Here is a 127,926-nt window from a genome sequence, read left to right on the forward strand (position 1 = left end):
CTGTAGGTTTGTTCTTAAGTTGAATTTGTATGTAAGTCGGAACTGGTACATATTGTAGGGGAAACTCTAGCCAAACATTTCTCCAGAGCTCAGTTTTATTCTCCCACACCTCACTTCCCTCAGTCCTTTATTCTCAAGCTGAGGTGTCTGCTGAGAAAAGTCGCTCCATGTCTCCCTGGTCTGCTGGGGGGGGGGCACTAGCTTCGCGTCTCCCTGGTCTGCTGGGGGGAAGCAGCTAGTGCGGGGTTGCCTCACCCCGTTTGTAAGTAGGGCTCTGATGTAAGTCGGATCCATGTAACCCGGGGACTGCCTGTAATTATATAGTTTATTGTTTGTAAGGGGGTAATACCCCCAGAAGCCCAGGCAGGTGCAGTGTAAATTCACAGGGCCTTGCCCAAAGTAGATGTTTCCAAAAGTGAAATGATTTATCCCAAGAGCATCTTCATCGCGCACCTAGAGAGAATGATGGAAAAGATCAAGGAATAGGTAGAAGGGATATTGGTGCATGGGATGAAAATTAACAACCTGAGGTTTGTGTGTGATATAGTTATCATCGAGGAAGATGAAGAGAAGCTAGTGAGAATGGTGTGGGTGCTAAATGAAGAAGGGAAGCGGTAGAGATTGATTATGAATATCGATAAAATGAAGACAAAGGTATTTGGAGATAAGGAAATAGGAAGGAAGATCAGTGTAGAAGGGCTGGAACTAGAGAATGTAGAGAAGCTCACGTATTTGGGGAGCAGCATGACATATGATCTAGAATGTAAGAAGGAAATAGCGACTAGAATAGTGAAAGCAAGATTGAGTTTGAAGGCGATGGATAAGATCTGGAAAAGTAAAGCGATTAGCTTGGGAATGAAGCTGAGTGTCTTGAAAACGTACATATTTACCAGCATGTTGTACGGATGTGAGACATGAATGCTAACGAAAGATTTGAAGAGAAGGATATTGCATTTGAGAGGAGTTGTTATAGAAAGATCCTGAACTACGAGTGAAAAGTCAAGACCTTGGTATTTAATACAATGGATGGTCCGAATAGGAGAGGCAGACCTCACAGAGAATGGGGAGATGATGTAGTAGATTGGTGTGGAGCTAGTCTACAGAAACTAAGGCACTCTGCAGTGGACAGGAAAAGATGGAAGGAAATAGCGAAGGAGGCATCGGACATCAGAGGGCGTTGAGCCTATGGTTGTAGTTGATGATGATGATGATGATGATGATTGATGAAAAGCAAAAAAAGTGATAGAAAATCATATAGATTTCTCTACAGTTGTGGGATTCAAGAGTTAGTGAACAAGTAAGAATAGTTTTATACAAAATCAGTGTCCAAAGACAAATCCAGCCTTCCCTGAATTTAACACCTCTTTGTACAGCAAAAGCCAAGGATGGGACACTTCCAACATTAGCACCAGTCCTACAATTGACAGGTACCTCCCCCCTCCGCCCTTCTTTTTCTGTTATAAAATTCCAGGCTTCTGTTATTCCTCTCCAGTTCATCTGATGAAGTGGGTTTTGCCCACAAGAGCTCATGATTCTATACATTTTGGTTAGTTTCTAAAGTGCCAGAGGACCATTCGTTTTTAAAGTTACAGACAAACATGGCTACACCTTTTGGTCTTTTTGACACAAGATGTGAGAACATATTCACATTAGAGCCGTGTGGGTCTAATATTTATTTTTTTCTTCATATAGGAATCAGATATTATTATTTGACAGGAGCACCATATCTAATATTGCATGGCAGGGAAAAAACTTCTGCAAATTGACTGACTGGCATATGCCGTAGGTCATGTCATTCTCCAATCAGTCCTGCTCTAACCCCTCTACGTTCCTGCTGACCGGCGTCCCTGGCCTGGAATCTCAGCACATCTGGATCGCCATCCCGCTCTGCATCATGTACATAATTACTCTGCTGGGAAACGGTGCTGTTCTCTTTGTGGTAAAGCAGGATGTGACCCTCCATGAACCCATGTACTATTTCCTCTCCATGCTGGCTGTCATTGATCTGGTCTTCTCTACGGCTGTTGTCCCCAAAATGCTGAGCGTCTTCTGGCTGGATGACAGAGAGATCAGCTACGAGTTCTGCTTCCTCCAGATGTTCTTCATCCTTTTCCTCACCGCCATGGAGTCGGGGGTGCTCCTGGCCATGGCCATAGATCGATACGTGGCTATCTGCAAGCCCCTGAGATATAAGGCCATCCTAACCAACCCAAAGATTGCCTTGATGGGGCTGCTGTCCCTTGCGAGGGGGGTGACGGTCGTGCCACCCTTAACCTGTCTTCTAACCAGTCTTTCCTACTGTAGAACAAATGTCATCCCTCATTCCTATTGTGACCATGTGACCGTGGTGAAGCTGGCCACCACCGACACATCAGTCAGCGACCTGTACAGCATCGTTGTGGCCACGGGCCTGGTGGGGGCAGATGCCATCTGCATCGCTTTCTCTTACGGCATGATCCTCCACTCCCTCTTGCGGCTTCCATCCCACGAGGCGCGTCACAAGGCCTTCAGTACCTGCAGCTCCCACATCGGTGTCATCCTGCTCTTCTACTCGGGAGGAATCCTTTCCATGTACCTGCACATGTTGGGCCTCAGCATTCCTCGCCACTCCCACGTCTTGTTTGCCGATGTGTACTTTGTCCTCATCCCCATGCTAAACCCAGTCATCTACGGCATGAAGACCAAGCAGATCCGGAAACAGATCTTGAAGCTCTTTTGCCCAAGAAAGCACTTTGCAGAGGTCACTATCTAGGAGGGCCACTGAAGGAGCCCCAGGATACAGGAAAATCCCTGTGTCGGGGCATCCCGTATGCATTATGGAAATATGCATCTGAATATTACTTCATCTGTGCTTTATGAGAAGTACCTCACTGGAAAAGTTGTAATCTACTGAATATGATTTTCCCATTTATACGTATGTATCATTTTTGTAGCTCACTTTAGACACAGAGGCAGAGTGAGGCTGTTATGCGCCTAGGGTCAAAGGCCAAATTTGCGCCTCCCTCCCCCCGCCACTATGCGGTGGGGCCCCAAACCTGGTGCACGGCTGAGCCCGACCTTGGGAGGAGTAGGAGAGGTTTTACCAGGTCTTCTCCTGCCCCCTCCAGTTTGTGGCCAGGCCATATGCATTATGGAAATATGCATCTGAAACATGCACTAACCCACCGTTGGAGATGGAGGAGGGTCGGGCTGGGCGCGGAGAAGTGCGGAGGAGGCTCCAGCCAGCAGCGGTGGGCAGAAGAGGAGCAGATAAGCTGAGGGATGTCAGGGGGAATGGAATGGGACTAAATTGGTGACCCCTAGCATTGCACCCAGAAGCAACTGCCTTCCCTCGCTATGTTACTGCTTGGGCATGTGCAGTAGACACCTGTGTTATTAACATTGTGAGAGCCACTAATGGTACTTCAGGCCCCATTAGCAAAGAGACAATGATGCTTATCCTGCCTGCGAACACGTGGGTCAGCCCACGAAGTATGGAGACGAGGTCTTGCAGAGACATGTGACCGTGTCGCCGGATGCTGGAATCCATCTTCAACCATGAACTGTTCCATGTGTAGCTAGGTGGGGTGTCAGACTAAAACCAAGGACTCCTGCCTTATGAGTGAGATAATGTAGGAGATCAGGTCTCCCTGGCTACCCGCCCGAGAGGACTGACCTGGGGGCCTAGACTGAAAGGCCGCCTGTGTGTGAAAGATTATCAGAACAACTTTGAGGGGGATCAGGGACAGGTAAATAGTCTCTTTCTTGGATTAAAAGGTTGTGCATTTGGGTGCTGAGACACGTCCCTGTAGCTGAGCCTGCCCAGAGCTATGTGGATCCCAGTGTCTGTATTTCACTGCAGAGGGCTGTGACCCTATGCCTGTCAGTGCTGGAGGAGGCCTGCTGGCCTGGATCAGCAGGACAGAGTTGGGGGGAGCCCAGGAGGGTGGGGGAGATGGGCCCAGTGGAAATTCAATCCAAGGAGGGCTCAGCAACTGAACTCATCACAGTCGTCTCCATTTTCCTCGCCCGTCCCCGTCCCCAGCTGCGTGACCTCACATGCACGATGCACGGGAGGTCATGGCTCATAGAGGATGACATTTTGCATCACAGGTTACCACCCTGGCCCGTGTGACATCACACGCATGGTACACGGGAGATCATGGCGCACGGAGGATGACATTTTGCAGCACAGGTTACCACTCTGACCCGTGTGACATCACACGCACGGTGCACATGAGCTCACCCCGGCGGGGGCGGTGCAACACACTCTGTATCTGGCTTCTCGGCAGAGTTGTCTAAAAAGTCTGGACACATTTTTGCAACATTTTTAACATTTGAGGGGACTTTGTCCCAGGGCTGGCTCCGCTGAGAGGCTGCTTTCAAAGGTCAGTGACAGATTTGGACATGATCTTGGGGCAATTTTTTTTCAAATGATGATTTAAAAAATATTCAATGCAGCTGTTGGGAAGATGGATGAGGTTCTTTGGAAAATGTTCTTGTGACATTTTAGCCCACTCTGGGGCTGGTTGCATAATAGCCCGATTTCCTTGTCAACATTTTTACTGGTTTCCATAAAGCCAATGATCGTCACTTCAGACACACCAGTGACACATGCCGGCAAACAGCATAAGCCTAACCAGCGAGCTGTGACCTTTCCATAAATATGGGCTTCTTCCCTGGCCTTCCTCCAACGTATCCTGTCCCTGTTCCAGCCCTTCCTGGCTCCTCCCCCCATGGCTTGCCCCTAAGTCAGGAGAAAAGTGGGGGGCACAGCCCCCTGGCCTGCGCTGTCCTGGTGCTCCTGAGCCAGGGAGAGAAGGCAGCTGGGCCTAGCGATGCCTCCCAGGGTAAATGAGAGGTCGTGGAGCTAACAGACGGCGCAAGGGTGGCTCCTAGTCATGTATTTATACTGTAAAGGCCACACACCAAGGTGCGGTGCAAGGGACTTGGGGTGGGGGTGCCCAGGCTCATCCAGTACCCTGGTCCCCCAGCCCAGGGACCCTCTGGCTGCAGCCTTGTCCTACCCTCCTTCTCTCCCTTAACTGTCCACATTCCTTGGGCTGCTTCCCCGTCATCCCCTGCATCTTCTCGGCCCTTCTTTCAAGGCCCACAGCCTGGGGGCTATCAAGCTGGAGCCTCTCTCTCTCTGCTCCTCTCAGCCTGCCCAGCACTGCTCCAACTTGGGTGTTCCTCCCTGGGAACCTGCCCCTGCTCCCTCCTTGGTCAGGACCCAACTGCCCACAGCTCTGCTGAGCAGCTCCTTATAAACAGGGCTGTCCCAGCAAGCTGCCCTCTGATTGGCTGATAAGTGTCCCTTCCATTGGAAGGGGTTCTTTCCAGCCTGCTTTTAATCCCTCCCTTACCAGAGTGGAGCAGCCACCCCACTGCACTGTGAAATTAGCTGGGGTCCCATGGATCTGACTTCTTTTGTTCCTTTGCCCGTTCCTTTCCCTGTCTTTTCATTTATCCCCTCCTTTCCAGGTACAAAGCACCGTGTCTTCGATTTACAGCGCCAGTGAATGGGAATAGCCTCGAGGCTGTAGAGGTTGTGATTGGATTCCACACCTGGCCTGGAAACACAGGGCCATTGGTCCAAAGTGGGGGTATCACAAGTCCCTAGGAGAGAGGTATAAGGGCTCCTATTGCTGCTGGCCGGAAGAGGGGTTAGGTAAAAATACAGTAGTGGCCTGCACTGGTTTGTGTCTGTGTCCGGGAATGCACGCAGAGCACTGACGGTACCCACAAAATAACGACTGGGTAAGCAGTGTGTGCTCTTTTGAATGGGTCACAATAAGCTGCAAATATCCCCTTGCCGGGAAGTCTGGGGGGCAAAATTGATGACAAGGCCATTGTTGTGGGAAAAGGATCTTGTGATCAGTTCTCCCTGCCCCCTGGAGCTCCATCCGAAGAGTTCCAAAAATCAGTCTTGTGTTGCACCACAACACGCCCATTTATCATTAGAAAAACGTTGAGCAGTTCTAGTTCTTTCAGAAGCTGGCTATGGTCCAGCATGGATATGCGTTTGCTAGAAGTAGTCAGGTAGAAATAAACAGAATAATAGAATTGTAAGAGACCTCAGGAGTCATCAAGTCCAGCCCCCTGCCCAAGCCAGGACCAATCCCAACTAAATCAAGAAGATTGGTTCCAGTCTAGTTTTCCAAGTTTGCATGTGTAGAGCAGGTGAGGAGGAACAGGACTTCATGCCAATGAGGAATCAGGCTTGCCAGACAGGTTTGGCCTTTGGGGGGTAGGAAGCCCCCAGATTTTTCTTACAGGGAGAGAACATTTCCTCTCATCTGTGGGAATACATGTACGGCAATATGACGGGCGGATGCTTGAGGTTTGGTTCTAAATAAAACCAATTCAAATACAAGTTCTTTACAAGCTGATCTCCCAGTGACTCATTCTTTACCTCTTAGCATCCTGCTGTACTGGTCCCCAGCAGACTATAAGGAGAACCGTGCAAATCCACAGATATCTGCAAAACTGCAGGTAGCCACAGCAGCAGATATAGATGAGGATATCTGCGACTGATTTTTGCAGATATGGATGCAAATTTTGTATCCACACCAGACTCTATGCGTAAGGACCATATTTTCCAACCCAAAAATGGGGACCCATGATATAAAGGCTCTACCATCAATCAAATGCTAGCCATGCCAATTAGCTACTCTCGACCCCTTAGGCCCTGCCCACCATTTCTGGCCCACTGCCTCTGCCTTTTATCTATCTATTTACTTATTTATTTAAAATATTTGTATCCACTTCTCTATTTAAAATATTCAGGGCAGCTTACAATAATTTTTTAAAAAACACAATACAAATATATATAAAAATGTAAAAATGCGAGACCCCAGAGGGACATAAAACCTGCTAAAAACATCTTGAGAGGAGCAACACACACATACAGACTCAAACACAATGAAAACACGGGTAAAAAGGGTGTCTTTAGCCTGACACCGAAACAATGCTAACTTTGGCACCATGCGACTATCCCAAGGAAGAAAATTCCACAGCCTGGGAGCAAAAGCTGAGAAGGCCCTGTTCTGCGTAGATGTATTTGCTTGGTTCTTACTACATTTAAAAGGCTGAGGTGCAGTAGGGGAATTTCTGGGACATTTCAGTGCTTTATGGGGACAATGGGACAGAAGATTTAAAATTGGGACCGTACTGGAAAATCCGGGACATATGGTCGGCGTATCTATGCATAAGCAGACAATGCACAAAACAATAGAGTGTTTAATTTACACTTTTTGTATTTACTCCATACAAATAAAAATCACAGATTTACATAGTCATTGTGGAATCCCTTTGGGTTACAGAGTTGCTGTCAATTGGGTCTACGTTAGTCTATGTTCTGGGAAGACTGAAACCCAGTCTTGTGGAAGTTCATGGCAAGGTTCCAACAGGAACGTGGCCTAGGTACTGATTTTGAATAGGCTTGGGTAGTGGAAAGAGCTTAACTTGGGGAACAGACGGTGTACGGGACTGACACAGCCACTGGGTAATGAATTGGATAGAGACTGGAGGAACAGAGCAACAGGCTGCCAGTGTGCAAAACAGAGGGTTGAGTTTCCTGATTTGGATTAATTGGATACTAGGCTAGGTGACTTGATTACCCATCATCCTCTTGTGGGGGAGCAGGTTCAGTGGGCGTTCCTGGCTCTACTTGGTCTTCCTCTGCCAATGTCTGCCCCGATCTCTTCTGGATGGGTATGTCTAGCACAATGCACAGATGTCTAAGCCCTGCAGAGGAATTACGACATGTGATTGAAGGCACCCTTGTATGCCCACCCTCCCCTCTCTTCTAAGAATTGTTGTACAAAATAGGTGTTGTGAGGTGTCATGTAATAGCTAATCACTCTCTGGTCGATCACACCATGATGAAATGTGTGTAGCGCCATTGCATAGAATGTTATACACAGGTTTACTAGATAAGGCTGGGTGGATCAGATTTTCAAAGACTAAGGACAAGCTGATACCTCTAGCTGGGGCAATCAGGGACCAAGTAGCCATTCCTTGGCCTGGAAGAGTGTGGAAGCAAACAGTTCTGCATCTTAGCAAGTACCAGTGTGGAACTTCTTTGACCACAAGATTCCTGGTCTCCATCCACACTGCAGGAATTAACTTTGCCTAGGGGGAACACACAGAAAAACGTGTTACAAAGGGGGACTGGACTATAAAAGTGATGTGCAAAACCCGCCCAAGGTTTTGCTCCCTTCCATCTCTCTCACTTTCATTTTAGAAGACAAAAGAAACAGCCTTTGGACATTGGGAGAAGATCCTGACCTGCAGTTTGGAGCAGGTGGTGAGAATTTGGCCTTGAACGGAGTCCTGGTGATGAAGTTTAGTTATAAGAAAGGGTTTGATCTTTATTTGTCCTGTAATCATTTCTGACTTTAGAATCATAGAATCCTAGGGCTGGAAGAGACTTCAGGAGTCATCAAGTCCAACCCCCTGCTAAAACCAGAACCAATCCCAACTAAATCATCTCAGCCGGCGGTTTGTCAAGCCAGGACCTAAAAACCTCTAGGGATGGTGATTCCACCACCTCCCTAGATAACCCATTCCAGTGCTTCCCTACCCTCCTAGTGAAACAGTTTTTCCTAATATCCAACTTAGAACTCCCCCACTGCAATTTGAGACCATTGCTCTTTGTTCTGCCATCCGTCACCACTGAGAACAGCCTCCCCCCACTAGCCTTCCTCCGATGTAAACCCTCTCTCTTTGTAGTTAAATAAACTTACTTTATTCTTTCATCCAAACTAATCCAGTGTTGTGTGTAAACTGAATCACATGCGTAACTCCCTAGAAAGTAACACACTATTGGATATCGAACCCTTAAAGGGACAATAGGCCTAAAATATCGGAACTGTCTACGAGAGGGCCAGGGGATAATTCCAGCCTGTGAGTGTGATGGGGTCACCGGTGGGTGATGACTAAGGCTGGTGGAAGCCAGAATGTGACTGGAGCCTACACAAACACAGACACTCAGGCTGGGATCTGTGGGCTGTTTGGCTGTGTGCGCGGGGCCTTTGTTGGGAGCTACTAACAGGGGTGTTGTGAGCAAGACACGAGAAGTCATTCTTCCATTCTACTCTGCTCTGATTAGGCCTCGGAGTATTTTGTCCAGTTCTGAAGGATGTAGAGAAGGATGTAGAGAAATTGGAGAAGGTCCACAGAAGAGCAACAAGAATGATTAAAGGTCTAGAGAACTTGACCTATGAGGGAAGAGTGAAAGAATTGGGCTTGTTTAGTCCGAACTCCATGCCCGCGGCTACACACGGCATGGAGTAGGTAGTTGGAATTAGAGATCCTAATTTGAACTACCGTTACTCTTTGTTCCAATTAGATCGAATTAGGATCTCTAATCCTACACTAATGTAGGATTAGGATCTCTAATGTCTACACGAGCTTGAACTAACGAGCTAGTGTAGACATACCCAGGGTGCTTAAACACTGGAATAAATTGCCTAGGGAGGTTGTGTAATCTCCATCTCTGGAGCTATTTAAAAGAAGATTAGACATGTATCAGGGGTGGTCTAGACAGTACTGGGTCCTGCCATGAGGGCAGGGGACTGGACTCGATGACCTCTCGAGGTCCCTTCCAGTTCTAGTGTTCTATGATTCTATGATTCTATAGTAGCAGAGCATGGAGAGGCACTTCAGTTCGCAGGGCAAAAGTTCTGACAATGGGCGATCTCTGAGAATGTCGTGATTTTCTGCCATTTTGTTTTTCTGGAATGTGTTTGTATGCTTTGTGCCTCCTTGCCTGAGGAGGTTCTGAAGCCTAGGACTATAATAGGGTTTAAAAGAGAACTAGATACATTCATGGAGGTTAGGTCCATTAATGGCTATTAGCCAGTATGGGTAGGAATGGTGTCCCTAGCCTCTAGTTTGTCACAGGGTGGAAATGGATGGCAGGAGAGAGATTGCATGATCATTACCTGTTCGATTCACTCCCTCTGGGGCATCTGGCATTGGCCACTGTTGGCAGACAGGATACTGGGCTGGATGGACCTTTGGTCTGACCCAGTGTGGCCATTCTTATGTTCTTATGTGCCTTGTATCACTCAGGTATGTGTGTTTGTGCAATATCAGCCCTATTCTTGTCTGATTACGTGAGCATAATCTGCCTCTTGACCACAGCTCAACTTTGCTTTATATTAGTAAACTCTTGATGCCTTTTGCCTAGGCCTTGGGCCTCCCACCAGGCCTGTGATACATGAGCTTATGTTTCGGGCCCTTTTCTTACAGCACTAGTCAATCCATTTAATTGGTATTAAGCCAGACGGACCTGGTTTTGTAATGTTTGTCCCCTGTTCAGCACACTATTGATATAAACTCAGCCATGCTTTCGCTGGTACCATACATGGAGGATGCTGTTTTGCAGAATGTGTTGCTCTGCCCCCACCAGTGTGAGCTCATGTGGATCCTGCATGTGAGGTCACACTGGTAAGGGTAGTGTGGCCTGCACTGGAAAATGTCACTCTCTCTGTCCCATGACCTCACATGCACTGGGCATGCAGGCGAAGGTGGGGACAATGGAGAGGTTCTTCTGTGTTGTGGGGCTGCCTCAGTGGCCACTCTTGATACTGGGTTCTGCTCAGATCTTTCTTTGGCCAAAGAGCTTGAAGACCCGATCCCGGATCTGCTTGGTCTTCAGGCTGTAAACTACCGGGTTTAACATGGGGGGGACAACAAGGTACAAGTCAGCCAGCAAGACTTGGGTGTGACGTGCAAGGATGAGGTCAAACATGTGCAGGTACATGGAAAGGAGCCCGCCCATGTAGAAGAGCAGGATGACGCAGAGGTGGGAGCTGCAGGTGCTGAAGGCCTTGAGACGCGCCTCGTGAGATGAGAGCCGTAAAACAGAGCGGAGGATCATGCCGTAAGAGAAAGAGATGCAGATGGAGTCTGCCACCACTAAGGCTGTGGCCACGACAACATTTAACAGGTCACTGACTTCTGAGTATGTGCTGGCCAGCTCCACCACGGCCATGTGCTCACAATAGGAATGAGGGATGACATTTGTTTTACAGAATGGCAGACTGGTTAGAAGGCAGGTTAAAGGTGTCACAACTGCCAACCCTCTCGCAAGGGACAGCAGCCCAATCATGGCAATCTTTGGGTTGGTTAGGATAGTCTTGTATCTCAAGGGGTTGCAGATAGCCACGTATCGGTCATAAGACATGGCCAAGAGCACTCCCGATTCCACGGCAGTGAAGGTATGGATGAAGAACATCTGGAGGAAGCAGGACTCGTAGCTGATCTCTCCGGAATCCAGCCAGAAGATGCTCAGCATTTTGGGGACAACAGCCGTGGAGAAGACCAGATCAATGACAGCCAGCATGGAGAGGAAATAGTACATGGGCTCATGGAGGGTCACATCCTGCTTTACCACGAAGAGGATTGTACCGTTTCCTAGCAGAGCCAGCACATACATGAGGCAGAATGGGATGGCGATCCAGACGTGCTGAGATTCCAGGCCGGGGATGCCGGTCAGCAGGAATGTAGGGGGGTTAGGGCAGGACAGATTGGAGGCTGACATGACGTACAGCAGACGTGGATCAATCCATGCATGAAGTTCTTTCCCTGCAATACAATAATCGAATAATTCTCACTTGTGAATTTCATTTGGGAATTTTACTTGGGTACACCACCTCTTTAATCTCCCTAAGGAGAGAGCTTGAAAACAAACTGTAATTTCTGATAGCTGACTGCTCAGTCTCAAGACATGAGCACACTGACCCTCCTGCTTTGTAGGACAGAGGAATCAGATCAGAGTCTTAAAAAAGCTGATTTTTTTAACAAAACAAACAAAAAAAGATATATTTGGTAAAGCATACTTGGTTGCCAGGTGTGACAGAGCAACCGAAGAAAAAATTAAATCACAGAGAATTCCTTCCCTCGGACTCAGTTTTAGTTACAGTGTACAAGGGAGGTTAGCACAGAGGAGTATAAACAAACAAACAAACAAACAAACAAACAAACAAACAAACAAACCAATTTGACCAAATCTAACTAAACATTCTCAGTTCACTTACATATCCTTTGCTCCAGGGTTCAGTCATTCCTTACACATAAATATCACCAAAACCTCCATGCCTTTATTCCTCGTTCAGTCCATTTCTTTCTTTCCAGCTCCTGCTCTAAAAACTCATAAAGAACTGCAGCAGGCACATCGCTGCTTTCAATTCAAAACACTTTGGGTATGTCTACACTGTAAGGCTATTAGGGGACACCGGAGGTCTCCCGAAATTGCTATCCTGTGTCTACACAAGCCGCCCATTATTTCAAAATAGTTTTTGAAATAACTGGTGCACTATTTCGCCATCCCAGTAAACCTCGTTGCTCGAGGAATAAGGGATGGTCAAAATAATGCTTTATTTCAAAATTTGGTGCTGTGTAGATGTGCCAAATTTCAAAATAAATTATTTCAAAATAAAACCAAAATAAGGGTATGTCTACACTACATGTAGTCATTCAAAGTTTAAATATCCCAGGCTTCATTTGCATCTTGCCGGGCGCCGCCATTTTTAAATCCCCGTTAGTGCGGACTCCGTGCCCACGGCTACACGCGGCACAGAGTAGGTAGTTCGAATTAGGCTTTCTAATTCGAACTACCGTTACTCCTCGTGGAACAAGGTGTACCAATAGTTAGAATTAGAAAGCCTAATTCGAACTACCTACTCAGTGCCGCGTGTAGCCGCGGGCACGAAGTCCGCACTAACGGGGATTTAAAAATGGCAGAACCCGGCAAGATACAAATGAAGCCCGGGATATTTAAATCCCGGGCTTCAATTGCAACTTCGAATGACTACATTAACCACCCTATTTCGAACTAGGGTGGTAGTGTAGACATACCCTAAGATACTCAATTTGAATAGTGCAAAGTGTGTTTCTTATTTCGAGGATAGGGTGCAGTGTAGACGCACCCTGTCTTCCTATTGGCTCTCCTGGATCCCTGACAACACTTTCTGGATTCCCACTGTTCTGGATTTAACCTTTTACAGACAATTTAGTCACTGAATGCTGGGATGTTTAGAAAAGGGTAGTACCCCTCCTATCCATCATGGGGGAGGGGGAATCAGGGCTTTGGCTGGGGATGGTTTGGGGGATGAGCCGTTTGCAGTGCAGGAAGGGGCTCCAGGCTTAGGCAAGGGGGTCGGAATGCATGAGTGGGTTCAGGACAGGAGGCTGGGATTGGGAGGGGGTCTGGGTGGAAGTTTGGGTTCTGGAGGGGGCTCAGATTTAAGATATGGGGTATAGGGGGGAGCTACGTTGGGGGGGCTCAGGCTTGCACAGTGGGTTGGGGATCAGGGTGCTCTTACCTGGGGCAGCTCCTGGTTGTTGTTGTTGTTGAGGAACAGGTGGCTCTGTTTAGTCCATGCTGTCCCATGCTGCCCTTCTGTGGCTACCACCACCCAGAGCTACCTTTGGCCAGGATTCCTGGCTAATGGGAGCTATAGGAGGAGCCTCCAGACAAGGGCAGTGCTGGGAGAGAGCTTCCTGGCACTCTCAGTGATGTGGATCCAGCCAAGGGGAGAGGAATGGCAGCACACCAAGCCACTTTCCACCCCCCGGAAGGGCTGGCCCCGAACAGAAGAGTTTTACGGGCTGCGACTCCTAAAGCCCCTTTCTTAAACCTGGGAAGCACCACGCTTCCCTGGCCCTCACTACTCATCAGTAACTGACCTCCGGTATAGCACAGGGCATAAAACTTCACCCAAGTACCTTGCATGGAGCCCAGTGGCTTGGATCTGACTAAAGCATCTTCCAGAAAGGCCTCCACTCCAAAATTGTCATCTCCAGCCTGATTCTGGCCTGCATATTTATACCTGCCTCTGGAAATTTCCACTGCATGCATCTGACGAAGTGGGTCTTTGCCCACGAAAGCTTATGCTCCAACACTTCAGTTAGTCTATAAGGTGCCACAGGACTCCTCACCGCTTTTGCAGATTCGGACTAACACGGCTACCTCTCTAATACTTCACTCCAAAATGAAGACCTCAAGAGATGCAGGGCCCATCACGTCCCCAGGTGTCTGTCCCAATGGCAAATCACCTTCACTTGTAACAACGTGGGTCTCATTTCTCATCGGAATTTGGCTGTCTGTAACTTCCAGACAGTGGTTCTCACTCTGCCAGTAGATTAATGTATCCTTTACTAGCTGGGATTCTCACCCCAAGAAGACAGAAACCTTAGTCGAGTCATCTCTTGTTAACCCTGATGAGCTGCATGGTTTGAGCTCTTTATGTCTCTCGCTTCCAGGCATTTTCCCAGCCTCCAAATCATTTTTGCAGGGTTTCTCTGTCTTTTCAATTTTTCAACATCTCTTTAAAATGTGGACACCAGACCTGGTGGCCATGTTCTCATGTCGGTGCCCCCCGTGCCGTACACAGCGGTAAAGTCGCTGTCCTGCTCCACTCAAGAATCATGCTAACCCTGTTTGGTCCAGGTGGGCAGGGATACTAAACGGTGCTCTGAAGCATCTCTCGCCTGTGTTTGCCAGAAGCTGGAAATGGGCGAATGGGGATGGATCACTTGCTGATTGCCTGTTCTGTTTATTCTCTCTGGGGCATCTGGCAGTGGCCAGTTGGAAACAGGCCACTGGGCTAGATGAACCATTGGGCTGACCGGGTCTGGCCAGTCTTATGTTCCTACTTATCATAATGGACTTCAAATTCAAGTTCCCGGTGTTGGCAGTTTCTGTGTAAGAAAATTACCATCTGAGAGGTGTGTAATGGTGCCCCAGCTGTACCCCATCCTACTCTCTGTTAGCCAGTACATTGATCCATGTGCACTCATGGTCCTGTGGTGCTGAGCTATTAGCAACTCCAAATACAGGGGGCAGTGTCTTTGCCATACGAGGGGCACCTCTCTTGCTTCCTAAAAAGGCTGTAACCCATGTTTTTAACTTTCCCATCACTCACACTCTCCCAAAAGGTATCTGAAATGCCAGTTATATCACCTCTCTTCTCAGCAGTGCGAAATCCCAGTTCCTGTCACTTATTACCAAGTCTCCTAGCAGTGGTGTATGAGCCACGGAAACATTTTCCTCCCTTTCAGTCTCCTGACACAGAGGCCTTTCCAAAGAGCAGCTCTCGCCTTCTCCCCTCGCCCCATCTATTCAAACAGCCCAACCCAGTCACCTACCTCCTGGCAGGTCTCCTGTCTGTCCTTCCTCATGCCTCTGTCCTGCTGTGCCCGTGTGTGTGTGCATGAAATGCCCGAGCAACATTGCAGGGTCTTTATAATTCATCTCAGCTGAACCTACTGGGATGTGTGCAGCACAGGGCCGTCTCTGGGGACTCTGGCCTCCCTGACTGTGCTAGTCAGTTAGGAGAAATGGGACTGGCCCTACATGGGTTCTCATGGCCCTGCACTGCCTTGCCAGCCCCAGGGTACGGAAAGCACCGGGACAGGGTGGTGCAACCTAGTTTAGCTGTGCACATTAGGGGTAGTGGGGTAGGTCGCATCTTTCTGTGTAATTCCTCCCTCGGGGGAAAATCTCCTCGGCTGAATGTCTGCCAGGTCAGTGCCACACTCTAGAGCAGGTCAAACAGAGCTCCTTGCACAGCAGCCGGCTGTGAAAGGATGCCCTGCCTGTGGCCACGGATGGATCTCACCTTGGATCTCCTGGCAATTCTCTATTGGCTAAGGCAGAAAGCCATCTCCCCTGTGCCCTGGAGTGCATCACATTCCCTTCCCCCGCTAGTTTCGCCTCATCCTCCGTGCTCTCTGCACCAGCGTCAGGAGTAATAATGGGACGAGGCGAGTCTCTCGTGCGATATTGGCCTTTTGGGCAGCTGTAGCCAGGGCCGTGACTAAAGAAACATTTGGGGTCTCGGTCAAGTCACGTGTATGGGCCTCCCTTTAACATCTTTTATAAGGGTGAAATTTGATCACAATGAGCTTTTCCAGGGCAGCTTCAGGCTGCTGGTTAAATCCTGGTAATACCCAGCCATGTAGTTATAGTGTTGTTCCATTGCAGCTCTGGTTTATAATGATAATGAAGTTGATATAATTAAAAGAACCTCCCTGAGTTTCTGACGGGATGGGCTGCGTCCCAGCGCTTACATGCCAGACTCCACCATCCCACACTTCCTGGCAGCAAACGCTGCTTTTAGAGCCCGGGTTGATGCTGCTTCCTGGACCCTGGACAAAGAAGGAAGCCCCCCACCCCACCTCTCTGGAGACATAACTGGCTGCAGCTGATTCTTCATCATTTGTAATTCGGAAAAACCTGTGCGCCCCTGAAGCCGCTTCTGGCTGGGGTTGTCAGCAAATTCCTGCCTGCCGTTGCTGTGTTTGGGAAGGCCCCATCAACGGGTCCCGAGGGATGAAGCCGCAGAGCACCGGGAGCAGTGTTGTCCCATGTGTCTCTGTGCCTGCTAGGGCTAGCCACTGTATGCCAGTGGTGGGGGTGAGGGGTTGGGGGGAGTTAGTGCAGAGTTGGGGTGCACAGGAGCACCAGTAGAGTGCAGGCACAAGGAGTGCAAGGGGCTGGGGTGCACTGGAAGAGCTGGGTGGTGTATGTCCTCCTCACCTGAACCCCCACCAATACCCCCCTCCCCTTCCCTTCCTTCCCACCCATCCCCACTTATCTTCCTCTTCATAATCCCTCTCCACTCTCCCCACACCACTCTCCCTCTAATTTGTCCAGCCTCTGATTCCTGATACTGGTCTAGGAAGCATTCATAGGCATAAGCCTCCATCCTCAGCCCAAGATGGGTCACATTCTCCTCCCAGTTGAATTGCCTCCCCCCTATGATTCACAAATTGGAGCACTCTACAGGCAGCTCCTGCCAAACTCCTTTTGTCTAACGAGGCTGTGACTGGCTTCCCCTCAGGTATGGGAATGGACCGGGGGGGTGAGTTCACACCATCCCGCTCCAAGCTTGCCGACAGAGAGGGGCAAAGGAGGCAACTGCCCCAGAGCCCAGCAATTCACAAGTAGCTGGGGCTCCCAGTCACTGTCTGGGGGAGGATAGCTCCAGCCCCGCCCCTTCTGGCTGAGGCCCCGCCCCTTCCAGGAGTAAGGAGCTGGCCCACTTTCCTTGCCCAGGGGCTTGGTGAATCTGCTGATCCCACTGTCGATCTCAATGAAATCGATCTGTGAAGGGGCGTGACTAGCTGTTCGGGGGGGAGGGGACATGCAAGATATGACTTTGGGCCCGCTCGCCTCTCACTGCTCACCTCTTGAGCATTACTGCTTAGGTAACGTTCATGATTTTATCCCACTTTCTTAGTATATTAAAGAGTGATTAAGTGATTTTATGTAGTTCTAAGTGTGCCTGGTGTTTCACAGGGTGAAAATAACTTTAGTTTCTTACAGGTACTGTCATATCAAACCCAGGTCAGGGGGTTGGGGGATGTGATATGACGGTACGTATAAGACATTTAAGTATGGGGTGGAGTGTGTGTGGGGGGAGGCTCATGGCAGAGGGTTACAGAATGGGGGAGCTCAGGGCAGGGAGGTTTGGAGGTTTGGGAATCAGGGGAGAGGGATGTGGGGATGCAGAAATCAGGGTAGGGGACTGAGGAAAGGAGGCTCAGGGCAAAGGGTGTGGGGGTACAGATATAAGGGCAGGGAGGTAGGGGGTAAAAGGGTCAAGGCAGAGGGATAAGGGAGTGGGGGGCTCAGGGCAAGGGGTGTGGGAGTGTGCAGATATAAGGGCATGGAGGTAGAGGTGACAGGGTCAAGGCAGAGGGCTGAGGGGGGTGTCAGGGCAGAAGTTTGGGGGTGCAGATATAAGGGCAGGAAGGTAGGGGTGACAGGGTCAGGGCTGAAGGAGTGAGGGGCTCAGGGCAGAGGGTTTGGGGGGTCAGGAATAAGAGTAGGGGGCTGGGGGATGTAGGGGTGAGTGCGGGGGGAGGGAGGAAGGGCGGGAGGTGCCGGGTGAGTGTGACATGGAAACGGGGTGAGATAAATGGCTTAGACAGAGGGAGAAGAGCAGAGAGGTTGTCAAGAGTCGTGCAGGGCTCAGATGAACATGGCTCGCCCTGCCCCTGCGGAGTGGCAGCTGCCAGAGAGGCAACACCGCAAGTTGCTCCCCCCACTGGTGGATGGATGCTCTGGCCAGAGCCATTCTCATCCCCTAAGACTGCTGCTGACACAGAGGGGACTGAGGATGGCTGGAGCAGTGACGACTGTGCCAGCTGCCATGGTGGGTGCGATCCCCTGACATGGCCCTTGCTCACCCTGTTTCTCTGGGATCAGCTGCATTTAACGCAGCTCAGGGGGTGCAGCTGAAATCACAGGTCACTTCTGAGGGTATCGGGGCATCAGCCTGGGGCACTGAGTTCCCACCGCCAAGCTCTACCCAGTCTGTGCTGGCCCACGCCACAGAGGGACCTGGTCGGCTGGCCTGCCCTAAGTCCTGTCGATCAGGGGTTAGCCAGCGTGGCATGCTGGCCCCAGAGCCTGATTGGCTGTTTCCCCCCAGGAAATAGTGAGGGTAGCCAATCAGAGGAGGTTTCTCCCCTAGGCAGGGATGGAAATGCTGTTCCTGGTGATGGAATCAGGAGAATTCATAGAATCATAGAACCGGAAGGGACCTCGAGAGATCATCAAGTCCAGTCTCCTGCCCTCATGGCAGGACCAAGCACTGTCTACCATCCCTGACAGGTGTCTGTCCAACCTGCTCTTAAATATCTCCAGTGATAGAGATTCCACAACCTCCCTAGGCAATTTATTGCAGTGCTTAACCACCCTGCCAGTGAGGAAGTGTTTCCTAGGTGTGTCTAGAGTACAAGGTTTTGTTGACAAAAGTGGACTTTTGTCGACAAAAATATACCTGCGTCTACACTACTGCCGAGTTCTGTTGACAGTAAGTCGACAGAATGCAGCAGTTTTGTCAACGGCGGTAAACCTCATTCTACGAGGAATAACGCCTTTTTTCAACAAGAGTTACGTTGAAAAAAGGTGCTATTGCATCCACACTGTGCTTTTTCAAAAGCAAGCGTCTACGCTCTCTCGAAAAAGCGGCTTGATTTGTCTACAGTACTGGTTGTAGCCTAGACACTCTTTTTCTACAGAGGCTTTGTCGACAGTATCTGTTGACAAAGCCTCTGTTGAAAAAAGCCTGTAGTCTAGATGAAACAAAAGACAGGACTATGCAGCACTTTAAAGACTAACAAGATGGTTTATTAGGTGATGAGGATTCGTGGGCCAGATCCACTTCCTCAGATCAAATTTTGGAAGAAAATTGGCATGACCATATATACCAAAGGGATACAATAAAAAAAAGTGAACACATATAAAATTGACAAATCAGATTTTAGAATAGAGGGTGTGTGGGGGGGGGGGGGGAGGAGGAGGTTAGTGTCTATAAGATAATGATATTAGGGGTGATAATTGGGGAAACTATCTTTGTAATGGGTAAGGTAGTTAGAATCTTTGTTAAGGCCTATTCATAAAGTGTCAAATTTAAGCATGAATGATAGGTCTGAGGTTTCCCTTTGTAGTCTGGTGTTAAAGTCTCTTTGAAGTAAGATACATGTAGTGAGGTTGTTGAGACAATGCCCAGTCTGGTTGAAATGACAAGAAACTGTTTTTTCTTTGTGAAAGTGTCTAATGTCTGATTTGTGGGCATTGATTCTTTGGCGAAGTGTCTGAGAAGTTTGTCCAATGTACATAGCAGACGGACGCTGTTGGCACATGATGGCATAAATTATATTTCTGGATGATCAGGAATATGTGTTCTTGATCTTGTAACTGACATGGTTAGGTCCAATGATGGTGTCAGCAGAGTAAATATGTGGACAAAGCTGGCAACGGGGTTTGTTGCAAGGGAAGGTACCAGGGTTGGTATTAGTGTGGTATGTCCTGTAGTGGTTGGTAAGAATCATCCTGAGGTTAGGTGGTTGTCTTTAGGAGACTATGGATCTGTCTCCCAGAGCCTCTTGCAGTGTAATACTCTGGGAGGTTTCCTAGGGTGTGTCTAGACTCCTAGGGTGTGTCTAGACTACATGGCTCTGTCGACAGAGCCATGCAGATGAGGCAGGATGACAAAGGGAAATGAAGCGGAGATTTAAATAATCGCCGCTTCGTTTAAATCAAAACGGCTGCCGCGCTGTGCTGATCAGCTGATTGTCAGCACAGCGCTGCATTCTAGACGTGGATCTGCTGACCCCAGAACCCTTCATCGGCAGATCCTTTATGCCTCATGAAACGACGGAGCCATGTAGTTTAGATGTACCCCTATAGACAACCACCTAACCGCATCTCAGCAGGGCAGCGTTTGGGAAGAAAGAGCTACACACTGGAGCATAGGGCCTGTCTTAAGAGGCAGAGCCCTGGTTCTAAGATTTCAGTGCTCATGAGCTCTCTCTCTCTCTCCCCCCCCCCCCACATACCTCATCTCTTCAGAGCAGGGAAAGGAGCAGACAGAACCGGACAGCTTTCCCTGTTTTAAAGAGACAGTGAGTAGCTTCTCTCTTGCCAGGCAGCAGCCGGCCCACACACTCTCGTGTCACTGTCACTCCCCTCCTGTGTGTACCACACTTTCTTTGTCCCACACAGTCACTAGCACACACACACTGCCACACACACTTTCTTCTCTCTGCACCACACAACCTCAATCTGTGTCACCAAATCTGTCCCTCACACATAGCGGGTGTGTCTAGACTACACCTCTCTGTCGACAGAGAGATGAAAATTAGGCACATCGAAATTGCTAATGAAGCAGGGATTTAAATATCCCACACTTCATTAGCATAAACATGGCCACTGCTTTTTTTCAAAATGGAGCTTTTTTGAAAAAAACCAAACAAACCCCGGCAGTCTATAGGCGGATCTGTCGAAAATAAACCCTTTATCAACAGATCCTGTAAACCTCATTTTTTGAGGAATACGGGATCTGTCAAACAAGGGTTTATTTTTGATAGATCCGTGTCTAGACTGCCATTTTTTTTAAAAAGCTCAATTTAAAAAAAAAAAAAGCGGTGGCCATGTTTATGCTAATGAAGCATGGGATATTTAAATCCCTGCTTCATTAGCAATTTTGATGTGCTTCATTTGCATCCCTCTGTCGACAGAGGGATGCAGTCTAGACGTAGCCAAAGTGTCTCTCTCTGACACACACACACTCCCTTTTTCTTGCACAGTGCATGTGAGGCCACAGTGTTGGGGACGGGGACACAAAGGTGAAAATGGGGACAACAGAGGGGTTCTCCTATGTTGAGGGGCTGTGTCAGTGGCCTCCATCCATACGGGGTTCTGCTAAGTCCTGTCTTTGCCCAAAGAGCTTGAAGACCCGTTCCCGGATCTGCTTGGTCTTCAGGCCATAAACGACCGGGTTCAACATGGGGGGGATGACAAGGTAACAGTCAGCCAGCAAGACTTGGATGTGACGTGGAAGGCCGAGGTCCAGCATTTCTATGTACATGGAAAGGAGCCCTCCCACAAAGAAGAGCAGGATGACGCAAAGGTGGGAGCCACACGTGCTGAAGGCCTTGAGACGCGCCTCGTGAGACGAGAGGCGCAGGACAGAGCGGAGGATCATGCCGTAAGAGAAGGTGATGCAGATGGCGTCTCCTCCCACTAAGGTGGTGGCCACCACAACGCTGTACTTGTCACTGACTGATGAGTCAGTGCCCGCCAGGTCCACCACAGCCATGTGCTCACAGTAGGAATGAGGGATGACAGTCGATTTACAGTAGGGCAGACTGGTTAGAAAGCAGATGAAGGGTGTCATGACCCCCACTGCTCTTGCAAGGGACAGCAGCCCGATCAAGGCAATCTTTGGGTTGGTTAGGATGGCCTTGTATCTCAAGGGGTTGCAGATAGCCACGTATCGGTCTATGGCCATGGCCAGGAGCAATCCCGACTCCACGGCAGCGAAGGTGTAGATGAAGAACATCTGGAGGAAGCAGGACTCATAGCTGATTTCTCTGGCATCCAGCCAGAAGATGCTCAGCATTTTGGGGACAACAGCCGTGGAGAAGACCAGATCAATGACAGCCAACATGGAGAGGAAATAGTACATGGGCTCATGGAGGGTCACATCCTGCTTTACCACGAAGAGGACAGCACTGTTTCCTAGCAGAGCCAGCACATACATGAGGCAGACCGGAATGGCGATCCAGATGTGCTGAGATTCCAGGCCGGGGATGCCGGTCAGCAGGAATGTAGGGGAGTTAGGGCAGGACTGATTGTAGGTTGACATGATCTACTGCAGATGCGAGTCTGTCAATTCACAACGTTCTTTCCCTGTAATACAAAAATGAAAGGGCTGGTTTTTTTGGGAGTTGAGACATGAGTGCTGTCCTGGTCTTTGCCACTGACATGCGGGGTCACCTTGGGTCTGTCACTATCATGATCGATGACTCAGTTTCCCTTTTCTTCCTTTATCTTGAATATTATCTTGGTAAGTTCCTAAGCGCATGGACGCTCTTGCATGCATGTGTGTGTACAGCTCCTGACACGGTGTGGCCCCAATCTCAGCTGTGGCACAGAGTCACTCTTGTGCCGAGAGAGAAGGAGCGCAGGCCTCAGAGACTTCCATGCCATTCTCCTCTTTCCCCAGCCATCAAGCGTAATTGGGAGACCTAAGAGCTGCTTACGGGGATCCTGCCCCATGCTCGGAGATAAGAGGAGGAAGACCAGGGCTGCGGTCACAGGTTAATGACTTGGAGACAGCAGACACCCCTGGCTACTCCCTGCATCCCAAGCTCTTGTACAGCTATTCCAGTGGGCTGTGCCAGGGCTGAGCCTAGCCTGATCTGTACATGGGAAATTGAACCAGAAAGAATTGCAGCTGTTTGATCATTGCAAATTACAGCCGGTACCTCCAGGGCATCTATCTATCTATCTATCTATCTATCTATCTGGCTGATCTTCTGTATAGCACAGGGCATTAAACTTCACCCAAGTACCCTCCATGGAGCCCAATATTTTGGATCTCACTAAAGCATCTTCCAGAAAGGCCTCCACTCCTGAACTGAAGACCTCAGGAGATGCAGGGCCCATCATGTCCCCAGCACTCTGTCCCAATTGCAAATCACCCTCATCTGTAACAACATGAGCTTCATTTCTCATCTGGATTTGTCTGGCTGTAACTTCCAGCCTGCGGTTCTCGCTCTGCCTATAGATTAACGTGTCCTTTACTAGCTGGGATTCTCACCCCAAGAAGACAGAAACCTTAGTCGAGTCATCTTTTGATAACCCTGTTGAGCTGCATGGTTTGAGCTCTTTATGCCCAAACCAGTCCCCAAAGCAATGTTGTGGTTCTCCTCTGCACCACATGCTTTTTCAACATTGCTTTAAAATGTGTACACTGGACCTGGCCACTTCTAGTGTCTTATTTGCCTATGCCGTACACAGTGGTAAAGTCTCTATCCTGCTCCATTCACTCATCCCCTCTTAACACAGCCAAGGGTCACGTTAACACTTTTGGTCTAGGATGGCTGGGTGTGCCGAAGTGTTCCTAGTCTGTGTTTGTCAGAAGCTGTGAACTGTCAAAGGGGAGGGATCACTTGATGATTGTTCTCTTCACTCCCTCTGGGGCACCTGGCATGGGCCACTGTAGGGAAACAGGCCACTGGGATAGATGGACCATTGGGCTGACCGGGTCTGGCCGGTCTTATGTTCCTATTAATCATGATCGACTCCAAATTCAAGTTCTTGGTGATAGGGGTTCCTGTGTAAGAAAATTACCATCGGTGAGTTGTGTAATGGTTCCCCAGCCGTACCCCGTCCAGATCTCTGTTAGTGAGCAGATTGACCTTGTGCACTCATGGGCCTGTGGTGCTGAGTTATTAGCAATTCAAATACAGGGAGCAGTGCATTTAATACCGGGGGAGGGAGGGACACCTCACTTACTTCCTGAAACGGCTGCCACTGGTGTTTTTAACTTTCCTATCACACAAAGGCACCTGTAATGCCAGTTACATTATTTCTCTTCCCAGAAGTGTGAAATCCCAGTTCCTGTCGCTTATTGCCACGTCTCCTCACACTGGTGTATGAGCCATGGAAACATTTACCTTTCTGTCAATCTCCTGACACAGAGGCCTTTCCAAAGAGCAGCTCTCGCCTTCGCCCCTCACCCCGTCTATTCAAACAGCCCAATACAGTCACCTACCTCCTGGCAGGTCTCCTGTCTGTCCCTCCTCATGTCTCTGTCCTGCTGTGCCCATGTCTGTGTGTGTGCATGAAATGTCCAGGCAATGTTGCAGGGTCTTTATAATTCATCTCAGCTGAACCTACTGGGATCTGTGCAGCATGGGGCCGTCTCTGAGGACTCTGGCCTCTCTAATTGTGCTAGTCAGTGAGGAGAAATGGGACTGGCCCTAGATGGGTTCCCACGGCCCTGCTCTGCCTTGCCAGCCCTCGGGTACGGAAAGCACCAGGACAGGGTGGTGCAAGCTAGTTTAGCTGTGCACATTAGGGGTAGTGGGGTAGGTTGCATCTTTGTGTGTAAACAGAATTTCCCCAGGAAAATCCTCTCTGCTGAATGTCTGTCAAGTCTGAGCCACACCCTAGAGCAGGGCCTAACAGAGCTCCCCGCCCAGCAGCTGGCTGTGAAAGGATGCCCTGCCTGTGGCCACGGATAGATCTCATGGTGGATTTCCTGGCAATGCTCTATTGGCTAAGCCAGGAAGCAACTTCCGCTGAGCCCTGGCTCCATCACATCACCTCCCTGTCCCCGCCTTGGAGCTTTCGTCACCTCCTTCAGGGATAATAACTGGAAGGGCTGAGAGTCTCTTGTGTGAGACTGGGGTTTGGGCTGCTCTGCTTATGTAACCTACACACCTAGGCTATGTCTACACTCGTGGCTTCTTGCACAAGTACAGCCGTTCTTGCGCAAGAATCTTCAGAGCGTCCACACTGCCCACCCGCTCTTGCGCAAGGAAATTTCCAGTACGGCGTGGCAAGAGAGGGCTTCTTGCACAAGCGCTACGCTCTTTTTTTAACAGGTGTAAGCCCCCTTGCACAGGAGCTCTTGCGCAAGCAGGCAGTGTGGACGCTTAGCAGGGATTTCTTGCGTAAGAAAGCCCTATGGCTAAAATGGCTATCATAGCTTTCTTGTGGAAGAGAGCGTCCACACAGCCATAGGCGCTCTTGTGCAAAAGCACAGCTCGCACGTGGTAGTGTGAACATTTTCTTGCGCAAGACTTCTTGCACAAGAACCCTTGCACAAGAAGCCACGAGTGTAGACATAGCCCTAGTGTGGTTACTGAGCAATGAAAGTGGTAACTAGACCACAGCAGCAGTTAAGACCAAGAGACTTCTACAGCAGGGGCTGGGAGCCAGCTGGCTTTCAGCTCAGTGGGTAGAGGCTCTTATACTCCATTTCAGAAGTTCCCAGGTTCAAATGTGCCTGGTGGTGGTTACACTAAGGCTGTCTCTAGAGGGTTTGGTGTCCAGGACAAGTCACCTGTATGGAGCCCCATTTAACTTTTTTATATAGGTGAAATCTGGTTACAGTGAACTTCCAGTACAGCTGCTGGCTGCTGGTTAAATATTGGCAACACCTGGCTGTAGAGTCACAATGTTGTTACATTGTCACTCTTGTTTAGAATCATAATGAAGTTCCTACAATTAACAGAACCTCACAGGTGTCTGATGGGCTGGGCTGTGTCACGGCACTTACATTGTGAAATCCACCTTTCCTGGCTTCCTTGTGGGGCTCTGATGGGGACTGGCTGTGGGCCTCACCTGTGCTAGGAGGGGTCTCTGGACTGTTGGAGGGTCTCCCTGGGAGAAAAGGGAAGGGTCCTTCCCTCCAAGGTGAAAGCCTGAAAGGGCAGAGACAAGGTGGGGCAGGTCAGGTCAGGTCAGGCTGTCTTGTGCACGTGGCTGGAGTGTTATGAATGGGTGGAGCACTAGGACCCTGAGGCAACCAGCAGGTAGTACCAGCAGCTGGAAGAGCAGAGACTTGCTGACTGAGTAGCCCGGTGGAGAGTTACAGGGGTGGGGGGGAGAAATGAATATGGGGGGGGTGTTGACTCCTGCTGCCAGCACCAGCCCCTCACTGCCCCCCACATGCCTCTGAAGCGTGGGCCTCTCCAAAGCACAGGGCCAGGTTGTTTGCCCCTCGTTGTCCTAGGGACGTGATGTCTCTGGCTGTGGTAGCATGAAGGGGACAAAAGCCAGCAGGCTGGAATGGGGGGAGTCCCAGAGCCAGCACAGCCAGCGCCTGCTCCTTGCCCCTTTCCCAGTCCTTGATAGGGGTGTGTTGGGGGCGAGACAGGAGGAGGGTCAGAATGTCACTGTGCCCCACAATCCCCAGCAGGCCTTTGGGGCTGTATCATGTGGGTGGTATTTCGAGCAGCCCTGAGGCTGCTCCGAACTGTACAGGCCACAGGACGGAGGAGATGCCCCTGGGTCCCTTGCACGTCTGGGTCCCTTGCACGTCTCTGTTCCGGTCTGTTCCATTCAGGGCCTCATACCACGTGCCTCAGCACAGTGTGTGAGCTCCTTCCTGTAGTGCCTCACATTAACTCCCGTCACATGCTGGCTCCCCTCTTCTCCCCAGGGGAAATGTGTGGGGCAGAGCAGTGTGAGAGGAGTCTGTCAGAGAAATGCCCTATGCAGGGGGAATAGAGGGAGAGAGGTTTGGGAGAGTTCCTGGCACTGGGGAGTGTATTTTACAGTCCCAAACCGGACCACAAGTGAGCTCTGTCTCCTGAACTAACGCCCTTCACCTTTCATGCTGAGCCTTCCCCTGGGCCTGGGAGTTGCGTTTTTGTCACGTCCTTTGCACTAACCACAAACCAGCACAATGTCTAACATACGAATTCAGCTGTTTCCGAATTATAGGCCTCTCTGTCACCAAAAAAGATGAGTCTGAAGGAAATGTTTATTAATGTTGTGGAGCGGGAAAGTGCTCAAGACTCCGGACCCCATTCATTGACAAAACTGTCCCCACAAGTATCCATCACCCCGGCTACCGCAGTTATCTGTATCTGTGAGGTATCTGTGAGGCCTAGCAATGCAGGGGTATTTTATTCATCCTCCTGAAACTCCAGGAGGCTACAAGCCATGTCTTCATTAAATGGAAGATCGAGACTGCCACGATCAATCTTCTGGAGTTTGATTTAGTGGGTCTAGGCAAGACTTGCGAAACCAAACTCAGAGATCCCGCTATTGGTGGCCAGTACTCCTTCTTCTGTGAGGAGTAAGGGAAGCTGATGAGAGCATTTGGCCTTCCGCTGTGGGGTTGGCTGGGAAATATCGACTCCAGTTAGGTAATTAACATAGATGGAGTTGCGTATCTTGATTTTACGTTTCCTTTTAGTGCAGACCTATCCCAAGCCTCATTAGATAGGATTCCATTGTCTTTTATGTGTGCACTTGCTAATCGGCAAGAAATGTTTCTGTCTCTTTGGTTCGCTCTCTATGGTTTGAGGCCAGAATCACAGGGGCACACCGATGCCTTGAGTTCAACTTTGGAAATCAAAGAATCTACCCCACGGAGTATAAGTCAACCAAGAAATCCATGTTCCAGTCAGGACATGGCCGTTAGGTTATCTACATGAAACCTAATGGTTATCTACATGAAACAGCCAGATTCTGAACTCCTGAATGGCTGACAGCAGGTGTTTTGTGTCCATGCAGGGCTCTAACGATGTGGGGAAAGAGAGGGAGCCAACGGGGGAAGAGAGGAGTTGGTTGCATAGCGAAGGTGCAGAGGGAGCGGCAGTAAGTGTAGCCGGGCTGGGCGGAAGGGCGGGAGGTGTAGGACAAGAGTGAATTGGTAACGATGGTGAGGCAAAGGGCTTGTAGACAGGGAGAAGAGCAGAGAGGTTATCAAGAGCTGTGCAGGGCTTAGATGAACACTGCTCGCCCTGGTCCTGAGGAGGAGCTGCTGCCAGAGAGGCAACACCATAGGTTGTGCTCCCTGCGGCTGGGTAGATACTCCGGCTGGAGCCATTCTCATCCCCTAAGATTGTGACGACCGTGAAGGATGCCATGGCAGGCCGGTCGCGTGGAAAAGACGGTGCCCTGTGCTCCTTTCATCACCTCATCTCCCCACCCATAGTGCATTGCTGAGGCTTGCTGGGTCTTCAGAGAAACATGGTGAAGTCCATCCCCTCCTGGGTGTGTTCCTTCCATGAGGGCTCAGCCTTTGGGCTCCTGGAAATGCCTCCATGAACAGGAAAACTGCGAAGGCAGCAGGAAGGGACGGGTTAAAAGCCAGGCAGCTCCATGCCTGGTGCTGGGGAAAGGACAGCAAGACAGGTGGTCTGGCATCTCCTCACTTCCCAATAACCCCGCCATCGGCAGTGCTGTCAATCCATTGCTCTTCTGTACAGTGTGTGCACGGCCCAAAGCGCTCTTGATGCGGGGCTGTCTACCAAGACACTGCACCCTGGACTGTGGACAAGATGCAGCTAGGGCCAGCCATGGAGAGCGGGGTGGAAGGAGCCCTGCCTTGTGCCACGTGACATGGTAAGGTGAGTATGGAAGGGGATGTGGCTCTTTCAGACACTGGGCAGTAGGATCAGGGAAGGGAATAGGGAATGGGCAAGCCCCCTGCCTCAGTGTGGGCTGTTTGGATGGTGTGACCGGAGGGTCAAACTACCTATGGATTATTTGCCTAACCCTGTGCAGGCCTGGTTTCTCTGCTCTCATGCATGGAGGGTGCCATTTTGCAGAGTGAGTTGCTCCGCCCCCGCTGGTGTCAGCTCTTATGCTTTGTGTGTGTGATGACACAGTGGTTAGGCTGGGGTGATCTGCACTGCAAAATGCCATCCTCCATGCTCCATGATTGACACGCACTGTGCATATGACCTTAACTTGCCGGGGGCTGGTTATGTAGGAGAAGATGGGGACAAAAAAGGGGTTGGCCTGCATCAGTGGCTACTCTAGATTCCGGGTTCTGCTCACATCTTCCTTTAGCCAAAGAGCTTGAAGACCCGTTCCCGGATCTGCTTGGTCTTCAGGCCATAAACGACCGGGTTCAACATGGGGGGGACGACGAGGTACAAGTCAGCCAGCAAGACTTGGGTGTGGCGAGGGAGGATGAGGTCGAACATGTGCAGGTACATAGAAAGGAGCCCTCCCACGTAGAAGAGCAGGATGACGCAGAGGTGGGAGCCACACGTGCTGAAGGCCTTGAGACGCGCCTCATGAGACGAGAGGCGCAGGACAGAGCGGAGGATCATGCCGTAAGAGAAAGCGATGCAGATGGAGTCTCCTCCCACTAAGGTGGTGGCCACCACAACGCTGTACTTGTCGCTGACTAACATGTCTGTGCCTGCCAGCTCCAGTATGGCCATGTGCTCACAGTAGGAATGAGGGATGACAGTCGATTTACAGTAGGGCAGACTGGTTAGAAAGCAGATGAAGGGTGTCACAATCCCCACCGCTCTTGCAAGGGACAGCAGCCCGATCAAGGCAATCTTTAGGTTGGTTAGGATGGCCTTGTATCTCAAGGGGTTGCAGATAGCCACGTATCGGTCTATGGCCATGGCCAGGAGCACCCCTGACTCCGCGGCGGCGAAGGTGTAGATGAAGAACATCTGGAGGAAGCAGGACTCGTAGCTGATCGCTCTGGCATCCAGCCAGAAGATGCTCAGCATTTTGGGGACAACGGCCGTGGAGAAGACCAGATCAATGACAGCCAGCATGGAGAGGAAATAGTACATGGGCTCATGGAGGGTCACATTCTGCTTTACCACGAAGAGGACAACACCATTTCCTAGCAGGGCCATTATATAGATGATGCAGATTGGGATGGCGATCCAGACGTGCTGAGATTCCAGGCCGGGGATGCCGGTTAGCAGGAACAAAGAGGGGTCAGGGCAGGACTGATTGGAGGCTGACATGATCTACAGCAGATCAATCGATTCACAACGTTCTTTCCCTGCAATACAACAATGAAAGGGGTGGGATTTGGCTGTGAACCGAGACAGTGTTCAAATCCGGCATGAGCTCATTTGGTTTATTCATACCGAGGGTGTGTCTAGACTACAGGGTTTTGTCGAGAAAAGTGGACTTTTGTAGACAAAACTATACCTGTGTCTACACTGTCGCCATGTTCTGTCGACATAACGGCGACAGAGCTCGGCAGTTTTGTCGACGGCTGTAAACCTCATTCTACGAGGAATAACACCTTTTGTCGACAGAGTTCTGTCGACAAAGAGGCTTGCTTTGTCAACAGAACTGGATGTAGTCTAGATGCTCTTTGTCGACAGAAACTTTGTCGACAGTACCTGTCGATAAAACTTCTGTCGACACAAGCCTGTAGTCTAGACGTACCCGAAGTGTTCTAAGTTGGTGCTTTAAGTTACATTCCTAAATTGGCAGCATGGTCTGGAGAGGAAAAGTGGTCCAGTGGGGCACACTGGATGAAGAGCCAGGAGGCCTGAGCGTTGTCCAAGTCTCTGCCACTGACCTCATGGACCAAAAGTCAAACTCCTACAAGTAGCATGCAAACTTTTCAAAGACACCCTAAAAGAGGCTCAACTGAAATTTACACCCCAAATTAAAAAACAGAGTGAGAGAACGAAAAAAGTGCCATTGTGGCTACACAATCAAGTAAAAGAATCAAGGAGAGAGAAAAAAGCATCATTTTAAAAGAGGAAGTTAAATCCTAGTGAGGAAAATGGAAAGGAGCATAAACTCCATCAAATGAAGTGTCATCCCTGACAGGTGTCTGTCTAGCCTGCTCTTAAATGTCTCCAGTGATGGAGATTCCATGCAATTAAACAGTACCCATTCTTTTTAGGTGACAGATCTGAGGAACTGTCCCAGATTGAGGTGTCATTAGAGGAAGTTTTGGAACAAATGGATAAACTCAACATTAACAAGTCACCAGGACCAGATGGCATTCACTGAACAATTCCGAAGGAATTGAAATGTGATACTGAAGAACTATTAAGTGGTTTGTAACCTATCCTTTACATCATTTTCTGCACCAAGTAACTGGAGGATAGCTAACATGACACCAATATTTAAAAAGGGCTCCAGAGGTGATCCTGGCAATTACAGTCTGGTAAGTGTAACTTTCGTACCTGGCTCATTGGTTGAAACTGTAGTAACGAATAGAATTGCCGGACGCATAGATGAACTTAATTTGCTGTGGGAAAAGCCAGCATAGTTTCTGAAAAGGGAAATCATGCCTCACTAATTTACTAGAGTTCTTTGAGGGGGTTCAACAAACATAGGGACAGGGTAGATCTAATGGATATAGTTTTCCAGACTTAGACTTAGATTTCCAGAAGGCCTTTGACAAGGGCCCTCACCAAAGGCTCTTAAGTAAAGTAAACTGTCATGGGATAAGAGGGAAAGTCCTATTATGGATTGATAACTGATTTAAAGATAAAAAACAAAGGGTAGGAATAAATGGTAAGTTTTCTTAGTGGAGAGTGGAGAATTTTAGTGTTGATAAATGCAAAATAATGCACATTGGAAAACATAATTCCAGCTATACATATCAAATGATGGGGACTACATTTAGCTGTAAAACTAGTCAGGAGAGAGATCTTGGAGTCACTGTGGACAGTTCTTTGAAAACAACCACTCAGTGCGCAGTGGCAGTCAAAAAAGCAAATAGAATGTTAGGAATCATTAAAAGGGATAGCTAGTAAGACAGAGAATATTTTATTGCCTCTATATAAATCCATGGTACGTCCACATCTTGAACACTGCATACAGATGTGGTTGCCTCATCTCAAAAAAGATATATTGGCATTGGAAAAGGTTCAGAAAAGGGCAACAAAAATGATTAGGGGTTAGGAACGGGTGGCATATGAAGAGAGGTTAATAGACTGGTGGTTTTCATCTTAGAAAGGAGGAGACTAAGGGGGGATATGATAGAGGTCTATAAAATCACAACTGATGTGGAAAAAGTGAATAAGGAAAAGTTATTTACTCGTTCAAATAATATAAGAACTAGGGGTCACCCAATGAAATTAATAGATAGCAGAATTAAAACAAATCACAGGATGTTTTTCTTCACTCAGGGCACAGTCATCCTGTGGAACTCCTTGCCAGAAGATGTTGTGAAGATCAGGACTTTAAGATCGGGGGTTCAGAAAAGAGCTAGATAAATTCATAGAGGATAGGTCATAGAATCATAGAATCATAGGACTGGAAGGGACCTCAAGAGGTCATCGAGTCCAGCCCCCCGCCCTCAAGGCAGGACCAAGCTCCGTCTACACCATCCCTGACAGATGTCTATCTAACCTGTTCTTAAATATCTCCAGAGAGGGAGATTCCACCACCTCCCTTGGCAATTTATTCCAATATTTGACCACCCTGACAGTTAGGAATTTTTTCCTAATGTCCAATCTAAACCTCCCCTGCTGCACTTTAAGCCCATTACTCCATGTCCTGTCCTCAGAAACCAAGAGGAACAAATTTTCTCCTTCCTTCTTGTGACACCCTTTTAGATATTTGAAAACCGCTATCATGTCCCCTCTTAATCTTCTTTTTTCCAAACTAAACAAGCCCAGTTCATGAAGCCTGGCTTCATAGGTCATGTTCTCTAAACCTTTAATCATTCTTGTCGCTCTTCTCTGTACCCTTTCCAATTTCTCCACATCTTTCTTGAAATGTGGCGCCCAGAACTGGACACAGTACTCCAGCTGAGGCCTAACTAGTGCAGAGTAGAGCGGCAGAATGACTTCACGAGTTTTGCTTACAACACACCTGTTGATACAACCTAGAATCATATTTGCTTTTTTTGCAACAGCATCACACTGTTGACTCATATTCAACTTGTGGTCCACTATGACCCCTAGATCCCTTTCCGCCATGCTCCTTCCTAGACAATCGCTTCCCATCTTGTATGTATGGAACTAATTGTTCCTTCCTAAGTGGAGCACTTTGCATTTCTCTTTATTAAACTTCATCCTGTTTACCTCTGACCATTTCTCTAACTTGCTAAGGTCATTTTGAATTATGTCCCTATCCTCCAAAGAAGTCGCAACCCCACCCAGTTTGGTATCATCTGCAAACTTAATGGTCCATCAATGGCCATTAGCTAGGATGGGTAGGAAGGGTGCCTGTAGCCTCTGTTTGTCTGAGACTGGTAATGGGCCACAGGGGATGGATCACTTGGTAATTCCCTGTTCTGTTCTCCCTGTTCTGTACTCCCTCTGGGGTACCTGCCATTGGCCACTGTCAGCAGACAGGATACTGGGCTAGCAGGACCATTGGTCTCCCCTCGTATGGTTGTTCTTATGGTCTTATTATTTTCTCACCTTGGGCCTGCCACTTCCCCACTCTTTGCCTCAGTTTCCCCTTCCTTCCTTTATTATGTTTATTTTCTTTGTAAGTTCTTGTGCACATGGATTCTCTGCCATGTACATGTGTGTGTACAGCTCCCGGCATGGTGGGACCTCGATGTCAGCTGTGGCCCACAATCACTGTTGTATTGACAGATGGGGAGTGTAGGCTGCAGAGCTTTCCTGGCCCTGCCCTCTTTCTCCAGCCACCTCCACGAACCAAGTGCAGTCGGGACAGCTAGGAGCCGTTTACGAAGATAATGCCCCAGGCTCTGAGATCAGAGGAGGAAGGTGGGGACTATGAGTTACAGCAGAATGACTTGGAGACAAGCGACAGCCGCTTTGGCCACTGTTGGAAACAGGACCCAGGACTAGATGGACCATTGGGATGACCGGGACATCATAATGGATTCCAAATTCAAGTTCCCGGTGTTGGGAGTTTCTGTGTAAGAAAATTACCATCTGTGAGTTGTGTAATGGTGCCCTGGTAGTGCCCTGTCCTGCTGTCTGTTAGCCAGCACATTGACCATGTGCACTCATGGTCCTGTGGTGCTGAGTTATTACAATCCAAATACGGGGTGCAGTGTATTTAACACAGGGGGGCACCTTGCTTACTGCCTTTTCGCCAAGTCTCCTCGCACTGGGGTGTGAGCCATAAACATTTACCTTCCTGTCAATCTCCTGACACAGAGGCCTTTCCAAAGAGCAGCTCTCGCCTTCTCCCCTCGCCCCGTCTATTCAAACAGCCCAACACAGTCACCTACCTCCTGGCAGGTCTCTTGTCAGACCTCCCTCATGCCTCTGTCCTGCTATGCCTGTGTGTGCATGAAATGTCCGGGCAATGTTGCAGGATCTTTATAATTCATCTCAGCTGAACCTACTGGGATCTGTGCAGCACAGGGCCGTCTCTGGGGATTCTGGCCTCCCTGACTGTGCTAGTCAGTTAGGAGAAATGGGACTGGCGGGCCCTAGATTGGTTCTCACGGCCCTGCTTTGCCTTGCTAGCCCCAGGGTATGGAAAGCACCCGGACAGGGAGGTGCAAGCTAATTTAGCTGTGCAATTAGAGGTAGTGGGGTTAGTTGCATCTTTCTGTGCAACTCTTTCCTGGAGAAAATCCTCATGGCTGAATGTCTGAGCCACACCCTAGAGCAGGGCCTGACGGAGCTCCCTGCCCAGCAGCCGGCTGTGAAAGGATGCCCTGCCTGTGGCCACGGATGGATCTCACCTTGGAGCTCCTGGCAACGCTCTATTGGCTAAGCCAGAAAGCCACCTCCTGGCTCCATCACATCACCTCCCTCCTGGAGCTTTGTTCACAAATTGGAAGGGCCCCAAACTGGAAGAGCCAAGAGTCTCTTGTGCACGAAGAGGACAAAAGCCAGCAGACTGGAATGGGGAGAATCCTAGAACCAGTACAGCCAGCGCCTGCTCCTTGCCCCTCTCCCAGACAGGGATGGCCTGAGCCATTTTGGCACCCCGGGCCCTGGCACACGGCACCGCCTCTGGGCGCATGGCACATGCACGGGCCTGCCCCTGGGGCATGGGCCCGCCCGGAGTGCACTGCACATGTGCGGGACTTCCCCTGGTGCGCACGGCGCATGTGTTGCTTGACCCGGCCGTTGGCGCGCAGCCCGGGGCCCGCCCCCAGGGTGCACGGTGCATGCACTGCCCAGCTTGGCCCGGCCACCGCTGCTGGTGTGCAGTGGCCGTGGGGGGAAGGGCGCTGCTGGCCAGCACCGCGGGGATGGGGGGGTGGTGCTGCGGGAGCTGGGTGCGAGGCACCTGATGGCAGCTATAAGGGATGCCGCGCACCCCTTACAGGTGCCATCAGGTGCTCCCCCATAGGTGGGTACCCTGGGCAGCTGCCCGGCACGCCCACCCCTTAGTTCAGCCTTGCTCCCAGTCCCTGGCAGGGGTGTGTTCAGGTTCTGACAGGAGCAAAGGAGCAGGATGTCACTGTGCCCCACAATCCCCAGCAGGGGGCCTGGGTCTTTGGGGCTGTATCATGTGGGTGGTGTTTAGAGAAGCCCTGAGGCTGCTCTGACCTGTATAAGCCACAGGACTGAGGAGATGCCCCTGGCTCCCTTGCACGGCTCTGTTCCAGTCTGTTCCATGCAGGGTCTCATACCACGCGCCTCACCGCAGTGTGTGAGCTCCTACCCGTAGCGCCCCACGTTACCGCCTGTCACACGCTGGCTCCCAGGAGGAGATGTCCGAGTGTGGGAGAGTGTTTTACAGCGGTCATATTCTTAAGTGCACATGTTTATGTTAGAGAAGGCCGTGAGAGACATGCCCAATGTCATTGGGGGAAGGGTGGAGAGGGTTGGGAAGGTCTGACCAGAAGAGAACTCTTGTCTCCCGCACTGACGCCCATCGTCCTTCATGCCAAGTCTTCCTCTGGGCCAGCAGAGTTGACTTTTTGCACCTATTGTGGCAATTGCAAACCCCTCAAAGACAGCTGCCTGCATGTCATGCAAAATACGCATTAACAACCATCCCAAGGCAGGGGGGCCACTAATAGAAAATTACACACAAACGATTCACGATTCCTTACATTCCAGTAGCACAAATACAGCCGGTCCCAATGGAAACTGTTGTGTGACCTTTGCTGGAAAAGTTTAAACACTCTGTCCGCTGCACTGAATGGAGCAGAGCTGCGTTTCTCTGGATTCCAGATTTAATGCATGTCATGCAGGTCAATGATTTGCATTACAGCTGAGACATGTGCTCAGGGCCCGGTTATGCTGACTGGGCAGGTGTAGGAGCAGACACAACTGTCAGCATCTCAGGATGGATCTTACTGTCTTTTTCCTGGATTTCATTTGACCTAGGTGCATGATGCCACTGTTCTGCAGAGCATTTGGCTAACATGGTTGTTGCCCCTAGAAACACACAGTCTAATGCCCACAGGCCAAGCAGACAAGCTGCAGAACCTCTGGGCAGTGAACACTAAAGGCTGGGAAACAAAGGATTTGTGGAAGAAATGGGTTTTGACTCCTGTATTCTTCAGTGCCTTTACCAACTCAACTAACAAAGCACTTCCAGCAACAAATAGTTTATCACCCAAGGGGGCTTGAACCCACAAACGCTGGCTTATAAAGCCCATGCCTTATTGATTAGGCCAATGAGTCCACAACTAGAGTGGTTGGAGACTGTTTTCTTGGAGATGGTCTAGCTCCCAGAGGGGGGCTGTGTCGCACTTCACCAATGCCTCACTGGTTGGCATGGGGAGTGGGGTGAAGACATGGAGCTGAGAGCCAGACCAGGAGAAGACGGGAGCCATAAGGGAAGCAGGTCCGGATGGGGTGGAGCAGAGAGAGACCCAGGTGAAGGCCTGGCCTTGAGAGGGAGGAAGAGGCTAGTGGCTCTGGCGTGGTGAGAGGGAGGGAACCTGTGGAGGAAGAGAGGAGACGGTTGGCTGGGGAAGGTGGTTTTTGCAATCGCAGTGTGGAGAGAGCAGCGGAAGCGCAGCAGGGCTGGTCGAAGGGCATGAGCTGCAGGGCGAGGGTGATGCAGAAGTGGGGAGATACGTGGCTCAGGGAGAAGGAAAGTTATGAACTGCTGAGTAGGGGACAAAGTGGGGCTCTAAGGCAAAAGATGCCAGGAGCAGGAGCAGGAGCAGATGAACATGGCTGGCCCTGGCCGTGCAGAGGGGCAGCTGCCAGAGAGGTGACACCGGCAGGTTGACTCCCTGCGGGTGGGTGAATGCTCCAGCCAAACCCATGGGGGCAGTGACGATTTTGCAAGGTCGGGATCCCCTGACTTAGCCCTTGCTCACCCTGTGTCTCTGGGATCAGCTCCCTTTAATGCAGCTCAAGGGGTGCAACTGAAATCACGAGTCACTTCTAAAAGCATCGGCCTGGAGCGCTGAGTTCCCACGACCGAGCTCTAACCTGGCTGTGCTGGCCGACCTGCCCCGAGTCCTGTCCGATCAGGGACTATCCAGCATGGCCTGCTTTCCGCAGAGCCTGATTGGCTGTTTCCCCCCCAGGAAGCTGGGAAATTGGGAGGGCAGAGGAGGTTTCCCTCAGGCAGGGCTGGAAACGCTGTTGCTGGCAATAACACGGAGAGAGTTAGCAAAATAGTGTGATGGGTTAGTCAGGGTGGGGAGCTGGCCCCACAGCGCTGATTGGGGGGAGATCCAGCCAGCCTGCCTCCCACTGGAGGGGAGGAATGCCACCCCAGAGCAATATCGTGTACAAGGCCGCCTCGTTGTCAGAGGACCGGTCAGCAGGGCTTGCGAGATGACCCCCGTGGCTTATGGAGGACATATGTTGCTGTTGCCGTTGCTGGGAGAAAGATACCCTGACACAGCCTGAACATGGGGGTGCAGGTATGAAGGGATCCGTCCAGTGAGCTGGCTGGGGCATCGTCAGAATTGGCTTAGGAGACGTAGCAGAGGATCCAAGACCAGCCGGGTGGCCACGGGGATGGGCACCAGGAAACGCAGCTGAGGCTGGGACTCGCCACTCCGTGCTTGCGTGTGGGCTAGGGGGCAGGAGGTTCCCCCATTTTGGGACTCAGAGGCAGGCAGGGCTGTCCCTAGGCACACGTGAAAGACACATCTGTGGCGGGCACCCGAACTCTGGGGGGCGGCTGTGTGAACCTGTATGCCCAAGTGTGGCCCCATCACCTCTGCTGCAGCCTCCTTGGTTCCTTGCTACCCCCTTTCCCCTGCTGCTCTCTCCTGCTGGAAGCAGCAGGGCTGCCTTCTCCCTCCCCACTCTCCTGCCAGCAGCCAGCCATGAGCGAGGGCTCTCTCCTGCCAGGGTGGGGGCCCAGAGGAGCCCTTGGCCTGTGTGGCTCTCCTCCAGCCCCAGGCAAGCCTCCCAGCACAGATAGGTTGTACGTAGGGGAAATCTGCGAACCCCAGGGCCCTGGTGGAAGCCAAGATTGGTGCATAGGGCCTCATAAAGTATAAGGACAGCCCTCAAGACTGGGGTCGTTTGGACTCTTAGGGTACGTTTACACTAAGCCCCGGGTTAGTGGGACTGGAGTCAGCTGGCCTGCATTAGGGTACCCTGGGCTGAAGCATCTACATCAGGGTGGGTCCCCTGGTTTGGGTCGGGGGCTGCTGACTCACAGAAAAATCAGGCGGGTGGGAGGCAGCAGGGGCTGGAGTACCAGCATGGTGAGGTCCCCAATGCTGGGGGAGAAGAGCCCTGAGCCCAGGGGATGGGATCCAGGCAAGCTGGGCACTGCATCTGGTCCCTGGGCCTTAGGTTCCCCACCTGTGGCTTACATGGTATTTAAATTCTACATTAAGACTTTTCTAACCCTGGTTGGCATTGGGGAGGGGTGTAGAGCACTGTGTAGAGCAGAGATCTGAATCAAAATACTCATGCCTAGGGCCAGCTTTAGGGGTAGGCCACTCAGGAGACCATCTGGGGTGCCAGGCTAATGGGTGTGTGTAGGGGGGAGGGGGGAGGGCTGGGTGCAGGGTGCTGGTTTTGTTCACAACAAAAGGGAAAGCAGAATGCTTGAAGTGAAATGGTTCAAGTGTTCCGTACGGGGGGTTATTTTTCACTCACCTCCTAGGATGTTCTGGACCTTTGTAGAATCTCATGGAGCCTTCCAGACTTTCTGGGAGCTAGCTACATCTTCACCGAACCTTCTACAGCAGGGGTCAGCAACCTTTCCAAAGTGCGGTGCTCCTGTCCTTGGCTGTGCCGTTCTCCTGGGAGGTGGGAGAGGTTGTCTCCACACCCAGTGGACCACCTGGATCAATGCAAACCTTTCTGCGGACTACCAGTTGCTAATGAAAACTCACTGTTAATTACATAATTATGCCCGAGCCATTTTGCTAGTGCTGCAGCTGGGGAGAACGGTTTAATTTCAATGATTAAACAGATTAAGTGTTTTAACTTTCTCATGTTAGTTTATCAAAGTTCATTTTAAATAAACTAAAATAGTATGCTGTTTCGCTGTTTTCTTTATTTATGGCAGGGGTGGGGAACCTTTTTTGGGTTGGGGGGGTCACTGACCCAACAAAAAATCAGCTGGGGACCACATAAGTGAGAAGACAAAAAAACTCCTCCCAAAACCCCGACCCTCATCGATGTGGCCCCCAACTAAGACACCTCACTCTTCTGGCGCTTCAGCCTCATGGGGCAGAAAGGGAAGGGAAGACTGAGGTTCAGGGCTTCCCAGAGACCAGACTGACTTTTCTGGGGTCCCAGAGTTAGTGGATTTTGGGGACCCCCTTAGGCTCTGGGGTGGGGAAAAATGATGGATTCAGGATGTGGGACAGGGCTGCCAGCGAGTGGCAGAGGGATGCAGGATATGGGCAGGAGGTGGGATACTGGAGGGAGTGAGGAGAGCAGGGTCCAGAAGGAGTTTGGCATCAGGAGGGGATGAGGGTACAAGAGGGCGTTTGAGGGCAGGAGGCGGTTGGGGGAGTAATGCAGAAAAGGTGAGAGGGTGAGAATGCAGCCAAATAGCTAGTTGGGGAGGGAGGCAAAGAAGTGGGGAATAAAGGAAAGTGCAGCTTCTACAAAGTAAAATAGTATCCCCCCCCTCAGTGCAACTTATGCCCCTCCCATCCTGCCCCCCCCACCAGAAAACTGACTTTGGGGGGCTAATTTCAGACTAAGGTCCTAGTGTAGACCAGGCCTAACTGAGGTTTTACAACACTGTGGTGGAGTTGGTGCTACTGAGTAAAGTCAAGGCCAGAACCTGACACGAGGGTGCAAAGCCTGGCAAAGCAGATCGCTGGCTCCAAATTTCTAATCTGAATTGTGGGTTGGCATGATATCCTGTTCCAGGTAAACACTGTATGCAAGGCATTACAAAGTCAGTTGATGGGTATTGCAACTGCTATAACTTTAATGATAAGTTATTATTATTATTATTACTACTACTACTAGTACTACTACTACTACTAATGAAAAACTTGATTTTGTTGTGGCCTCCAGAGACAATAGATTTGAATATACAATCCCTGCTGCTCAAGAAATGGTGGAAAACTTAGGACTTGACTCTATCTTCAAGAAAGTGCTTATTTATTGGAAGAGGAGACAATTTGGTTATGAGGGCAAGGATGAGGGAATGGGACGCTCAGAAGAAAAATTCAAGAAGGAGTTTTTATGCTCACTTGTTGATACTGCTCAAGTGGCCATTGAAGAAAGGTTTGGACAAATGAAGTACCATGAAAAGACCTGTGGGGTTTTGTATGAACGTAGTTAGCTGCCGGTGGACAGGAAAATACTTCTGAAGAATTGTATGCTCCTTCACTGGCCGCTGACAGGTGGGCAATATTTGAACATCAATGATAAAGAATTCTGTGTCGAACTGGAGAATAGCCATCACATTTTGGCACATACAGAGCATGCTCCATTCCATAAAGGCGAGAAAGACCAAAAAGCAGGAGATCAAAAAGTTTGAAAGAAGATGTCATGAAAAGTAGAACACGGAGACGGTCAAGAAAGTGTTAACCAACTTTTAAAATAGCTTTCATGTTACTTGCAGCACTAAGATTCACTTAAAAACACTCTCCAACCTATGAAGGGGAGCATTTCAAGGTTGTTTTTTAGTCTTCTGCTCTCAAAAGAGCTGAGAGGCATCTTTTCTTGTAACTGCTCAAGGAAAGCTGCAAGAAATGGTGGAAAGATACAATACACATTCAGGGGGAAATTCTACATTAGAACACACACACAGATTCTAGCTGGAAGCATCCACAGTCACACCTGGGTGGCCATTCAAGGTTAACAGATAGGTAGCTTTGCAGACTGATGATAGCTGGTTGGAAGGAGGGTGGAGTAGTCAGGCGTCACTAGTGGTGTCTTGAGAGGTCTTCTGCTCCATCAATGAAGATACTCATTTGGCTACATGCTTATGCTCCTCTGTGTGTTGTGTTGGCTTGTGCTAGTAGCCACCACAGTTGACTCTGAGACAGCCCCCCAAAGACCACAACATTAGATAAGGATGGAAGGCACCAGGGTAGGTTTATTGTCAACCAAGTGCTTCCTCAGATCAGATGTCTACAGGTAGGCTAAGAATTCATGCCCGTGACAATGGACCAACTCAGTCAGTGACATGGGATCTGCCACTGCCCCTTAGGTCAGAAAAAGGCAACTCTTTGGGGTTCATGTTAATACATAGAGACAAACGAGTTACATATCACCCCTGACATATCAGGTTGCCACCTTCTGATGTTACCTCGACCCACCTGTTACTTTGTACATGGGGATTCGATTATTATCTATTGTGCTATCAGTGTAGATACTGTCCTGAACCTGGGTGGGTATGTTCCTGTTATCTATGAGGTGTGTGTTGATACCGAGCTGTTTCTACACAAGGGGTGTGTCTAAACTACATGGCTCCATCGATGGAGCCATGTAGATTAGGCTGATCGGCAAAGGGAAATGAAACCGCGATTTAAATAATCACGGCTTCATTTAAATTTACATGGCTGCCGTGCTGAGCCGCCAAACAGCTGATCAGCTGTTTGTCAGCTCAGCGCGCTAGTCTAGACGCTCCCCTGACAACATGAAAGCCCTTTATCGACCTCCCCGTTATGCCTCGTAGGATGAGGTTTACTGGGGAGGTCGATAAAAGGCTTTCATGTCGACAGGGGAGCGTCCAGACTAGCGTGCTGAGCCGACAAACAGCTGATCAGCTGTTTGTCGGCTCAGCGCGGCAGCCATGTAAATTTAAATGAAGCCGCGATTATTTAAATCGCGGCTTCACTTCCCTTTGTCAAACAAACAAATCTACATGGCTCCATCGACGGAGCCATGTAGTTTAGACGTACCCAAGATGCTCTGTTACAGCCCCTCTGGAATGTGCTTACTGCCTGTGCCTAGTACCTCTTAGGTCTGAGTGTTTCTCCACTATCAACCCTACTCCTGCCAACTTCTGTGAGCAGGGCCTGCCTCTTACTCACAGCTTCACTTTGCTTTATATTAACAAAGTCTTGACTATTGCTGTCTGGGCCTCAGGCCTCATACACAGTCTGTGATACGTGGGCTTACATTTCAGGCCCTCATCTTACTACAGATGGCTGGGTGATGGTTACCTGTTGTGTTCCCTCCCTCTGGGGCATCTGGTATTGGTCACTGTTGGCAGACAGGATACTGGGCTAGATGGACCATTGGTCTGACCCAATTTGGCCACTCTTATGTTCTTATGTAAGGAATGGAGGGATAGATCTACGTGTAGAACTTGGCCTCTCATGTGGGAACAGCCTTTTACCAGCTGCTGTTGGGAAGCAGCATACTGGTGATATTGGGGTTCAGTGTTAAGGAGGAGCCAGTGGTATGGGTAAGCAACGATCTAAAAACTTTCATCCTCAAGCTGAAGTCAGAATGAACATCTGCTAAAAGTTATGACTCGTGTTCATAGCGATTCTATTCTTCTGGGTCTTGGCCAGGATTATCAGCCTAGCCGGGAGGAAGAAAGCACCAGCAGTTTCAGGAGAGAACATCTTCTTATGGGATTTTCAGCTGGAGAATCTTCATTTTGGATCAGAACCGGACATTCTGGGGGCTTCTTTGAACCTTCTACAGCTGCTCCTTGCCATTCAGCCTCCAAAACTATGTGGGGAGTCAAAACCACCTTGGATTCTCTTTGGATAGAAAAGCCTTAGCAGCCGCCCCCTAATCTGCTTGGTCTTCATGCCATAGATGATGGGGTTCAGCATAGGGGGGACCAAGAGGTAGAGGTCTGCCAGCAGGATGCGTATGTGCATGGGGATGTTCTGCCCCCAGCGCTGTGTGTAGAAGGAGAACAGCCCCGGGGTGTAGAAGACCAGGATGACGCACACGTGGGAGCCACAGGTGCTGAAGGATTTCCAGCGGGCCTCCCTGGAGGAGAGGCTCAGGACGGCCTGGAGAATCAGGATGTAGGAGACGGCAATGAAGATGGAGTCGGAGCCCACCACGAAAGTTGCGGCCGTGATGCCGTAGACATCATTGGGAGTGGTGCCCCCGCAGGCCAGCTTCACCACGGCCATGTGCTCACAGTAGGAATGGGAAATGAGCCTGGGACCACAGTAGGGCAGACGGCTTACCAGGCACGTCAAGGGAGTCATCAGGCCGAGACCCCGCAGGAAGGCAGCCGACCCCATCTTGGCAATGACGGCGTCGGTGAGGATGGCAGAGTAGTGCAGGGGCCTGCAGACAGCGATGTAGCGGTCATAGGCCATGGCCAGCAGCACCCCCGACTCCACGGCGGAGAAGCCGTGGATGAAGAACATCTGGACCATGCAACACTCAAAGCCGATTTCATGGGAGCGGAACCAGAAGATGCTCAGGATCTTGGGCACGGTAGAGCTGGTGAGCACCAGGTCGATACCTGCCAGCATGCAGAGGAAGTAGTACATGGGCAAGTGCAGGCTTGGCTCCGTCTTGATCACAAAGAGAAGGGTGGAGTTCCCCAGCAGGGCCACGAGGTACATGGCACAGAACGGGAAGGCGATCCAGAAGTGTTTGGCCTCCAGCCCCGGGATGCCCATCAGGAAGAAGGTGGAGGGGCTGGAGTCATTGCAGTGTGACATGGTGCACGGCCGGTACCCAGGACCATTTCGGAGGCTGTAACTGAAACCACATGGCAGGTTATTGTTGGCAACGAAAACGCCTTGTCCCTGCAGGGTGCTCCTCAATGAATCTCTTCCATGCAACTCTCTTGAGTCACAGGCGTCTGGAGCCCAACACAAACAGGATGTCCCATCTGCCATCTCCCTCACGGAGAATTGCAGCCCCCCACCAGCTCCAGGGCCTCCCCAGCTTCATTCGCTGTAGCGACACGACGCTCCTTGCTACAGCTCTCCCCACACTTGCTCAAGGTGAGCCCATGGGCGTTTTGTCTATTCTCCTCTCAACTGCTGCTTCCCTTCAGCTCTGGACCACGGCTGTATGTCCAGTTCCAGTTCTGGGGACCTGGAAGGACAACTAGCGCAGTGTCTGAATGACAATAGTCTGCAGCCTGGATGGGTTTGAACGCAAGAGAAATGGCAGGTTCGGCAGAACCGTGAGATGGGGTCACAAGCTGCTGTGGCTCAGACAGTTGTGAAGAGTGTCCCCTTTCTGGGGAAGGGCAGGTGATGGCTGAGCTTTGTGGGTTCACTGCTACAGAGGAATTGGACAAAACAGGGTGACTTTGAGTGATCCATCCCTTAAGTGTCTACTCTCAGCTTTCAGAGCTATAGGAGACCCTGAGTGTGGCATTGTGTTCCTGACAATAGCCACTGATGTACCTATCTTCCTTGGACTGACTTAGTTCTTTTTTTGAACTCAGTTAAACGTTTGGCCTTAACAACATCCCTTGGCAAGGAATTCCACAGATTAACTGTGCTTTATGTGAAGAAATACTTCCTTTTGTTTTGTTTTAAACCTGTTCCTGGTTCTTGTGTGATGTGAAAGGTATATAACATTCCCTGATTCCTCTCTAATATCTTTCCTCCGTCCCTTAGTCGTCTCTTTTCCAAGATGAACTGTCCAAGCCTTTTTAATCTTGCCTCATATGGAAGTTATTCTATACCCCTAATCATTTTAATTGCTCTTCAGTGTACTTTTCCCATGTCTAATATATTTTTGTGAGATGATGCAAACAGAACATGGATTTACATAGCGGCATTATGATTTTTTTTGTATTATTATCTACCCCTTTCCTAATGGTTCCTTTAAAAACAACAAGTGGTCCTGTGGCACCTTAGAGACTAATAAAAATATAGATGGTATCATGCCCTTTCGTGGGCACAACCCACTTCTTCAGATGAGCTGGAGTGGAAATAACAGGAACCCAGAATTTATAACAGAAAAAGAAGGGGGAGAAAAAAAAGCACCTCTCACTTGTAGAACCAGGGCCAATGAGGCTAATTGAATGGGTTGATGGTTCCTAACATTTTGCTTCTCTACTTCGAGTGCTCCTTTAGCACCTTAAAAAAGCGACACTGTGATGCAGAAACTACAGAATCCAAACCACCAAAAAACCATAAAATAAACTTTCTGTCGGTGGCGTCTGACTCAAATGATGAAAATGAACATGCATCAGTCCGCTCTGCTTTGGATCATTATCAAGAAGAACCCGTCATCAGGATGTCCTCTGGAATGGTGGTTGAATAATGAAGTGACACACAAACTTTTAGAGCAACTGGCACATACATATCTTGAGAGGCTGGCTATCACAATGCCATGCAAATGCCTGTTCTCACTTTCAAGTGACACTGTAAACCAGAGGAAGGCAGCATGAGCTCCTGCAAAAGTTAACAAAGTTGTTTGTCTGAGCAATTGGCTGTAGAAGAAGTAGGACTGATTGAACTTGTAGGCTCTAGAGTTGTACATTGCCTTATTTTTTAATGCAATTATTTTTTGTACACAATTCTACATTTGTAAGTTCACTTTCTTGGTCAAGAGAATGCACAGTACTTGTAGTAAATGAAATGAAAAATACTTTTACAGTGCAAGTATTTGTAATAAAAAATAAAAATAAAGTGAGCATTGTTCTCTCTGTAGTCTGTGTTGTAACTGAAATGAATATATTTGAAAATGTAAAAAATCCAAAATATTTAAATAAATGGTATTCTATTATTGTTTAACAGCACGATCAATTATGATTCATTTTGTGAATAGCTTGGCAGCCCTCGCTGGAATACGTCTCCTCCCTGGGCATGCTTAGTACATGCAGAAGCGTGATTTGTAGCCGTGGCAGATACATGCACATTCTCTCTGGAGTTACCTTTAGCAGCAGCAGACAGATGTTTGGCTGTAGTTGCTGCTAGCAGCGGTGCTGCGCTGGAGGGCTAGAGAATCAAGAGGGCTTGGACCCAGTTTGTCAAGCGCTTTGCTCCCATGATCAGCTTGCATTTTACTGTGAAGCACCCGGCATGTGAAGCAGCATAGAATCATAGAACACTAGGACTGGAAGAGACCTCAAGAGGTCATCGAGTCGAGTCCTGTGCCCTCATGGCAGGACATGTAGCAAGATGTATCCATTACATTTGGCAAGCACAGCTTGGACATTCTTCCTGGACAGACTTAGTCCTACTGGTTGCATGAGTGAGTTCTGCTAATCTGCTTCCGGGAGGAAGGGAAGGAGGGAGTGAGATTTAAGCCATGTCGATACTTACACTGTGGAGATCAGTCTTCTGGCATTCTATTTAGTGGGTCTAGTTAAGACCTATTAAATCAAACACTGAGGGTGGCTCTGATCGATATCAGTACTCCTTGCAGATACGAGGAATAAGGGAAGCCGATGGGAGTGTTTGCTCCCGTCGGCCTCTCGCTATGAAGATGATGCCAAGCTCTGCTTAAGGTAAGCTAACTCCAGCTACTTTATGTACGTAGATGGAGTTGCATACCTTAAGCTGACCTTCTGGGTGTAGTGTAGACTGGTCAAAGAGGCTGTTGACATTCCGACCCTGTTCCCATTGGAGGCAGTGACAAAACTCACCATGACTTCCAAGATGCAGTGTTGGGCTGTTGCTTACTAGCAAGAAATGTCAAAGCTAGTGAAAGTCATGGTTAAAATGCTTACCTCCCCCCCCAGTGCTATGCTCCACAAACTGCCCGGGAATTCAGCAGTGCTGTGAGAAAAGCTGGGCTGAGGGGATTTCTGGTTTGGGAAAAGTCAGACAGGCAATATTTCCTAGATTCCACACCAGCATGAGGCAGATAATCACCTGGGTGCCGATGAACATCACAGCAGGAAGACTGAACAGTGGGTTGAAAAGAAATCGGGGAGAACACGGCTGCTGCTCTTGTTTATTTAAAAGCACACTTTGTAGAGAAGTGAATTCATACAAAAAGTCTAAGCCACCAGAAGAATGTTGCTGCTGCTGTTGTGATGACAAAAGAAGTACAAGTCTGCACAGGAGACAAGAGCATGACGAGATGCAATCATGTGTCTGGATGCCCACAAGCTGTAGAAAAGAACATTGGCGGTTGTGGGAATTGAGGATTCATACCCTCGGTGTTTGATTTAGTGGGTCTTAACTAGACCCACTAAATAGAATGCTAGAAGATTGATCTTCATCGCGTAAGTATCAATGTGGCTTAAACAAACAAATCACTGCAGACTAGTGACTTCATAGAAGGGGCAAAATTTGGACTGTGATACCGTTTGCCTGTCCCGAATTCCGAGCGCTTCACCTTCTCATAGTGTCTTTTCCCCTTGTTCATTCAGACAGTGCCACATTCTGATCTGTGACACTGGTGTAAGTCCTGTGTTGCTCTGCTGGAATGAGTGGAATTATTTCATTTTGACACTAGCGTGATGGGGGGCAGGATTTGGCCCAAAGTTTTTGAGTGCATTTAAAAAATGTGTATTAAAGGGCCTCTGATTAAATCCATATGACCCCCCCCCCCGCCCACTCACCGGTTTTCATCTGTATCTTCTTCACCTTCAGTCAATGCTACAGTCACACACAATCTGCATGAGCCAGTCTGCCAGGACAACTCGCCTGGCGGTATTTATACCTCTGAAAGAAATCCTCTAGTTTTACTGTCCCAGTTGGGAATTCAGAGCCTATCTTCATTCTACAGGAAAATCTGCTATCAGGCACTGGGAATAGCCATGAATAGTAACAGTAAATTAACCCAGTCTTATCCTACAGGACCTTGTTTTAATAGCTACACCTCTATTCCACAGTGTGGGGTTGATCTTCAAGAGAACATGTGCTAGGATGTGTGTGTGTGCCCTACGTCAGTGTGCAAATACCCCCCAAAACATGAAGGCATCTGCACAGTGAATTTTTATTTTATACCTTTGCAAAAGGGTATATGTCATTTGAAGACGTGCTCTGCGTCAGTTTGCATATGAAGACATCAGTACCCGTTTTGGTCAAGAGGGTGTTATCCAGGGTTTTCAGAAGCCAAAGCAGTGGGAACCTAATTGTTTCAGGCCAGTGGTGTCAGGAACAAATCCATGGGAACACAGTGCTTCCAGCTGATGAGAGATTGATTCAACTCAACTCTGATCTCACATGACCACTTATTAGATTTATACACACACAGACATTAGCAATAGGTTTAGAACTTCCCACGTAATGATCTAAAATCAGACGCGGGATTGCGTGATTAGCAGCAAAGCAGCGATGGCCAGTTGCTTCCTGACAGGGAGAAGGGTGTCAGGAAAATGTCTCTAAGGATAGTTTCAGAGAACTGCTCCAAAGCACAGGTTGAACATCTCTAGTCCAGCACTCTCAGGACCTGACTGGTACCAAACCAGAGAATTTGCCAGGCCCCGGGAGGTCGGTATTGTCTAGCAGCATTACCGACACTTCCACTGCTCACTGGACTCTCAGAAGACATTGAGGGGTAAATTAGAACTAAATAACAACACAGAACACTGAGAGCCAGGACTGGTGGCTGTAAACAAACTTTATGGGACCGTGGGAAACTTGGTCACATCCGTGGTAAGTGGACATCCAGCTCACTAAAATCATGCCGGACCATGGATGTTGCCGGATTAGAGAGGTTCAATTTGCATACTGTAGTATCTAGTCTTTTTATAATTAATTTTTACAGACTACATGGCTTATAGGGACCCCTATTGGGTCATCACTTCCAAACTTCAATCAATTACTTATCAAGAAACATTCCTAATAATCTTAGCCATAATACACGTCTACCACAAAGGAGCCCACACTCAAGACTCTTTCTTTCTCTTGCTCCCAGGGCCGCAAGGATGTAGAGTTAAAGTGAAGGGATAAATAGCCCCTTAAATAGCACCTTTTTTCTGAGAACTTTTAACATTTCAGTGACACCACCACGGTGGTGTAAATGGAGGCACAGGAAGGGTATATGAATTTCCAGTGTGGACCTGTATAGTCTGGTCTCAGTGGCTGGAATGAGAATGGGGCTTTGGGATTACTGGAAATGAAATCCTCATCTCCTAACCCTAGGTAGCCTCAGGAACAAGAACACTCGTCCCATTTCCCCCAAGAGCATACTGGAGTGGAGGGAGAGGTTGTATGTATCTCGAAACAAGGGCCAAAGAATAACAAACCTATTGACCCCAACTCAAACCGCTTTCAAGGAAGCACTGGGGTGGGACACTGATCAATGCATGTACACATCAGTAGAGTGTAGGGTCCCACAGTCAATCCAAGAAGGTGCCACAGGTTGGTGGGTCACCCTGTGCCCTGCAGCAGGAGAGCCATTCAGAGACAGAATCATAGAATCCCAGGGCTGGAAGAGACCTCAGGAGTCATCGAGTCCAGCCCCCTGCCCAAAGCAGGACCAGCCCCAACCCAGCCAGGGTTTGTCAAGCCAGGACTTAAAAACTTCAATGGATGGAGATTCCACCCCCTCCCCAGGTAACCCATCCCAGTGTTTCACCACCCTCCTAGGGAAATAGTTTTTCCTAATATGCACCCTAGATTGCCCCCACTGCAACTTGAGACCATTGCTTCTTGTTCTGTCATCTGTCACCCCTGAGAACAGCCTCTCTCCATCCTCTTTGGAACCCCCTTCAGGTAGTTGATGGTTGCTATCGAATCTCTCTTCACACTTCTTTTCTGTAGACTAAATAAGTCCAAATCCCTCAGCCTCTCCTCATAAGTCATGTGCTCTAGCCCCCTAATCATTTTTGTTGCCCTCCGCTGGGCTCACTCTAATGTATCCACATCCTTTCTAGAGTGGGGGGCCCAGAACTGGATGCAATACACCAGATGTGGCCTCACCAGTGCCAAATAAAGGAGAATAATCACTTCCCTAGATGTACTGGAAATACTCCTCTTAATGCACCCTAATATGCCATTTGCCTTCTTGGCTACAAAGGCACCCTGTTGACTCATATCCAGCTCCTCCTCCACTGTAATCTCCAGGTCCTTTTCTGCCAAACTTCTGTGTAATATGAGAAGATCACAGCAAGAGATGGTTTGGCCGCAGATGTTTGGTCCTTTCCACATTAGGAGCCAAATGTGAGTCAGAAGTTCAGATGAAGGACCGTGTGTGAAGAAGGAAGGGACCAGTATGCAATGCGGTGCTGCCCTTTCTCCCAGGCTGTGAGGCTGCTCCGGTATGCAGGACTGATAGGCCTCACAAGTTCTGCAGAAAACTGAAGCTGGATGGGAGCTTCTGTTGGGTTCTTGCCCATGTTCCACTAACCAAAGGGGATAAAGAGGGGGACTTCTTCCATGGCCAAGTCATTCAAAAAATGCCCTCTGCAAGGTCACATGAATATTCTTCTGCTGCATTGGGTACCAGCCAGTGAGGAGGGTAACGTACTGGGCTAGGTGAATCTTGTCTGGAGACTTCTACGTTCTTGCTTGGCAAGGCATGTAGACAGTGCAGACAATTCTACAACTCCTTTGCTGTCCTCTCTGTGGAATGGTACAGTGGGTGCATGGTAGCACCATGGGTGTGGGAACTAGAGGTGCAGGGGGTGCCGCAGCACCCTGTACACTGGGTTTTTGGCTGTCCATCCCACACACTGGGTTCTTGGCTGCCACCCTGGGCATTGAGGGCTCTGGTGCCAGCCCCATGTGCTGGAGTCCCAATTAGAGCCCTGAACATAGGAGGGCAGCCATGCCCCCAGGGTGCGAGAGGCAGTCAACAACCCAGCACCCAGGGTCCTAGCAGTTGGCCCCGCATGCTGAGGCTTTGCTGTTAGCCTCAGCTGGGGCTGGGGTGGACAGGGACAAGGGGGCACAGCACCCCCATTTTTCAAAATGTTCCTGTACCCCTAGGTAGAGCTCCAAGGTTGCATTAGCCACCTTCCACTCTACCCTGCCCAACACAGACCCTGCTATCTCAGTTGGCACTAACAGTCACTTTGAGTGGCTTTCCCAGTGGATGACAAGGGCAGTAGTTATAGAGCGAGAACAGCCTGGTGGTTAGGGCAGTAATTTAGGAGGCCTGCGTTCTATGCTTGACTCGGCCACGGGTGACCTTAGGCATGTCCCTCTGTCTCTCAGTTCCCAAGCTTTAAAATGGGAAGAGGAGCCCTACTCTACACTGTCACCATAGCTAGCAAGGTTTGGGAGCATCAGCTGTGCAGTATCTAGAACAATTCATAGTCAGCAAGACTGGGGCAGTGAGAAGCCCGGCAGCTGGAGTGAATTCCAACTAGGGTCATTATGTTCCAGCCGCCTCAATTTCTCCCAGCAGGGAATGTGACAGTGGATCAGACAATCTTCTACACGTTCAGTGCAATTTAAGCCCATTGCTTCTTGTCCTTTCCTCAGGGGCCAAGGAGAACAATTTTCCTCCCTCTTCCTTGTGACACTCTTTTAAGTACTTGAAAACTGCTATCCTGTCCCCTCTCAGTCTTCTCTTTTCCAAACTAAACAAGCCCAATTCTTTCAGTCTTCCCTCATAGCTCATGTTCTCTAGACCTTTAATCATTCGTGTTGTTCTTCTCTGGATCTTCTCCAGTTTCTCCACATCTTCCTTGAAATGTGGTGCCCAGAACTGGACACAATACTCCAACTGAGGCCTAATCAGTGCAGCGTAGGGCAGAAGAATGACTTGTGTCTTGCTCACAACATTCCTGTTAATGCATCTGACAATCATGTTTGCTTTTTTTGCAACAGTGTCACACTGTTGACTCATATTGAGCTTGTGGTTCACTATAACCCCTACATCCCTTTCTGCCGTACTCCTTCCTAGACAGTCACTTCCCATTCTGTATGGGTATGTCTATATTACAGAGTTTTGTCGGAAAAGCATCTATTTTTCCGAGAAAACTTGAGGAATGTCCACACTGCAATTGCGTTCTTCCACAAGAAAATTGAAAGAACAACGGGGTTTTCCCGGCATTGGTAATCCTCATTCTCAGGGCTTGACAAACCGCTGAGAAATCTACTCACCAGCCCCGCACTGTGCATGCACAAGACCCGCATTGCGCATGCATGTGCCGCCGGTGAACAGGGCGACTGGCTGAAAAGTACTTGCCACGGGCAAGTAGATTCACTGATTTGTTGAGCCCTCCTCATTCTACGAGGAAGAAGCCTTTTCCCAAAAGAGCTCTTTTGCAAAAAGACGTGTGTGGACGGGGAAGAGGGAGTTCTTTCCGAAGAAGAGGAAAAAGGAAAAAGCACAGGTGCCCTGGTGGCCGTTCTGTCCATAGCAATCACAGCTCACATGCCATTCAGTCTGGATGTTCTCTTTCAAAAAATCAGACCGCTTTTTCGATTCACTTTTGCAGTGTGGACACTGTTTCAGAAGAAGTGTTTTCGGAAGATCTCTTCTGAAAAAACCTTCTTCTGAAAGAAGCCTGTAGTCTAGACATAGCCTATGTGTGAAACTTATTGTGCCTTTCTAAGTAGCGTACTTTGCATTTGTCCTTATTACACTTCATCCTGTTTTCCTCCGACCATTTCTCTAGTTTGTCCAGATCATTTTGAATTAGGACCTTTTCCTCCAAAGCACTTGCAACCCCTCCCAGCTTGATATCACCTGCAAACTTAAAATGTGTACTCTCTATGCCAATATCTAAATTGTTGGTGAAGATATTGAACTGAGCCGGTCCCAAATCAGACCTCTGTAGAACCCCACTTGTTAAACCCTTCCAGCATCATTGTGAACCTTTAATATATGCTCTCTGAGAATGGGTATCCAGCCAGTTATACACCCACCTTAAAGTAGCCACATCTAGGTTGTATTTCCCTAGTTTATTGATAAGAAGTCATGAGAGACCATATCAAATTCCTTACTAAAGTTTAGGTATACCATGTCCACCACTTCTCCCTTATCCACAAGACTTATTATCCTATGAAAGAAAACTATCTGACTGTTCTGATATGATTTGTTCTTTACAAATCCATGCTGGCTGTTACCTATCGCCTTATTATCTTCTAGTTGTTGCAGATGGATTCCTTAATTACATGCTCCATTATCTTCCCTGGCACTGAAGTTAAACTGACTGGTCTGTAGCTTCCTGGGTTGTTCTTCTTTCCCTTTTTATAGGTTTTATAAAGTGGAGGGAACTCCACTGGACCTCCTCTCTTCTGGGGTCCAGCAAGAAATGGAAGGGGAAGAGACAAAATGCCCCAAGAATGACTACCATATTGTCAGGTGGATTGGGGGCAGGAAGTGCCAGCACTGCCATAAAATGGCTTCTTCTTAGGGTCCATCTATACAGTAACCTTCTACCCACACTGCAGAGAAAGATGATCAGAGACTGGGTGAACTGACTCAGGCTCATGGTACAGGGATAAAGACATCACTGTAGACATTTCTGGAACCTAGGCTCTGAAATCCAGGGAAGGGGGAAGGGCTGGAGCCAGGATTTTAGCCTGGGAGGGAACAGGTGCACTTTTGAGGACCACGTCCGGAACCCCACAACTCGGAACTAATTGACCTGGAGCTCTGAGACATTGTCACGTTTGCTTTTGTCCTTTTCATAAAATTGTAGGGCTGGAAGAGACCTCAGGAGTCACCGAGTCCAGCCCCCTGCCCAAAATGAAACCCAACTAAATCATCCCAGCTAGAGCTTAATATATGGAGAGATACCTATCTCATAGAGCTAGAAAGATCATCAAGTCTAGTCCCCTGCCCTCACAGCAGGACCAAGTACCATCCCTGACAGATTTTGCCCCAGATCCCTAAATGGCCCTTTCAAGGATTGAATTTACAACTCTGGGTGGAGCAGGCCAATGCTCAAGCCACTGAGCTATCCCTCTCCCACACATCACCACCCCAATAGTCCCCATGGCCAGCAGTGGGCTTGAACCCATGACCTTGGCATTTTTAGCCCACTGTGTTAACTAACTGAGCTAGCCAGCCACTTAGAAACCTTTAGCGATGGAGATTCCACCACCTCCCTAGGGAACCCATCCCAGTGCTTCACTGCCCTCCTAGGGACATTGTTTTCCCTAATATCCAACCTAGACCTCCCCCACTGTAACTTGAGACTATTGCTCCTCAATTTGCCATCCGTCACTACTGTGAACAGCCTCTCTCCATCCTCTTTGGAACCCCCCTTTTAGGTAGTTGACTGTAGACTAAATAAGCCCAAATCCCTCAGCCTCTCCTTGTAAATCATGTGCCCCAGCCCCCTAATCATTTTGTTGACCTCCACTGGACCTTCTCCAATGTGTCCACATCCTTTCTGTAATGGGCCCAGAATTGGACACAATACTCCAGATGTGGCCTCACCAGTCCCAAATAAAGAGAAATAATCACTTCTGTAGATCTGCTGTCAACGGTCCTACTAATGCACCCTAATATTCTATTCGCCTTCTTGGCTACAAGGGCACCCTGTTGACTCATATCCAGCTTCTAATTCCCAGGTCCTTTTTTGTAGAACTCTGCTTAATGAGCTGGTCCCCAGTTTTTTGGTGTACACAGCTTTGAAACCCTTTGGGGCATTGTTTCACAACGGGGCTTGGTTGACGAGGAGGAGGCCTTTAAACACTATCACAAGGCAGACTAGTAATCATAACATAAAGAGGCTGTCTGTGGAGGAAATACCTATGAGCCTGTATGGGTTTTTCTAACTCCTAAAGCCTCGACCTGTGAGTGGCGTTCAGTAGATAGCTTGTTTTCATAGCCACTGCCAACTGTTAAATATTCAGCCAGAGAGCAGCTGAAGTTGACTTGTCTGGCCAGGGTGACCCACATGTATAGCTGGAGAAAATTCGCTGGGCAGTAAAGGAGTCCCCAGGGTGGATACAGTCTCCTAAGGGAAGTAGTGGAGGCTTCTTTGCTTGGGTTTATTTCAAACGAGACTGGGCAAAGCAACAGCTGTGGGATCAGGATCTAGACCTAAAATGGCTTTTCTCTCTCTCAGCTCCGTGATGTAGGAACAGACTTCATTCTTCCAGGTCTGCAAAGAAAGAGTTAACTCTGTCTTCCAGCGGTAGGTGGGGAGCACAAAGGGGAAGCAAAGATTCCCAGCTGACCTGAGAGACCCTCCCAGTAGAGAGGAGGCGAGTTCCCTCCCTGTGGCTATAAATCCACCAAAGGCTGGCAGCGGTGGGTGAGCATGTGGACCTGACGCAGCCTGGGAGGACGACTGGGGCCCCAGAAAAGGAAGGGAGTGCTGCAGGATTCTGGTGAGTTTGCCCGCAGAATCCGACTCATGCGGGCAAAGGAATTGTACTGTTCTGTTACCATAGCTGGGTTTGAACCAGATCCAAACACACCCACAGTCTGGGGAAGCTCAAAACCTGATCCAAATTCTGCTGCTATCTATTTTCATTTCTGTTTCCTCTGTAGGTTCATACTGCCCCCCATATGATCAAGCTGAGGTGCCTATCTTGGTAGCTCTATGTTATATATTTTAGAGAGTTTGTCTGTCTGACTGTTTGATTAAGAACTCCTCCTACCCGATAAGAGCTAGGACCACCAAATTTGCTATGCAGCTTCCTCTGATCATAACTTAAAACAACGTAAGGGTTTGGCTGTGCCAGGACAATGGGATGTGCCTAGAATGGGTTTGCTTCTTGTACAACCAAAGAGAAAAGAGGAAGAATCACCAAATCAAGCACATAACTGAGCAAATGTTGAAAGAGACTGAATCAAGCTGAGCCTAAAACATAGGATGAACCTAGAATAGGATTGCTTCTCAATAAACCTTACAAAAAAGAGATAAAATGGAGACATTTGGAGTAGCTGTTTTGATCCAGCTAAATCAATACTTAAAGGTTTGAAAACTAAAAAATGTTATTGGAAACCAAATTGACTAGAGCCCCTTTTTGTGAAAATATAGCGAATGATCAGAGTTTATCGAGATAGAGAAAAAAATACAGTTGATGGAATTCCCATGAAAAATTTTACAAAAAAACAACAACCCCAACCCAGAAAAATTTTAACAATCCCTTTTTTAAGACATCCAAAATAAAAATTCACTTAAAAAAAGTGCTGTATTTTTGAAAAACACAGTCATTTAAATAAAGCAAGTATATTTTCCTTTTATTAAAAAAACTCTTAGAGTTACAGACCCAAGCAACACTGGGAACATGGAGAGGAAGCTGGCTAGACTGTCAGGCCCAATGGGCAGTGAACAATAGCTCGATGTGAGGTTGACGGTTAGTTTCTATCGGAGTGCCCCAAGGATTGGTTCCAGGGCCAGTTTTGTTCAACATCTTTATTAATGACCTGGATGAGGGGATGGATTGCACCCTCAGCAAGTTTGTGGATGACACTAAGCTAGGGGGAGAGGTACATATGTTGGAGGGCAGGGATAGGGTCCAGAGTGACCTAGATTGATTAGAGGATTGGGCCAAAAGAAATCTGATGAGGTTCAACAAGGACAAGTGCAGAGTCCTGCCCTTGGGACGGAAGAATCCCAAGCATTGTTACAGGCTGGGGACTGAATGACTAAGTAGCAGTTGGGCAAAAACGGATCTGGGGATTACAGTGGATGAGAAGTTGGATATGAGTCAACAGTGTGCCCTTGTAGCCAAGAAGGCGAATGGAATATTAGGTTGCATAAGGAGTATTGCCAGCAGATCTAGAGAAGTGATTATTCCCCTTTATTTGGCACTAGTGAGGCCACATCTGGAGTATTGTGTCCAGTTCTGGGCCCCACACTATAGAAAGGATGCGGATGCATTGGAGAGGGTCCAGCAGAGGGTAACAAAAATGATTAGGGGGCTGGAGCACATGACCCATGAGGAGCGGCTCAGGGATTTGGGTTTATTTAGTCTGCAGAAGAGAAGAGTGAGGGGGATTTGATATCAGCCTTCGAGTACCTGAAGGGAGGTTCCAAAGAGGATGGAGAGAGGCTGTTCTCAGAAGTGACAGATGGCAGAACAAGGAGCAATGGTCTCAAATTACAGTGGGGGAGGTCTAGGTATGATATTAGCAAAAACTATTTAACTAGGAGGGTGGTGAAACACTGGGATGGGTTCCCTAGAGAGGTAGTGGAATATCCAGCCCTACAGGATTTTAAGTCTCATCTTGAGAAAGCCCTGGCTGGGATGATTGAGTTGGGATTGGTCCTGCCTTGGGCAGGGGGCTTGACTTGATGACTCCTGAGGTCTCTTCCAGCCCTGGGATTCTAAGTTTCTAACATCGGCTAGTAGACTATATTTAGACACCTAGACTATATTTAGGCACCTGGTTTTCTATGGGAGCTAGTGGGTGTTCAGCACTCCCTAAAAATCAAGCTGTGTGCCCAAGCATGGATGAAGGCAAATACTTTCAACACCCAAGATTGAAAATGTGGAGTCGAGAGGTTCTTAGACGTTTCACAGGCAGATTTCCTTTCTTGACTTCAGCATTGGTCTTCGTCCTTGTCTGTTGAGGAGCCTGGATTCTGAAAGGGGTCACGGAATGCAGTGTATGAGAAAGGAACTATGCAGGTTACATTTGAGGCTTGATTTTTTTTAAAAAAAACCCTGACCTTCCTTTCTAGAGGCATAATTTGTGCCTGGAAATAATTGTCCCCATACAGCAGCATGTAGAGCCCACGTTCATGTCGGCAGACCACTGTGGCTAAAACCAAAGTGGAAAGCACTAAAACCTAATGATGGGATGGAGCAAGGAGCCATGTGATAAAATTCCTCCACCAAATGGTTGGAAAGTTTGGGATGACTTTGTATATTCTCTAGATATTGAGAATTACTGACCTTGGGATGCCACACACAATGTGTGAGGCACTATACACACACACACACACACACCTGACACAGACTTTTTTTTCCATCGTCATTAACCCCGCTGTAACATATAGTGGAAGAGATAAAGGGATACAAACCAAAACATGCACGGTTTTTTCCTACCATTATAAGCATTGGCTATGTTAAATACATGTCCGTCAGCTCTACCCAACTATCCACTGTTACTAGTGGGTCTTGAGGATGGATGTGAAGGAGTGGGGAGTGTTGGCACAGGCCACTTTAGGGAGGAACTTCTGTATATGGGGGGCAGCATGGGAAAAGCAGGCAGGTAGGGGTTCTGCCCCTGGCAGAGTAGAGGGGTTGGGAACAATATGAGAAGAGAAGACTGGTAAGTAAGGAGGCAGAGCCGTGAAGGGCTATAATGACAATGAGATCCCGTGGAGGGATTTCGTGCTTTGGATGCGTGAGAAGGGACTTGAGGACCAGAGTGGAGGAGGTTGCTGGGAAGGGCTAGAGGTGGAGGAGAGCTTTTGCTTTGTGGATAGAAAGGTCAGATCTTAGGATCATGGTAGGGAGAGATGCAATGGGCCTTGGATACACACATGCAGGTCAGAGGGTCAAAGATGTCTTCCAGGTTGCAGTCATGCATGACTGAGAGGCTAGAGGTGTTGTCAGCAGTGGTAGAGGTCAAAGAGAGGAGAGGGCTTAGCAGCAAAGTCAATGCATTTGCCCCCAAATAGCAAAATAATGGCTGAGCAAGCTAATTTGAGATGGGAAAGTTGCAGCTGTAAATGGAGTACAAGGTTCATTGTGTCTCTCAAGCACTACAGCGATGGCCCTGGAAGAAATACGCACGACAACACAAAAGGGAGTGCAAAGGCAGGCAGGGAAACTTGGAAGAAAAGGGTTGGAGTCACAGATCTGATGTGTGGTGCCAGCTTTAGACATAACATCATGGGCAGGTTGAAATCATAGTGTGAAAAATTTTTAAGGCAAGAAGAGCCCATGATGGCCATCTAGCCAGACCTCCTGCATAACCCAGGCTAAAGACCCCAGCCAGTGATTCCTGCATGAAGCTCAGGAGCTTGCAGTTGAACTAGACCATCTCTCTGAGAACATCCATTCTCCACTGGAAGGGTATGTCTAGATTACATGCCTCTGCCAACAGAGGCGTGTAAAATAGGCTACCTGACATAGTCAGTGAAGCGGGGATTTAAATATCCCCGATTCATTAAAATAAAAATGGCCACCGTGCTGTGCTGGCTCAGCTGATCGTCCGCACAGCGCGTGAGTCAAGACGCGGATCGGTTGACAAGAGAAGCCTTTGTCGACCGCTCCCTTATGCCTCGTGAAGCGAGGTTTTAGTGTTAGAGTTAGCCAAGAGTTTTCAGTTATTTTAAATTTGTAATCAGCTTTGCTCCGCCTATTCTCACTTACATCCTCTTAACTCCTACTGTTTGTACCTAATAAAATCACTTTTATTGACTCCCAAGCCCAGTGTGAGTGATTGTTACCAGGAGGAGCAATCCGTGTGCACTTTCCCCCTTTCATTGTTAAAAGGGCTTACCTAAATAATTCATTGAGGGGTCAGTGTCTCAGGAAGCTGGGCCCCAAATTGCATTTTCCTTGGACCTGAAGCATTTCAGTGTCTGTATCGCTCCTTGTGGGGCCAGTGATCTCAGTTGGGTGCCTGGGCAGGGGAAGTCCAGGGATCTGGTCCAGCAGGACAGGGCAGTGACAAGCCCCACAGAACAAGGCGGCAAGTGGCAGTGGCTTTGTCAGCACCCCAGGAAACACCCCCAAGGGGTCTTCTGTGACCGTTCCCCCTCACACTGATATCACATTACTTTTACTTGCACCAGGCATTTCTTAATTTGCACTCCCCATCAATCAATACAACACACCGGCCCCTACGCAATCTTAGCACTGCTGGAAGGTGATCTTGGCCATAACCTTGTCCTCACTCTCCCCCACGTGTACAGCTCTGGTGACAAAGGTGAGTGTGAAGGCTTCTTACCCCCCCCCCCCAATCAATTTTTCTCTCAGCTCCTGACCTTATGATCGTTTTCCAGTGATGCACCCTGAAATCTGGAGTGGAGTGTGGCCACTCTCATGCATATATAGGTATGCTGTGTCTATTTAGCTGAGCTCTTCTGTTTCATTGACAGGACAGACATTGAGAAGTTGCAGAGGATGCTCCTGCGAGACATCCTGTCAGGTTCCAATGGCACCAGTTCTGACCTGTCCTTGTTCTTCCTGACGGGCATTCCAGGCCTCGAACCCATGCACCTCTGGATCTCCATCCCCTTCTGCTCCGTGTTCAGCGTGGCCCTTCTAGGAAACTGCATGCTGTTGTATGTTATCAGGACGGAGCCCTCCCTACACAAGCCCATGTTCTATTTCCTCGCCATGCTGGCCGTCATCGACCTGGGTTTATCCACAACCACCGTGCCGAAAATACTGAGCATCTTCTGGTTTAATTCCAGGGAGATCAACTTTAGTGCCTGTCTGGTGCAGATGTTTTTTCTTCACTCATTTTCCATCATGGAGTCTGCTGTGCTGCTGGCTATGGCCTTCGACCGGTACGTGGCCATCTGCAACCCCCTGAGGTACACCACCATCCTGACCAATTCAGTGATAGTGAAAATCGGGCTGGCGGCTTTGGCCCGGGCGGTCGTGCTAATGGCCCCTCTGCCCTTCCTCCTTCAGCGACTGCCCTATTGCCGGTCCCATGTCATTGCCCACTGCTACTGTGAGCACATGGCCGTGGTGAAGTTGGCCTGCACCGACACCACGTTCAATAACATCTATGGGATCATCGTCGCTCTCTGCATCGTGGGGCTGGATCTGATGTTCATCATCGTGTCGTATGTCAGGATCCTCAGGGCTGTCTTCAGCCTGGCATCCAAGGAAGAGCAACTCAAGGCGTTCGGCACCTGTGGCTCCCACATCTGTGCCATCTTAGTGTTCTACGTCCCTGTGGTCCTCTCCTCAACCGTGCACAGGTTCGGCCGCCAAGTCGCCCCACACGTGCATATCCTGATGGCCAATTTTTACCTCCTCTTCCCTCCCATGATGAACCCCATCGTGTACGGAGTGAAAACCAAACAGATTCGTGTCCGGGTGCTTCTCTGGTTCCGAGGGAAAAGCTTCTAGGACGACCAGGATGCGGGTGATCAGGAAGCAGGGAATACCGGAGAGGTTTTCTGAGTAAATTGGACAGCATTCCTGTGGGGGCTTTGTATATGCAGGGATGGGAACTCTACCTTCTATTAACTGGGAGCAATACACCATCCCCTATAATCTTAGCACTGCTGGCCAGAACCTGATCTTGGCCTGACCTTGTCCTTACTCTGCAGCTCTGGTGACAGCAATGAGTGTGAAGTTCCTTGCACCTTCTCTTGCTTTGCTGAGACGTTCGGCCTTTATTACCTCAGCAGGCAGCAGGAACAGATGCTTTACCTGCCCCAGAAAATCACTTAGCTCGGAGATGTAGCAACACAGCAGGAACATTTAAGAACAAGTGCCGAGTGATGTGTTCTTCTGGCCCAAACATGCCACCACAGTAGCAGTTGGGTGCCAACCTTCTTTGTGTGTGGAGATCTGCCCTTAGCTGTGTTGTCTGGATACGTGAGAGTCTATCTCCTGTTGTTTCACGCTACCACAGAATTGTGAGATGCATCAGGTCGAAGCAGGGAGAGGAAGGGTAGATGCGCCTCAAAGTGCACTTTGAAATTCCCTAGTTCCTCAGCTGAGTGATCTCAGGCACCAAGCAGTCAAAGCTGTCTTTCTGGTACCGACAATAAGGAAAGGAAACAGAGTCCGGCTTCTTTCCTTCTGTGTGTACGTGTGTGTTGGGCAATAAAGTACTCAGGAAAAAGTCTTGCTCCACATTGCTATCACATTTGTTTCTGTTTACTAATGCATGCTGGCATTAACTCCTATTAGTCAGGGATGGTGCTTGGTCCTGCCGTGAGGGCAGGGGACTGGACTTGATAACCTCTCAAGGTCCCTTCCAGGTCTATGAGATAGGAAACAGGCAATACTCACCTGTGTGCCTGGGCACCTCTTGCGGACATTAAAGGAAACCCAGACAATCCCAGTGGTGATGTTGGATAGGTAGGAATTCTCTATTTACCCCTCTGCTGCAGTCCTGATCTGGGAGGGAAGACTGAGGGTATGTCTACACTACAGCACTATTTCGAATTAACTTAATTCAAAATAGTTAATTCGAATTAAGTTAATTCGAATTAATGCATCTACACACAAAAGCTATTTCGAAATAGCACATCCACACTGAGTGGACCCTGAAGTTAAGCCTGGCCGGAACGAGTGCTGGCAGGGAATCAGGTTAGGACTTAGTGTGTGGGGTTGCCACCTGAGGCTAACTGAGATCTGTGCTTAAAGGGACCCTACCCCCACACTGGACAGATAGTTCTCAGGGTTCCCCGCTTGCTTGTCTACCTCGATGAGGGACAGCAAAGCAGTCCTGGCTTGGAGTGCCCTGGGTACCCGAACTCGGGACACCACAGCACTAGGCCACATGGAGCCAGACTGCCCCTGGGCACGCCGGTGTGTCTTGTGGGGTCGTTGCCATCAGCCCGGCTGCACTTGCTGCAGGCTGGCATCTGGGGGGATCCATCGGGGGGCCGTCAGGATACAGGAGGCCCTTCAGGAGAGTGTCCACCCTGAGGAGCCCTCTGAGCCTTCCCGGTCTTCCCCACCGGGGGCTCGTGCCCCATTCCTCCCTCACGTCCCTCCACTTACCCCTCCCTAGCCCCCCTTCCTCATGTCAAACAAAAGACACGTATGTTCAAAAATAGAAACTGGGTTTATTGAACATAATTGAGGGGAAGGGGGGCGCTAAACCTCTGGGGAGACTGGGAAAAGGAGGTGGGAGAGGGAAAGAGAGAGGGCGGGAGAGGGGAGGGGGAAACCTGGGAGGAGGGAGCTGGAAGGGGGAAGCAAGGGGAAGAAGGGGGAGGGGAAGCTCAGGGCTCAGGGTTGGGGGGGGTCTCGCTGGACCAACTTGACTTTCATGCTAACCTGCTCCTGCATTTGCATGTGGCCTTTGGTGGCCAGGCTGGCAGCTATCCTGCCATAGACGGCCGCGTTCCTCTATCTAGTGGGGAGATCATGGACGTTGGGGGCATCCCCCCAAACCTGAACATGATCTCCACCCTGGACCAGGAAGGCGCCCACCTTCTCCAGCCCCTGTCAGGCTCCTGGGAGCTGGCAGACTGTTCCTGGGGAGTGGTGGAGGGTTGGCTGCCAGTGGCTTGCTGGCTCATGTTTTGGGGCCACTGGGTCAGGGGCCTCAGTGGCCACTGCTGGCTCTGGGCTGGCAGGCTTGGATCTGGCACAGGCACTGTGGCCAGGGTCGACCCCTTTAATGGCTCCGGGGCTGGGGGAGAGGAGAGTAAGTCTTCCTGGTTATGCCCAGAGTGGCCACCAGGGCTCCCTGGGAACGGCTAGAGGCCCCCTATTTCGAATTAAGTGACTACACTGCACTTAATTCAAAATAACTATTTCGAATTTGGCGTTACTCCTCAGAGAATGAGGTTTACCAAATTCAAATTAAGGGCTCCGCTATTTCAGATTAAAATTGAAATAGCGGTTTGCATGTATAGACGCTATTAACTTTGCAGTGTAGACATACCCTGAAAGAATTGGGCTTGTTTAGATTAGAAAAGAGAAGACTGAGAGGGGACATGATATCAGTTTTCAGGTATCTAAAAGGGTGTCACAGGGAGGAAGGGGGAAAATTGTTCTCCTCAGCCTCTGATGATAGGACAAGAAGCAATAGGCTTAAATTGCAGCAAGGGAGGTTTAGAGTGGACATTAGGAAAAACTTCCTAACTGTCAGGGTGGTGAAACACTGGAATAAATTGCCTCGGGAGGTTGTGGAATCTCCATCGCTGGAGATATTTAAGAGCAGGTTGGACAGACACCTGTCAAGGTTGATCTAGAAAGTGCTCGGTTGATCACTACCCATTGAACCCAATGATCTATCTAGATTTCTGTCCACCTTATCGTTCATTCATCCAAGCCATATTTCTTTAACATGTTGGCAAGTATAGTGTGGGAGACTATGAAAGCTTTGCCCCGCTTTCCCCATATCCACAGAGCCCGTTATCTCATCCTTGAAGGCAATTATCTTCTTCAGGCATTGACTTGCCCTTGGTGAATCCATGTTGACTGGTCCTGATCACCATCTTCACCTCCCAGTGTTTCAAAAGTGGATTCTTTGAGGACCTGCTCCATGATTTTTCTGGGGGCTGAGGTAAGGTTGACTGGGCTGTCCTTCCCCAGATCCTCCTCCTTCCCATTTTTAATGATGAACACTACATTTGCTTTTTTGCAATCATCCGGGACCTCCCCCCAGTCACCCTGAGTTGTCAAAGAGAGGCCAATAACTGCACTCACATCAGCCAATTCTCTCAACATCCTTGGACACATTTGATCTAGACCTATGGACTTGTGCATATTCAGCTTTCTAAACAGTCCTGAACCTGTTATTTCACTACTGGCCTTTTTGAGTTTTATCTCTCCTATGCCCAACTAGTTGCTTGACCCTGCCTTGAGATAGGAATCGAGGCAGCCTTCAAGTGTGCGCTTGTACATTATACTCCTGCCATGCCCAGTAACTCTTTTACTACACTTATCTGCTCCCTCCAGACTAACAAGCCCATCTGTCTTAGGAAAAAGCAGCCTCCATCATATCTATCTTTGTCCTTTGTAAGGATCTTGTTGTTCCCACATATTAGCAAGAATGAATATATATCGGAAAACCAAACGGGAAAACAGAACTCGAAATACTGTCTCAGGCAAAAATACGGACCTGGATTCTACCCCGACACTAGTACGGGCTTGGCCCATGCTTTTTCACATGGATGTCGATATTAACAGCCATTCCGGAGGAAAGGCAGGGGTTAATCTACTTTCACCACTTGCTGTCACTCCCTAAGTGCCAAAGCAAACGCAAGTCTCTGAACTCCCATCTGGGGAGCAAAGTCTGCAGGGTGTCATATGGGGGTATAAATAATCTCACCCAGTTGATCCTGGCTGAGTGGAGAGTCATGCAGCTTGTGTGTGACTTCCCCATGTGCTGAGAGGGAAGAAGACACAGCCAGGGTTCAGGTGAGCTGGGGTAGCTTATATTAATCTAGGAGATTTTAATAGGCAGCAGGTTTAAAACAAACAGAAGGATGTTTTTCTTCACTTAGCGCACAGTCGACCTGTGGAACTCCTTGCCAGAGGATGTGGTGAAGAGTAAGACTTGAACAGGGTTCAAAAAAGAGCTAGATAGACTCATGGAGGTTAAGTCCAGCAATGTCTATTAGCCAGGATGGGTAGGAATGGTGTTCCTAGCCTCTGTCTGGAAATGGATGACAGGAGAGGGATCACTTGATGATTACCTCTCTGGTGTTGGCCACTGTCGGCAGACAGGACACTGGGCTAGATGGACCTTTGGTCTGACTCAGTGTGGCCGTTCTCATGTGCAGCCTGCCACACTCATGCAAACCTGGAGTGATTTGCACTTGTATAAGTGAGTGTGGAGCGAATGGTTATTTAGAAGAGAACAATTTATTTCCACGAAAAAACAAAACAAAACAATCCTGCAAAGAAACCACTGAGTATTCAAAAAATCAGGGGTGTTTGGGTTGCACTCACAACTGTCTTTTTCTTACTTTGTCTAATTACACTGGGAGACTCTGTATTGTGCCTCTGTGTTGTCATGGGAGATTTCAGTCTGGGGGATATATATCTTGGCAGAGAGATGTCACAAAGCTCCCCCTTACCTGAGTGAGTCTCCTGCTCAGAGGTAAATGGCAGCTATTGTCCCCGGGGGCGCAAACCTGACATTCGCCTCCACAGCCTCCTCATTGGCCAGCATGGGGGAGAGGGAGGAGGGTTAGCCCTATGGTCTCTGCTTCTCCTCTGGTTGGGTCAGGCCCCTTTCCAAAGTAGCCTTTCCCCTCCGGTGCGGCTCACGGTCAGGTCAACTCTCCTGTATCAAGTAGGAAGCTGGGGGCATGAAGCGGACTGGGGCCCACCCTCAGCTCTGGGTTCCAACCCTGGCACCCTGTCTGCAGAGTCTCTTGGCTTATTTGTGTGATAGCCGGGGCTGTGTGTCACATAGGCAAGGGCAGGTCTTGCCTTCCCAAAACTGCCCATGCTCTGGCTGTGTCAGATGTGTCACCTCCACAGAACATCTCATTTAACCCAGAGGTCAGTGCGGAATTCTCCCCATGACTCCAGTGGGAGCAGAATACACACTAAGATTACATCTCCACTTACCAGGGGATTAATCCTCCAGTGATCCATCTTCCAGGGCTCAACTGAGCAGGTCTAGCAAAGACATATTAAATCAAATGTTGAGGGCACCCCAATTGTCCATGGTACTCCTTGCAACAGCAGTGAGTAAGGGAAGTCAACGGGAGAGTTTCTCCCATCGATAATCCGCTGTGAGACTGCCCCAGAAAACTGATGTAAGGAACGTAGTGTCCAGCTATGCAATTGTTGTGGCTGGAACGGTGTATCTTACATCAATTTTCTCTGCCAGTGTTGAGCTGGCCTAAGAAATGTGCATCTCCCAGTACCAAGGTCCATCTGGTACGATACATGTAAACACATTGGGTTCATTGCTCATGACTTGTACTGACACTGTAAAAGCTCTGATTCTTGCAGAGAAAAATACACGGTTTTGTATAATTAGTGTTAATGCAACATGACTCCACAGGAGATGGATCCAATTCTTCCAGAGCTGATGCTGACCCCAAATATGTATTTAATTTACAGGATCTGTTCAATCCATGTGTTATGGGTTCTTGGAAGGAAATACATTGATATGTTATTTGCAAGAAGATAGCATGTCAGATTCCAACGGCACTGGTTCTGGCCTGTCCTTGTTCTTCCTGACGGGCATTCCAGGCCTCGAACCCATGCACCTCTGGATCTCCATCCCCTTCTGCTTAGTGTTCATCGTGGCCCTTCTAGGAAACTGCACTCTGTTGTATGTTATCAGGACAGAGCCCTCTCTACACAAGCCCATGTTCTATTTCCTCGCCATGCTGGCTATCATTGACCTTGTTTTATCCACAACCACCATGCCAAAAACACTGAGCATCTTCTGGTTTAATTCCAGGGAGATCAACTTTAGCACCTGCCTGGTGCAGATGTTTTTCCTTCACTCATTTTCCATCATGGAGTCTGCCGTGCTGCTGGCCATGGCCTTTGACAGGTTTGTGGCCATCTGCAACCCCCTGAGATACGCCACCATCCTGACCAATTCAGTGATAGCGAAGATCGGGCTGGCGGCTTTGGCCCGGGCGGTTATGTTAATGGTTCCTCTGCCCTTCCTTGTGAGGAGGTTGCCCTATTGCCGGTCCCATGTCATCTCCCACTGCTACTGCGAGCACATGGCCGTGGTGAATCTAGCCTGTGCCGACACAAGGATCAATAACATCTATGGCATCACTGTGACTCTCTTCATCGTGGGGCTGGATCTGATGTTCATTGCCCTATCATACGTCAGGATCCTCAGGGCTGTCTTAAGCCTGGCATCCCAGGAAGAGCAGGTCAAAGCTTTTGGAACTTGTGTTTCCCACCTTTGTGCCATCTTAGTGGTCTACACACCGGTGGTTCTCTCCTCAATAATTCACAGGTTCGGACAGCACGTCGCCCCGCACGTGCATATCCTGATGGCCAATTTCTACCTCCTCTTTCCTCCCATGATGAACCCCATTGTGTACGGTGTGAAAACCAAACAAATCCGGGTGCGGGTGCTTTCCTTGTTCCGAAGGAAAAGCCTCTAGGCTGGTCAGGATGGTGACATTGAGCAATCAGGGAGCAGAGGTTGCATCTGATGTTTTCTGAAGATATGGAACATCATTCTTGTCAGGGCTTTGTGTATGCTCAGATGGGAACTCCCCCACCTATTCACAGGAAACAAATACACTGTTTCCTACAGGAGCCTAGCACTGCTGTCCAGAAGGTTATCTTGGCCATGACCTTGTCTTTACTCTACCCCAGGGGTGGAGAACTTTTTTGGGTTGGGGGCTGCTGACCCACAGGAAAATCAGTCAGGGGGCTGTACACAAGTGAGAAGCAAAAAGAAACCCTCACTGACATGGCTCCCGACTGAAGGAGAAAGACCCTCCCCACATTCTTCTCTCACACCAGAGCATAGGGGGCTCAGGCTAGCAGATTATGTGTTGTAGACCTGTGGGGAAGGGAGGGGGAGAAGCAGCAGGGAGTTGGGGGGCTGGAGCACCAGCACGGGCTCCTCAGTGCTGGGGGGAGCCCTGGAGTACTAGCATGGGCTCCCCTGAGCTGCAGGGGAAGCTGGGGGACCTCATCCAGTCCCTGGGCCTTAGTTTCCCCACCCCTTCTCTACCCCATGTATACAGCACTGGTAACAAAGTAGAGCATGAAGGTGCTTCACAACGTTTCTTGCTTTGCTGCAACATTTGGCCTTTAATTCTGTCCCCCCCGCCTAACCACATGCATACTGCAGGAAAGAATGCTTTAACCATGCCTGAAATTTGGTCTCCACTGACAGGGAGCAACACACCAGAGGCCATTTAGGCACTAGAATAATTACCGAGCACTGGGCTTATCTGTCCCAAACATGCCACTGGGACATCTTCCATGTGCCAACTTGTGTGTGTGTGTGTGTGAGAATCTGTCCTGTCTTGTGATGCCTGACTGTCTGGGAGTCTATCCTCAGTTGTTTTACAGTATCACACAACAGCACAATGCACTAGGTCAAGGGTGGAGCGTGTGGGGGGTGAGCAAGTGTGTATTTGCCCAAAGTGCCCTCCGGGACTCCACAAATTCTCGACACAGTGATCTCAGCATTCAAAGTATTCAAAGTTCTCTTTCTGGGATCAACAATAAATTGAAATGAAATGGAGTAATATGTGTGTGTATACGTAGGTGTGTGTGTCAATAAACTACATGGAAAAAGTCCTGCTCTGTTTTGCTATCCCCTTTGTCCTGTTCACTAATATATGCTGTCTAGCATATAAATATAGATCTCATTAATAACATGTGTGATCTGCACCATCTGCGTTAAATAGCAATAACATTAACCACAAATGTTGTTACAAAGGATCTAGAAAAGTCCTTTGAGAAGTTGGATAAATTCCTGGAGGATAGGTCCATAAATGGCTGTTACTCAGGATGGGCAGGGATGGCATCATTCACCTCTATTTGCCAGAAGCTGGGAATGGACGACAGGGGAAGGATCACTTGATGAGTCCCTGTTCTGTCCATTCGCTCTGGAGCACCTGGCATTGGCTACTGTTGGAGGACAGGATCCTAAACTTGATAGACCTTTGATCTCACCCACTATTGCTGTTCTTATGTTCTTCACAGTGATATAGCTGAAATTATACCCTAATCCTGTTTATTCACATAAGGTAAGTACCCTATGACCCTATGGCTGTGTCTACACTGGCGTGATCTTGCGCAAAAGCGTCCGCTCTTGAGCAAAAACTTGCTGCCTGTCTACACTGGCCGCGTGTTCTTGTGCAAGTAAACTGACGTTCTAATGTATAAAATCAGGGCTCCTTGCGCTAGAACTCTGACGCTCCCTCTCAGGAAGAAGCCCTTTTGAGCAAGAGCTCTTCCAGAAGAGGCCACTGTAGACAGGCAACATGAATTCCTTGTGCAAGAAGTCCCTATGTCCATCAGAGCTTTCTTGAGCAAGAGAGCGTCTACCCTGGCATGGATGCTCTTGAGCAAAAGCACAGCTCCTGTGCAAAAGCACATGCCAGTGTAGATGCTGTCTTGTGGAAGAGTTTTTGCATAAGAACTCTTCTGCAAAAGAGTTCTTGCGCAAGAAGCTGCCAGTGTAGACGTAACCATATATGTGTTTGCACAACTAACCACTTGGCACAAGGTAATAGAAAATGTGTTAAAATAAAGATACAGTGATTTGTATGTGTCACGGCTCAATTCCCCAATCTGGTACTTCAAGTGTAGATATGGGGGCCAGCTAGCAGAACAAACTTTGTAAGAACTTGTCTCTGTAGCTCCCAGAGACAAAACTTGTCTAGTCCCAGTTTCCCTGAGATCCCCCCCCTCCAAAAAGACGGTCAGTCGCTGCCTCCACCAAGTGTAAATAAAAATATAAAATAAGCCCTTTTCCAGGGTAGAGATCACTTGGAATCCCCTCCCTGAGGCAAAGCTCTACCCCCAACCTTCGTTTTGCTTGGAGTTGGGAAAACGAACAGAGATAATCCACAGAGAACAATGGGGCTCTGCTCCTCCTGGGTAATTTAGGCCCATAGGTTTAAGGACACAAAAATAAGCAGTGCCAGTTCACCAAAACAAGGAAAGAAAAAAGAAAACACTTTTATTATTAAAACAAGACTACTACTGTTGCAAGCATAATAAATGACTGGGTGTTAAAAGCCATAGATTGAAATAGATTTAGGGAGAATTTTTGGGCTGTAATTCCTTAGTTACAAAAGAGAAAAACAATTAACCAGCTCAGACAGGATTTCCAACCCCGCAGACAAGGAAAACAATAAAACTTGATGGACTATCTAAACTTTTCCCTATTTACACATTTCAGTGAATTCAAGGAATCTGTTCCTGGCAGAGTCCATCTCTCCTGCCACCTGGGGAAAAATTTCTCTGACCCAAAACAAAGGAAGAGAGAGAGAAAAAAATCCTCTCTCAGTTTGAAATTCCTTATCTGCATTTCATTGGCTGAATGCCCAAAGCCCCACCCTCAGGTTCATCTCCAGAGTTGCTTAACCTTTCCTCACCCTCCTGATAAGTCAGACTCTCCTTTGCAGGTCCTCTTAATGGCAGTAAGTAGCCCTGGTTTGAGCAATTTGCCCTGAGTGGACACCCTCAGTGGTGCCCAGACCTGGCCCGATCTGTCACACAGACCCAACAAGTAAATAACAGAACACCACTAGGCATCACCTACAACCTCCAGCTTACACCCCTCCAGTGCACCATTGACAATCTACAACCTGTTCTGGAAAACCATCCCTCATTCTCACAGGCCTTGGGAGACAGGCCAGTCCTTGCCTGCAGACAGCCCCCCAACCTGAAGCAAATCCTTTCCAGCAGCCACACAATGCATCACAGACACACTCACCCAGGGTATGTCTAGACTACAGGCTTCTGTAGACAGAAGTTCTGTCGACAGATACTGTCGACAAAGCTTCTGTCAACAAAGAGCATCTAGACTACATCCAGTTTTGTCGACAAAGCAAGCTGCTTTGTCAACATGACAGTGTAGACAAAAAGGACAGTGTAGTTTCAATAATGCCTGCTGTCGACAGAACTCTGTCGACAAAAGGCGTTATTCCTCATACAATGAGGTTTACAGCCGTCGACAAAGCTGCTGAGTTCTGTCGACGTTCTGTCAACAGAACTCAGTGGCAGTGTAGACGCAGATATAGTTTTGTCGACAAAAGTCCACTTTTGTTGACAAAACCCTGTAGTCTAGACACACCCCCAAGAACCTTCCCCTGCAACAAATCCCTTTGCCAACTCTGTGCAAGTGACACCACCACCGGACCTAACCACCTCAGTCTCCACATCAGGGGCTCATGCACCTGCACATCCTCTAATGCGATCTATGCCATCAAGTGCCAGCAAGGCCCCTCTGCCATGTGAATTGGTCAAACCGGACAGTCTCTGTGGAAAAAGTCTAAATGGGTACCAATCAGATATCAGGAATGGCAACACACAGACACCTGTAGGGAAACATTTTAACCTCCCTGGCCATTCAAGAATGGATTTGAAAATCGCCGTCCTTCTTCAAAAGAATTCCAAAAACTAGTTACAAAGGGAGACAGCTGAACTGCAATTAATTTGCAAATCCAACACTGTCCATTTAGGATTATAGAAGGATCTCAGCTGGTTAACGCAGTACAAAGGCAATTTCCCCTAGGGCACGTCTACACTAGGAAATTATTTAGACATAACTTATTTTGAAATAATAATGCTCAAAATAACTATTTCAAAATAGCGTGTCCATACTACAAGGAAGCCTTGAAATTAGCCCGAGGCAGGCTCCCATTTTTCTGCACCACATGCTCTTGAGTATACAGGCAGTCCCCGGGTTACATGGATCCAACTTACATCAGATCCCTACTTACAAATGGGGTGAGGCAACCCCGCACTAGCTGCTTCCCTCCAGCAGACCAGGGAGACATGAAGCTAGCGCCCCCCCAGCAGACCAAGGAGACGCGGAGCGGCTTTCTCAGCAGACACCTCAGCTTGAGAATAAAGGACTGAGGGAAGTGAGGTGAGGGAGAATAAAACTGAGCTCTGGAGAAATGTTTGGCTAGAGTTTCCCCTACAATATGTACCAGTTCCAACTTACATACAAATTCAACTTAAGAACAAACCTACAGTCCCTATCTTGTACGTAACCTGGGGACTGCCTGTAGTTCATAACAGAATCATAGAATCATAGAACTGGAAGAGACCCCAGAAGGTCATCAAGTCCAGCCCCCTGCTCTAGGCAGGACCAATTCCAACTAAATCAACCCGGCCAGGGCTTTGTCAAGCCGAGACTTAAACACCTCTAGGGATGGAGACTCCACTACTTCCCTAGGGAACCCATTCCAGTGCTTCCCCACCCTCCTAGGGAAATAGTTTTTCCTAATATCCAACCTGGACCTCTCCCACCACAACTTGAGACCATTGCTCCTTGTTCTGCCATCTGTCACTACTGAGAACAGCCTCTCTCCATCCTCTTTGGAACCTCCCTTCAGGAAGTTGAAGGCTGCTATCAAATCCCCCCTCACTCTTCGCTTCTGCAGACTAAACAGACCCAAGTCCCTCAGCCTCTCCTCATAAGTCATATGCTCCAGCCCCCTAATCATTTAATGAACAGCTTAATGAACCAAAGTGCAATCAAACTGTACAATTTATCAACAGCCCCAGATAGGCAGGACCAATGTTCCCTCGAGCCGTTTCCATCCATGTGCAGAATAAACTTTCCATGTGCACCGAGGCATGTGCAGATGTGCACCACCAGGAGAAACAAAACGCCTAGCTCTGGATGCTCTGCTAATCAGCTGGGCGGCACTGGAATCTCTCCTGAGCCGTCGCCCAAGTGCACAGCTTACAGGGAACACGGGTCAGAATGTCTGCATGGAGATATCCCCGCAGAGAACATATGGCACATTGTGGAAAACATCTGATTTCTGGCACCCTCTGCGGTACGTCGGCTCCCCCATGGCTTAGGCCATTTTCCCATAGTGCAAGGGGGCCATGCGTGGAGCTTGGGGAGGACATGTGTCATGGCTCCTTCCCCACTCTGGCATGATAAATGCAGAAATGGGGGCCAGCAAGTGTACCCCAAAGCCTTATCTACCAGGGTATGTCTACACTACCCCGCTAGTTCGAACTAGTGGGGTAATGTATGCATACCGCACTTGCTAATGAAGCCCGGGATTTGAATTTCCCGGGCTTCATTAGCATAAGCGGGGAGCCGCCATTTTTAAATCCCCGCTGCTTCGGACCCCGTGCAGCGCGGCTACACGGGGCTCGAACTAGGTAGTTCGGACTAGGGTGCCTATTCCGAACTACCGGTACACCTCATTTCACGAGGAGTAACAGTAGTTCGGAATAGGAACCTAGTCCGAACTACCTAGTTCGAGCCCCGTGTAGCCGCGCTGCACGGGGTTCGAAGCAGCGGGGATTTAAAAATGGCGGCTCCCCGCTTATGCTAATGAAGCCCGGGAAATTCAAATCCCGGGCTTCATTAGCAAGTGCGGTATGCATACATTACCCCGCTAGTTCGAACTAGCGGGGTAGTGTAGACATACCCTCAGGCTTTGGTATCAAACTCCCCCCAAAATCTTAAAAACCTAGATCTTGGGAATAAAACTTCCGCTGCCACCACCCAAATGTTGATAAAGAAATCAGGGGAAAGATCATTTGGGAAATCTTACCCCTAAAATAAAAATCAAGGCACACAATTAACCACTGCCAGGTTAATAAAAAGAAAAGAAAGAACTTTTATTATTACAACAATATTCCTGTTGCAAACATAATGACTAGATAGGGAGGTAACAAAATATACTCCTGAAGAAACTCCATGGGCCTAGAACTTAGTTACAAAGAAAAGCCAAAACATCTTTTAAGCAGTGCCAGATATCAGATCCCATACCCAATCCTTAAAACAATAAAACCTAACGAAACTACCTAAACTTTACCCTACTTACAGAAAATGAAGAATGGTATCTTGGAGAGAGAGAGAGACATGCTTGTCCCTCTCTGTAGCTGCAGAGAACTCTCCCCCAGAGACAAAAGGGAGAAAGGAAAAAAACCCAAATTCTTTTGTCCCAGTTTTAAAAGTCCCACCTACATTCCTATTGGTCACTCCACCTGGCTAGGTGTAATTAACCCCTTAATCCCAGGCTGCTGGCTAACCCTCATAATCATGACAACATGCGGGTGTACTCCCCCAATTTTATATATTGATAGTGAGATGGGCTCATGTAAAATGTTTTGTCACCCCCAAAACAGCTGGAGTTATGGCCCCCTCCATGGGCAGGCCCCCTTCCAGCTGCAAGGCAGCCGGCACCGCCATGTACCACTGGAAAGCGGGCCCGTGATGAGGAAATCCAGGACAGAAGCTGGCCACCAGCCCCCCTGCTGCTGGAGTGGTGTCCTGCGATGGCCCCTGCCCGAGGCTGGAGGTGTGGGAGGGAAAGCGGAGCTTCTGGGCAATGAGCAAGGAGAAGAAGCCGTCCTCCAGAGGTGGCTGCAAGGCTCCTGGTTGTTCCTGCTTGGAGCTGCCACACTCCATTTTCTGTGGCTTTTGGGTTCCTAGGAGTATCGGTCTTGCTGCTCCTCAGGGACTAGGGCTGGCAGCATCCGGACAGCACAGTGGACCGGACGCTAGACATGCCTTTACCAGCAATAACAGGCCTCTGCCTCCAGGGGGCCGGCAAGAGCAGCAGTGGCTGCTGGAGCATGGAGACCAGCTCTGCTTAGCCACTGCTGGGCTTCTCGCCCCCCAGCCTGTGGGAGAGACCTGGCTGCCTCCCAGGCCCGGCTCCAGAGTAACTACCAACACTGTCAGGGGCAGAACCTGTCTATGCCAGGCCCCACTGTGCCCCGATTTCCCCAGCCTCTTGCTCCAGGCACTGACTCCTCATCCTGCTGTACCCTGATTCCCCCATCCTGGCCTTTCCCTCCAAACATTGCTCCCCACCCCACTGTGCCCCGTTTTCCTCACCATGTCCCTCCATGCCCAGATTGGACAGGCTCTATCAGGTCCTCCCAGCCTGGCTCTGCAGGCAGGTGACGAGTCCCAGGGGATGGGGGAGTGAGCGATGGAGGTAGGGGTGGAGAGTAAGCAATGGGGAGGGGGGTGCAAGTGGAGGAGAGGACTGGGCCTCAGAGTTAGAGGTGAGGCAGAGGGCGTGTCCTCAGTGGAAGAGGCAGGGAAGGGGGTGTGGCCTCAGGGAAGGAGGCGGGGCAGGGGTGCTCGGTTTTCGGAGACTAGACATTTGGGAACCCGAGATGAATTCATACAGTGGGCTGCTGAGGAGGGGTGTGTGGGGGGACTGGCTGTGGCATGTGCCTGGTTCCTTCACCCTCTTGCTGGTCCTGGTGCTGCTGAGGAGAGAGGCTGCACATGCCCTGCAGTGCCCTTCTCCCTAATGGCTGTGTGGCGGCCCAGGGAGGCCAGGCCCCTGGCCTGATTTCCCATTGATCAGCCTGAGGGGATGCTGGTTTCTAAAGGGGGGGTAGAAAAATTTAAAATGTAAAGGCTCAGTCCCCACCCCTCCCCCAAAGAGGCCAAGTCATACTCCCTGGGGCCAGCCCCATACTTTCCCTGTTGCTTTTGCTTGTCTGTGAGGTGCAGCTTTGCCCGACCTCAAGGTCACTTGCCTGGCTCGGCTCCAGCAGCTGCCACATGGGCAAGGGGCCCAGCTGTACCAAGGGACCAAGCACAGGGCCAGTTCTGAGTCAACAGGAAACCCACAGGCAGGAGTGGGGCAGCCCTGGCCCAGGCTGGAGCTCCTGGAGGGTGGGTTGTTTCCAGCCATGGCTTCAAAGGCCTCCCTCACTGTGGACATCTGAGCATTAGCCACTCTGTGACCATGGTTCAATCCTGCCTCCCTCTCAGGGTTCTGTGCAAGACCTGAGCAAACACCAGGGCAGGTGCCTGGCCCCATGGGGCAGTAGTGACCCCACAGTGGGCCCAGCACCGCATGCCTCAGATAGGCACAGAATTTGTTCCCCAAGTGTGGCCCCATTGTCTTGGCTGGAGCGGCCCCCCCAAATACTGAAGTCAAACCATGCTTGGGGCAGGGGAGCATTCTTCCTACCCAAATAGCAGCTGCAATGGTGCATTGTTGCCACTTATGTTCCACCTCAGAGCTGGTTGCATGTCTGCAAAGGGTGGGTGAGTGGGTCTGTCTAGAAGGTGATTGGGGGGGATTCCTCTGGGTAAAAGACACTATGGAAGAATGTAAGATGTCATTCTCCTTCTCCTTCCCAAACCCATGTTCAGTTGTCTTCATACTGAAGTCCAAGCAGAGCCCTACTGCACAGAGTGATGTCCGTCACAGCGTGCGTGCACTTTTTCACCCGCCTGACGTAGGCCTATAAATCCGCTGGTGCACAAGTCAGCTGGGTGGATTTGCACTTTTTTGCGGCTGCGTGCCATCTGACCTGCACGTACGCGTTGTTGAATATTTGGCCCACGTGTTTTCATGTAATTGTCAGTATTAACACCTGCTGAAGAGGACAATCGGGGGTTAATCTACATTCACCACGGCTGTGACTCTCTAGGCTCCAAATTAAAAGTGCTTTTATAATGACGTGTGTCTCTGGATTCCCACCTGAGGAGTTAAGTCCACAAGGTGTCATTAGAAGATATAAATGCTCTCCCCTAAACAATACTGGCTAAGTATAGTCATGCAGCTTTTGTGTGACTGTAGCAGGTGTTGAGATGCAGAAGACCCAGCCCGGGCTCAGATGAGCGGGGGTACCCAACTTAACTTCCACAATCGGTAAGATAACAGAGCAAATTATTAAGCAATCAATTTGCAAACCCCTAGAAGATAATAAGGTGATAAGTCACAGTTGGCATGGATTTGTCAAGAACAAATCTTGTCAAACTAACCAGATAACTTTCCATGACAGGGTAAAACACTTTGTGGATGTGGGGAGTGGGAGTTGTGGTATATCTTGGTTTCAGTAAAGCTTTTCGTACTGTCTCACATGACCTTCTCTGAAACAAACTCGGGAAAAGCAACCTAGATGGGGCTACTGTAAGATGGTTGGAAAACTGGTTGGAAAACTGCTCCCAAAGATTATTTATCAGTGGTTCACAGTCATGCTGGAAGGGCCTAGTGAGGAGAGACCCAAGGACCAAGCTGGGAGAGGTTGCAAGTGCTTTGGAAGCTAGGGGCTTCAATGATGTGGACAAATATGAAGAAAATGTCTGAAGTAGATAGGATGAAAGTCAATAAAAACAGATGCGAAGTACTTGGCTTAGGAAGAAACAATCAATTGCACATCTAGAAAATGGGAAATGACTGCTAGGCAGAGGTACTGTGGAGAGGGATGTGGAGGTCATATTAGACCACCGGCTAAATATGACTCAAGTGTTGCGAGAAAAAAGGGAACATCATTCTGTGATGTATTAGCAAGGCTGTTGTAAGCAAGACTGGAGAATTTATTCCTCTACTCTACCCTGTGCTGATTTGGCATTAGCTGAGGCACTGGGTCCAGTTCTGGGTGCCCTACTTCAGGAAAGGGGGGGGGGGTGGATAGCTCAGTGGCTTGAGCATTGGCCTGTTAAACCCTGGATTGTGAGCTCAATCTTAGAGGGCACCATTTACAGATCTGGGGCAAATTTGTCAGGGCTGGTACTTGGTCCTGCTGTGAGGGCAGGGAACTGGACTCAATGATCTTCCAAGCTCCCTTCCAGTTCTATGAGATGGTATATTTCCATATTATTATTATTGAAAGTTGAAGTCTAACTGACTAAATCTATCAGACAAAGGCAGAACAAGACCCATTGGCTGGGAACTGATAGTAGGCAAACTGGGACTCAAAACCAGGCACCCATTCTTAGAGCAAGTTGAACCAACTTACCTAGGGATGTGGCTGGATCGCCATCACCTGAAATCTTTAAATCAAGACGTGATGCCTTTTCCAGTGAAAGGCTCAAATCAAAGAGAAGTTATAGGCTTGACGCAGAAATTGATAGGTGAAATTTTTGCTGGTCCTTTCTTGTCTTAAAAATCTAAGGGTATGTCTACACTACCCTCCTAATTCGAACTAGGAGGGTAATGTAGGCATACCGCACTTGCAAATGAAGCCCGGGATTTGAATTTCCCAGGCTTCATTTGCATAAGATGGGCGCCGCCATTTTTAAATCCCGGCTAGTTCGAACCCCGTGCCGCGCGGCTACATGCGGCACCGAGTAGCTAGTTCGGATTAGGCTTCTAATCCGAACTAGCTGTACTCCTCGTGGAAGGAGGAGTACAGCTAGTTCGGATTAGGAAGCCTAATCCGAACTAGCTACTCCATGCTACGTGTAGCCGCGCGGCACGGGGTTCGAACTAGCCGGGATTTAAAAATGGCGACACCCGGCTTATGCAAATGAAGCCTGGGAAATTCAAATCCCGGGCTTCATTTGCAAATGCGGTATGCCTACATTACCCCGCTAGTTCGAACTAGCGGGGTAGTGTAGACATACCCTAAGAATCCATATTGCCCATGAAAGTTCATGATGCTATATACTTGTGTTAGTCTCTAATGTGCCACAGGACCATTCATTTTTAAAGTTACAGACTAACATTGTGACTCCTCTGAGATGTTCCATAATTATTCATTCACCATTTTGTCTCAGTTAATGAAATGCTTAATTTTTTCGACACCTTTTGCTAAATATAGGCAGCAGCATCTTGTCATATTTTCCCCTTTGTCAAAAGTCTTGTTCATTTGGACTTTTTATATCAGAGGATTTGTCCTCTCCAAAGTCAGTTTTGAATACGTGTCCCACTGCCGTGTACTACCCTTGAGTCCTTCTGCTGTACTAGGCAGAAAGGCATCCACCTGGCTCTCCGAGCTCCTGGAACTGACAGTACATCTGCCTGTATGGCAGTTCATGGAAGCCAACACTGCATGCCCAGCGAGTGTGGAAATAAATAGCAGTGTGGACAGTGAACCATTGCTTAGGTGAGTGGAGTACCAGCATGCCGGAACTTTAAGGTTCCTCCGTAGTTCTCTACACTCCCAAGCAGTGCTCCCATGTCTGCCGTGTAATGTCCCACTGCCTCCCTGCTGATACGCTTGGAAGCAGGGAATTTTAGCCATGAAACAGAATCATTTTGAGGCCTCTGACAAGTACATAAGAACGGTTGTACTTGGTGAGACCACTGGTCTATCTAGCCCCGTAGCCTGTCTTCTAACGTTGGCCAATACCAGCTGCTTCAGTAGCAATGAAAGGGACAGGGCAACTGTAGAGTGATCTGCCCCATGTCAGAAGTCCCAGCTTCTGGTAGCTAGAGGCTTAGGACACCTAGATCCATGGGATTGCATTCCTGAGCCACCTGGCTAACAGCCAAAGATGGACCAGTCCTCCAAGAACTGATCTGACTCTTGGTTGAACCCATTTCGACTTCACAGCATCCCTGGCCACATGTTCCCCAGGGTGAATGTGCGTTGTGTGAAGAGGTAAATCCTCACGTCTGTTTGACACCTGTGACCTCTCTGTTTCACTGGGTGACTCCAAGTTCTTGTGTTCTGGGAAGGAGTAAGTAACACTTCCCTGTTCTCTGGCCCCATACTTGTCATGATTCTATAGACCTCTATCATTTCCCACAGTAGTCTTCTTTTTCCTTCTCTGTACCTCTTCCAATTCAAACATAGATATATATTTTTGAGATGCGATGACCTAAACCAGTGTTTCTCAACCAGTGGTACAAGTGCCCTTAGAGGCACTAGGAAGAAGTCAGGGAGGTTCGTCAACACAACTCAAATTTGGGGAAAACTGAATTTTTGTTTTAAGTTTTACAGCGCTTTATTATTTTTGTATTTTTTATATCCAAAAATGTCAGTGCCCACCTGGCTATGATTAAGTTGTTTAAGCAAATGTGTCGCAAGAGTAGAAAAAAAATTTAGGGGCACACACATATTCTGGCAGTACTGTACATACCAGCAGTATTCCAGGTGTGGGCATCCCATAAATTTACACAGTGGCATTATGATATTTTCTGTTTTATTATACATCCCTTTCCTAATACTCAATTACATTTTATGACAGATGCTGCACACCGAGCAGATGTTTTCAGAGCACTGTCCACAATGGCTCCAAGACTTTTTTGCGAGGTAACGACTAATTGAGGCCTCATTATTTTCTGTGTGCACTTGTATCTTTTCCAATGTGCATTTCTTTGCATTTGCCAACACTGAATTTCATCTGCAATTTTGTTGCCCTATTGCGCAGTTTTGTGAGATCCCTTTGTAACTTTTCACCATCTGCTTTGGACTTCACTGTCTTGCATTACTTTTTATCATTGGCTAATGTTGCCACCTCACTGTTTATTCTTTTTTCCAGATCGTTTAGGGATCTGTTGACAAGCACTGGCCCCAAGACAGATCCCTGGGGAGCCCTGATTTTGATCTTTCTCTGTTCTGAAAACTGACCATTTATTTGTACATTTTGTTTCCTGTATTTTAACCAGTTACTGACCCAAGGGAGCACCTTCTATATCCCATGACAGCTTACTTCTTGAAGAGGCTTGATGAGGGCCCTTGTCAAAGACTTTCCAAGAGTTCAGGTGTGAGAGAGTCACTGGATCATTCTTGCCCACATCTTTATTGACGTCCTCGAAGAATTCTAGTAGATTGGTGAGTTGTGGTTACTTTTTGGAAAAGCCAAACTGACCCTTCCTTAACAAATCTTGTTCATCCAGTAATTCTCTTCTTTACTTCATTTCAACCAGTCCTGGTTCTAAAGTTAGGCTCACTGGGCTGTCATTTCCAGGGTCACCGCGGGGGCCTTATTTAAAAACCACCATCACCCTAGCCACAGTAAATCGTCCTGCCATTTTACACGTGAGTTCCTTCCGAGCTCGTGGTAGGAACCATCTGGACCCGGTGACTGATTACGGTTTCACTGACCTGTTTGTTCTGAAACTGCCTCTATTGACTCCTGAAAGTGGGACAGTTCCTCCGATGTGCCACCGACCCAGAACAGCTCTGTTATCCCAGGGTGCAGTGGGGAGGTCTCCCCATGACTTCAGGGGGAGTAAGATCTGACACAGGGGCTCATTCGGTATGACTGTGCAGTCTCACAGCTTGGGTTGACAGATGCAGGCTCGTGTTGCTCGGGGTACCACGCACAGAATGGCTGTGCCGAGGTTGAGGCTCGCCTCTGAAGCTGGGGCTGCAGCCCCCAACACAAGCCACGCCATCTATCCAGCTAATTTTAGCGAGGTACCCCGAATCCATCAATCCGAGCTCTGAGACTTGCTGCTGCGGTCTACCTCTGGCTGTGTAGCTGTATCTTTGGTCATCACCGAGATCAAAATCCACTCATTAATATTGCCCAATGGATGACATACATGCAGGCAGAATACTCAGGTACATCTTGCTACATGCGGCTGAAGATACCTTGTATTTGTAGGCTGAAACCATGTGCCATGTGGCCAGGTATAAGAACACAAGAATGGCCACACTGGGTCAAGTCAAAGGTCCATCTAGCCCCGTATCCTGTCTTCTGCCAGCAGCCAATGCCAGATGCCCCAGAGAGAGTGAACAGAACCAGTAATCATCACGTGATCCCTCTCCTGTCACCCATTTCCATCCCCTGACAAACAGAGGCTAGGAACACCATTACTACACATCCTGGCTAATAAGTATTGATGGTCCTAACCTCCCTGAATTTATCTAGTTCTTTTTTGAACCGTGTTAAAGTCCTGGTCTTTACAACATCCCCTGGCAAGGAGTTCCACAGGTTGAGTATGCACTGCATGAAGAAAAACATTCTTTTATTTGTTTTAAACCTGTAACCTACTAATTTAATTTGATGGCCTCTAGTTCTTGTGTTATGGAAACAAGTAAAAATCTTTTTCATGCTCACTTTCTCCACACCTGTCATGATTTTATAGACCTTTATCATATTCCCCCCTTAGTCCCAGTCTTTGTAATCTCTCTTCACCTGGCACCCGTTCCAAATCCGTAATCAATTTTGTTGCCCTTTTCCGAACCTTTCCAATGCCAAAATATCCTTTTTGAGATGAGGCGACCACATCTGTACGCTGTATTCAAGATGTGGGTGTACCATGGTTTTATATAGAGGCAATAAGATACTCTGTCTTATTGTCTATTCCTTTCTTAACGATTCCTAACATTCTGTATACTGCATACTTACGGCAGAATACACACTAAGTAATGTGCATCTCCCAGGTCCAGAGTCCACCAGACAGGATACATGTTAGAAAAGAGCAGGTTACCCAGAGATGGAAGGGCACCTTTATTGCAGATACTCATTCCACATTGAGATCTGAGTGAGCAACAAATTAACCCCCGGTACACCTTTTTGTCTTAGTCTATCGGTACGTCTACACTGCATAGCTATTTCAGGATGCCGGATGTATCCCGAAATAGCTACGCCATGTCTATGAAAGCCACCTGTAATTTCAAATTTTTTTTGAAATAATGGGTGCGCTATTTCGTCATCCCGGTAAAATCTCGTTGCACGAGGGATAATGGATAGCTCAAAATAGCGCGTTATTTCGAAATTTGGCACCGTGTAGACGTGCCAAATTTCAAAAGAAGCTATTTCGAAATAGTTTAGAAATAAGACACGCAATTTACCTAGCTCAAACTGCATATCTTATTTCAAGTTTAGGGTGCTGTATAGACGCATCCTCAATGTAAATACACTTATCAATCATATCACTCTTTATGCCCCAATTTAATAGAGTGAACACCCATATAATGCATAGTCATAACCATAGTATCATAGAACACTAGAACTGGAAGGGACCTCAAGAGGTCATTGAGTCCAGCCCCCTGACCTTATGGCAGGACCAATCACTTTCTAGACTATCCCTAATAGATGTCTATCCAGACATCTCCAGAGATGGAGATTCCACAACTGCCCTAGGCGACTTATTTCTGTTTAACCACCTTGACAGTTAGGAAGTTTTTCCCATGTCCAACCTAAACCTCCCTTGCTGCAATTTAAGCCCATTGCTTCTTGTCCTAAAGAAGAACATAGAACTCTAGAACTGGAAGGGACTTTGAGAGGTCATCGACTCCAGTCCCTTGCATGTATACTTCAAAGCGAATGTCAATGGAGAAGGGTGTAGGAAGATAGCATTGTTAACACAGAGCGCAAGCATTAACAGTTATATCTTTGGTACAGCTGTGTTCTTATCTGTCCCTAGGAAGAACGAAAGGAAGAAAACTTGTCTGTAAATCAATAGGGACAGTGTCTGCCCATGCTGTACCCCCATCACCATGGTAGCAAGGACCCAGACCCCTTATTTAACCCTTGCACGCCATAAGAGGAAACAAGTGAGGTTCATTGCTTGTGGCCTGTGAAAACGCTAAATGACTTTTGCAGAGAAAAATACAAGGGTTTGTATAATTAGCGTTAACGCAACGTGACTCCACAATAGGTCAATCCACTTCTTCTAGAGTGGACGCTGAACCCTCCCATGTATTTAATTTGCAGGCTCTGTTCATTTCATGCGCTGTGTTTTGTTGAAAGGGAAGACGCTGACGTGAGACTTGCAAAAGATGCCACAAGAAGGCAACGTGCCCAGTTCCAACAGTACAAGCTCCGATCCGTCCGTGTTCTTCCTGACGGGCATCCCAGGCCTGGAAGATATGCACCTCTGGATCTCCATCCCCTTCAGCTCAGTGTTCGCCATCATCCTTCTAGGAAACTGCACCCTCTTGTATGTTATCAGGACGGAGCCCTCCCTACACAAGCCCATGTTCTATTTCCTCGCCATGCTGGCCGTTGTCAACCTGGTTTTATCCACGACCACTGTGCCGAAAATACTGAGCATCTTCTGGTTTAACTCCAGGGAGATCAACTTTAGTGCCTGTCTGGTGCAGATGTTTTTCATTCACTCATTCTCCATGATGGAGTCTGCTCTCTTGCTGGCCATGGCCTTTGACAGGTATGTGGCCATCTGCAACCCCTTGAGGTACGCCACCATCCTGACCAATTCAGTGATAGTGAAGATTGGGCTGGCGGCTTTGGTCCGGGCGGTCGTGCTAATGGCCCCTCTGCCCTTCCTCGTCAGGAGGTTGCCTTTCTGCCAGTCCCATGTCATTGCCCACTGCGCTTGCGACCACATGGCCGTGGCGAAGCTGGCTTGTGCAGACACCAGGATCAATAGCATCTATGGGATCATCATAGCTTTCTTCATCGTGGGGCTGGATCTGATGTTCATTGCCCTGTCATATGTCAAGATCATCAGGACTGTCTTAAGCCTGGCATCCAAGGAAGAACAGCTCAAAGCTTTTGGAACTTGTGTTTCCCATCTTTTTGCCATTTTGGTGGTCTACCTCCCAGGGGTCCTCTCCTCAGTAATTCACAGGTTCGGTGAACAAATTGCCCCATACGTGCACATCCTGCTGGGTACGTTCTACCTCCTCTTTCCTCCCATGATGAACCCCATTGTGTATGGTGTGAAAACCAAACAGATTCGCGACAGGGTGTGTCTTATCTTCCAGGGCAAAAGCATTTAGGCTGCACCTGGTGTGTAGTCGAGTGCTGGGAAATCCATCAGCAAATCCCCCACCCCTATAAATGCAGAAGGATCATGAATGCTGAAGCATTTCCCTCCAGTATCTTGCACCCTGAACAATTTTAAAGCCCTTCACACATTATGGAGGGAAGGGACCATGTAGGCTGGAGTGGTAACACCCTCACCTTGGCAGAATATGGCCTCTGGGCTCTCCCTGAGCTGTGATGGTCACCTGGGCAGTTACACTTGGCTGTGGTCCTGCCTCATCTCTTCTATCACGAGCAAGAGATCTGGGTCTGCTAATTCCTTGCCGTAGGAAGCGTCTTACTTGTCATCACCCAGTGTCCCACTGACTGAGCTAGGAATTGATGGTAGCACTCTAAAACTGAAATAAACTGGACTGCAATGCCAATGAGATGAGTTCATGGATTGCAGTGCATGTGCCAAGGGGTAATAGAGATGCAGCCGTGTTAGTCTGGTCTTGCTGAAACAAAAGAAAGGACTATGCAGCACTTTAAAGACTAACAAGATGGTTTATTAGGTGATGAGCTTTCATGGCCCACTGAGGAAGTGGGTCTGGCCCATGAAAGCTCATCACCTAATAAACCATCTTGTTAGTCTTTAAAGTGCTGCATAGTCCTGTCTTTTGTGACAAGGGGTGTCTCTCGTAGCCAGGTCTCTACCCCTAGTCTCTTTCAACCTACCTGCAGAATCTTGACCAGAACGTCAATACAATCCAGCACCTCATTTTTGGTGGAAATAAAGCCCAGCTGAACTTTTGAGAAATCAGAGTCCAGAAGGATGCTGTCTAGCACGAAAATGCGTCTTTCGCCCACAGAAATGTGTCCAATAAAAGATATTACCTCCCACACCTTGTCTTTCAAGGTCAGGGGTGGGCAATCATTTTTGCAGGTGGAGTCACTTATGAATTTTGGTACATGGTTGCAGGCTGGTTCCGGACCTCCCGGAAGGGGTGGAGCCTCGGGCAGAAGGGATGGGGCTGGGGGCTACAGAGAGAGACAAAGAGAGTGTGTGAAGGTGAAAAAGAGGCACTTTGTGTGTGAGAGACAGGCTTTGTGACATTGATTGAGTGTGTGTGGCAGTGTGTATGTGACCGTGACTGTGTGCATGGCACAGAGACAGTGCTGCACCGACTGGATGTGTGTGTGACACAGAGAGTGTGTGTGCTGGCTGCTGCTGGGTAAGTTTCTGAGAGAAGCCACCTTCTGTCTCTTTAAGGGAAATCTGTCCTGCTCTGTTGTCTTCCTCCTCCTGCTCTGCCCTCCTCTGAGTCACCTACAAGTTGGGGGGAGGGGCAGCTGAACACACATGGCTGGCTGTAATTATGCACCTCTGCTAATCAGCTGGGTGGGTCCGAGAGAAATGCTTGGCAGGCCAGATCTGGCCCCCTGGGCCTGAGCTTGCCCATCCCTGTTTTAGATCCATGGGAGTCCATCCATGAACTCTGATATGCTCATGTCGGTCACAAATATGAATTAAGATCACATTTTAGCCCCTTTCGGCCAGAAGGATCAAACAGTTCTGTAAGAACTATGGGGCTAGTCATCAGATGGGATGGGCACCCCACAATTCTCACAGGCTACAGTACACACAAGGAGGCGTCATGTGGCACCCTAAAGACTAGCACATTTATTTGGGCATCAGCTTGCAAGGGCTGGAACCCACGAAAGCTGATACCCAGATCAATCTGTTAGGGTATGTCTACACTAGCCCCCTAGTTCTAACTAGGGAGGCTAATGTAGGCATTCGAAGTTGCAAATGAAGCCCAGGATTTAAATATCCTGGGCTTCATTTGCATCTTCCTGGGCGCCGCCATTTTTAAATGTCCCTTAGTCCGAACTCTGTGCCCGCGGCTACACGTGGCACGGAGTAGGTTGTTCGAATTAGGATCTCTAATTTGAACTACTGTTACTCCTCGTGGAGCAGGGGCAGGGCTGAGTGCAGAAGGGGCGGGGCTATGAAAAGTGATCAGGGATATTAACATACAAGCAAGTGTCATGCTTCATAGGGAGCTAGTGAGTCTGCTGTGAAAAGTGGCACCTTCAGGTTTGTTAATGTCACTTTTCTCAGCAAGCCCCAGGAGCTATTAGACTCTGGCTGAGAGGGCTGAAGGAGGATGCACCAGCAGGGTTCCCTGTATGCCGAGCACTTGGGCAGCTGCCCAGGAGAGATTCAAATGCCACCCAGCTGATTAGCAGAGCACCCACAGCCAGAAGCATAGGTTTCTATTAGTGGTGCACATCAACACATGCCTTGGTGCACAGAACAAAATTTATTCTGCATATGGGTGGAAACCATTAGAGGCAACACTGGGCACCAGGGGCCCCGAAGCAATGGTAAGATGGATGCAGGACCTGGGGAGGCAGTGGGGGCCCAGGGCAATGCGGGTGATAGAGGTAAGTCCAGAAAGGCAGTGGGTTCCAGGGCAGGGTTCCTATGCAGGTGTGCACCAAAAATTTCAGTCCCACCCACCCCCTCAGCAGAGCCATGCAGCTGTGGCCTCAGCTGCTTGCAGGGGTGGGGCTGTGTGGTGGGTTACTGCCCACCCCAGAAGCAGCTGAGCAGCCAGCAAGTGGCTTGGGTGGGAGCTGCTGGAGCCTGGGCTGTGGAACTAAAAATAGCACCACGGCCCTGGCTCCAGCCCCGGAACACAGGGCAGCTGCCTGCTGTGCTGCCCCGCCCAAGAGGTGCAGGTGTCAGGGTGACAGAAGGGAAGAGAAGGGGCAAGGGGAGAACTAAGGGGAAGGTGGAGGTAAGGAGAGGAAGAGGCTTGGGCAGTGCGGGGATGAGAAGGTGTCAGTGGGCGTGGGAGAGGACAGGGTGATGCTGGGAGAGGGGAGGAGCAATGGGGATGAGAGGAAGGAAGAGGAAAGGGGAGGAGTGGGTGCTGGGAGAAGAGGGGTTGAAAGGAGGGATGAGTATAAGGAAGGCAGGAGCTGGAGCAAGTCGTGTGTGAGGGCACAGAGGGACATGAGAGAAGCTAGGGCAGAGGGTAGTGAGGGGGTGGGCACCTGGAAGGAAGAGAGCAAGGAGGGAGGGCAGTGAGGGAAGGGGGAGGCACCAGGAGGGTGCAGAGGTAAGAGAAGGTGCAGGTGCCAGGGGCATTGTGGGGGTGAAGCGGAAGTGCAGTCATGAGAAGTGCAGTGGAAGGGTGGGACGGGCACCAGAGGGCTGAGGAGAGAGGCAGGGCAGGTGGGTAGAGGGAGGTGTTAGGAGAAGGGAGAGGCAGGGGAGCTAGAGGAAGGGTGGGCACAGGGGGGAGGGGAAGGGCGGGTGCAGGGATCAGAGAGGATGGGGGTGGTGGTGACGGACTGGGCCAGGTCTGGGCACCGCTGAGGACATCCGCTCAGGGCGAATTGCTCAAAACCAGGGCTGCTTACAGCCCCAGACTGGAGACCTTTCCCAAATAGGCCACAAACCAGTCCCACCGAGTGCGTCAGCTGCCCATCCGGCCAGCAGGAAGCCTCATGAGCAAAACACATCACACACCACCAGCTCTCCCTGTGCCACAACCAGCCCCGGGCCTACACACAGGTGAGGGGTTATAGAACCCGATCTCGCCTACCCCGAACGGGTCCTCCTGGTCCCAAAAAACCAGCCACAGATTCCCAATCAATTTACACTTTAGATCTTACCCACAAGAGCACACTAGGCAAATCCTTTAGAATCTAAAATCTGAAGGTTTATGAAAGAAAGAAAGAAAGAAAGAAAGAAAGAAAGAAAGAAAGAAAGAAAGAAAGAAAGAAAGAAAGAAAAGGTGGCGAGTAAGGTTATTAAGTAGAATACATTACATGCACCAATCCCTGCACTGATTTTTCTTGATGCTGGCCCCCATTAGAGATGTTATAAACCACTCTCTGAAAAGTCTCTGGTGTACATCCTATGTCAGGATGGGTCAGCAATCCTTCCCAGCTCTCTGACCCTCGCAAGGCTGCATCTGGGGTCAGTAGCAAGATTGAAGACCAGATGGAGTCTGCCTCATGGCACTTTTATATCTCTGGGGGCTCCCAAACTGGAGCTGGTCACATGACAGCATGATTCACATGTCAGCAGCCATGAGATACGGACTGGTTTGCATGTTTCCAATCGCATTCCTCAGGTGTGAATTGAAAGCCATTGTCCTTACAGCCATGCTAATTAGCATAGTCATTGACTGAACAATCCTTCTTTATAACAGGCAGTCCAGGCCCGCTGCTCTGTCTCAGGCAGAGAACATTCACAGTACAAGCACAGAGTCCATAGTCATGACTCCACATACGGACATCACACGAGAACATGAGCAGCACACATAGAATCAGTAGAACATAAGCTTTCATTTGACACCTCACATGGCCCTGTTGTACAGACTTTGGGGCAAACCTCCTCCCCCCCCCCCCCTCGTGGTACAGCAGTGATCTGTCTGCTCATGATAAAATCCGATAATGTGACAGGGGGCATGTCTTAGAAGGGCTGAGGGGAGTGAGAAGGGCAGGAGCCAGGATAGCCGAGGAGGATGAGGGGTGGGGGGCTGCTGGCACCAGGGGAGCAGATGGGGTGAGGGGAGGGGAGGAGACATGGCAGCAGAGGGGAAAAGGGAGGGGTTTATAACTTAGGTGCCGCTGTGGCACAAGCACACACAACCTCAATACTGGTGCATGAAACAAAACTCACCCCGCTCATGGATGGAAAATCTTAGAGGGAACACTGGTCCAGGACAAGGGGGGAGGGAGTTGAAGATAGGGCTGTGGGAGGTGACGGGGGTTGAGGGATGGGTACTGAGCCCCACTGTGATGTGGCCTGTGGCCAGATCCCAAAGCTGAGGACAGGAACTGTGTGGCTGGAGCCAGGGACTGGAGGCTACCACCATGCGAAGAGAGCTGTAGGACAGGACCACAGGCCAATGCTTATTGCAGCATGGCCAGAGCCCGGAGATGGGTGCTGGAGCCCACGGTTAGTGGCTGGCGCCAGGAGTTAGCACTTGCTGCCACGTGGTCAGAGCCCGGAGCTGGGTGCTGGAGCCCATGGTTAGTGGCTGGCGCCAGGAGTTAGCACTCGCTGCTGCATGGTCAGAGCCTGGAGCTGGGTGCTGGAGCCCACGGTTAGTGGCTGGCGCCAGGAGTTAGCACTTGCTGCCACGTGGTCAGAGCCCGGAGCTGGGTGCTGGAGCCCATGGTTAGTGGCTGGCGCCAGGAGTTAGCACTCGCTGCTGCATAGTCAGAGCCCGGAGCTGGGTGCTGGAGCCCACGGTTAGTGGCTGGAGCCAGGAGTCAGCACTCGCTGCTGCATGACCAGGGCAGCTATACAGGTGGGGCTGGGGATCAGCATCAGGGCTGGGGGCCACATGGCTGGAGCTCTGGGATTGCATCTGTTATGTGGCTAGGGCAGGGGATCCACATGAGGGGCTGAGGCTGGGCGGCTGGAACCAAGGCCAGAGGGGTTAGCCCTGCAACTGTAGGCCAGGGCTGAATGGCCAGAGCTGGGGGTGTTTGTGTCAGTAGCTGTTGCCTCCACCACCCAGTTCCTGAAGTGCTGATGCTGGAGCCGGCCACCCAACCCCCCTCCCCTCAACCTGGGTCGAGAACTCCCCTTCCTCCGGCAGCGCCGGGCCCCCCCATGCAGGGCGGTGCATCCAGGAGCAGCGAGGAGGGAGGAGGAGGGGCCAATGCTTTGCCAGCTCCCCATCCCCACCCAGGATGCTTGTGCAGGCGCAGAAAAGCTCCCGGGGGCAGCACTGGAGAGATGTTGCTTCTGAAAGCCTTGGCCAGGCCAGCGAATGGGAACGCAGGAGCAGAACCTGTCCCTGGTGCAGGCTTCCTCGAACGCCATGAGCTCTATTGTCCCCGGGCCCGTGTGCTGAGCGGGTTGTTGTGACGGGCGGTTCCTGCCTTGGCCTTTCGCACTGCTCTGCTGATGAGCCACGGCCAGCACCTCCGGGGCCGGGGATCACCCAGGACAACAGCAGGTGGCACCACAACCCCAGCTGAGTTGCTTGCGTGCTTTATTGAAGCCTCTGGTGGGCCAACAATGGAGGCACTGACCAATTTTCCAACTCCTCAGCCTGGCACCAGGCTGGGAGCATCACCCCTGAATTACGCCATTCGCCAGCCTTTGTGAATGGAGCTGAGATTCCCTAACGCTTCAGTCCAAAGCAGGCTGGGGAAGGGAAAACATAACAGGGGTTTATTAACTACAGAACGATGGATTTTAAGTGATTTCAGGTGTAGCAAGGAGTGTGCAGGGGGAACACTACTGAGCATCTACACTCAGGCTACGCCTAGACTGAATCTCTCTGTTGACAGAGGGATGCAAATCAAGCACTTTGAAAGTGCAAATGAAGCCAGGATTTAAATATCCCGTGCTTCATTTGCATAAACATGGCCGCTGCTTTTTTTGGAAACAAAGCTTTTTCGAAAAAAAAAAAGAGGCAGTCTAGACACGGATCTGTCAAAAAATAAACCCTTTTTCGAAAGATCCTGTATTCCTCAAAAAATGGGGTTTACAGGATCTGTCGAAAAAGGGTTTATTTTTCGACAGATCCACGTCTAGTCTGCTGGTTTTTTTCAAAAAAGTTCCTTTTGAAAAAAAGTGGCAGCCATGTTTATGCAAATGAAGCACGGGATATTTAAATCCTGGCTTCATTTGCACTTTCGATGTGCCTAATCTACATCTCTCTGTCGACAGAGAGGTGTAGTCTAGACACCACCCCAGAGCAAACGGTTTAGAGATACGGCTGCCACAGTTCAAGTTTGGGGGTCCTGCACTTATAAGGTACTTCAAACCGTACCCCAAGAGAATGTCTTTTTCACCACGCTGGCTAACAAGAAGTAATAATACTGCCGTTCTCCTTTATCACCACCAGCGGCACTCCTGATAGGGCTGAATGGTTATGAAATCCAGTCTTATCCAATAAAAGGTTCTTCCAGTCACATGCCTTGGTCAACATATATCTCAGGTCTTACCCAAAATCACAACCTTGCTGGTCCTTTAGCATCTATCATCGAAAAGTTTATTTATGAAAAAAAAGAAAGGGTGAGAGTTAAAGTTGTTAACAGAATGAAATCCATACATCAATTGCAACGTTCTTAGGTCTGGCTTGGAGCACTGATGAACTAAACTGCTGGATGAATTGTGTGAGGCAGGAAGGCTGAAAACCCAGAGGTTCAGCTGAAGGAGATGGTGAAGCCTAGAGGTTCTCCTTACAGGAAATGCAAGAGCCCCTTGGGGTCTGGCACACTGAAGGGGTGCCTTCTGGAGACAGTTCCAAAGTTGGGGGTGTCCTGCAGATCCAGGACACTTGTTATAGCTCAATATTTCAGACATTTACAGAGTCAACAGTAGAGTTTCTCCTGTCAACCTCCAGCGGTGTAGAGCCGATGGTTAACTCGACCTAAAGTAAGCTGACTCCAGCTCTGTTATGCATGTAGCTGTAGTTGTGTACCTTAGGTTGACTTTCTGCGGCAGTGTAGACATAGTAAAGAAATGAGATAAAAAATTGACCTGAGTGTGAAAGTGCAAATGTTGTTTCTCCTGCAAACATGACTTGTTCAGATGCAGGAGAATAATAGCGTTTGGACCTGTTCTTCAGTGTTACTTGTATTACACCAGTTTTCACCATCTCAGGGCAAGCCTTCACTCACCACGCCGGAGCTCGCTCTTCTGGTGTTTGATTTAGCAGGTCTGGTTAAGTCCGTAAATCGACTGCTGAGAACAGCTCCAGCTGGTGCTTGTACTCCTGCAGTCGTGAAGAGTAAGGGAAGTCAACGGTAGGGTTTGCTCCCATTGGCCTTCCTCTGCGAAGGCGACACCAAGCTCAGCTTAAGGTAAGCCAACCTCAGCTATGAATTTTACATAGCAGGAGCTGCATATCTTAAGCCGATCTTCTAGGCCTAGTGTAGACCTGGCCTAAGGCTCTGCGTTTTAAGGATATCAGAGTATCTTTCATCTCTACTCTACAGAGTGACTTGACAAACGTACAGCGACAAGTTTCTCCACCTAAAGGGGGGGGCCGATAGAACAGCGAGGATTTACAAGCATGCCCCATGGAAAGCATCTCAGGAGCAAATGGGAGTGCTGAAGCACACTAGGGAATAAGATACAAGCGTTCCTAATTTGCAGGCATTTGGAAAAATCCTCAACTTGGCCATACGGCGCTGGAGAATGTATGTCCCCATTCTCACACACAGTATCTAAAGGTCACAGACCTGAAAGAGTCTTTCAGTCAGATGTGAGATCATGCTGTATTTATGGTTTTTTGGCAGCATTAAGTATTATTTATGAGGAGACTGGGGGTTCTGGATTCCACCAGCCCCCACCTGCCATGCCAAACTCAAAGGGACGTAGTGTATTGGCGTCAGCTCCAGAACTGAGGCCGTACGCGATGCTTAGGGTCAGGCCGAAATCCTGCTGAGTTTAATGCCTGTTCCTGGGACTGGAGGCTCTCTTAGGCCTTCCTGCACTTCCTCAGGCTTCTGGTGGGATCTGCTGTGTCTGAGTGGCTTCTGCAGGATCCTAAGGGGAGGGCAGGGGAGAAGGTTGGCTCAGCCAGACTCAATGCTTGTTCCCCTGCAGGTGCCACTCTAGCAGTGGTTGTGGGATGAAAGAGAAACTCTAGCTCCAGCTGTGATCTACATCAGATTTGCTTGGGGGCACAAGGAGTGTGTTGAATTGTCCTGCTTGCCAAGTGACGTCCTGGATTAGCTAGGTGAGCAATTGACTGCTGCTGCTGCATTTGCATGACTATGCACTGGCTGAAAAGTCCCAACCACGAGGAGTTCTTTGGAACAACCTCGCAAACCTTTGTCGGATCTGCTTGGTTTTCACCCCATACACGATTGGGTTGAGCACCGGGGGCACCATCAAGTGGACATTGGCCATTACGACGTGGACGCTGGAACCATGGGTGTTCCCGAACCTGTGCACCATGGATAGGCCAATGAAGGGCACGTAGAACAGGAAGACTGCGCAGACATGGGAGAGGCAAGTGCTCAGCGCCTTGAGCCGGGCCTCCTGGCTCAGCCTCAAGGCGGCCCGGAGAATGAAGACGTACGACAGGGAGATCAGCAGGGAGTCCAGCCCGACGGCAGAGATAATAACGATCAAGCCATAGATGATGTTGACCTTTATGTCGGCACAGGCCAGCTTCATCACGTCCTGGTGCAAGCAGTAGGAATGGGAGAGGACTCGGGACCTGCAGAAGGGCAGTCCTTTAATAAAAATGGGCAAGGGGGCCATCAAAGCAGCGCCTCTCATTACCGCCGCCAGCCCGATCTTGGCTATGCGGGGGCTGGTGAGAATGGCAGCGTGCCGCAGGGGGCAGCAGATGGCCACGTAGCGGTCGAAAGCCATGGCCAGCAGGATGGTGGACTCCATGCCCGAGAGAGAGTGGATGCAGAACATCTGGACCAGGCAGGCATCGAACTCAATGGCAGTGGAGTTGAACCAGAGGAGGTCCATCATTCTGGGCATGGTGGAGGTGGAGATCAGGATATCGATGGCGGCCAGCATGCAGAGGAAAAGGTACATGGGCTCATGGAGGCTTTGTTCGGCTCGGATGATGTAAATAATGGTGCCATTCCCCAGCACAGTGAACAGGTACAAAGCGCCAAGAAGGAAAGCCAGCCAGAAATGAGATGCCTCCAGCCCTGGGATCCCAATCAAGATGAAGGCGGACGTGCCGGCACTGCTGTTGGTGGAAGCTGACATGGGTGGGGTGTGAGTCTATTGTCCAGCTGCCTCTACAGAAGCCTGGAAGCAAAACAATGATCATTACCAGTATCCCAGCAAGTCCCTTTCTCATCTCACTGCTGCTACTGGCCTCGCTCTGTTCGGCTGGTCTGAGTGTAATCACAGCCTGTCCCACAGAGCTGCCTGAGGCTGCAAAGTCTGCAAATATAGCCTGGCTGTCAGCACTCATAGAATCATAGAATCACAGAACGTTAGAACTGGAAGGGACCTCGAGAGGTCATCGAGTCCAGTCCCCTGCGCCCATGGCAGGACCCAGTACTGTCTAGATCATCCCTGGCACACATTTATCTAACTTGCTCTTAAATATCTGCAGCAATGGAGATTCCGCAACCCCCCTAGGAAACTTATTCTAGTGTTTCACCACCCTGAGAGTTAGGAACTTTTTCCTAATGTCCAACCTAAAACTCCCTTGCTGAGGTTTAAGCCCATTGCTTCTTGTCCTATCCTCAGAGGCTAAGGAGAACAAGTTTTCTCCCTCCTCCTTATGACACCCTTTTAGATACCTGAAAACTGCTATCATGTCCCCTCTCAGTCTTCTCCTTTCCAAACTAAACAAGCCCAATTCTTTCAGTCTTCCTTCACAGGTCATGTTCTCTAGACCTTTAATCATTCTTATTGCTCTTCTGTGGACCTTCTCCAATTTCTCCACATTCTTCTTGAAATGTGGTACCCAGAACTGGACACAATACTCCAATTGAGGCCTAATCAATGCAGAGTAGAGCGGAAGAATGACTTCTCGTGTTTTGCTCATAACACACCTGTTAATGCATCCCAGAATCATGTTTGCTTTTTTTGCTACAGTGTCACACTGTTGACTCATATTTAGCTTGTGGTCCAGTATGACCCCTAGATCCCTTTCTGCCATACTCCTTCCTAGACAGTCGCTTCCCATTCTATATGTGTAAAATGGATTGTTTCTTCCTAAGCGGAGTACTTTGCATTTGTCATGATTAAATTTCACCCTATTTACCTCAGACCATTTCTCTAGTTTGCCCAGATCTTTTTGAATTATGACCCTATCCTCCAAGGCAGTTGCAACCCCTCCCAACTTTGGAATCCCTGGGGGGCACAATGATCCCCACAGTACATGCCAAGGGCTGCAACTTAAACATGTTTGCATAATTATGCAAATACATATGCAAATATATGCAAATAGCTTCTTTCACGCTATGTCCCGGGACTCCCACCACCTTCTCCCTGGGGGCTAGAAATGCCAACACCCTTTACTCATCTGTTCTAGCCAGCCCGTCCACTTGCATCTTTCAATGCTCACCCTGCCTGGGAGATGCCTCGCCATTGTGGAGCGTGTTCCCAGTGGAAGCCAAGTTCAAAGGATTCCACTCATGGGCCATGTTGAGTAGCCCTTGTGGCTGAACTAGAGAATATTATTGAATGAGGTACCCACTCAAATATCATTTCAGCTAGGGATGATCTGGATGGTGCTTGGCCCTGCCTTGAAGGCAGGGGACTGGACTCAATGACCTCTAGAGGTCCCTTCTCGTTCTCACGTTTTATGATTGCCCAGCCAAATTCAATAAATATGGTTTAAAATAATGAGATTTAAATACACTAATGTGCAGTTTGCTTTCATGTGGCTTTGCTGCCTGAGCCTTTGGGATCACCTGCTTCGTGTTTTCTAACTTTTCGGCAATTCAGAGAGAGAACAAAACCCTAGGAAAATGCTGAGATTCCCACATGGGCTCTGAATCCCAGACGTTGGGAATTTCAGAAAGAGAGGAAATAGTGTGAGACTCCCCATAAAATCCCCAGGGCTGCTGGGCCTCACTCAAGTGGGGCATCCACACATGAAGGTGCTGAGAGCTGGTTAGGAGACATTTCTGGGCACACGGTCCATCAGCGGCAGACACGCTGTTTCCCTCTGCACAGCACTCCCAACCTGCCGATTGTGAGCAACAGGGTTCCGCCCTAGACAGCTGAACATCATGGTGACGGGCGCACGGGGTCACTGGTTCCTGAGCCATGGCTCAGTGGGTCCCTTCCGCTGTTCAAGCATGTGACATGCACCGGCCGGTCATGCAAGCCCACGCATGTAGCTTAATAGAAACGGGCTTGACCCTAGCTCAGCTCCAAAGGCCTGCTGCTAGCTCTGCATTGGACCCAAGCGGCCCCCTCCCTCACATCCCGCTACCCCTGCTCTTGGCGATGCTGGAGATTGGATGCAGGGTGGGAGGTCCGTCTCCAGCGCCAGAGTAGCTCTCACTGCTCATGGCTCGGTTCAGCCAGGCAATACTTTCCAGACCTTTCGCTCTCTGGAAGCACCGTCTGATACCTCCTCTAACTGCTGAGCTGCAGGAGGGGCCCAGAGCTCCCTCACCAGAGTGCTGTGGTCATGAAAGGCCTTGTCAGCCAGGGGGGTTGGGAAGAAAAGACCTGAGCTAAATAGGATGAAATTCAATAAGGACAAATGCAAAGGACTCCACCGAGGATGGAACAATTTGCTTTCCACACGCAGAATGGGAAGAGACTGTCTAGGAAGGAGCACTGCAGAAATGGATCAAGGGTCATAGACTACGTCTACACTGAAGGCTTCTTGTGCAAAAACTTCTTGGGCAAGAGAGCGTCCAGACTGCAGCCAACAGAAACCTCCCCCGAATGCATCCCCCATTTTCCACCTACCAGACTGGCCAGGGGGGGTCCTCAGGGTTCCTGCTCTGGGGTGGTGGGAGTAGAGGCTTGCCCTGTATGGAGGGAAGGGTTTTCGAAGGGCTGTAGCCCTGTGCCCTGGAAGGTGCTACCTCACATGATAGGCTGTGCATGGTCCTCGTAGATCTGAAGATTATTGTATGTGGCTCCGAGGGGCAGTATGTTTGGCCACGGTCACTCTCCAATGACTAACACAGCCAGGTCGTTCTCCTCGCTGGCTGTTTCCAACATACTGTGGGCTGTAGAAAGAGAGGTGCTGGGAGTAGAAGTCAGGAGGTGGTCTTACTTGGGTGTATGGCATTGGTAAGGTGAATGCTGCAACCCAGCATCCAGATCTGGTGCCCAGACTGAAAAGATGGAGAGGGAGCAGAAAAGAGCCACAAAAATGCCTGAAGGGCTGGAGAAAATGCCTGACTGGGAGAAACTCGAAGAGCTGAACTTGCTTCGCTCACCCATTGGGTTGCAGTGTTCATAGGGACAAAATGCTGGCTACTAACTGGCTCTTTGGTCTATCAGGGAACGTCATAACACGAACCAATGGCTGGAAATCAAAGCCAGACACATTACATGTGGAAATGAGGTGCACCTTTTTAACAGCGAGGATGTTTAGCCAGTGGAACAAACTCCCAAGGGAAGTGGTGGATTCTCCTAATATCTCCAAACCAAGACTGGAGGCCTTCCTGGAGGAGATGTGTTAGAGCAGGGAACCTTTTTTGGGTCGGGGGTGACTGAACCACAGAAAAATCAGTCAGGGGCCACACACAAGTGATGTGGCCCCCAAACGAGAAGGAGAAAGACACTCTCCATATTCTCCTCCCATACCAGAGCCTAGGGGGGCTCAGTCTAGTAGATTTTGTGTGCTCCAGTCCTACCGTGGGGCAGTGGTGGGGCTGGAGCACCAGCGTGAGCTCCCCAATGCTGGGTGGGACCCGGACCTCAAGGGCCTGATCCTGGCAAGCCAGGGGCCACATCTGGCCCCCAGGCCTGAGGTTCCCCACTCCTGCATTAGAGGAACACATTAGCAGTTAGTCAAACACAAGACATTGGGTTGAATGCAGGCGTAACGTGGGGAAATCCATCAGCCTGTGCTATTCAGGACATGGGATTACATGACTTAATGGTCCCTTCTGGCCTGAAAAGCTATGGTCTGGAGCAGATTGTTATCTTGGATGCCACCGGAAGAAGTTGCACCCCTGAATGCTGATGGCCACCCAACAAGAACATACATTGGCCAAGCACAAATTCCTAATGGCAAAATCAATACATGGATGATCAGTCCTTACACACACCTACCAATCCTAATAGGTACTCCCCACATCTCAGTTCCCTCAAGAAGGCTATGTCTAGACTGCAAGCCTCTTTCGAAAGAGGCTCTTTCGAAAGATACTTTCGAAAGAGCCTCTTTCGAAAGAGAGCGTCTAGACTGCAGGCGGAACTTTCGAAAGAGCAAGCCGCTTTTTCGAAAGAAAGCACCCAGTGAGTCTGGATGCTCTCTTTCGAAGAAGCCCTATTTACATTCAAGAACGCCTTCTTTCGAAAGAAGCACTTTCGAAAGAAGGCGTTCTTCCTCGTGAAATGAGGTTTACCGCCATCGAAAGAAAAGCCGCGTTCTTTCGATTTAATTTCGAAAGAACGGGGCTGCAGTCTAGACGCAGGTGAAGTTTTTTCGGAAAAAGGCTACTTTTCCCGAAAAAAACCCTGAGTCTGGACACAGCCGAAAACAGCCTCTGAACATCTTCTTTTGGCTCTTCGGCAAGTCTCCTGTCCTCATCCCTTTAATCCCACCTACACTAGGAGATCAGTCCTGCTGACAAACCCCACTTCCTACTGTAGCCAAGGGGAGGGAAGGGTGTTTAGCTTGTCCCAGAATGCTCATGTTATGGGAGATGGGTAATTTCCTAAATGGAACATGAGCAGAGGTGGTAGAGTACGGCTCACAAAAGCAATCAAGCTCCCGTGGAGGTCATTTCAGCCTGCATTGTCCGAACTCACCAGGATCTGCAGGAACTGCCGCCGAGAATTCTCATTGCTTCCTCAGATAGGGAAATTCAGTGGGGGCTGCAAACAGCCTTGTGTTGCTATCTGGCAGTCTCACTGCACTGGCTTATTTATCAGCCTTCTGAACGCCCCCTCCAGGGGATGGCGCGGTCTGCTGGGAATTCCATTCGGAGGCCGTGAATTTTGCAGATAAACAGGCTTTGCCTCCATGCCCCTCCCTCGCGTACCGAGATCCACGGCATGGGAGTGACGGTGCTTAACACTGATAGGGCACCTGTCATCCGGAAGGATCCTAGCATCCATTCCTGACTGATTGAAGGTGCATGTAGGATTTATGTCTTTTATCACCGATATGCGGCCGCTTTTTGGGACAGAACTCCCTACCTCTTTTTTTAATAGCCAATGTCAACACAATAGTTCTGGGCAAGACGTCAAGAGGATGCTGTGTCTTCCTCCTTTTGATTAACAGTTTTTATTGAACAAAGAGGTAAAAGAGAAATGAAATAGGGGGAACGAAATAGGCCTGGGGTAGTTGCCCCTTTTGCTCCTCCCCCGCCCTATTGGCAGGCCCGGTCCTGTTCACATAAAGAGTACCATGTATGTGTACATGATTAGAAAGCTGTTTTCACCGGATCGTAATGTTCAACTCCATTCTAACCTCTTATGCCAGGCCTATTCTGTAGGATCCAAGCTCCTTCTGGCAGTTCACAAGCTAATGTGACTAACATCTGTCGTTTAGGGTGCATTTGTAATCACCACCAGGCAGATTTGAACCTGGGATCTCTGGAGGTGAGTCTAGGAGCTTTTACTGCTTGAGCTATAAAAACCAGCTGGCTTTCAGCTTAGGCTGTGGAGCTCACTCGTTCTTATTTCTCCCTGTAAGTGGTCTCAGAGCCGCTACATGGGACAGTAAACCTCACTAGCAGGCTATGTCTACACTCGTGGCTTCTTGCGTGAGTAATATGCAAATGAGGCTACGTGTGGAATATCGCTGAGCCTCATTTGCATCCCTAATGAGCCACCATTTTTTTCAGAAGAGGCTCTTGCGCAAGAAGGAGCGTTTACACTGCCCCTTCTTGCGCAAGAAAAACCCTCTTGCGTAATGCCGTTCTTCCTGAAAGGTAATAGGTATTACCTTCTTGCGCAAGAGCCTCTTCTGAAAAAAATGGTGGCTCATTAGGTATGCAAATTAGGCTTGGTGATATTCCATGCTTAGCCTCATTTGCATATTACTCGTGCAAGAAGCCGCAAGTGTAGACATAGCCTAGCGGTATGTCTACACTGCACAGTTATTTCGGAATAAGCTATTCCGGAATAGTTCTGCCTAAATAGCTTATTTTGAATTAGCACATCTACACTGCAGAGAAGCCTCAAAATTAATCTGAGGCAGGCTTCCGTAATGTAGACGTGCTATTTCGATTTAGAGCCCCAGGAGGAATAACTTAGAATGGCCCTGGGGAGAGGCTATTTTGAAATAACAGAATTGGAGCGTCTACACACGTCTTATTTTGAAACAGCTATTTTGGAACAGGAATTATTCTTAGTAGAATGAGGTGTACAGAAATCTGAATAAGCCGTCCATTCTTTCAAAATAACAGAATTGCTGTGTAGCCGCTTGCATAGTTATTTCGGAATAACAGTCGTTATTCCAAAATAGCTTTCTGTGTAGACACCCTGAGGTGCATCTGAAACCACCACCAGGTGGATTGGAACCTGGGACCTCAGTCTTGGAGCTTTTACAGCTTGCACTATAAAGCCACTTAGCACTCAGCTTAAGCTGTAGAGCTCACTCATTCTTATCTTAGCCTAGCTTAGTCAAGGCATTCGTGATGGGTGACCTCAAAACAACTCTCTCTCTTGCCTAAATAAGCTTTGCTCGTGCAGTATCTGTAGGCACATGTGTGTGTAGACAGACAGTACTAACTGGACAGGGCAGCCAATAGACATGGGCACTGTGTATGGAAGTAGTTCTGGGCTCCAGGAAGGCCTTAGGCAGAGGGGCGGATCTTAGGGCTAGCCTCCTCCAGCCAGCTCTTCAGCGCCACCTCAGGCTCTGGCAACGATTTAAAGGGCGCAGGGCTTTAGCCTGTCCCGCCCAGAAGTCTCCAGCCCTTTTAAACCACCAGCCCAGGGGCAGCTGCCCCTTTTGCTCCTCCCCCACCCTATCGGCAGGCCTGGTCCTGTACATATAAAGAGTGCCATCTAGTGGTAAATAAGAATAGAGTGTTGCTCATGAGGAGGATAAATAAAGTTGTTGTTGTTACCCAGCTGTGTCAGCCAGGGGTGGCCCTAGACTAGTTGCCAGCAATTGATGCCCTAGGCGAACCATGCAATCGGTGCCCCCCCCAAACCCTTCAATGATATTGCGCCACCATTTGGCGCCCCATTTAAATCGGTGCCCAAGGCGACCGCCTAGTTCGCCTGTATGGACGGGCCGCCCCTGGTGTGAGCAAGTTTTCAGGGGCATAAGAGGGGTCTGGCTTCTATTGACTTCAGTGGATGTTGGGGGAGTCCCTTTGATTGGCCTCTCTTCAGGGCAGCGATTGCACATTGTGACGGACCGGGTTGTGTCTGGGCACAGCTGAGGGCGTCCGCTCAGGGTGAATTACTCGAATCCGGGGCTCCTTACAGCCCCCCGACTGGTGACCTCTCCACACAGGCCACAAACCAGTCCCACAGAGCGCTTCAGCCGCCTGCCTGAAGCCTCCCGAGCAAAACCCCTCCGACACCCCAGCAATAACCGTGCCCAAGATGGCCCCAGACCTCATACACAGGTGGGGGGGTCCTAGCACCCAATCCCACCTCCCCCGAACAAGTTCTGTCCGGTTCCAGGAAACCAGCCACAGATCTCTGGTCAATTTATCCTTTGGACCTTACCCACAAATCACGCTGGGCCAATCCTTTAGAATCTAACAACTAAAGGTTTATTAACACAAGAAAGAAAAGCCTGAGAGTAAGGTTATTAAAGTACAGTACGTTACATGCACCAAATCTCCCAGTTCTCGATGCAGGCTCTAGCAGAGATGTTGCAGCTGTTGGTTTAAAAGTTCTTATTGCACATCCTAAGATCAGGATGGGTCCACAGGTCTTTCGGGCCCTTCAATCCCTGCAATGCTGCCTCTGGGATGAAGTGCTGAGCTGAAGACAAAATGGCATCGACCACATGGCCTCTTTATACCCCCTTCCTGGCCTCTTCTGGTCTCAGCCGGTCACCTGGTCCTCAGCCTCTCTCTGCTGGCAGCTCTTAGGTGTCCGCCCTCATGCTTTAGGTGAGTCCTTGGCCCATCAAGTGCCATTGTTCCACAGGGCTTCGCTAATCAGCCTGTCCATAGCAATGCTCAACCACATTCGGAGAAATATTCAGCTTCCACACAGATTACAGATTCCTATCTACACACACAGACATTATACACTCACATAAATAGCGTACACAGGATCAGCAAACAACAAGCTCCCATTCAATACCCCACATGGCCCCCTGCTATATCATTGTTGGGGCCAGCACCCCCACCTATGGGTGCAGCCATAATCCGGCTGCTTCCCTCAAATTCCAGTAACGTGACACACATGAACTTATATGCACATATTCCATTGCGCCAGAGGAGCCGAGCTGTTGACTGTGGTCCTCATCCTAGACCAAGGGGCAATCTCTGGAGTACAGATTCGTAGATTCCAAGATGAAAAGGGACCACAGTGACATTCTAGCACATGCCAGACAGCTGTCTCCAAATAAGTCCTAGTGGAAAAACATCCAATCTCATTTAAAAATGGTCAGTGATGGAGAATCTCTCTCTCCCTTCATGAATTGTTCCAAGGGTGAATTACTTTTACTGTCAACGCTGTATGCCTTATGTATATATCTGCATTTGTTTAGCTTCCATTTCCAGCCTTGGATAATGTTAGACCTCTGTCTGCTAGATGGAACCACCCATTATTAAATATTTGTTCCCTGTGCAGACCCTTCCAGGCTATGATCAAGTTACCCTTTAACCTTCTTTCTGTTAAGCTAACTTGATTGGGTTCTTTGAGTCTATCACTCTAAGGCAGGTTTTCTAACCTGTTAATCATGCTCATGACACTTCTCTGAGCCCTCTCCAATTTATTCACATCTTTCTAGGACTGTGAGTACCAGAGCTAAACACAGAATTCCAGCAGAAGTTGCACCTGAGTCAAACTCAAAGGTGAAAGACCCTCTCTACTCCTACTTGAGAGGCTCCTGTTTATGCATCCCTGGGCCGACCATTCAAAGCCTTGAAGATAAAGATCATGATCTTGAACTTGATGCGATTTTCTGAGGAAAGGCAGTGAAGTGAGGGGGTGACAACTCCTCTGCCTTGTGCATGTGTTCACTACTTCCTACTTATCTGTAGACAGAGTCTGATTTTCTTGAAGGAGTTCGTTCTTTGAAACTATTTGCCGTCGACCCCCTAACAATGACTTTTGGGCTATAGCTTGTGCATGAGCAGTTTGTTCTAGCGTGTTGGAGATGAGGAACCTGAGCTGTTTTGATAGGCTACCTGGGTCACATGACATGTGTCTGGTCTTTGAAGGTGTGTCTAGACTACAGGGTTTTGTCGACAAAAGTGGACTTTTGTCGACAAAACTATACCTGTGTCTACACTGCCGCCGAGTTCTGTCAACATAACCTTGACAGAACTCGGCAGTTTTGTCAACGGCGGTAAATCTCATTCTACGAGGAATAACACCTTTTGTTGACAGAGTTCTGTTGACAGAAGGTGTTATTGCATTTACACTGTCCTTTGTATCTACGCTTTCATGTCGAAAAAGCAACTTACTTTGTCGACAGAACTGGATGTAGTCTAGACGCTCTTTGTCGACAGAAGCTTTGTTGACAGTATCTTTTGACAAAGCCTCTGTCGACAAAATCCTGTAGTCTAGACGTACCCTGACTGGAGAAACACAACTGTCCTTTGTGTGATTTTATACACCTATCCAGTGGCTTCCCATGAATATTCAGCCACATTTGCTTCTCAGGATATAGCTAGACTGTGAGACTCTATTGGAAAAAGATACGGAAAATGTGCTTCACATGTTGTATATCTTTTTCTAATTCTTTTGTCAGAAGAGGCTTTTCCAATATTTGGTCTATTTAGACTAGGCCAAATTTTGGAAAAACCTCCTCTTTTGAAAGCCCCCTTCTTCCTCGTAGAATGAGGAATACAGGGGCTTCCGAAAGAGAGCTTTTGCTCTCCCGGAAAAAAAAAAAAAAAGGAAGAGCAAACATGTCCCCTGGATGCTGCAGAGTTTTTCTGGGGATACCAGAAATCCCCCGCAGTCTAGCCATACCCAAAGTCACTGTTTCTGCACATGTTCCCGCCAAAAAACTTGTTTGTGTGAGCAGGATTGGAAAGAATGCTTCCCTTACAGCTGGAAAGGGGGCATGGGGGAAGGAAGAGATCCTGGGTTTGTCTATGTAAATAGAGTCTGCTCCTACTTTGCTTAGATTTGCTAGATACTCAGCTGAGGGAGTGGTGTTTTGCTTATTGTAATCAGCTTAATTTGTGACCCAGCACCATCACCTGCACCATCCCTGCACTTACTACTGCTTGTATTAAGTGTGGGGGTAGTGAACTATGGTTACCAATGTTTGCAATGGTTATGAGAATACAGAAAAGCAAGACTGTGCTAAATCTGGCCCAAAGGAAGGGGCTCACAGTTAGCAGAAAGAATCTTGCTAAGCAGGAACTCGACTCTCAGAGCTGCCTGAGAGTAAGGAAGATACGGACAGGCATTCTGGTTAGGAGATGATATTCCCTGCATGGATTGGTTTGACCCCCTTCTGTGTTCCAAGTATACACCTAAATGGGCTTCATTAGGAACCTCTTTCTTATGTGAGTTGTGGGAGAGCTGTGTTTCTTCCACCCTGTTTGCTAAGAGTTAAAAGCCCTGGGCGCTGAAATCACTTGAGACGGATGTCACAGTTGAGTGGCAGATGGCAGCAGGGGGTGACTGACAGCCAGTGGGTGGTAATAGAGTGAGTGGTCCTGGCGGCAGAGACCAGCAAGCAGGCGAATGGCGAGTGACCCGCAGAATGTGTAAGATGTCTCCTTACGCACACCCACCCCCAGGATGAGAGAGGAACTCTGCAGATGCCTCTCTGTAAAAGGGTTTTCCAAGGAGGAGAGAGAATAATGCTTCTCCTTGGCCTCTGAGTACAGGACAAGAAGCAATGGGCTTAAACTGCAGCAAGGGAGGTTTAGGTTGGACATTAGGAAAAACTTCCTCACTGTCAAGGTGGTGAAACACTGGAATAAATTGCCTAGGGGGGATGTGGAATCTCCATCACTGGAGATATTTAAGAGCAGGTTGGACAGACACCTGTCAGGGATGGTCTACAGCAGGGCTACTCAACTTTGGAAGCTCTGGGGGCCACAGTGATACTCACAGCACATACCGAGGGCTGCAACTTAAGTGTGGTTGTGTATACATGCAAATACCTTTTTTCACACTGACAGGCATGAACACAGAGCACTTCCCACAATGCCCCGGTGCCCCCGGCATCTCCTCCCTGAGGACTAGAAATGCCGACACCCTGTACCCATCTTTTCCAGCCAGCCCGTCCGCTTGTGTCTTTCAATGCTCACCCCGCCTGGGAGATGCCTCGCCGTTGTGGAGCATTTTTCCCAGTGGAGTCCATGTTCAAAGGATCCCACTTGCGGGCTGCGTGTTGAGTAACCCTGGTCTAGATGGTGTTTGGTCCTGCCATGAGGGCAGGGGACTGGACTCGATGACCTCGCGAGGTCCCTTCCAGTCCTAGTGTTCTGTGATTCTATCAACTCCGGGTCTGCCCTGACCAAGGGCAGTGACCGAGAAGGGTTGGGTATGGCCAGGGGACATTTACATTGCTGAACTTAAGAACCTGAGAGGAACAGCACATTGCCCCAACGTACTCGGGGTGGGACTTTGGCTCCTGGTTTCTGTGTGTGAGCCCTGTTTGTGGTGCTTGTCCTAAATGAATTTCCCTGCTTGTATTAAAAGTTTCTTTTCTACTTTCAGACTCCACACTTGCGAGCAGGGAAGCGTTGCCTCTCAAGGGCACCCTAGGGCAATGTGTGAGTTTCCCAGGTTACTGGGTGAGGGCTCAAGCTGGTTCTGTGCTGGATGAATAGAGAGAAACCCCTAGAGATTGAACCTGGTGTTGGCTGCTGCTTGGCTCTGCCTGGCAGAAGGTTTACATTTGCTAAAATAATATTGGAAAGTGAAAGCCGAAGAGTCATGAACATGGAGAATTCATTTTCAAATCCACGTGAATATCAGCAGATAACTTTTTCAGGGTTCATCTCGCTCAGCTACTGGATCTCAGGGCATGGAAAGTCCATGAGCCATCCAGAAGGTCCCATAAAGCGGAGCTTCTCACACTTTTTTTGGCCCACGGCCCGCTTTGCCAAACGCAAACCTTTCCATGGACCACTAGCCAACCACTCAGGATGACAAAATGGGTGTAGGAGGAGGTGAGGGGGCGAGGTCTGGGGGTGAGGTGAGGTGCAGGAGAGGCGTGGAGATGGAGGTGGGGTCTGGCTGGGAGGGAAGGTGCAGGTGGGGGTCTGGCTGGGAGGGGTGTGTGTGAGGATGGTAGTGGGGTCTGGGCATGAGGGGGATGGGGTGCCCTTACCTGGCTCCACACCCCTTGCTGCTCCCAGGTGCCACCCCACACTGCTCCCATTGGCCACGATTCCAGCCAATGAGAGCAGTAGGGAAATCCTCTGGATGAGCAGTTTCCTGTGCTGCTATCCCCTCCCCCCTCTGCCCACACAGCAGGAAGCTGGTGGTGTCACTTCAACCTCACGGAGGAGGGAGACGGGGCTGGAGTAGGGGTATGGGGCTAAGCTCCAAGCCCAAGGCCCACCTGCAAGACAGTCATGGCCCACTTGTGGTCCGCAGACCACACTTTGCGATCCACCGCCATACAATGACCTCTCTACCCCGGTTTCCGCATTGGTTCCCATCACCCTAGTGTTGGCTCTTGTTTCAGCATGTGGGTGTGTGTGCTCAGGTTAGGTTCCTTCTTTGTTATTTGTGCTGTAGCAGTGCCTGGGAGCCCCACAATGGCCTAGCACCCTGTTGTGTTAGGTGCTGTACAAACACAGAACAAAAGGACAGTCCCTAATCCGCAGGCCTCACCATCGAAGCATCCGACAGAGGAGACAGGTAGATGCTGAAGAGAAGAGGATGCAAATTACTGAGTTGCTCCTTCAGTGTCTGTCTTAAATGATCAATTCATAGATCCCAAGGCCAGAAGAACCATGTCGTCTGACCTCCCGCCCAGCACAGGCCCTGCCAGAGCAGACCTTCTAGAATGAAACCCCCAGTCTTGATATTAAAATGGTCAACGATGGACAATCCACCTCAGGATCCGTCTGCGTATCTGTTTGGTCCTCACTCCATAGACAATGGGATTCAGTAGGGGTGGCACCAAGAGATAGATGTCCCCCATGATAGCGTGAACCACCCGAGGGAGGTCTTTCCCAAACCTGTGCACCACGGACAGCCCAATGAGCGGCACGTAGAAAGCCAGAACCACACAGAGATGGGCCACGCAGGTGCTGAAAGCCTTGGCCCGCTCCCGCCTGGAGGACAGACGCAAGACAGCCTTGATGATCAGGAAGTAGGAGAAGGCAATGAGCAGCGAGTCGAGCCCCATCACCACGACGATCGCAGTCAAGCCGTAGATGACGTTGACGGTGGTGCTGACGCAGGCCAGGTTCATGACGTCCTGGTGCACACAGTAAGCGTGCGAGAGGACGTTGGAGCCGCAGAACATCAGGCGAAGGATGAGCAAGGGCAACGGGAGGAAGAACAGTACCCCCCTGACCACGGCGGCCAGGCATATCTTGGCCGTCACCGGATTGGTGAGGACGGCAGCATGCCGCAGAGGGTGGCAGATGGCCATGTACCGATCCAAGGCCATGGCCAGCAGGACGGTGGACTCGGCCGCAGACAGGGAGTGGATGAAAAACATCTGGAGCAGGCAGGTGCCAAAGCTGATTTCCCTTGAGTCCAACCAAAGGAGCAGGAGCAGCCGGGGCATGGTTGAGGTGGACAACAGCAGGTCGATGGCAGCCAGCATGCAGAGGAAGAAATACATGGGGGCATGGAGGCTCGGCTCTGTCCTTACAATGAAGACCACTGCGCTGTTGCCGACAACACCCAGGAGGTACGCAGCGCACAGAGGGAATGCCAACCAGAAACGGGCAGCTTCCGGCCCCAGTGTGCTGGCCAGGATGAAAGTGGAAGGGCGGAAGCTGGTGTGGTTGGGAGAGGACATGGTGCGCAGGCGGAAACTCAGGGATGCTATTCCATATCTTTTCCTCCTCCTGCAAGGAACAGAGACACAGCTTTGTAGCCACACCTGGGCAGGGCTACTGCATCTGAAAGGATTACAGCAAGTAGGTGCCACTAACAATCAACTAGCTGGCCAGTGCTGGTCAGCACGGCTCCTTTCCTGGAGCAGAACACCACAAAGTCCTCCCTGCCAGGACCCACCATAGGCCGTCTTTCCCTCCTCTGGCCTCTGGCAGGCTAGGGGTAGCCCAGAAATTGTCTGGATCGGGCCCACCTGCTCAGACACTGAGCCCCGGGTCTGCTCAAAGGGACCGGCTCCCCTGTGACAGAGAGAGGCCTGAATCCTGAGTCCTTGGCTCCCTGACTAAAAAGGGGCAGGGGCGTTGTAGTCCCACCTAATGTCACAGACACCCCAAAGGAGGCTGGGATAGGTGTGTGCCTTGACCTTCTTCCGGCCCAATGGAGAGGGCTGTGGAGGGGGGGGAGGGGAAGGCAGGGTGGCGGGGACCAACCACATGCAGTGCCCATTGCAGAATGTGTCAATGGCTTCGCTGGCTCTGCTGCCCGGGAGTGTGGGGCGGCATTCCCTTGGCCTTGGTCCTGCTCCTCCAGTCGCTGCTGCCCATGCTGAGACTCTACAGTGCTAGTGTGTAATCTGCAGCCCCTACTCCAAGCACCTGAAGACCATTAGGAACGTGGCTCGGCTGCAGGATGTTGCTTTTACTTCCTAGACCGGGATGACAAAATGGGAATTTCCGGCAATATTTTTATGACCCTGAATGGTGCCTCAGTTTACCCTATATGTTTCATTATTTCCCTCTGGGAGAAAAAGGGATTACATTTAGGGTGTCTCTAGACTACAGGGTTTTGTCGACAAAACTATACCTGCGTCTACACTGCCGCTGAGTTCTGTTGACATAACGTCGACGGAACTCAGCAGTTTTGTCGACAGCAGTAAACCTCATTCTACGAGGAATAACGCCTTTTGTCGACAGAGTTCTGTCGACAGAAGGCGTTATTGCATCTACACTGTCCTTTGCGTCTACACTGTCATGTCAACAAGGCGGCTTGCTTTGTTGACAGAACTGGATGTAGTCTAGACGCTCTTTGTCGACAGAAGCTTTGTTGACAGTATCTGTCAACAAAACTTCTATCGACAAAAGCCGGTAGTCTAGATGTACCCTTAATCTCAGGGCAGAGTAGGAGACATAGGAGTGAACATCAACCGCTTGTGTGAGCTGAGATGGGTCCCTGTAGAAGATGCGAGGGAGATTCCCACACCTGTGCTGCTTTGTTTAGTTGACAAATTTGGGGTGTCATCCCCCAGTAGGGTGTCAGTAGGGGAAGTTTTGGAACAAACATAAATTAACAGGAATAAGTCACCAGGACAAGATGAAATTCACCCAAGAGTTCTGAAGGAACTCAAATACCAAATTGCAGTACCACTAACTGTGGGATGTAACCCAACACTTAAATCAGCCTCTGTACCGGATGCTTGCAAGATAGTTACTGTAACATGGATTTTTGAAAAGGCACCAGAGGCGACCCTGGCACTTACCGGCCAATAAGCCTAACTCCAGTACCAGGCAAATTGGTTGAAACTCTAGTAAAGAACAGAATTATCAAACGTGTAGATGACCAAAGGTGACACGGAGTCCTGTAGCACCTTATAGGCTTTTTCCTAATGTCCAACCTAAACCTCCCTTGCTGCAGTTTAAGCCCATTGCTTCTTGTTCTATCCCCAGAGGCCAAGATGAACAAGTTTTCTCCCTCCTTATGACACCCTTTTAGATACCTGAAAACTGCTATCATGTCCCCCCTCAATATTCTCTTTTCTAAACTAAACAAACCCAATTCTTTCAGCCTTCCTTCATAGGCCATGTTCTCTAGACCTTTAATCATTCTTGTTGCTCTTCTCTGGACCCTCTCCAATTTCTCCACATCCTTCTTGAAATGTGGTGCCCAGAACTGGACACAATATACCAACTAAGGCCTAACTAGCGCAGAGTAGAGCGGAAGAATGACTTCTCATGTCTTGCTCACAACACACCTGTTAATGCATCCCAGAATCATGTTTTCTTTTTTTGCAACAGCATCACACTGCTGACTCATATTCAGCTTGTGGTCCAGTATAACCCCTAGATCCCTTACTGCTGTACTCCTGGATTAGAGACTGGTTAAAAGATAGGAAACAAAGGCATAAATAGTCACATTTCAGAAGGGAGAGAGGTACATTGTGGTGTCCTCAGAGATTTGTATTGATGTTCAGCATATTCACCAATCAGGAAAAAGGGGCAAACAGCGATGTGGCAAAATTTGCAGATGAGACAAAATTACTCACAGTAGCTCTACCCAAAGCAGACTGAAAAGAGTTACAAAGCGTTACAGCAAAATGACAGGTGAAATTCAATGCTGATAAATACAAAACAATGCGCATTGGAAACCATAATCCTAACTATACGTACAAAATGATGGGGTCTCAGTTAAAGGTTATCACTCGTAAAATCATAGGGCTGGAAGAAACCTCATGGGGTCATCGAGTCCAGCCCCCAAGTCCAGTATTCAAGAGAGAGATCTTGGAGTCACCGTGGCTACTTCTCTGAAAACATCCACTCGGTGTGCAGCGGTGGCCAAAGAAGCAAACGGAATGTTTGGAGCCATGAGGAAGGGGATCAATAATAAGACGGAAAATGACATAGTGCCACTGTGTGCCTTCCCCTTGAATAAGGCCTAACTTATCAGGAAAGAGCTCTTCGTGCCATTGTGACTAGTCCTCTGAAAACATAGGAAAGGGATAGATCAGACAGAAAAGTATCATAATGCTTCTACCTACATCCATGGTATGTCCTCACCTTGAATACCGTGTGAAATTCTGGTCACCCTAGTATAGAACAAAGGCCCAGAGAGGTGCGAGGTGGGGATAAGAACTGGCTGCAGCAAGGAGTTGAGGTTTTTCTTGAGGAATTGACCGAGGAACTCAGACAGAGAGAGAAATAGCCTGAATATGGAGTCATACACTAGAATCATAGAATCATGGAGCTGGAAGAGACGTCAGGAGTCATCAAGTGCAATCCCCTGTCCAAAGCAGGACCAACTCCAATTCAATCATCCCAGCCAGGGGTTTGTCAAGCCGGGACTTAAAAACGTCACTACAGCTTAGCAGGGTGTTGGGTAACCAGAATAGAACTAACTAAGCTTTAACCTCTGTGCTAGCATCAAGACTTCTTAGGCGGTGCCCGGTGGACTTATCAATCAGACTGCTTTAACAACACGGCTTGAGTGCCCCTGCGAACGCACGGGGAGGTGCATTGGCCCCCGAGGAGAGAACAAGGATCAGTCAGGAGTCTAGCTCAGTGGGACTTGTTGAACAACGCCCCTGGTGGGAAGGACCAGGGCTGGAATTTTAGAGGTTCAGTCTAAGGAAACGGTGAGGTTGTGTAGACCAGTCCTGGAGAAAGCATGAGACCCTTTAGGGGCCAGGCACACTGGAGGGGTCCCGCTGAGGGGATTGCAGAATATTACTATGCTCTTGTTAATAAACTGAGAAATGTCATAAGAGAAAAGCTTTGCTGAAATATTTGCAGGAGAGAGAGAGATTATTTTTGCTAAACTCCCTTCTGTCGCCTCGATGGGATTTTGTGTTGTTTTGTGGATTTGTGGTTTCTTGCCTGGGTTTTGAGGAGCTGCAGCGTGTTCCTCATGGCATGACCTGTGCGAGTTACAGTCCAAGCCCATCTCCCCACGGCCTGGCTCAAAAGAGGGGACAGGCCACTGGCTGAACTGCCCCATAAGCACGGATGAGCTGGCTCGGGGCTACACCTGGGCAGAGATCTCCTCTGGATTTGGTGGCATTCTAAGCTGCAGTATCGGTCCGGGCACTTCCCTAATTCAGGGAACAGAGTAGCCGTGGCTCTAAGAAGTTGATCCAAGGCGCCATGAAATCCATGGAAGTCCTTCCTTTGTCTTCTGAGGGCTCCGGTTCAGTTCCAGGAGCACTGCGAACGCCAGAGAGGCTATAGATCACTGCCAAGCTCCATTGCCCACAGTCCTGGAGACTCACACGCTGATTCCTTTTTCTCTCTCAGATGCTTTTTAAAAACAACGCGTGGTCCTGTGGCACCTTAGAGACGAACAAAATATATAGATAGTATCTTGAGCGTTCGGGGCAAACCGCACTTCCTCAGATGATGAGCTGCAGACGAATAGCAGAAACCCAGTGTTTTACAATAGAAAAAAACAAAAAAATTAAAAAGTACCTGTTGATTGTCGGACTGATGCTAAAGAAGCTAATTAAGTGAGTTGGAAGTGTCCCATTCTTACAGCCCACTTAATTAGCCTCATGAGCACTGGCCCTACAATTGACAGGTCCTTTTTTTTTCTGTTATAAAACACTTGGTTTCTGCTATTCCTCTGCAACTCATCATCTGAGGAAGTGGGTTTTGCCCACAAAAGCTCATGATACTATCTATATATTTTGTTTGTCTCTAAGGTGCCCCAGGACCACACGTTGTTTTTAAAGTTACGGACTCACACGGCTCCCCCTCTGAGATAGATTTTTTAAACACTCTGAAGCTCTGAGCCTGCCACTTCTCTGGATCAGCCTTTCACTCATCACAATATAGCACCTGGGGCCCACTGTCTATTCAGGCTCCTTTTGCTGACCCTTTACAGAGGGCTCAAGAAGGATGTTTTGGAAAGCGGTGAGCCAGTCATTAGAGTGTCTGAGAGGTCAATTGGTTGCTTATAAATATGGCTCGTAGGCTTTTATGATACCTTCTGCCGACGTGCTTATAATGGCCTGTAACACTTGCATGTAAGGTGGTGATAACAACTTTGAATGATTTAGTTACCCCTTTTACACAACCTTAAAAGAGAGTTGGTTAAAACATGAGAACATAAGAATGGCCGTACTAGGTCAGAACAAAAGTCCATCTAGACCAGTAGCCTGTTTGCTGACACTGGCCAGCACCAGGTGCTCCAGAGGGGGTGGACCAAAGACAATGATCAAGCAATTTGTCTCCTGCCATCCATCACCAGCCTCTGACAAACAGAGGCCAAGGACACCATTTCTATCCCCTGGCTAATAGCCTTTTATGGACCTAACCTCCATGAATTTATCTAGCTTCTCTTAAACTGTGCTATAGTTCTAGCCTTCACAGCCTCCTCTGGCAAGGAGTTCCACAGGTTGACTAAGCGCTGTGTGAAGAAGAACTTTCTTTTATTAGTTTTAAACGTGCTACCCATTACTTTCAAAATCCTCCCACTGCTGAATGTTTCAATGACCCTCCCTTGCCTGGATGGGTAGCTAAAAGGAACGAGCCATTTAATTTACCAATAGCAATTAATGGAATCAGTTTCCCCTTCTAATCATTTTAAAACATAAATAAAGCTCATGATCCCATCCACATGTTTCATTCATCTATAAAGCCCTACCAGACCATTTGTTGTTTTTTCTGTAGCAGATTAACTCGGCTACCCTGCAGTCCCATCCCATTGCGAGACTCATTAGGGACAAGCACCCTGCCCATTTCAAACACTACGAGACAAGGTGACCCGCAGAGAAACAGACAAAATCACCTTTTCCTAGTTGGGGTTCATGTCCAGTTCTTTGGACCAGTTCTAGGCAGGGCAAGATCTGCAGCTGTGACTAGTCATTTTGGATCCCCCGAATTGAGACAGGTTAAAAAAGCTTAATTTTCGGAGAGTGTTTTAAAAATCAGGTCCTGCGAAAGAACAGCAGTAATAGCGACTCCAAACGGGTGCCTGACTTTCAAAGCAATCAGGGCCGATAAAGTCATGTTTCTAAATTGACTCGTCCAACCGGCCACAGCAAGAGTCCCCAGAACCAAGGGGAAGACACATGCAAGCGCCACCAAGCCGGGGTTTTGCGGAGTGAAGCTTGATCCATGCAGCCAGCTGCTCACAGCTTGCAGCGGTGCTGAATTCTCCTGCAGAGTCCCTGCCCGTCTCATTATGGAACCAGGCTCACTCCGAGCCTCTGACTCACCAGAATGAAACAAGCCAGGAGGGTTTCTTCCCCATGCAAGAGAAGCCGCCCACAGCTCCTGCCTGCAGCACCTACGACTTGTCAGGGAGGGCGGCGTATTTTATGCCCTCTGGAAAGCCCACGGGGGCCACAGCATTAGCACCGAGGCCTCTCGGGTGGTTTCTAAACAGAAAAATCTACTCGAGGCCAATGCTGGCCAGCCACTTTAACCCTTCTTTGTCCTGACTTCTGGGGCTGCTCTTTGGCGCGTAGAAATGGGCACAGCGCCCCCCCCCGGCTATGTCCTGGCCCATTTGTGACAGGGCTGCAGATATGCCTGCTCCGTCGAGCAGGGGAAGAGTTAATTCCCTGCTCACCCTCCCTGTCTTTCTCCCAACCTGGCGCAGCTGGTGGAAGGCTGCCAGACCCCCCAGGGGCCAAGAGATGAGAACATAAGAACATAAGAATGGCCGTACTGGGTCAAACCAAAGGTCCATCTAGCCCAGTAGCCTGTTTGCCGACAGTGGCCAGCACCCGATGCCCCAGAGGGGGTGAACCGAAGACAATAATCAAGAGATTTGCCTCATGCCATCCGTCTCCAGCCTCTGACAAACAGAGGCCAGGGACACCATTTCTACCCCCTGGCTAAAAGCCTTTTATGGACCTAACCTCCATGAATTTCTCTAGCTTCTCTTTAAACTCTTTTATAGTCCTAGCCTTCACAGCTTCCTCCGGCAAGGAGTTCCACAGGTTGACTATGCTCTGCGTGAAGAAGAACTTTCTTTTATTCATTTTAAACCTGCTACCCATTGTTTTAAACCCATGCTACCCATGAGGGGCGATTAGCTTTGATAAAGCTGCCTGTTGGTGAGAGGGCGGTGGAGCGACTTGCTAGCAGGGTTGGCATCTGAGGAACCTGAGACCTCTCCGCATAAGTCATGTGCTCCAGCCCCCTCATCATTTTGGTTGCCCTCCGCTGGACTTTCTCCAATGCGTCCACATCCTTTCTGTAGCGGAGAGCCCAGAACTGGAGGCAGTACCCCAGCTGTGGCCTCACCAGTGCCAAATGAAGGGGAATAATCCCCTTGCCCCAGCATGGCCTTTCTCTGTGACCTTGGGTACGTCTGGGCTGCAGTCCAAGGTGTGATGGCAGCTGGGTAGATGGAGGATTTCTCTGTCCTTCCAGCCACACTTACACCAGGGCTTAGGCTGAGTGAATGACAGCGCTCAGGGGTGAAGATTTTCCATCCCCGAGAGCCTCAGCGAGGCTGATCTGGGTACCAAGGGCAGCCTGGGCCTGACTCTGTTTAGACTTGATGGCGTTTGGCAGGAGTCAGCCCGGGCGGAGGGAGGAGGTGGACATGCCAGTGGCCTCTTTCCCAGAGCAGCGCACTGCAGAGAGCCTGAGAAGCAGAAGATCGCGTGGCAATGAGCGGTGGGTGCCGAGCACCTTCCTGCCGCATGGCGTAGGCATGGGAATGAGGGGTTGTGAAGGACCGAGCCGTGTCTGGGCACAACTGAGGGCGTCCGCTCAGGGTGAATTGCTCAAATCCGGGGCTCCTTACAGCCCCCAGACTGGTGACCTCTCCAAACAGGCCACAAACCAGTCCCACAGAGTGCTTCAGCTGCCTGCCTGAAGCCTCCCGAGCAAAACCCCTCCGACACCCCAGCAACATCCGTGCCCCAGATGGCCCCAGGCCTCATACACCGGTGGAGGGGGGGGGTCCTAGCACCCAATCCCACCTACTCCAAACAAGTGCTGTCTGGTTCCAAGAAACCAGCCACAGATCCCTGGTCAATTTACCCTCTGGATCTTACCCACACATCACGCTGGGCCAATCCTTTAGAATCTATATCTAAAGGTTTATTATCACAAGCAAGAAAAGCATGAGAGTAAGGTTGTTAAAGAATACTACGTTACATGCACCGAATCTCCCAGTCCTCGATGCAGGCTCTAGCAGAGATGTTACAGCTGCTGGTTTAAAAGTTCTTGTTGTACATCCTAGCATCAGGATGGGTTCACAGGTCTTCCGGGCTCTTCGATCCCTGCAATGCTGCCTCTGGGATGAAGTGCTGAGCTGAGAACAAAATGGCATCGACCACATGGCCTCTTTATACCTCCTTCCTGGCCTCTTCAAGTATGTAGCAGGTCACCTGGTCAGAGGCCAATCTCTGTGTTCCCTGCTGGCTGCTCTCAGGTGACAGCCCCCATTCTTTAGGTGTGTCCTTGGCCCATTGAGAGCCATCGTCCCACAGGGCATCGCTAATTAGCATGTCCACAGGCCCTGCCCTGCCCAATGCTTAACCACATGCAGGGAAATCTTCAGTGTCCATACAAGTACATGCCAACAACTGCACACACAGACATTATACAAACACATGAACAGCGTACATAGGATTATCAGATAATAAGCTTCTATTCAATACCTCACATTGCCCCCTTCTATACCATTTTTGGGGCCAACACCCCCACCTATGGGTGCATCAGTGATCTGGCTGCTCCCCTCAAGATCCAGTAACGTCACAGGGGTGCCATGTTTCCCATGGGCGGGGAAAGTCCCAGCTGTCCCCAGAGCTGCGCCTGGGACTTTGATCTTGGCCCTATGCCTGGGGCTCTTCTCCCACCAGCTCTGCACATGGCTTCCAGCTGCAGGACCCATGCCTAGGCTGTGCTGCCAGCCCCACAAGAGGGGGCCCGGCTGCAAAACTTACACCGGGGCTCTGCTGTCAGTCCCATACGAGGGGTCCCAGCTGCAGGACCCATGCCAAGGTTCTGCTGCCAGCTCCACATGAGGGGTCCTGGCTACAGTGCACAGTCAATCTGTGGAACTCCTTGCCAGAGGATGTTGTGAAGACCAGGGACTTTAATGGGGTTCAAAAAAGAGTTAGATAGAGTCATGGAGGTTAGGTCCATCAATGGCTATTAGCCTGGCTGGGCAGAGATGGTATCCCTAGCCTCTATGTATGGTCAGAGGCTGAGAACGGGCAACAGAGGATAGATCACCTGAAGATTACCTGTTCTATTCCTTCCCTCTGGGGCACCTGGCATGGGCCACTGTCGGCAGACAGGATAGTGGGCTAGATGGACCTTTGGTCTGACCCAGTATGACAATTCTTATGTTCTCATGTTAAACCTGCCTTCCACTCATGTCTGTTTGGGTGTCCTGGAGTTTCTAGTTAATTCCCAGATAAATAAGATTGGCATCGTGAGACTTCATTCCAGGTTCAGAGACCCTTTTACATGTGAATCCCCATCTTACCCTGTGAGTACACCCATTGACCTCCGTGGGATCATTCATGGAGGAAGGTGCCACTCAGTTTTCTCTTCCACCTTCTCAGGTTCATGGAGGATTTCTCCCCGCCATTCATTCCTGGCTTGAATCCAGCCAGGGTGCGGTATGGAGCCTGATCTAAAAGCCACCAGACCCTGAGTTGGTCTGATCCCCCCATTTGGAGCTGCCAGAGCCCAGTATTGGCCAGGAGATGGCCCATGAGAAGCAAAGCTGCTTGGGACTCAGTTTTGGCTTCTTCCTGTTCCCATGGAAGGCCGTGGCAACTTTCCCACCGACTTCCATGCAATGGGATCAAGCGCTTCATTTTCCGTTACGTCCTGTTTACTGGGTAGGGTGGCGAAGGTCGTTCTTCGCACTGCCAGGAAAGCAGAGCCTGTGACGGTCTCTCGGTGGATCAGCGATGCTGGGATTCACAGCTTCTGGGAATATTTATCCTGCATTCTGACGCAGCCCAGCTGGAGTCCCTTAGCCCGTTTGGGGAGCTTACTCTTAAAACAAAGCCTGCTCTAGGAAACCAGCCCTCCCCGAAGGGGGAAAGCAGACCCTCAGAGACGCTGGGCTCCTACCATTGGTTTAGAACCCAGGCATTTGTGGTCCTGTTTGGAGCTCCCTGGTCCAGCACCCTCGGGACCTGAGCGGTCCCAAACCACGGAATTTGCTTGGTCAGGGGAGGTCAATGCTTTCTGTTAGCCACCGGACCACCCTGCCGGGTCCCCTTCCTGGCTGTCGGCTCTGCTTCTGGACACCCGCCCCAGCCACTGGCGTCCACTCCTGCCTCCCTGCTGCTGGCCTGGCTGTGCTCCCAGTTGCCAGCTCCCTCGCTGCTGGCCTCCCTGTGATTCTGGCCCCAGCAGCGCTCTTGGCTACTGGTCCCCATGCTGCTGGCCAGCCCCCCTGCACTCCTGGTCTGGCCGGCCGCTGGCCCCCCTGCAGCTGGACTCCTGGCTGGTCCTCACTCCCAGTCACTGGGGCTTTTTAGTCTGGCACCATCCGGTGGTCCTGCTGGCTCACGAGTGTCACCAGAGCAGAGAGTCCTGGATCACAGAGGTTCAACCTGGTTCCTTCCAGAGTTACCTTCCTTTGCATGGGCCAATCCTGAGTTTCATCTGCCCTTGGGCTGCCTTTCCATCACCCTTGCTTGGGTTTTTCTGGAGCTCCTCATGCTTCCCTCAACACGACTAATTTCATCATGTGCCACCTGCCAAGTTTAGCTCCTCAGTAGGGATGGAATCGTGCAGTCGATGAACCGATTAACCGATAAGCGAAAGCATATTGGTTAATGCTATAGACTACACGCATTTCCCTCCCGCCCGACAGTAAATTTTGTACTGGACTGGCCAGCAGCCCAGCTCAGTCCTGACTTGCGCTGGGTCCGGGAACTATCTCCGCTGCAGCTCTGCATTTAAAACGTATTAAGAGCCAGGAGGGCAGGCAGCCGGGCTCAGTTCCGGCTTGCACCGGGTCTGGAGCACAGACTGTCCCCTGGACAGGGGCTGCTGCCACTCCACTCTGGTGCCTCTGATACAGGCATCCTGTCCGTTTTTAAACTGGCTCCTCTTGTGGACCAGCTGCTGCTTGGCACCCTGCGTTGCTGCCTCTGATACAGAGGAAGCAGCGTGCAGTGCCGGGGGGCTCCACAGAGTGGGGTCAGAGCACACTGGCTGCCGGCCCCACTCCTGAGGACTACGGAATAGTCAAGTAACCAATAAGAATTCATGAGGTTAATTCAATTAACTGGTCTTTAACATCCCTACTCTTCAATTTCCCCCTTGGTCAGATCATCAATAAATACATTGAACCTCAGCCCAGATACAGAATTTACAGATCCCTCAGCCGGAAGAGAGCATGGGGACCCATGTAACACACATACCAAAGACCTGCCCCACAATGAATCTTAAGAAGCCACCCATCTTCGTTAAAAAATTGGCAGTGATGGAGAAAGCACCATGACCCATAGTAAATTGTTTCAGGCCAGCTCTACATTAGTGGAGAAAATTGATGCAAGATACAACTCCAGCTACCTGAGTTGCGGAGCTGGAGTCGACATACTTTGTATCAATTTTCTGGGGCGGCCCCATGGTGGGAGGTTGACGGGAGAGTTCTGGGATTAACGGGGTGCCCTTCAATTCAGTTTTAGTGGGTCCACACCAGACTCACTAAATAGAATGCTGGAAGATCGACCTCTTGAGCATTAATCTTCCCGGGAGTGTAGATGTGCCCTCAGTGGTTAATTATCCTGACTCTTAAAAATATACCCCTTGTTTCCAGTCTGAATACTAATACTTGCTCTGACCAGCGTAATCCCAGCTCTTACGAACCTACCAAAAAACGACACCATTATCTCTCAGAACCACTTTAAATAGGTGAATCCCCTTTCTTGTAAAATACATATAGATTATGTTCAACCCAGAACAGCTGACAGAGCAATATGCAAAACAAGCCAGTGAGGTACATGGAAGGTGACAGTAGAAGCCAAAACACCACCGTAGATAGTGTGCATGGTGCTATACAGACACAATTAAAGAACCTGGCCCGAACTTCCTGAAAATGCCTAGCGACTTTTGGGTGCTTGCCTTGAGACACCTTCAAAGGGTCTGATTTTCAGAAAGTGCTTAGTGCTCCTCCTCTGAAAACCAGTCCCTTTTGAGTGCCACCAACTGAGGAATCAGCGCACCCAGAACCACTAGGCATAGCCCCTGCCCTGAGGTGTTTCTGTTAAATATGACAAGGCACGAAGAAAGAGGGAGGTCATGAGCCGGCAAACCTCTCCATGGGGCGGTTCACCCAGCTGTATCAGCTTACCAGTTTTTTTTCAGGGTATGCATTTTGGTGGCTCCCCATTCCATCACCTAATGTGCCTTTTAAAAAGAATTGCCCGAGGAGGTTGGGAAGGCTAGAACTATAACAGGGTTTAAAAAAAAACTAGATAAATCCATGGAGGTTAAGTCCATCAATAGCTATTAGCCAGGCTGGGTTGGAATGGTGTCCCCAGCCTCTGTTTATCAGAGAGTAGAGATGGATGGCGGGAGAGAGATCGCTTGATCATTACCTGTTTGAGTCACTCCCTCTGGGACATCTGGTATTGTCCACTGTCGGCAGACAGGGTACTGGGTTGGATGGACTTTGGGTCTGACCCAGTACGGCCGTTCTTATGTTCTTAGATTCTTAATTAATTTGGGCCCCAACCTTGCAATCGCATGCGCCTAGGTGGAACCCACCATTCTTACAGACTGTTGCTCAGGACCTTGTTGGAGAAGAAACAGGCGACCCAGGAGTGGATGGAGTAACCGGAACTGCTTTATTGCCCACTCACGTTTACCTTGAACATTCAACACAATGGCCAAGTGACACCAAATTGGCACCAATTACACCCTTTTCTCTATTTTAGTGTGTTAATTCACATAAGAACATAAGAACATAAGAACGGCCGTACTGGGTCAGACCAAAGGTCCTTCTAGCCCAGTATCCTGTCTACTGACAGTGGCCAGCACCAGGTGCCCCAGAGAGGGTGCACTGAAGACAATGATCAAGCGATTTGTCTCCTGCCATCTCTCTCCAGCCTCTGAAAAACAGAGGCCAAGGACACCATTTTATCCCCTGGCTAATAGCCTTTTATGGACCTAATCTCCATGAAATTATCTAGCTTCTCTTTAAACTCTATTATAGTCCTAGCCTTCACAGCCTCCTCTGGCAAGGAGTTCCACAGGTTGACTACACGCTGTGTGAAGAAGAACTTTCTTTTATTCGTTTTAAACCTGCTACCTATTAATTTCATTTGGTGAAATTCATGTCTATCACTATTTTCCCTAAAACCTTATTTGGTAAATTAACTCCCATGCAATGAATATTAATAAGCAGGTGATGAATATTATTATACCCGCCCCTAATTACTATTTACATTTCTAATTAAATCAACACTTTTTTATGCTACAAACTTTCCACATCACAAGGTTACAGAGATTACAAGAAAAGTAACCCTGAAATATTTATACAGCGCCAGTGAGGGTTGGTAAAATACACAACAAAGAAGGGAAACTGCATGCTTATCTGTTCTAGGCAGCTAAAACAAAGGGAAAGAGCATATTTATGCATCAGAAAGGATAATATCTGCTTTGGCCGGACCCTAATCTATCTTTCCAGACTGCAGAAACAAAGGGAAAAAACATGTTCAAGGGTAATGGACTAAAAAGTGTTGATTTAATTAGACATGTAAATAGTAATTAGGGGCGGGTATAATAATATTCATCTCCTTCTTATTAATATTCATTGTATGGGAGTTAATATACCAAATAAGGTTTTAGGGAAACCTTACGTAGCCCAACAGACCTTAGGTTTGAAGATGTTGGCAGGGGAAGGGGTGTGTTGATATGAAGAAATGGAAGAACTGAACATTTAGCTGGGATACAACATCCAAGTGGAATTCCCATTTGTGTCTTCTGGCCAGGCCCATGGGTCCCCCTTTAATTTAGCTTGATGAAGCAATTCACCTGAATTTTCCAGGAAATGTGATGGTGAAAGTCTGTCACATTGGATTGTTTTTCCACCCCAATGTTCTTAGCATGGCTTTGCGGATCTGTTTGGATTTGACGCTGTATATGATCGGGTTTAAGACAGGGGGCACAATCAGGTAGACATAGCCCACCACAATGTTAACCATGGCAGGAACGTTGTTACCAAAGCGATGGATAATGGACAGCCCAATCATTGGGATGAAGAAGATGAGGACGGTGCAGATATGGGAGACACATGTGTTCAATGCCTTGAGGCATTTTTCCTGGGTGGTGAGACTGATCACAGTCTTAAGGATCAGAACGTAAGATAGCACGATGAACACGAAATCCACGCCCACCGTTGACAGAATGACAATTAAGCCGTACAGGATGTTGACCCTTATATCGGCACATGCCAGCTTCATGATATCGGGGTGAAAGCAAAAGGAGTGGGAGAGCTCATTTCTCCCACCGTAGGTTAACCTCTTGAGCAGAAAGGGTATTGGGAAAAGAGAGACCACAGCTCTCAAAACAATGGCCAGTCCTATTTTAACAATGGTCGGCTTGGTCAAGATGGACGTATATCTCAGAGGGTTGGAGATCGCAATGTAACGATCGAAGGCCATGGCCAGAAGCACGGAGGATTCCATCATGGACAGGATATGGATAAAATACATCTGGGCGAGACATGCATCAAACTCGATTTTTCGGTGATTAAACCATAAGATGCCCAGCGTGGTAGGAAGGGTCGACAGAGCCAGGCCCAGGTCCATGACGGCCAGCATGGAAAGGAAGTAATACGTCGGCTTATGAAGACTTTGGGTCTTCTTAATAATGAGCAGGATCAGGCAGTTCCCTGACAGGGCAATGAGATAGAAGGCGCAGAAGGGGATGGAGATCCAGTGGTGGTTGGCTTCCAGCCCCGGAAAGCCCGTCAGGAGGAAGGAAGAAGGCTGATAGAAGGAGGTGTTGTCAGGTGGCCTGGGATCACAGGGCTGCTCCATCCCACCTCAGATATCCGACAGCCTACGGTTAAAAACAAAAGAGCAACACCTCGCCCATGTCATTTGATGCTGTACAGTGTGTACAACCCTATAAAAATACACCCGCATTGGATTACACATGACCACAAAAGTACCAAAGCCCCTCATAGGACTAGATGCTGTATTGAACCGACCATCATGTAACAATAATGTAATTACACTGCTAGAGGGTAAACAGCCATTAAACACCAACCAAATGCCCATGTTTAGATACTGCCGTGTAACCCAATGCAGAATTTCTTAGGCACCGGGGAGTCTCTACCAAGATTATCACTTAGACTACGGTTATATTGGGTGTCGGCTTGGAAGGCTTGGAAGAAGGTGAAAGATAAGGTCTGATTCATTGCCGTTGACACCAATTTTGCAGCCCCTCCAGTGTCAAAAATGACATTGCAGCATGGTGATTTAAGCCCTTTGCCTCCTTTTTACCCTCCACTCTGAATTTGCCCTCTGTCCGTTCCATCAGACCTAGACAGCTGAGCTTCAGTGTCTGCAGCTACTGATCTGCAGCCTCTCCTCCTTCGTTTCTGGATCCGATCTCTAGTGGAGAAGGGTAGAACCCCCAGAGGAATCCTAGAGCACTAGAACTGGAAGGGATCTCGAGCCCCCTGCACTCACGGCAGGACCAAGCGCCGTCTAGATCATTCCCGATAATAGTCTATCTAACCCGCTCTTAAATATCTCCACTGATGGAGATTCCACAACCTCCCTAGGCAATTTATTCTAGTGTTTAACCACCCTGACTGGTAGGAAGTTTTTCCTAATGTCCAACCTAAACCTCCCTTGCTGCAATTTAAGCCCATTGCTTCTTGTTCTATCCTCAGAGGCTAAGAAGAACCAATTTTCTTCCTTCTCCGTGTAACACCCTTTTGAGTACTTGAAAATAGATATCATGTCCCTCTCAGGCTATGTCTAAACCATGGGGGTTTTGCGGGATACCAGAAGTCTCCTGCAAAGACTTCGCCGCATCCAAGGAACGCATTTGCTCTTCCGCTTTTTTTGGAGGAGCCCTGTATACCTGATTTCATGAGGCATAAGGCTCCGCTGAAAGAGGAGGCTTTTCTGCCATTTGGCCCCATCTAGAGAGGGCCAAATGGCAGAAAAGCCTCTTAAAAAAAAAGCGGAAAAATTTACTCAAAATGTGGAGCGCATTTTGCATAGCTTTTTCCACAGAAATGCGGCAGTCTAAACCTAGCCTCTGTCCTCTCTTTTCCAAACTGAACAAGCCCAAATTGTTCAGTCTTCCCTCATAGCTCCTGTTCTCTAGACCTTTAAACAGTTTTGTTGCTCGTCTCTGGACCCTCTCCAATTTCTCCACATCTTTCTTGAAATGTGGTGTCTAGAACGGGACACAATACTCCAAATGAGGCCTAATCAGTGCAGAGTAGAGCGGTATTATTTCTCATGTCTGGCTCACAACACTCCTGTTAATGCCTCCCAGAATCAGGAAAACACAGGAGAAAAAGTTCTACTCAAACAGCACCAGAGAGTAGTGGGCACAGAGCCACAAACGTCTCTCGCGGTGCCTGTCTGAGGTTTACGTGGGGCCTTACAGACATTGAGGGGAAATTCAAAACTTTCCCCAGGGACTGAGGTCATGTTTGGAGGTGCCCACTGAGGCACAGAGTTCGAGCTGGCCTGATGCTTCCATCCGCCATCGTTGCTGTCAGCCTCGGAGCGAGACGAAGTTCAGCATTTCCAAACGTGGCCACCTCCACCCAGACGTGCAGAGGAGCTGAGCTCCCATCAATCCCTTCTGAGGCTAATGGCGGACACAGGTGCTTGACACTCTGGTGATTGGGCTGCTAAGTTTAAACATGCGACTTTTGTTAGGGAGCAATGGGCAGGCGTCAGGAGGTGCTTGGGATACCTTTCCTTTGACTCCCAGAGTCTAGGAAGGAAGCTGCCCTGGGGAACAGGTGACTCAGGGCTGCCTGCAGTAGGCATTTTGCACCTGCCTTGGTGGCACTAGATGCTAAATCAGCTTATCGCTCTGTGCCTCAGTTTCCCCCATCCTTCGTCTGTTTGCTGTCTTTAGATTGTAAGCTCGGGAGGGCAGAGACTGTGGTGCACCATGGCATAATGGGGCTCTGACCCTTGATGAGTCGTGTAGCCTAGATATAATACTAACCTACCCAGAGGACAGTTTCTTCCCAGTGCCCGTCCTCCCAGAGGTAGGATACTGGGCTTGACAGACTGTGGGTCTGATCTGTTGTGGAACATTCCCTACATTACTCAAGTGTAATGACTTTCCCATCTGTCGAGACCACAGTGCCTGAGGAGGGAGAGATAGGCTGTAACAATGACCAGGCACAGAAAGGCAGGGAACATAAGAACGGCCATACAGAGTCAGGCCAAAGGTTCATCTAGCTCAGTATCCTGTCTGTTGACAGTGGCCAATGCCAGATGCCCCAGAGGGAGTGAACAGAAACAGGTAATTATCAAGTGATCCCTCGCCTGTCATCCTGGCCTTCACAACATCCCCTGGCGAGGAGTTCCACAGGTTGACTGTGCACAGCATGAGGTTAAAACTTCCTTTTTGTTTGTTTTAAACCCGCTACCTATTCATTGTATCTGGTGACCCCTCGTTTCATTTGGTGATCCCTTGAGGGTTCTGCCCGTGACCTTCACCGTGTTCTTGGAGTGATTCCTTCCTGTGTCTCTGCTTGTGGTGAGAAAGCTTTACCCACGAGTGACTTCTGCCAGGGAATCACGTGCCCTCAGCAACTCTACAGGGCTGGCAGAGAACCATCTCCCTCCAGGGGAGAATTGCTCATGCGTTGCCATCACTGCTGGCCAAGCTGAACAACATGGGAAAGCAGCAGGGATGTGGCTGAAAACAGCCTCTAGGGGCCTAAATTCAGAGTTGGTTCCTTCCGCCAGCCCTGCAGAGTGGCACAGGGCGTGTGGATGAGCTGGATTCCATGCGAGTCAGACAGCAGCCACAGAACTGAATGGCCCTTCCCCCTCAAACAGCATCAGAAATTCATGACACCTGTCCGGCCCCACCATCCCATCTGGGCCAGAGTCCCTAGTGAGGAGGCCCAAGTGGCCAAGCTAGGTTTTGGAGCTGACCGGTGCCTAGTAAAGTCATGTTCTATTTCCCAACTTGTGGGAACCGCTAAGCTCCCGGGAACACCCGCTAAGCTCCCTGCTAAGCCCACAGGTGTGTTGTAAGCAAAACTCGTGAAGTCATTCTGCCGCTCTACTCTGCACTAGTTAGGCCTCAGCTGGAGTACTGTGTCCAGTTCTGGGCGCCACATTTCAAGAAAGATGTGGAGAAATTGGAAAGGGTACAGAGAAGAGCGACAAGAATGATTAAAGGTCTAGAGAACATGACCTATGAAGCCAGGCTTCATGAACTGGGCTTGTTTAGTTTGGAAAAAAGAAGATTAAGGGGGGACATGATAGCGGTTTTCAAATATCTAAAAGGGTGTCACAAGGAGGAAGGAGAAAATTTGTTCCTCTTGGTTTCTGAGGACAGGACAAGGAGTAATGGGCTTAAAGTGCAGCAGGGGAGGTTTAGATTGGACATTAGGAAAAAATTCCTAACTGTCAGGGTGGTCAAATATTGGAATAAATTGCCAAGGGAGGTGGTGGAATCTCCCTCTCTGGAGATATTTAAGAACAGGTTAGATAGACATCTGTCAGGGATGGTGTAGACGGAGCTTGGTCCTGTCTTGAGGGTGGGGGGCTGGACTCGATGACCTCTCGAGGTCCCTTCCAGTCCTATGATTCTATGATTCTATGAACCCTCTGGTGCCTTTTCCCAACTGTCAACGTTTACTCACCAGGCTCTCGCAGCAGTGGGAAGTCACAGCCGGCCCTTTCGTTCCAAACAGGCACAATCCAATTCCAGACGGAGAGAAGAACTCACATGAGTCTCCCAGGGCAGGGCAGGCATTATATAGGACCCCTCCCGAAAATGATCCAGCTGGGGGCACTTAGCCAGTTGGGTGTCTCAGAGGAGCCCAGTGAGGGTAAACACTGGGAAATGTATGAGGGAAAACTCTCTGGGAAGTAAATCTTTTCCATTTATGAGGCTTTCTCAGTGGAGCTGCTCCCCCCGCTTGCTGGTTTATTAGGCAGTGTGTTTACAGTTCACCCTGATTTATGATGGACAAAGTCAGAGGGCTGGAATACAAATAAACTTTTATTGTGAGAATGAACCTGTCATGAAAAGAGGAATAACTTGTGTGGAAAACAGCCATCACGTGCTGCCGAGGGAATTGGAGAGGTGAATGGGACCAGCCGTTCCCACCCTGCTCTGGATTTATTTGAAAACCATCACATATTATGCAGTGCACAATAAAAACGATAAAGTCATCCAGCCCCAGAATAAAGAAGCATTATGAGCTATAGAGCTGTCTAGTCTCATGAAACGCCGACGTGCCTCCTGTTAATAAACTGAGTGTCGCAACCTCTGCTGTAAGATAGAGGAGCTGCTCTCGACCAGGTGTACGGATGGGGAAACTGAGGCACCAAGCAAGGAAGGGATTTTCCCAAATTCATACAGGGCACCCACCAAAGAACAGGAATCAAACTGAGCTTTCCTAAAACCCCGTCTGGCTCCTTAGCCACAAGAGCATCCTGCCACCCACCGTGTCACAACGTGGATCGTGGCTTGTGCTCTTGCTGGAGGAGAGATAGGTTGGTCCCACGGTGCAAAGGAATGGTGCTCACAGGGAGACAGCTTCTGCTCTGGTTCTTTCCCGGGCTCTTCCTTTCAACAGCTCTGGCCCATGTAGTAACTTCTGACTATTCCATCTCCTCATGGTCCTGTCACCCACGTTCCACATGCAGATCCTGGGCACGTGCCAGCACCTCTGTACACAAAGGTACGACAGTCAGCTGGGCCATGTGTCTTAAAGGGCCTGCATGTCTTAAAAGGGCAATGCCGGCCCCACCCCAGCTTTTTTTTTTTTCCGCTCAACAACTTTTCCCGTAGAGTACCGGCCTTTTTTTTTTTTAAACAAAAAATCACGGACGCCGCCCATCTGCGGGGTTCTCTTGGGAGTGTCATCCAGGCCCCATCTGGCTCCATGGGCCAGTTTGT

The 127,926-nt window shown here is 49.3% G+C and overlaps 11 protein-coding genes across 11 annotated transcripts; 4 read left to right on the top strand and 7 right to left on the bottom strand.

Annotated features, from left to right (window-relative positions):
- Nucleotides 1-1,770: 1,770 nt before the first annotated feature.
- Nucleotides 1,771-2,752, top strand: LOC142827226 (olfactory receptor 52K2-like). The gene has a single exon (XM_075921526.2). It carries the CDS (start codon nucleotides 1,790-1,792, stop codon nucleotides 2,750-2,752), a length of 963 nt encoding a protein of 320 aa, XP_075777641.2. The 5' UTR covers nucleotides 1,771-1,789.
- Nucleotides 2,753-10,588: 7,836 nt separating this feature from the next.
- Nucleotides 10,589-11,533, bottom strand: LOC102458693 (olfactory receptor 52E4-like). The gene has a single exon (XM_006126557.4). It carries the CDS (start codon nucleotides 11,531-11,533, stop codon nucleotides 10,589-10,591), a length of 945 nt encoding a protein of 314 aa, XP_006126619.4.
- A 9,649-nt stretch (nucleotides 11,534-21,182) lies between these two features.
- Nucleotides 21,183-22,157, bottom strand: LOC102459164 (olfactory receptor 52K2-like). The gene has a single exon (XM_006126559.3). The coding sequence runs from the start codon at nucleotides 22,155-22,157 to the stop codon at nucleotides 21,183-21,185; it is 975 nt and encodes a 324-aa protein (XP_006126621.2).
- Nucleotides 22,158-28,830: 6,673 nt separating this feature from the next.
- Nucleotides 28,831-29,763, bottom strand: LOC102459645 (olfactory receptor 52B2-like). The gene has a single exon (XM_006126561.3). It carries the CDS (start codon nucleotides 29,761-29,763, stop codon nucleotides 28,831-28,833), a length of 933 nt encoding a protein of 310 aa, XP_006126623.2.
- Nucleotides 29,764-42,686: 12,923 nt separating this feature from the next.
- Nucleotides 42,687-43,661, bottom strand: LOC102459872 (olfactory receptor 52P1-like). The gene has a single exon (XM_006126562.4). It carries the CDS (start codon nucleotides 43,659-43,661, stop codon nucleotides 42,687-42,689), a length of 975 nt encoding a protein of 324 aa, XP_006126624.3.
- A 16,132-nt stretch (nucleotides 43,662-59,793) lies between these two features.
- Nucleotides 59,794-61,398, top strand: LOC102460116 (olfactory receptor 52K1-like). The gene has a single exon (XM_006126563.4). The coding sequence runs from the start codon at nucleotides 59,811-59,813 to the stop codon at nucleotides 60,771-60,773; it is 963 nt and encodes a 320-aa protein (XP_006126625.3). The 5' UTR covers nucleotides 59,794-59,810; the 3' UTR covers nucleotides 60,774-61,398.
- A 5,092-nt stretch (nucleotides 61,399-66,490) lies between these two features.
- LOC102458211 (olfactory receptor 52K1-like) lies at nucleotides 66,491-67,435 on the top strand. Its single transcript, XM_006126555.3, has one exon. The coding sequence runs from the start codon at nucleotides 66,491-66,493 to the stop codon at nucleotides 67,433-67,435; it is 945 nt and encodes a 314-aa protein (XP_006126617.3).
- A 15,952-nt stretch (nucleotides 67,436-83,387) lies between these two features.
- Nucleotides 83,388-84,350, top strand: LOC102460354 (olfactory receptor 52K1-like). The gene has a single exon (XM_006126564.1). The coding sequence runs from the start codon at nucleotides 83,388-83,390 to the stop codon at nucleotides 84,348-84,350; it is 963 nt and encodes a 320-aa protein (XP_006126626.1).
- Nucleotides 84,351-93,085: 8,735 nt separating this feature from the next.
- LOC102460600 (olfactory receptor 51E1-like) lies at nucleotides 93,086-94,051 on the bottom strand. Its single transcript, XM_006126565.3, has one exon. It carries the CDS (start codon nucleotides 94,049-94,051, stop codon nucleotides 93,086-93,088), a length of 966 nt encoding a protein of 321 aa, XP_006126627.1.
- Nucleotides 94,052-107,102: 13,051 nt separating this feature from the next.
- LOC102460833 (olfactory receptor 51E2-like) lies at nucleotides 107,103-108,041 on the bottom strand. The gene has a single exon (XM_006126566.3). It carries the CDS (start codon nucleotides 108,039-108,041, stop codon nucleotides 107,103-107,105), a length of 939 nt encoding a protein of 312 aa, XP_006126628.2.
- Nucleotides 108,042-121,300: 13,259 nt separating this feature from the next.
- LOC102461326 (olfactory receptor 51G2-like) lies at nucleotides 121,301-122,846 on the bottom strand. Its single transcript, XM_006126568.5, has one exon. It carries the CDS (start codon nucleotides 122,829-122,831, stop codon nucleotides 121,860-121,862), a length of 972 nt encoding a protein of 323 aa, XP_006126630.1. The 5' UTR covers nucleotides 122,832-122,846; the 3' UTR covers nucleotides 121,301-121,859.
- Between the last annotated feature and the right edge of the window lie 5,080 nt (nucleotides 122,847-127,926).

This window comes from Pelodiscus sinensis, chromosome 1, assembly GCF_052426305.1.
Source record: "Pelodiscus sinensis isolate ZL-2025 chromosome 1, ASM5242630v1, whole genome shotgun sequence".
Lineage (NCBI taxonomy): Eukaryota > Metazoa > Chordata > Testudines > Trionychidae > Pelodiscus > Pelodiscus sinensis.

Excerpts from the sequence above, each read along its gene's own strand:
- LOC102458693 (XM_006126557.4), bottom strand. The coding sequence starts at position 11,533 with ATGTCAGCCTCCAATCTGTCCTGCCCTAACCCCCCTACATTCCTGCTG.
- LOC102460600 (XM_006126565.3), bottom strand. The coding sequence starts at position 94,051 with ATGTCAGCTTCCACCAACAGCAGTGCCGGCACGTCCGCCTTCATCTTG.
- LOC102460354 (XM_006126564.1), top strand. The coding sequence starts at position 83,388 with ATGCCACAAGAAGGCAACGTGCCCAGTTCCAACAGTACAAGCTCCGAT.
- LOC102459164 (XM_006126559.3), bottom strand. The coding sequence starts at position 22,157 with ATGTCAACCTACAATCAGTCCTGCCCTAACTCCCCTACATTCCTGCTG.
- LOC102461326 (XM_006126568.5), bottom strand. The coding sequence starts at position 122,831 with ATGGAGCAGCCCTGTGATCCCAGGCCACCTGACAACACCTCCTTCTAT.
- LOC102458211 (XM_006126555.3), top strand. The coding sequence starts at position 66,491 with ATGTCAGATTCCAACGGCACTGGTTCTGGCCTGTCCTTGTTCTTCCTG.
- LOC102459645 (XM_006126561.3), bottom strand. The coding sequence starts at position 29,763 with ATGTCAGCCTCCAATCAGTCCTGCCCTGACCCCTCTTTGTTCCTGCTA.
- LOC102460116 (XM_006126563.4), top strand. The coding sequence starts at position 59,811 with ATGCTCCTGCGAGACATCCTGTCAGGTTCCAATGGCACCAGTTCTGAC.
- LOC102460833 (XM_006126566.3), bottom strand. The coding sequence starts at position 108,041 with ATGTCCTCTCCCAACCACACCAGCTTCCGCCCTTCCACTTTCATCCTG.
- LOC102459872 (XM_006126562.4), bottom strand. The coding sequence starts at position 43,661 with ATGTCACACTGCAATGACTCCAGCCCCTCCACCTTCTTCCTGATGGGC.
- LOC142827226 (XM_075921526.2), top strand. The coding sequence starts at position 1,790 with ATGTCATTCTCCAATCAGTCCTGCTCTAACCCCTCTACGTTCCTGCTG.